The following is a 144,179-nucleotide window of genomic DNA, read 5'->3' as shown; positions in this document are numbered from 1 at the left end:
TCATTAAGTAGAAGGGGATCATCAAAGTTCCTCATCATCTTCACATTGACTAGGCTGAGGAAAAAGTAGAAGAGGGATTGGTGTCACTGTCTCAGGGGTGATAGAGGTAGAAGTGGAGGCAGGAGAGGTAGGTGCACTCAGTGTTACTTTATGGAAATGTGTCGTAATTTGTCTGACTGTACTGATTTTTAATTTCTCTAAAAATGCTTCTATATAATACCAATCCTTCCACCCCTAGCTTTAATTTCAGGACCAGTATCATAAAGGGGGTCCATGTCATAACAGAAGTCAAAAGCAAGTCTTGTGTAATAGGAGATCTTCTACCAGATTGTCAAATGTCAGTTTGTTTGCTGGCACTGCTTTTTCCATCTTCCTCATAATGGAAAATCCCATGGACAGAGGAGCCTGATAGGCTGAACTGTCCATGGGGTCGTGGAGAGTCGGACACAACTGAGCGACTTCACTTTCACTTTTCACTTTCATGCATTGGAGAAGGAAATGGCAACCCACTCCAGTGTTCTTGCCTGGAGAATCCCAGGGACGGCAAAGCCTGGTGGGCTGCCGTCTATGGGGTCGCACAGAGTCGGACACGACTGAAGCGACTTAGCAGCATAATGGTTCATCTTTTTTCATCTTCCTCATCTGAACCTCAGCACTGGTTCAGAAGCACTCATTCTCATCCAGTTGTCATGTGTTAATTCCTCTGGTGTGGTGTTTATTTGCACTTTAATTTCTCTAAGACCCACATCTTTTTGGCCATATCCACCATCTCTTTTGCAGTTTCTTTGTTCTGTTCTAAATCCTTTGAAGTCTGGCACAATGTCTGGAGACAGTTTTCTCCAGGAATCTATTGTTTTGGACTTGATGGTTTTCATGGCTTTTTCTATAACGATGACACCTTCAAGGATTACCAATTGTGTAATCCTTCCAGACCTTCATGATTTTCTCTTTATCTGGGTTCTCTTCTGTAGTATTGGCAATCCTTTCCATAGTGTACCGTGTGTAACGAACCTTAAAGACCCTCATGACCCCCTGATCTAGAGGCTAAGTTAGAGATGTTATGTTTAAGGAAGAGTAGACCACTTCAGTATTTCAGTGTTACGCAGTTCTAGGTGGCCAGGGACATTGTCTAATATAACAACAACAACAAACGTTAAAAGGCAGCCCCTTACTGGCAAGGTACTTCCTGATTTTAGGGACAAAGCAGTGATGGAACCAATCCAGAAAAACAGTTCTCATCCAGAATTTCTTGTCACCCAAGCAAAAGACTGGCAGCTGGTGGTGTTTTGTTTTTTTTTTTCCCCCCATCAAGGCTCAGGGCTTAGAGGCTTTATAGATAAGGGGAGTTCTGATCACAAACCTACCACATTTGCCCAAAACTGTGCTTTAGCCTATCCCTCCCTGCTTTAAATCCTGGTGTTCACCCCTTTTCCTTACTAATAAATCTATTTTGCAGCATTTTTCCCCAGAATAGGGCACTTCAGGCTACATTAAAAACTTGTTCAGGCAGATATCCTTTCTCTTCAATGACTGTCTTAACAGCATCTGAGAACTCATCTCTGATGTCTTGATTGGTAGAAGATGCTTCTCCTGTTATATTGACATTTTAAAGCCAAAGAAATCTCTTTTTAGAATTAGCAAGCCATCCTTTCCTGGCATTAAGTTCTTTAGCTTGAGATTTTTTTATTTTTGCTCTAAGTTATTGTATACTGACTTTGATTTTTCTTATATCATGTTAGAGTCTTATTGGTATGACTTTCTTATGGAAATCTTGCACCCACATAAAAGCTTCATTTTCAACATGAGAAAAAAAAATATTTCACCAAAAGTGCAAGGATTTTGCATCTGCTGGTGCAGCTGCAGTGATGGCTTCATGAATTTCCTCTTCTTTTTTTATGATGGTCCTTATCATGAAATAAATGTAGGCAGCTGTAGCAGCAGACCTCAATCTATGGCACATATCAAGCAATCCAAATTTTCTTGTCATGTCATGACTTTTCTCTGTTCCTTAGGAAAACTGGCAGCATTACTAGTGGGACTTTGTATGGTTTTCATAATGCTATTCAAGGTTTACATTTCACACTATGAAAAATATGTGAGAACCAGGAGAGATCACTTTTTACTGTGACATACAATTTACTGAAGAGAAAACTTGTCACATGGAGATGATTAGCATCACATGGCATTATACGCAGACACTTGAAATAACAGAAGGTGGCTATGAAACTTTTAGAGTAAGTACAGTAAAACTATAGTTAAATTTATGCAGTTATGACTTAATACTGCACGTTTAAGTTTGTTTACATTTCTCTGAACTGAGAATGGTGCCATGTATGGTTTGTAAGGGTGATGTGCATAAGTTCTGATAAATCTTAAATTATTATATGTATTTGTGTGTTTCATGGTAGTAAATGATAAAATAGAATAGTATCTATATATATCTTGTGTATTCATGACATACCTAACTTATTCTTAATTTTTTGATATTTCTGAGGGGCACAGTTCATCTGTCAGTTTTTTCCAACTGTCTCAAATTTCCAAAAAATATTTGAATATATTCATGGAAAAAAATCCATGTACAAATGGACCCATGCAGTTCAAGTTGTGCTCAAGTTCAAGTTCATGTTGTGTTGTTCAAGGGGTAATGGTATACATATAATATATATCTTATATATATGAGATATTTATGTATATATAATACATGTATCAAATCATATTTTCTTTATCCATTGATGGACTAGTTTTGGCTACTGTCAGTGGTGCTGTTATCAATATGGGTGGTGGACATTTTTTTGAGTTACTGTTTCTGTTTCCTTCAAATACTCAAAAGTGAAATTTCTGGATCTATGCTAGTTCTATTTTAATTTTCTGAGGACCCTCCATACTATTTTTCATAGTTTAATTCAGTTCAGTCACTCAGTGTGTCGAGCTCTTTGTGACCCCATGGACTGCATGCAGCACACCAGGCCTCTCTGTCTATCACCAAGTCCCACAGCTTGCTCAAACTCATGTCCATCGAATCAGTGATGCCATCCAACCATCTCATCCTCTGTCATCCCCTTCTCCTCCCACCTTCAATCTTTCCCAGCATCAGGGTTTTTTCCAGTGAGTCAGTTCTTCACATCAAGTGGCCACAGTATTGGAGTTTCAGCTTCAGCATCAGTCCTTCCAATGAATATTCAGGACTGATTTCCTTTAGGATTGACTGGTTGGATCTCCTTGGAGTCCAAGGGACTCTTGAGAGTCTTCTGCAACACCACAGTTCAAAAGCATCAATTCTTCACCACTTAGCTTTCTTTATAATCCAACTCTCACATCCATACATGACTACCGGAAAAACCATAGCTTTGACTGGACAGACCTTTGCTGGCAATGTCTCTGCTTTTTAATATGCTGTCTAGGTTGGTCATAGCTTTTCTTCCAAGGAGCAAGTGTATTTTAATTTCATGGCTGCAGTCACCATCTGCAGTGATCTTGGAGCCCCCCAAAATAAAGCCTCTGTTTCCCCATCTATTTGCCATGAAGTAAATGGGACTGGATCCCATGATCTTAGTTTTCTGAATATTGAATTTTAAGCCAGCTTTTTCACTCTCTTCTTTCACTTTCATCAAGAGACTCTTTAGTTCTTCTTCACTTTCTGCCATAAGGGTGGTGTCATCTGCATATCCGAGATTATTTACATTTCACCTGGCAATCTTGATTCCATTTTTTCATAATGACTGTGCCAATTTACTTTCCTCCCTATAGTGCACAAGGATTCCCTTTTCTCCACAATATCACAAACACTTGTTATTTATTTTCTTTTGATAATAGCCATTTTAACAGATATGAGGTGATAGCTTATGGTTTTTATTTGCATTTCCCTGATAGGTAATGATTTTGAGTTCCTTTTGTGTACCTGTTGGCCATCCGTATGTCTTCTTTGGAAAAATCTTTTCACATCTTCTGCCTACTTTTTAGTTAGGTTGTTTGTTTTTCTGCTATTGAATTATATATGAGTTCTTTGTGTATTTGGATATTAATCCACTATTTGATATGTTATTTACAAATATTTTCTCCCATTTTGTAGGTTGCCTTTTCATTTTGTTTACAAACTCATTTTTAGATGTTACTCATTCTAGTGCTAGTAGCTAACTACAGTACATGAAATGGAACAATGTGATTTTTTCTAATTGTTTAGGAATTATTTCAATTTAGCAGATTGTATTTATACAGACTGTTACAAAATGAAAAACAATACTCTTTAAAGATATAGAATAGATAATTCTTGCATAATATCAAGAAATACTCAAAATCATTTCTCCCATGGCCTCTTCAGTATTTAAAATTATTCTCAACATACACTTCCTTAAACATCCTACTCTAAATTTTTGTGAAAAGATAATCATGCATTTTCTCACGTTCATGAATTATGTTCTAAAAGTTCCTATGGTCAATCATTCTAAAACTTCTTTCATCTACACGTAGAGAAGCAGTTTGAATTGTATCCCTTCCATTTAATTTGTTAAGCTTTTTAGATATATAAATTTGACTAACATCATGATGGAATCTTCAAATAAGCATAGTTTTCAGAGTTTTTAATTAATATATCCCAACCTCTGTCTTTGTAAATATTATTTATTACAAATTGGTTACACTGTTCTATTTTTGAGTTATAAATGTACTATATGTTGTTGTTGTTGTTCAGTCACCAAGTGGTGTCTAACTCTTTGCAACCCCATGGACTCAGCACAACAGACTTCCCTGTCCTTCACCATCTCCCAGAATTTGCCCAGACTCATGTCCATTGAGTTGGTGGTGCCATCCAACCATCTCATCCTCTGTAGCCTCTTTCTCCTCTTGCCCTTGATCTTCCCCAGAATCAGGGTCTTTTCCAGTGGTTGGCTGATTGCATTAGGTGGCCAAAGTATTGGAGCTTCACCTTCAGCATCAGTCCTTGCAATAAATATTCAGGGTTAATTTCCTTTAGGACTGCCTGGTTTGATCTCCTTGCAGTCCAAGGGACTCTCAAGAGTCTTCACCAGCACCACAGTTTGAAACCATCAATTCTTCAGCACTCAGCCTTCTTCATAGTCCAACTCTCATATCCACATGTGACTGCTGGAAAAACCATAGCTTTGACTAGATGGACCATTGTTAGCAAAATGATATCTCAAAGCTTTTTAACATGCTGTCTAGGTTTGTCATAGCTTTTCTTCCTCTTTTACTTTCATGGACACAGTCACTGTCCACAGTGATTTTTGAGCTCAAGAAAATAAAATCTATCACTGTTTCCACTTTTTCACCTTCTATTTGTCATAAAGTGGTGGGACTGGATGCCATGCTCTTAGTTTTCTGAATGTTCAGTTTTAAGCCAGTAATCTTGAGAGTCCCTTGGACTGCAGGGAAATCAAATCAGTCAATACTAAAGGAAACCAACCCTGAATATTCATAGGAAGGATTGATACTGAAGCTGAAACTCCAGTACTTTGGCCATTTGAGAGCTGACTTGTTGGAAAAGACCCTGTTTCTGGGAAAGACTGAGGGCAAAAGGAGAAGAGCATGCAAAGGATGAGATGGTTAGCTGGCATCACCAACTCAATGGACATGTATCTGAGCAAGCTCCAGGAGATAATGAAGAACAGGGAGGCCTGGTGTGCTGCAGTCTGTAGGGTCACAAAGAGACACACAGGACTTACTGACTGAACAAAAATATGTTAAGTATATTATTTACATACATTACCATTTTGAATAATCAAATAACTTATAATTTAAAAATAGTAAAAAAAAATGCATTTCAACTTTTAAAAAGAAAAAAATGAAAATAAAATTGAATCACAGTGTTAGTGTGACTATGTAACAAAAGATCTATGCTTGAATGGAAAAAGACTAGAAGGATGTACCAAAATATTAATAGAATAAAAGGTCAGTAAAATAGTATATACTGAAGAGTTTTAGGCAGTGGTTACCAAATGTGTTCTTTGAATAGAATTACTAAAGATTTTTAAAAGACAGAATTGCCTGGACTCCATCTCATACCTATTGAATTAAAATCCTTGTGGGTAGTGTTTGGTAATCTGTATTTTTAGAAAAATTTCCAAGGGACTTTTAGCCCATGGTATTGTGTTTGTGATCTACCAGTCTAAAAAGTAAAGTATCTATTTGTTTCTTCAGAATATTTTTATTTGTAGAATTTCCTTATTAGAGCCAAAACGTAACATACCCTTCATTTTTACTGATAATGGTTTTAAGAAATGGCAACTTACAGAGCTTTTCTGAATGTTTTGCAAATTAGTACTAAGGAGAGGATCAGTGGATATATACATGAGGCCTCTGTTTCAGTAAATAGATGAAGAAATAAGTGTGTAAATCAAGTTTGATATTGGTTAAAAATTATAATTATTCAAGTCATAACTTTCAATGTGAAAAAGTTTTAATATAATGCAAAATAACAACAAACACTTCCTCTTTCATCCCTAATTCCCTATTTCTAGTCATTTCCAATGAAATGAACAAAGAAACAGGTAACAGTTTGTGAGTATATCATCCATTATACTTTCTATGCACTTATGTTAGTACAGAATAGATTTATCCAGTTTTTTGTTGTTGTTCAGTCACTCAGTCATGACTGACTCTTTTTTTTAAGCCATTTTCCATTATTTAATCATATTTTACCTTATTGTCGAGGTACTAAGGTGACCTCGTTTTTCTTTTTGAAAATATTTAGCTCTTAAGATATTTTCTTTATCTTTATCTGTAAAGATATTGTTATCTGTAAAAATTTTCTTTATCTTTATCTGTATTTATGTATAAGGTATATATTTTTAATAAACTACCCAGTGACATTTTATGTCATTTTTTTTAAAAATTAGAGTGAATGATGGATTCTATTACTATTATTAGATAGCAGAGCCCACCTTTCCCACAGAGGCATTTTTCTTTCTTCTGGTGTAACTTTACCACTCTGCGTCTTGTGCTATTTGCAAATTGAATATTTCCAGGCAGGGATTAAAACAGAAAGTAGTCATCCAATGATCACTGACATATTTACTGATAACAGGAAAGATGCCCAAGAATAATTATTAGAAAGGAAAATTCAGGGGATTATTGTGTCTAGTTCTTTCCTCTCACTTTATTTGGATGAACCAATGTCCAGTCTAACCAGATGTTGTCTTAATAGAAAGTTAAGCATTTAGAATTTAGACAGCATATGTCTTTAAATATATGCTCTCACTACCCAGAAACCTTCTTTCATAAGTACAGCAAAAAGAGCATACATTACATTGCTATAATGTGTGTTCAGATCAGAAGACCTGATCAAAATTTATAATTTCTTAAAGTATGTAACAAACCTAACAAAGAATGAGAATCATGCTCTCTGGCTCTGAAATAGAGTTTCTAATGCTGAAAGTGCATAATCTGGGTGCTAATTGTCAGAATAAAAATATACCAAACTATAATATTCCAAGAGGCGACTCATCATAGAAACAAAAGGGAAGGGCATGATTAACTCTCATTTGTACAACACAAGCATAATGTGTCCACTAATCTAGATTTAGATCCAGGCTAGGAAGTATTTTATGTAAAGAAATTATTAAATTTGCACATTAGCCTACTTTTGAGTTATAATAAATTTCTTGAGCAAAAATGTCCTAAGAGTAAGAAAGGGATTCCTGCTTTGCCCCGGAGAGCAATGCTGCGATTAATTCCGCCACCTGGAGCAAAAGAACTCAGAGCAGAAGTTCTGCCTTCAATACTGCAATCCCTACTGAGAAAAATAATTCCTTCCATGTTCTCTAATGTATTTTTGTTTCTCATAATATGTAAGACTTAGAATCTCCGTACTGTTGAAGCTTACATGCTGTATGAATTATCTTTTATATTTAAGATACTTTTCAAATCTTAATATTTCAACTGGAGAAGTTCATCTCTCTATGTATTTAATTCACAATCATGCTCTCTATTAGAAAGGGTAGTTTATAGTGATGTTGTGGGTTCTAAGAGTGTACATTTCCCATATGTAAGCTTTATGGTAAGCACCTTGCTTGTGAAATAAATATTTCTGACTTTAAAACATATATTTCCTAGTCACTGAACTGAACACTTTGAGCAAAAGTAAAAATATTTTATGTGATTCATAGTTTCTTAACTTTAAATTAGATAGATTATAATACTGGAACTTGAGTATTTGAACAAAAACTATCTAGAAATTCTGTTGAGTGTGAGTGGATGGTGGTGGGGTGGTTGTATTAAGGACCAAGAAAATGTTTCAAATAATTATGCTAGTTTTAAGTGGTTTTTTAATAAATTACTTGAAAACTAGCTTTTGCCCCCAAGTAGTAGAATAAAATAGTATTCCCAGAGATGACTGATAAAGATTAACAGTCAAAAGCAGAGACTGTTTTTCTGTCTGCAGTCTCTTGACTTTAGTGTAGCATATGTAATGCCTCTGCCAACTGTATCCTAGATTAACCACAGTATTTGGTCACAAGTGACAAAAAAAAAAAAAAAGCCCTACTCAAACTTGCTTTTGCAAAAAGGGAATACATTGGCTACTGGAAATAGGAGGAAAGGGGGTGTGTCTATTCTCGGTCACACTGAATCTGCAGACTGAGCTCTTGTCATCCCTCCGTCTCCCCTGTCAGCTTCTTTCTGTGTCTCACCCTTTCCTGATTTGAAGGGACGCTATCCATTTGGTAGAGAATAAGACTACTTGCAGATAGAGTCATATTCTTATGTTAGTGAATCATGGGGAAAGAAAATTTCTCCTTTCTAGTAACTGTAAATCTCCAGGAAGAGCTCTCCTTGGCCCAAAGGTCACATCCATCCCTGTGACTGTGCCACAATGTGCAGAGATTGTAAGCCCCAACAGAACCATGTAGCGTTGGAAGGGAGGATGTCAGTCTGCAAAGGGCTCAGGGAGAAAAGGTTAAGGGTCTCAGGAAACATTACTTTGCTCCTAATTCCCCTTTGAAATCTGTTTCTTTTTCCCAACTACTGCATTGTCTTCTCATCTTCTTATTCCCTGCCTCTCATTTAGACTTAACATTCTGCTCTTTAAAAAAATCTGTTCTCTTCCACAAATAGCTCATCTTAACACAGTTTCAACTAGTATCAATGCAGAAGCACTTTGAGTTTCTATCTGCACATACCATTACATTCACCCACTTGTAAAACACACCCATGCTCTTGTGTGACAAGTTTACCCATCCTCCAGAAGCTTATAAGCTAAAGAAGAAATACAGATAGGCAACATCCATGATAAGGTTAATTTTTCACTGATTTCTTAAATTTTAACAGAAAATTTTATGGACCACATTTTACTCTTTCCCAGCACTGCTGAGACTTAAATGTGGAGTTGGCATTCTTATGAACAGTTAAGTAAGAACTGTGACTAATTGGACTGTTTTTCACGTATCAGAAACATTAAATGCATTTACCATTCAAAAAAATATCTGAGGAAACTCATTCTCTGAAGAAGAAACCTTTGCAATATAACCTACACTATGATACTGTTTATAGAGATTTCTCATTCTAGCACTCTACTAAATTTAGTGAAGCCTTTTCACTGTTACACATTGGTCATATTCTTAGTTCATTCCTTCATAAAATAGAAGCAGACAGAACACCCCTTTTAATATATCATAGCAAAGCATAACTTTGAGAAACCAACCTAATTGTTCTGTTCCAGGTACTGCTCACCCCAGTGTTTGCACAACAGTGACCACCATGGGGGAAAGAAGACTACAGTCATTTGATTCACGATGGTCAACTTGACATAGCTGTGTATCATCAGTTATAGGACAGCTAGAGGCAAAATATGGCAAATGCCAAAAGAAAGGAAGCGCATGTTACAAGAGTTGAGAGGGAGGAGAGATTACTATTTGAAAGGGCAGAACAGGTGGAAAAACAGATTAAGGAGATGTATAAGTTTGAGGTTGAACATTTTCAATTTTAAGTTTGAGAAACATTCATCTGGAAATTGAAAATTAGAGTTTAGGTTTCAGGACAGATTTCTGCTAGAGTTGGAAATATGGGAACCGTTTAATTAATAAAATTCTACAAATGTATACCCATGTGAATTGAATGAGCAAATAATTTCTCAGCCTCCAAGTTTCTCTGTCTTCAAAATGGGGGAAATAACATATAATGATTAAGATTTCTGTGAAGATTATGAATTTATGTAGGAAAATGTCTTTGCCCCACTTTTATTAACTAGTACGCCATTGCTGTCAGTATCCCACTTGCCATTAACCGTGTGCTTGGCTCTGTCATGGGGATGGGAGTGAATCAAGTTGTTAAGAAATGAATCAAATAGAAAAGACCACCATGTCTGACTCTTCCTATGACTGTATTCACTGGGTATTTGTCACTTTGTCCTGACCCTCTTTCTTCATCTCCTAGAACCTTTGTTCTTTCGGACTCATTCGTTCACTTTTTTTGCTAATGTATTTATTTTTATCATTTTATTTATAAATTTTTTTGTTTTATTTATTTATTTTATTTTATATTGGAGGATAGTGGGTTAACAATGTTGTGTTCATTTCAGATATACAGCAAACTGATTCATTTATACATATGCGTGTATCTATTCTTTTTCAAATTATTTTCCCATTTAGGTTATTAGAGAATATTGAGCAGAGTTCCCTGTGCTATATAGTAGGTCCTTGTTGGTTATCTATTTTAAATATAGCAGTTTACATGTCAATCCCAAACTCACAGTCTATCCATTCCCTCTGCCCTCCCCAACCATGACCATAAGTTCATTCTCTAAATCTGTTGAGTCTGCTTCTGTTTCATAAATAAGTGAACTTGCATCATTTTTTTAAGATTCTGCATGTAAGTGATATCATATGATATTTGTCTTTCTCTGTCTGACTTATTTCACTTAGTATGATAATCAGGTCATCATGTTGCTGCAAATGGCATTATTTTATTCTTTTTAATGGCTAATATTTAAGTTCCTTCTTTGTCTTGGCTATTGTAAACAGTGCTGCAGTGAACATTGGGATGCATATATCTTTAAAACCCTGTTTTTTTCTAGATATATGCCCAGGAGTGGGATTTTTTTGGATCATAAGGTGGCTCTGTTTTCAGATTTTTAAGGAACCTACACACTGCTCTCCACAGTGGCTGTACCAGTTTACATTCCTACCAACAGTGTAGGAGGGTTCCCTTTCCTCCATACCCTTTCCAGCATTTGTTTTCAATTTTTTTCTGTTGATGGCCATTCTGACTGATGTGAGGTGATATCTCATTATAGTTTTGATTTGTACTTCTCTAATAATTTGCTAATTATTGAGCATTCTTTCAGGTGCCCGTTAGCCATCTGCATGTCTTCTTTGGAGAAATGTCTGTTTGGGTCTTTTGCCCATTTTATTATTATTATTGGAGCTGCATGAACCGTTTGTAAATTTTGGAGACTAATCCCTTGTCAGTTGCATCATTTGAAAATATTTTCTCCCATTCTATGGGTTGTCTTTTTGTTTTATTTATGGTTTCCTTTGCTGTGCAACAGCTTTTGAGTTTCAGTAGGTCCCATTTGTTTATTTTTGGTTTTATTTCTATTACTCTAGGAGATGACTAGAAAAAGATATTACTGTGATTTATGTCAAGAGTGTTCTATCTATGTTTTCCTCTAAAAGTTTCATAGTATCTGATCTTACATTTAGGTCTTTAATCCATTTTATTTTTGTGTTTGATGTTCGAGACTTTTCTTTTTATTTATTTTTTTGTTTGTGTGTGTAGCTGTCCAGTTTCCCAGTACCATTAATTGAACAGATTGTCTTTCAGCTTTTCAGCATGGAGTATGATATTAGCTGTAGATTTGTTATATATGGCATTTATTATGTTCAGGTAGGTTCCCTCTGTGCCCACTTTCTGGAGAGCTTTTATCATAAGTGGGTAAGTTTTGTCAAAAGCTTTTTCTACATCTATTAAGATGATCATATAGTTTTTATTCTTCAGTTTGTTGATGTGGTGTATCACACTGATTGATCTGTGGATATTGAAAAATTCTTATATCCCTAGGATAAATTTCACCTGATCATGGTGTATGATCCTTTTAATGTATTGTTTGATTTGGTTTGCTAGTATTCTGTTGAGGATTTTTGTGTCTATGTTCATCAGTGATATTGGCCTATAATTTTCTTTTTTTGTGATACCTTTGGTTTTTGTGTCAGCATGATGGTGGCCTCATAGAATGAGCCTGAGAGTGTCCCTTCCTCTGCAGTTTTTGGGAAGAGTTTCAGAAGGGTAGGTGTTAACTCTTCTCTAAATAGAATTTGCCTGTGAAGCCATCTGGTCCTGGACTTTTGTTGGGAGGTTTTTAAAAACAGTTTCAATTTCAGTGCTTGTGATTGGCCTGTTCATATTTTCTGTTTCTTCCTGCTTCAGTCTTGGGAGATTGTACATTTCTAAGAATTTGTCCATTTCTTCCAGATTGTCCATCTTATTGGCACATAGTTGCTAGTAGTAGTCTCATGTTTCTTTGTATTTCTGTCGTGTCTATTGTAACTTCTCCTTTTTAATTTCTAATTTTATTGATTTGAGCCCTCTCCTTTTTTTTCTTTGAGTCTGGCTAAAGGCTTATCAATTTAGTTTTGTTCTCAAAGAACCAGCTTTTGGTTTCATTGATCTTTGCTGCTGTTTTCTTTGTCTCTATTTCATTTATTTCTGCTCTGATCTTTATGATTTCTTTCCTTCTACTAACTTTGGGTTTTGTTTGTTCTTCTTTCTCTAGCTGCTCTAGGTGTAAGGTTAAATTGTTTATTTCTGATATTTCTTGTTTCCTGAGGTAAGATTATATTGCTATAAACTTCCCTCTTAGAACTGCTTTTGCTGTATCCCACAGGTTTTGGATTGTCATGTATATGTTATCATTTGTCTCTAGGTATTTTATTATTTCTTCTGTGATCCACTGGTTATCTCATAATATATTGTTTATCCTCCATGTGTTTGTGCCTTTTAAAGTTTCTTTTCCTATAATTGATTTCTAATCTCATAGTGTGAGGCCGGAAAAGATACTTGATATGATTTCAATTTTCTTAAATTTGTCAAGGCTTGATTTCTTTTGCAAGATGTGATCTACACTGGAGAATGTTCTGTTTGCACTTGAGAAAGAAGTGTATTTGCTGCTTTTGGATGGAATGTCCTAGAAATATCAATTAACTCCATCTGCTGTTACTATGTGATTAAAAAAAAATTGTCTATACCGCATGGCATGCTGCTGCTAAATCGCTTTAGTCGTGTCCAACTCTGTGCGACCCCATAGACGGCAGCCCACCAGGCTCCCCCGTAACTGGGATTCTCTAGGCAAGAACACTGGAGTGGGTTGCCATTTCCTTCTCCATGGCATACGGCATTCTAATTCTTGATTGTAGGTTTTTGCCTTTTACCACTTTAAATATATCATGCCACTCCCTTCTGGCCTGCAGAATTTCTGTGAAAAATCAGCTGATAACCTTAGGAGGGATTCCTTTGTATGTTACTTGTTGCTTTTTTCCTGTTCCTTTTAACATTTTTTATTTGTATTTAATTTTTGATACTTTGATTAATATGTGTCTCAATGTGTTCCTTCTTGGGTTTATCCTTTAGGGGACTCTCGGTGCTTCCTGAACGTGGTTGACTATTTCCTTTCCCATGTTGGGGAAATTTTTGACTATAATCTCTTCAAATATTTTCTCAAGTTCTTTCTCTTTTTTCTCTTTCTTCTGGTACCCCTATAATTCAAATGTGGGTAAATTTTATGTTGTTCCAGAATCTCTGATACTGTCCTCATTTCTTTTCATTCTTTTTTCTTTATTCTGTTCCATGGCAGAGATTTCCTACCATTCTGTCTTCCAGCTCACTTACCCATTCTTCTGCCTCAAGTATTCTGCTATTGGTTCCTTCCAGTATATTTTTCATTTCAGTTATTATTCATCTCTGTTTGTTCTTTAGTTCTTGGCTAAACATTTCTTGTATTTTCTTGATCCATGCCTCGTTCTTTTTCTGAGATCTTGGATCATCTTTACTATCGTTACACTGAATTATTTTTTCAGGTAGATCGTCTGTCTCCTCTTCATTTAGTTGTTCTTGCAGATTTTTATCTTGCTCCTTCATCTGAAAGCTATTTCTTTGTCTTCTCATTTCAGCAAACTTACTGTGTTTGTGGTCCCCTTTCTGCAGGCTGCAGGATTGTAGTTCCTCCTGCTTCTGATGTATGCCCCCTGGTGGGTGAAGCTGGTCCAGAGGCTTGTGCCATTATCCTCTTGATAGGGGATTTCGTTGGTGTGACCAGAGCCTGCCCTGGATATTGAGAGGAGCCTCCCCTTTGCTCTGTTATTGTCACTGCCCTGTTAGGGGTGGGGTCTACTCCTAGTGTTGGAGTAGAGGTTCCCAGATCTGTTTTTGATGTTTCTGATCTGCAGTGTGAGATAGGTGGGATTGGAGGACTCCCACTGGAGAGAAGCTGCTGTGTATTCCACCTCTAGAGATTCTCATCTGTGAATGAGCTCTGTTGTATCCCCTTTCGCCTGTTGTGTGGACTCACAGAGTGCACTGTTGTTGGCACTGCTCTCGATCCCACCTGAACTGTGGGTGGGCCAGCAGTTGGCCCTGGTGATTCAGAGGCATTGTCTTCACCTGCCACCAGCAGAAGGTATATGAAGGTGAAAATTAACATCAAGTGAGATTTAATCTCAACAACATCCATGTTGTTGCACATGCCAGGATTTCCTTCTTTCTCGTGGCTCAATAATATGCTAGCGTGTGTGTGTGTGTGTGTGTGTGTGTGTGTGTATCTTTACTTATTCATATGTTGATCAGCACACTTAGAGGTTTTACATCTTGGCTATTGCGAATAATGTTACAGTGAACATGGGAATGCAGATATCACTTTGATAATCCTCTTTTCATTTCCTTTGGGTATGTACCTAGAAATGGGATTGTTGGATCACATGGTAGTTCTGGTCTTAAAATTCTTTACATATAATTCCATTCTTAGTCAAGACCACCTTGAGCTTATTTTATAGATTTTTTTCAAAGATTTATGACTGGATTTATCATTTCTATCTTTTAAAAAGTATTAGTCTTTATTTAAGTCTATCTAATAGTTTAAAATATAATTTGTTTTCTTTAAACTTTCTTAAAATGAATACTGTTTTATTTTGTATCTTTTAATTTTGTTAATAAAGGCATTTGAGGCTCTACATTGCTCTCTGAGTACAGTTTTTCCTGTATTTTCCAGGTTTAGACTCAAAATGTTCTTAATTTCTTTGTATTCTCACTTTTTTTATTTAATGATTTTCAGGAGTATGTTTCTTAATTTTAAAGTAGTTTGGAAAACTTTGATTATTGTCTTATTTTTTAGTATGTAAAAATCAATTACTTATCTACATAATACTAGTGAACAATGAGAAATTGAAACTTTTCAATTCCACTTAAAATAGCATCAAGATTGTTGGGAGACAATTCTTTATTCATTTCTCTCATTTCTGCATGTCTCATCAGTGCAGACACTGCCTCTCTTTGTTCTGAACCATGTTTTCAAGTATGCTTTTGTCACAAAAAACACTGAAAGGCAGAGATAGTACCTCCCTACAGAGCAAAGGGTAGGCTTGCTGTTGCTTACTGTAAAATGTTTCAACCTCTAAGATTGTGCAGTTATCATGAGAACTTTTTTGAATCTTCCCATAGGAATTTGGATTTGAAGAAGTTGTGCAAATGCTTATACCCTGGCTAGTACTATCACTGTTGAATAATGAACTGTCTTTTGTCTCTGACCCAGAACTCAACTGTCTTCTGCCAGCAGCCATGTGACCGTGACAGGCTAACTTGTTAGCTTGCAAGTAGGGTAAGCTTTCAGAAACATTATGGTTTTTCACAAAAATACTTAAAATAAATCTAACAAAACATATCTAAAACCTTTATATTCAAACTATAAACATCACTGATATTAAGGAAAAACAGCAAGATGGAGAGAGAGAACATTATTATTAATTGAGAATCTCAATATTGTTATGATGTTTATTTTTCCTGTGTTTAGTATATAGATTCAATGAAATCTTTTCAAAAGTTTCAGCAGGCTACTTTCAAGATGTGAAAGATTATTCTAAAATGTGTATAGTGAATTTAAAATCAAATCAATTTTTACAAGGAGCCGTGTTGGAAGACTTGTACCATGTAATTTCTAGACTGAAGATAAACTACAGCTATAGTGTAGTATCCAGGTAACACCAGGAAAACAAGTTGATGGAACAGAATAGGGAGCCCCAGAAAGAGACCAAAAGATTTATGGTCATTTGATTTTTAATGAGACTGGCAAATTAGTTGAACATGGAAAGGAGAGTATTTTCAGCAAATTGCACTGGAACAACTGGATATCAGTATGAAAAAAGTGAAACAGGTCTCTTTCTCACTCCGTACACAGAACAGTTTGAGATAGATCGTAAACCTAAATTTAAAACTCAGAGCCATAAAACTTCTTAAAATTTAGAAATCCACCTTTGTAACCTCAAAGTAGGCAAAGATTTCTTGAACAAATCACAATAAACACAAACCATAAGACTTTAAAAATAACTTGAACGGTATTAAGATATAATATTTTGGCTCTATCAAAAGACTCCATTAAGACTATGAATGGGGCTTCCCTGGTAGTTCAGTGGTAAATAATCTACATGCCAATGCAGGAGACATGGGTTCAATCCCTGAACCAGGGAGAACCCACATGCTGCGAAGCAACTAAGTCCAAGCACCCCAACTACTGAACCTGTGCTCTAGAGCCTAGGAGCTGCAACTATTGAGCCCACGTGCCACAACTGCTGATGTCCACACACGCTAGAGCTTGTCTACAATAAGAAAAGCCACCACAATTAGAATCCCGGAGCACCACAAGTAGAGAGTAGCCCCCACTCTCTGCAAATAGAGAGAGGTTGCACACCAACAAAGATACAGCACAACCAAAAATAAATAAATAAAATTATTTTTGAAAAAGGAATATGAATAGACAAGCTACTGTCTGGGGGAAAATAATTACAGTAAATAAATCTAACAGAGGATTCATACCCAGAATGCAAGTACACAGACATACACACACAACCAACAAAAATTCATGCAACTCAGTATAAAAATGGACGAAATATAGAAGTGGTTAATAAATGTTTGAAAAATTTCAACTTCATTAGTGAACAGAGAAATTCAAATTAATATCACAATGAGATAACATTTTTACCTACTACAGCAGTTAAAAAAAATACAACATGAAATATTAGCAAGCATGTTGAGCAACTGGAATTCTCCTGTATTGCTTATGGGATTGTTCAGTGATATAAGTTCTTTGAAATACTCTTTGGCAGTTTTTCATAAGGTTCAGTTCAGTTCAGTCACTTAGTCGTGTCCGACTCTTTGCGACCCCATGAACCGCAGCACGCCAGGCCTCCCTGTCTGTCACCAACTCCCTGAGTCCACCTAAACCCATGTCCATTGAGTCGGTGATGCCATCCAGCCATCTCATCCTCTGTTGTCCCCTTCTCCTCCTGCCCTCAATCTTTCCCAGCATCAGGGTCTTTTCCAGTGAGTCAGCTCTTTGCATCAGGTGGCCAAAGTATTGGAGTTTCAGCTTCAACATCAGTCCTTCCAATGAACACCCAGGACTGATTTCCTTTAGGATGGACTGGTTGGATCTCCTTGCAGTCCAAGGGACTCGCAAGAGTCTTCTCCAACACCACAGTTCAAAAACATCAATTCTTTGGCGCTCAGCTTTCTTTACAGTCCAACTTTCACATCCATACATGACTACTGGAAAAACCATAGCCTTGACTAGACGGACCTTTGTTGGCAAAGTAATGTCTCTGTTTTTTAATATACTGTCTAGGTTGGTCATAACTTTCCTTCCAAGGAGTAAGCGTCTTTTAATTTCATGTCTGCAGTCACCATCTGCAGTGATTTTGGAACCCAGAAAAATAAAGTCAGCCATGGTTTCCACTGTTTCCCCATCTATCTGCCATGAAGTGATGGGACCGGATGCCATGATCTTAGTTTTCTGAATGTTGAGCTTTAAGACAACTTTTTCACTCTCCTCTTTCACCTTCATCAAGAGGCTCTTTAGTTCTTCACTTTCTGCCATAAGGGTGGTGTCATCTGCATATCTGAGGTTATTGATATTTCTCCCGGCAATCTTGATTCCAGCTTGTGCTTCCTCCAGCCCAGCGTTTCTCATGATATACTCTACATATAAGTTAAATAAGCAGGGTGACAATGTACAGCCTTGATGTACTCCTTTTCCTATTTGGAACCAGTCTGTTGTTCCATGTCCAGTTCTAACTGTTGCTTCCTGACCTGCATACAGGTTTCTCAAGAGGCAGGTCAGGTGGTCTGGTATTCCCATCTCTTTCAGAATTTTCCACAGTTTATTGCGATCCACACAGTCAAAGGCTTTGGCACAGTCAATAAAGCAGAAATAGATGTTTTTCTGGAACTCTCTTGCTTTTTTGATGATCTATCAGATGTTGGAAATTTGATCTCTGGTTCCTTTGCCTTTTCTAAAACTGGCTTGAGCATCTGGAAGTTCATGGTTCACGTATTGCTGAAGCCTGGCTTGGAGAATTTTAATATTCAGAAATCTCACTCCCATGTATTTACCCGATAAATATATGTACACATAGACTTGTATTCAAATGTTAATATTAGATTTATTAATAACAAGCAAAGCTTCAAATAACCTGAATGACCATCAGTGGGTAAATGGATACATAAATGTAGTATATCTACATAAATGAAATAATGCATGGTAATTATAAGGAAGAAACCACTGACACATGCAATAATGTAGATGGCTATTAAAATTATAATGTTGAGCTAAGATATGCCAGACAAAACAGAATAGACAGCGTTTGAATCCATTATTATGAAATCTAGACTAAGGCAAAACTAATTCATGTCAATAGAAATTAGTAGCAATCAGTGAAGAGGAATAATAAATAGAAAAAGGTTGGAAGTCTTAGATGGTTGAAATATTTTATAGCTTATTTTGAGTGATAGTTATATATATACACATGTATCAAACTAAGCATGTATAACCTGTGCATTTTATTACATATTAATAATGTGTATTAATTTAAAATATGAAAATATCTGATGCTTTCGGGAGGTAGAATAATTCACTTACTTACCCATAGATATGGTAGAAAAATTTCAGACACTAACAGATTAGGCACACATTTACCCTTTGGCTGAAGAACAACTCTTGTGTTTATTTGGGCTGAGAAGCAAACAATTATCCTGAAACATCAGTTTAAGTGCTGGGCACTAAGGCAGTTGCCAAGGCATAAACTCTTTTTTTTTTTTTTTGCCTGCATTATATTGTATTTGATTTTATTTATGATTTTTAAATTATATTTATTTATTTTTAATTGATGATTGCTTTACATTATTGGCTTGATTTCTGTTATAAATCAACATGAATTAATCATAGGTGTATGTATGTCCCCTCCCTCTTGAAACTTCCTCCCACCTTCCACCCTTTCCCACCCCTGTAGGTTATTATAGAGCCCCAGTCTGAGTTCCCTGAGTCATACAGCAAATTTCCACTCCTATCTATTTTACATATGTTAGTGAATATGCTTCCTTCCATGCTACTCTCTCCATTCATCTCCCTCTCTCCTTCCTCTCCCCTGCCCTTGTCTATGAGTCTGTTCTCTATGTCTGTGTCTCCATTGCTGTCCAGCATATATATTCATCAGTACCATCTTTCTAGATTCCATATATATGCATTAATATACAACATTTGTTTTTCTGACTTTGTATAATAGCCTCGAGGTTCATACACCTCATTAGAACTAACTCAAATGCATTCCTTTTCATGGCTGAGCAGTATTCCATTGTATGTATGTACCACAGTTCCTTTATCCATTCATCTCTAAAGGACATCTAGGTTGCCTTCCATGTCCTAGGCATGCTTGCTAAGTCGCTTCTGTCATATCCAACTCTTTGTGACCCTATAGACTGTAGCCTGCCAGGCTCCTTTGTCCATGGGATTCTCCAGGCAAGAATACTGGAGAGGGTTGCCGTGCCCTCCTCCAGGGAATCTTCCTGACCCAGGGAGCAGACCCAGGGCTCTTGTGTCTCCTGCATTGACAGGTGGGTTCTTTACCACTAGCCCCACCTGGGAAGCCCTAGCTATTGTAAATAGTGATGCAACGAACATTGAGGAACATGTGTCTTTTTCAGTTTTGGTTTCCTCGGGGTATATGCCTAGATGCGGTGTTGCTGGGTCCTATGGTAAGCTCTTTCTTTATAGTTCTGAATAGTGTTCTTTTGTATCTGCAGGTTTAGGGAAACAAACAAACAAACATGTTAAATGATTGTGTTCGTTGTCTACTGCTTCATTACAGATTACCGCAAAACTTATTGGCTTAAAACAACATCCATTTATTATCTCACGGTTTGTGTGGGAAATGACTCTAGGGAAGGCTTAGCTGGGTTCTCTGCTTCAGAGTCTCTCACTGAGTGAAATCACAGTGTCATTTGGGCTATAGGCTCATCTGAAGGCTTAACAAGGGGCAGAACTACTTCTAAGGTCACTCATCATTTTTCACAGAATTCAGATGTTCAAGGGCTGCTGGCTGGGGACCACTTTCAGTTTCTTGTCATAGTAGGGAGAGAAAAATACTGAGAGAGAAAGAGGGAGAAATTCTAGCAAGATGGAATTTTCAGGCTTTGCAACATAATCATGGAAGGGGTATAGCATCACTTTTGCCTTATTCTGCTGATTGCAAGCAAATCACTAGGTCCAGGCCACATTCAAGGAAAGGGGCTACATAGGAGGTGAGGATCACTGAAGGTCATCTTAGATTGCTGCCTGCCAAGATATTTACTAATGTGTCTAGTATAGAACGTACTAAGTGTTAGGTACTATTTTATAGAAAGTTGTATTTTCTAGTTTTCAGTATGCATGTAATATTATTTAATAATATTGAGACATTCATGTGATGTTAAACATAAAATATAACAATCTGTAAATATACTTTCATAATATATAGTTCTAAAGGCATAATTAAACATTGACAAGTAAGTAATCTTTCAAAGTTATAAATTATTAAATTTTTATTACACTTTGTAAACTATTAAATGGAATATGGTTTAAATAATTATTTTGATTCAGTTTCCTAGTCAACTGATCATTTTCAGAAATATGAATTTGGGCCTGGTATAATACTTTTTGGGCCTGGTATGGTAACTATAACGTATTGTTTAAACAACTGATTACTTATTGGCTTGATATCTTAATAATAGAACTCATCTTAAACTATCAAAAAATAATTATTAGACTTTAAAGTGGATTTCTAAAATAATGATTTTTAAAAATGTAGTAAGCGTACCACTATTATTCACTAAAATAGCTAGGGAAACAAAATTATTTGAAAATATTTCTAGCATCAGAAAAAATATCTCTTTTATTAAGTATTTTTAAATTACCATTGATCTGCTACTAAATATACTAAACTACATGCACAAGATATATAACAAATTTTATCGATATATTTGAATCAAACTTCTGTATCATATATAATTCTGGCAACAAGATTCTTATTGAGGTTATCACTTTTAGGAGAAATTTTAACAAACCAAAAGAATGAAGTTAAGCATTCCATCTTCCTTAAAATATGCAATTTTTAATGTATCTATTGCTCTGGGTCAAAGGCCACTAGGGAAATATTTCAAACTGCTGATTGTTTTACTTTAGTTTTCATCTTTCTCTCAGATTATGGTTTCAAATTCTCTAATCAAAAGTCTCTTTCCTCCTTGTCCTGTTGTCTATCCTGATTAGGGTGAGGGGCTGGGGAACAGAGGTGCCTTCTTGACTTAAGGACCTTTCAGTCATGGAAAGCATGACTTTAGCAGGGTCAAAGAAAGGAGTGACTTAGTTTCTTTATGCTGAACTAAATATCAGAATTATAATCTGAGGAAATTCCAGAAAAACATCTACTTCTGCTTCATAGAGTACACTAAAAGCCTTTGACTGTGTGGATCACAACAAACTGTGGAAAATTCTTAGATATGGGAATACCAGACCTCCATACCTGTCTCCTGAGAAACATTTATGCAGGTCAAGAAGCAACCATTAGAAGTGGACATGAAACAATGGGCTGGTTCAAAATTGGGAAAGGAATATGTGAAGCTGTATAATGTCACCCTGCTTAGTTAACTTATGTGCAGAGTACATCATGCAAAATGCCAGGCTGGATGAATCACAAGCTGGAGTCAAGATTGCCAGGAGAAATATCAACAACCTCAGATATGCAAATGATACCATTCTAATGGCAGAAAGCAAGAGGAACTAAAGAGCCTCTCGATGAGGGTGAAAGAGGAAAGTGAAAAAGCTGGCTTAAAACTCAACATTCATACAATATTGTAAAGTTTAAAAATAGATAAATAAACTAACTAAAAAAAAACCACAACATTCAAAAAACTAAGATCATGGTATTTGGTTCCATCACTTCATGGCAAATAGATGGGGGAAAAAGTGGAAACAGTGACAGACTTTATTTTCTTGGGCTCCAAAATCACTGCAGATGGTGATTGTGGCCATGAAATTAAAAAAACACTTGCTCCTTGGAAGAAAAGCTACGACAAACCTACACAGTGTATTAAAAAGTAGAGACATCACTTTGCCGACAAAAGTTCATATAGTCAAAGCTATGGTTTTTCCAGTAGTTATGTATGGATGTGAGAGTTGGCCGATGAAGAAGGCTGAGCACCAAAGAATTGATGCTTTCAAACTGTGTTGCTGAAGAAGACTCTTTGAGAATCCCTTGGGCAGCTAGGAGATCAAACCAGTCAGTCCTAAAGGAAGTCAATCCTGAATATCCATTGGAAGGACTGATGCTGAATCTGAAGCTCCAATACTTTGGCTAGGTAATGTGAAGAGTCAACTCACTGGAAAAGACCCTGATGCTGGGAAAGATTGACAGCAGGAGAAGACGGGGGCAATAGAGAATGAGATAGTTGGACGGTATCACTGACACAATGGATGTGAGTTTGAGCAAATTCCGGGAGACAGTGAGGAACAGGGAGGCCTGGTGTCCTGCAGTCAATGGGGTCACAAAGAGTTGGACATGACTGAGCAACTGAACAATACAAAAAAAAAAACTCTCATAGGTTAGTTTTTTTTTTTTTTTTTAAGATAGTTTTGCTTACTTTGGGAATTATGCTTAGTTTTTTGTTGTTGTTGTTTTGTTTTTTGTTTTTTTAATGGTTCTTAAAGAGTGATGCTGAGAAAATCCTAGAGTCTCTTCAAGGAGTTATTTATAAGCAAAGGAAAAGATGGTCCTACGAAGTTGCTTCTTCCTAGTTGAAGATATTCACATCCTTGTATGAAAAAAGCTTAGTGTCTGTAATGCTAAATGATCACAATGTCCATCAACTAATATCTAAGGAAAGAACACTCTGGGACTCAATGCAGGCTAAATGAAATATTGTAATGTTATTACAGCAATTTTAAGTGTCATTATTTCCATTTGTGATGGTTTTTTTCAGCCTCATCTTTCTTATCTTTGGCCTTGATTATGTTTTATATGATTCAGAGATTTCCTTTTATTTTTAAACAATTTTATAATCATATCTTTTAAAATACCATTTTTTTTGTTTAAAAAAATTTTTTTTGTTGTTGCTGTTGTTTAAAAAATTAACTTAGTCAGATTTCCAAGTAACACTTTCTTGATTATGGAGAGACCCAAGAGATAACTCTTCAGAGTCTAAGAAGTAAAACTCTAAGATAAAAAGAGACAGAGGACACCAAAGGACTCCATTCAATGTCATGTTCCAGTAACACTATGGGGCAATATTTTGCTACTGTTGGTGGCATTGGCAGTGCAGTTTTTGGTGTAAATAAAAGTGAGCCTTCTAAGCATATTCTTTTGTATGTGTGGCTGTCAGGTGTGTTTTTAAAAAATTTTATTAGGATATAGTTGATTTATATGTTGTGTTTCAGGTATACAGCAGCATGAATGAATTATACATATATTGACCCTTTTTTAGATTTTTTTTCTGATGTAGGCTATTATATAGCATTGAGTGGAGCTCCCTGTGCTGTACATGTTAGGTGGGTGTTTGCCAGCACCACACAGCCAGTAGCATGTGGCTTCAACATATTTAAAATGGGTTTTTGTTTGATCACCTAGGAAAATTTGATCACCTAGTGTGATTGTTAGAGAGGAGAACACTTAGTCTAGAAATCCCTCTAACAGAATTCTGAGATGAATTAAAAGTTTCTGGAATGTATAAATGAGATCCTTTTTTTTTTATAGGCATACATGTTATAAGGACTACAATAGAACAGATAAAAGGTTTGGAGTTCTCTGAACGCCCATATCACCTTCTCCTGTATCTCTGCACTTGCTACTTCCTTTCTCTTTTCTCCCCACTTTTCTATCTGTGGTTAATTCCTTCTCATCAATACTCTTCTCCAAACCCATTTTGTTTTTCAAACTCTTAGGATTGGGTTTGGTTCTGCCTCATGTGTCCTGTCATAGGGCCCAATTCCTACTTCATAGTATGAATCCGATTATATTTTAATCTTCTCTTTACTTGATTCTTTACTCTGTTTTTAAATTATTTTAGAACAGGGGCTGCTGCTGCTGAATCACTTCAGTCGTGTCCGACTCTGTGCGACCCCATAAACGGCAGCCCACCAGGCTCCACGGTCCCTGGGACTCTCCAGGCAAGAACATTGAAGTGGGTTGCTGGAGCAAAGGTCTTTAATTCTGTGCCCTTCTTACATACTCATAGCATTCTGTTGTTCTTCACTAAGCATTCTTTTTACTTAAATACTTATATGTGTGTTTGTTTGACTAACATCTCCAGGTCCCTAGACTAAAACTTTGTGAACACTAGGACACATGTGTTTTACTTTCATTTTATTTCAGTGTTTAGTAGAATATTTGACATTTATAGTTGATCCAACAAGAAATGCTGCCAGGACCTACCTGGAGACCTGGGGTTGAGTTTATATTCAATACTTATCTGATGAATAATTACATGCAGATTTCAGTTATAGTCTGAGCTTTTCAACTTACTATCGACACAATCATTCTTCATTGAACTGCTAACAGTGTTTCCTTATTTTTATAGAGTAGTGATTATAATATAATCAATACATACTACACAGGGTATCCCTAGGATAAAATTGATAGATGGATGGTAAAGAATGTATGAAATTTGAAGGACTTGGTATATGATAGTCATTATAATTAATGCTAAGAGATGGGCTATACCTGTAGAAGTATTGAGGTGGACATACATCAACCTGGAAAAGGTTTTTGATAAAAGGGCTGATTCCCTTTAGGAATTTAGAGTAGATTGCTTTTCCCTTTGATAGTGAGAGAACAACAAACATCAGATAATTAGTAGTACACTGGGCCTAAAGAGCTTCAACTTCACTTTTCCTGAAGACAAGTGTACTAGTTTCCTGTGGCTGCTGTAACAAAACATCTCAGATTTGGTGACTTAGTAAACATTTATTCTCATAGTTTCAGAGTCCAGAAGTCTGAAACTAGGGTGTTAACAGGGCTGTACTTCTGGATGCTCAGGGTGAGCATCTGGGCCATGACTCTTTCAGTATCTGGTAATTACCAGCTTTCTTAGCTTGTGTCCACCTTCCTCCTATCCCTGCTCCCATCGTTGTAGTGCCTTCTCTTACCTGTGCATTTAAGGACACTTGCTGTATTAGATAGAAGTCTCCTAAAAAAAAAAAAAAAAAAGCAGAACCAATAGGAGATATATATGACTTATTGCAAAGTTCTGGATGGAGGCTGAGCAATCCTAGGATCTACCATCTGCATGAGGGAGACCCAGGAAAACATGTGGTGTAGTTTGAAGGCTTGAGAGCCAGAGAGCCAAGGGCACAGATTCTAGTTTGAGATGGAAATCTTGAGAACTTGGAGTGCTGAGTGTGACAGAAGATTGATGGTCTAGCTCAAACAGTTGAGTGGGGTGCAAATCCAACCTTCCTCTGCCTTTTTGTTCTATTTAGGCCCTGAAAGGATCAGATGGTGATTGTCCACACTGGGGAAGCTCATCTGCTTTACTCAGTCCACTAATTCAAACGCTCATCTCTTCCAGAAACACTGTCACAGACACATGCATGTGTCTGTATCCAAATTCTTTGTGACTTCAGTCGTGTCCGACTCTTTGTGACCCTGTAGACTGTAGCCCATCAGGCTCCTCTGTTCATGGCTTTTCCCAGCCAAAAATACTGGAATGTGTTGCCATGACCCCCTCCAGGGAATCTTCCTAACCCAGGGATCAAACGCACATCTCTTAGGTCTCCAGCATTGGCAAGTGGGTTCTTTACCACTAGCGCCACCTGGGAAGCCCAAGTAATGTGGGCATCCTTTGGCTTAGTCAAGTTGACACCTAAAAGTGACCATCACACTTGCTGTTGACATGAGGGCCAACATTGATCATCCAGGATGATCTCTTAATTGCAGAATACTTAATTGTGTCTGCAAAGACCCTTTAACCAAATGATGTATCATGCACAGGCTCTGGGAATTAGAATGTGGACATATCTTTTTAGGGGCCAGTACTAGCAGATTACAACAGTCTATACGAGAATGAGTAAGAAAACATGGCTTCGTATAAATGGGCTGTTGTAACCAAAGTATTCTGGTGTTGCTGACTTTTAACACAGATAAGTTAGGTAATTGTCTCTGTAGTGATTTTAATGATATATGTAATACACCTCTTTCAATATATACCCTAGAACATGGTCATTTCTTGCTATTTTATTACATTGCCTGATAATGAGACTTGCTTGAATTTTTGTTTAGTAGATTATTATTACTGCTATTTATTTATAATTCATTCATTTATTAATTATTTGCAGTAATAGTTGTCATGGATTTGGACCTCTAGAGCAAAGAATTGAGTTTGTCAGCACCTTAGTATGTGGCACATTATCATGGTCTGTGCAAGTCTCCTTTCTTGTGTGTGTGCTCATCTGTTTATATGTACGTGTTCTCTCTGATTCCTATTCTTCACTCCTTTCCTTCCCCTCATTACCATTCTAAAATGTTTATGTAAATCTTTATTTTTGGATGTATTGTTATAAACTGTGCTCTGTTGTTTTGTGTGTGCACACTCAGTTGCTAAGTTGTGTCCAGCTCTCTGCAGCCCCATGGACTGTTGCCCGTCAGGCTCCTCTGTCTGTGGGATTCTCCAGACAAGAATACTGGAGTGGGTTGCCATGCCCTCCTCCAGGGAATCTTGCCGACCCAGGGATCAAACCCAGATCTCCCGCATTGCAGGCATATTCTTTACTGCTGAGCCACTGGGGAAGCCCCTGTTTTGTGTATACATACTATTAATTGGTGCCACACTAAAATTACCTTCTTACTTTTTTTTGCTAAATACGATGTTTTAAAGATCCATTTGGTTGCTAACATGTGCGTATATACCTGTTTCTTCTAATAACTCATGCTTTGCATCCACTCTGTAAACTTCCTGCTCTCCTAGGGATGACTGCCCAGGGGGACTCCAACTCTTTGCCACCTAAATAACATGGTCACAAATAACCCAGTTCCCCTTGTGGACCTGGATACATTTCAGAGGGATTGTAAACATGGAAACAGGCTTGCTGCTCCTAAATTAGGATGACTATGAGTTATTATTATCTCTGGGCTTAAGGCTGGAAACCTGGGGTAACAAGAGAATCCAAGTGCCTGAGGAGGAGGGACTGTTCAAACTGGGAGAGAAAACAATAATTGGACATACAAGAATATTCAGCAAAACTTTGCCTTTTTCCCAAAGTGAATTAAAGGTCCCAGGATTGAATGGAAAATATAATTGATCTGCAATCTTGCATTTTTTTTTATTTAGTGTCTATTTCTTAATAGAAAATTTGGAGAAATATAGGCACTGATTTAAATCCCAGAGTCAAAAGTTCCTCTCTTTACCTGAGGCTATAAATGAATTTAGGGGCCATAGTGACAAAAAGAAATCCTCATCTTCTCCGTTATTTCACATATCTTTGTCAGAATCATCATGCTAAAGTTATCCCTAATTGCAGCTTTAGCATATCTGTCATCATTTTCGAGGGCCTCTTGTGTTTACTACTTTTCCACAATATCTGGTATATCCAGGTTCACTGTCTATGTACCTTACTGTCTGCTGCATATGATAAAAAACACATCTTCATTTCTGCCTTCACTCCACGTGTTCTTATCTGACATGTGTCACTGTCTCCCTTAACCTCTCCGTCCACTCCTTCAGAATGCAAGCTGGAAAGTACCCTGACAGCAAGGAAATACCCGAAGGCCAGTGCCCCAGGCCAGAGGAGTCAGATAACTGAAAGGGACACTAACTGAGAGCTCAGAGAGAAGGACAAGTCAAGTTAATTCAGCAACAGGAGATTCTGTGCCACATCCTTCGGTCACACATTGACTACAGAAAACCTTTGGAACTTCTGAATAGAAGATCAGATATGCCCTAGCTTCGCCATCACTTAGAAGTGATGGATTCATTTACACAGCTTATCCAGATAATCAATCAGAACAAGAAGCCTGAGTGTTTAGAAGCTGAGTCATTTTTAACTTCTCTGGGGCTTTCATATTTCTGTGCCTTGTGGGTGTTCTCTCTTTAGTCTGGAATTCCCTAAGCTATTTGACAGGCAGACTTTTACTCATCAGCAGTACTCAGCTTGGTATCATCTTTCTGAAACAACCCCTGGCTCCCCCCACCCACGCCCCAGAAGTTAGGTGCTGCTACCTTGTGTTCCTGCTGTGCAGTAAATTATTGATTTACTACCTCTCCCGCTCTGCTCCCTGTGCCTGTCTCTTCCCTTACACATTCTGAGCTTTGGGTTTTTCCTCTGTCTTTGAAATTCTGATGCCTAGCATATGATTTGACATATGGTAAACTCTCAGTATATGTTTGTTGAACTTAATGAACTTTATGTTTTTTTTTTTTCTTTCTTTCTATTTTTGGCCACCTGGCATGTGGGATCTTAGTTTCCCAACCAGGAAATTGAACCTGTGCCTACATTGGAAGCACTGTGTCTTAACCACTGGACTACAAGGGAAGTCCTGAACTTTATGTCTTTATATTTCTTTATACGTTAAATGAAGGAGTTGAGCCTGTGGGTAGTTTTCAAATGTTCAAATGTTTCAAATGTGGGTAGTTTTAAAGTGGAAGAACCAATTTTCTCAGTTAAAAATTTAAGGGAAGAACCCATGTGTTCTGGGAGAGTGGCGGGGGGAAAGAAAGTCCTCTATGTGAAGTAAGGATAGGATTCCAGAAACCTGTCCACTTGACCTCTCCTCTTCAAACAGAGCATCAGGAGATGGAGAAATACAGTTACAACAAATTGGCCTAGAATCATGATTGCTCATTTCCCTGGCAGCTTTAAAAAAAACGTAATTCTGTGAAAGTTATTCTTTCAAGTAGCAACGTTTTTTTTTATGTGAAAGTTTTTTTCGGTGGAATTTTTCCTAAAACGTAAAAATACTGACCTGCCGCCTTAAAAAACAGAATGCAGCACTAACGTAACTGAACCTTTCCTTAATGACTCAGGCCCTCATTAGGAGCCGTCCCTGTTTCACTGAGCTGAATTCACAAAGGCGTTGTTATGACGTATTTATTCCCTGTATCTTCCCTGTCTGTCAGCTGTCATTTCTTCTGCTGTCACTTTTTCTGACCTAATAGCTCCCTGAGCTAAGCTCTTTTTCTCAAAGCCCCTGTGCTCTAAATTTTCTGTGAGGAAAACAATAGAAAATAAAGTTTGTTGAAAAGTATGTGTGCACCAAAAAAAAAAAAAAAATATTAGAATTAGAGAAAGTCAGTGGCCATTGTGTTGGCACTATGTGAAGGTCGTGGAGATTACCTCAGGTACTAAGAGACTCAGGGTTAATATCTGGTTTCTCTGTCCTTGGGTTTGGGGATTACTGAAGTCATGCTTCTACCTAAATGAGGTAGTTATATATGTTTTCTAGAGAAAAGTAACCTTGGTACAATTTGGGTGAATGTACTGTTGGATGTACAAATCATTTTTAAATCAAGTAAAAATGTGGTGCAGTGGTAAAGAATCTGCCTGCCAAGCAGCCAAGCAGGAGACCATGGTTCGATTCCTGGTTTGGGAAGATGCCCTGGAGTAGGATATGGCAACCTGCTCCAGTATTCTTGCCTGTAAATTCCCATGGACAGAGGAGCCTGGCAGGCAACAGTCCTTGGGGTAACAAACAGTTCAGTTCAGTTCAGTTCAGTTCAGTCGCTCAGTCGTGTCCGACTCTTTGCTACCCCATGAATTGCAGCATGCCAGGCCTCTCTGTCTATCAGCAACTCCCGGAGTCTACCCAAACCCATGTCCATCGAGTCGGTGATGCCATCCAACCATCTCATCCTCTATTGTCCCCTTCTCCTCCTGCCCCCAATCCTACCCAACATTAGGGTCTTTTCCAGTGAATCAACCCTTCGCATGAGGTGGCCAAAGTATTGGAGTTTCAGCTTCCACATCAGTCCGTCAAATGAACACTCAGGACTGATCTCCTTTAGGATGGATTGATTGGATCTTCTTGCAGTCCAAGGGACTCTCAAGAGTCTTCTCCAACACCACAGTTCAAAAGCATCAATTCTTCGGCGCTCAGCTTTCTTCACCGTCCAACTCTCACATCCATACATGACCACTGGAAAAACCATAGCCTTGACTAGACGGACTTTTGTTGGCAAAGTAATGTCTCTGCTTTTAAATATGCTATCTAGGTTGGCCATAACCTTCCTTCCAAGGAGTAAGCATCTTTTAATATCATGTCTGCAGTCACCATCTGCAGTGATTTTGGAGCCCAGAAAAATAAAGTCAGCCACTGTTTCCACTGTTTCCCCATCTATTTCCCATGGAGTGATGGGACCAGATGCCATGATCTTAGTTTTCTGAACGTTGAGCTTTAAGCCAACTTTTTCACTCTCCTCTTTCACCTTCATCAAGAGGCTCTTTAGTTCTTCTTCACTTTCTGCCATAAGGGTGGTGTCATCTGCATATCTGAGGTTATTGATATTTCTCCCGGCAATCTTGATTCCAGCTTGTGTTTCTTCCAGCCCAGTGTCTCTCATGATGTACTCTGCATATAAGTTAAATAAGCAGGGTGACAATATACAGCCTTGACAGACTCCTTTTCCTATTTGGAACCAGTCTGTTGTTCCATGTCCAGTTCTAACTGTTGCTTCCTGACCTGCATACAGGTTTCTCAAGAGATAGCTCAGATGGTCTGGTATTCCCATCTCTTGAAGAATTTTCCACAGTTTATTGTGATCCACACAGTCAAAGGCTTTGGCATAGTCAATAAAGCAGAAATAGATGTTTTTCTGGAACTCTCTTGCTTTTTTGATGATCCAGCGGATATTGGCAATTTGATCTCTGGTTCCTCTGCCTTTTCTAAAACCAGCTTGAACATCTGGAAGTTTATGGTTCACGTATTGCTGAAGCCTGGCTTGGAGAATTTTGAGCATTACTTTACTAGCATGTGAGATGAGTGCAGTTGTGCGGTAGTTTGAGCATTCTTTGGCATTGCTTTTCTTTGGGATTGGAACGAAAACTGACCTTTTCCAGTCCTGTGGCCACTGCTGAGTTTTCCAAATTTGCTGGCATATCAAGTGCAGCACTTTCACAGCAAAAGAGTTGGACACAACTAAACGAGTAAGCACATGCACACACAAACAATAAAATATTTTTAAGCATAACCCCCTGATTTATATTTATTTATAAATTATACATACTTCTTTACTAATACATATATAAGCTCTAAAACATACTTGAGAATTGAAATTACAAATGATGACATAAGAACAAATATGAATTCTCATTCTACTGTTTCCTCCTCACATTCCAGAGAATTGTCTTCTGTACCCCTCGGGAAGCATAATTGCACACCCAGTTGTAGACTTTTGGCTAGGGTAGCTATGTAAAAACATTGACTTTGCTAGGCAGATAGGCCTCTAGCAAGCTGAAAAGTAATTTAAGTGCTTTTCAAGACCTTAAATGACATTTTTAAAAAATTTCCAGAACCTAACTTGTTGCCTAGAATATAATAGTTGCACAAGAAATGTCTGAATGTCGACTGAGCCATGAAGCTCGGGTAGTCCATTAGAATGCTTTATAAACTCTTTTAATTAGTTTATTTCATTCGCTTAGCTCATGTCAGGTATCTTTCACAATGTGATTACATGTCATCACATCATCATGAGTGTGTACATCACTAGGCAGGAATGGTTATGAGGCACCACTGGAATGCACAGTGGCTGTAAGGCACATTGGGATTTCAGTGGCTTTGAGTCAGGGCTAGGGTACTTAATGCCAGTGGAAGGCCGGTCCCCAGGGAACCAGGATGCATCAGGATGATGATAGTGTGCGTGCGTGTGTGCTAAGTTGCTTCAGCCATGTCTGACACTGTGTGACCTTCTGGACTGTAGCCCGCCAGGCTCTTCTGTCCATGGGACTCTCCAGGCAAGAATACTGGAGGGAATTGCCATGCTCTCCTCCAGGGGATCTTCCCAACCCAAGGGTCGAACCCGTGTCTCTTAAATCTCCTGCATTGGCAGGCAGGTTCTTTACCACTAGCACCACCTGGGAAGCCCATGACTATAGTATGAGACATGATAAAATCTGTTTAATAAAGACATTATGTGATACTCCCTGAGGCATTTGGGCTGGTGGAGGGGCACAGGCAGTAATAGTACTAAATAAAATGATGATTCTCAAAGTTCATGAGATAACAGTCTTGTGGCATTGGGAAGGGAGTGGAGAATGGGGGAGGGGCTAGTAAGGACCCATTTGGATTGAGTTTCAGGGCTTAGCTGTGTTTTAGGCGTTCTGTTCTTACACAGCATGCTTACCTTGGGTGCTTACGACCTTCTTGCTGGTAAAGTACCATCTGTGTGCTTGTATTCCAGACACCTATCCAGCAGCCTACTGCATGGTTCCAATTAGCCATTTCACAGGTTTCTCAGACACTACATCATCAACATGACTAATTTAGCAGCTTTTCCTCCAAACATGCTTCTCTCAAATGTTTCCATCTCTGTAGGTAATATTGCCCCCCATCCACCAAGACACAGAAAACTGCAAGTTACTCTTGATTCCTTTAGTTTCCATATCCTTTATCTCAGCCTTTTTGGGCTCCATTCCTACGGCTATCATCATCCCTCATATCTTACTTGGACTTCTGAGCCACAATCTCAGTGCGTCCAAATCATTTTACTTATTATTCCAGAGTGGCTTTTATAAATAGAAATTTGGAAAGTATGTCCTCCTTTTTCAGAGTTGATTAAGACCTCTGTTCTTCTCTTCAGCTCCGGCCCCCATTTCTCTCCCTTCCACTGGGTTATCCTCTTCCAGTGAACCTCTTTCAGGTTTTCGGTGATGCTAGGCTGTCCTCAGACCTCTGCACTTCCATACACACTGCCTGGAGCAATCGTTTCTCTTGTTGGTTTCTTCTGGTAGCAGCAGAGACATACCTTTTCCAGAAACGTTTTCCTGATCCTAGACTAGACGGTATTTCTCTGCAAAGAAGTACTACCATGGTATTCCAAAACTTTCTCGTGGTCCCAATCGGCAGCTGTTGTTAAGTGGTTGTATATCTATATTTCCTTCTAGACTGTGAGCTCCATTGAAGGCAGTGGCCAGATTGATTATCTTCCCCCATGACAGTGCCCCCCCCCCATACATATGAATGAAAGAATGAGAGGATAAGGGCACTGTAGTGCTCATTAGGAACTAAGCTAAGTACTAAGACAGAAGACTGAACAAATAGAGCAAGGGACTGGGTAAATGGACAGTCTGATGAACACTGAGGAGTCCACACTCAATTCCTGGGTGTCAAATACAAGGCTTATGGAGGAAGATCTGAGTTTACCTAAAGACACAAGACAGACTTTCAGTTAGACAGACTTGAACTGTAAATCCTAGCAGTGTCAGCCTGGCCAGGTACTGAAAGGGCTGATGTAAGAAATCTTTGGGATCGTTTGTGTATAGACTGCACATGTATACCAGGCCTGGTTACCTGTTATTTTGATGTGGCCCTTGTGATATGTCATTATGCCAAGTTCACATTACTCGTTAAAATGCTTCTGCTGAATAATAATAATAGTTAATATTTTGAGTATTTTCCTCATATCTGATAATCTCCTGAAAATTATCTTATTTAGTCCTTATGGGACCTATGAAGTGGTATTCTTATCATTCTCATTTATGAGGCAACCAAGGCATAGAGAGGTTGACTGACTTACTCAAAGTCTTACTGAGCAAGATACGGTATTTGTTTTGGTGATTCTACCACACAGACTCTCCTTTGTTCCTAATATTTTTATTTGACTTTCTTTCCCATTAAAGAGTAAGGTGTTTAAATTTAATTCAAGGAGTTTTTATTGAAACACCTACTGTGTGTGCAACATTAAGTACTGTGTGAAATTAAATTAACAAATATTTATCACTGACTATGACTTTCTAGAAGAGTGCTATAATTTCTTAAGTATTCATGGAGTTTAACACCTTAAAGAGGATATTTTTTAAAAGGCAGAGAAATGTATAAAATAGGGATAGAATAGAATCTAGAGACAAAGTTTCCTCCGTGTTTGCTCTCTAATGGTAATGCAGTTGCCCTCAGAATTGATCCCTTTTCATCAGGTGGATTTCAAGCAGTCCAGGCCCCCAGACAAATTTTCAGAGTTAAGGCACTTTTATACACACCGTTCCTGAAATCTCTAAACTTTAAAAAAAAAAAACATCTATTAGTCATAGGTTATTGGGCGGAATGTCATCTGCCTTTTGGGGCAGAATATGGTCTCAATAACTGTCATCAGAAATTTCAAAGACAGTTTTTCAGGTTTAATTGAAAGTAAGTTTGGCTATACTGATTGTTTATAGGCAAGAAATATGTCTTCTTAATCAACTGGAACCAATTCCAGTTGGTTTTTTGAACAGATGAAATTCCTGGATATTATTGCTAACCCTAGAAGGAAGATGTGTCCAATGTACATCTTCTCCAATTTTGATAACATTACTGTAAATTACTCTTGTCCTAGAGAGTCGGGGAATGAGTTTATTCTAGCTTTCTACAAATTTTGCATTTCACTTCGATGAATAAAGAGCAAAAGTTATCTGAAGTACACTGTATCTGCAAATTATTTTATAGCTGTTATTCTTGGCTCATCAGATTAAACTGCAATCAGAACATCTCCTTTGTAAATGGAGAGTTGTCAGCTTTTTACTTCCGACCACAAGTTTATCTCTCCACAGAAGTCATCTGTGGAGGAGAAATTTGCCCTGTAATAGCTGGGGCTTGAGACCAGGGCCAGGGAATCCTCAAGGGTGTCACCCTTTTCCTGGATGCCTCTTGAGTCTTCGCGCAGCTTCAACAGGTTTTTCCTGTCTGGGATCCTGTTTGACCAACAGAAACAAAGAACTGAAAAACAGAATAAAGACTTCTTTAGAGCCAGAGATGAAGAGATTAACCGCTCAGCTAGGGGTCAGGGTTTCAAAACTGCTTTCTGTATTCTATCAGGAAAGTGATACTTTTTCATTTTGCATTGTCCACCGTGAAGGCTTCCACTTCCTTCAAGGCATTTCCATAATGTCAGTGGGTCTGGGGCAGGAGTGGGGAGAGGGATGGGGTGACTCTGAGTGGGGGGCACTCTTGGGCAGCCAGGGAATAGCCAACTCCCTCCTTCCCCTGGGAGGACACTCCCACCCCACCCCGCCCAGCAACAACCCTGTAGGGCTTTGGCCTCCTGACCCAGACAGAGCCGGGCGCGAGGCACCCGGAGGCCGAGCCCGGGTCGCACCGCCCCCAGCCTCGGGGCAGAGAGCCAAGAGTTCGAGGCCTCCCTGATCCGGATATGATGAAAAGGCGCCACAGAGGGAGAATCGTTTCTGGAGTGCAGGAGTGGTGGAAGAGGGAGAGAGAGGCAAAGGGGCAAGAGTCCCCTCGGAGGGGAACCGGCCGGGCAGAGCTGACTGGAAAGAGGGGGCGGAGAGCACGGAGTCAGAGGAGCGGCTGCCGCTGTTGCCGCCACTGAGGTGTCTGCTGAGCGGGACGGAGGCTGGGAGGGACACCCAGAGGCGGCTGCCGCCGTCAAGCCACCGCGACCTGCGGCCCCTGCCGGAGCCTCACTAACTTTCCGAGGCGGAAGAGGAGGAGGAGGAAAGGGCTTTGAGTGTGTTGGGGGGATGCCGAGGTAGGTGGCGGTGCTCTTGGCGGGAGGAGGAGGGGTCTGATCCCCTCCCCGAGCTGCTCCCAAATCCGATCTTCCTTCCAGCGCCTCCCCCTTGAGTGCCCCCCTTCTATCTGCTAGGACTCGCTGCTGTCAACTTGCTGGGTAACAGTTTTCCTCCCGGGTTTCAAATCAAAACTTCCCCGGGGCGGGGTTTGGGGAAGGGAAGCAGAGGGGGAGGGAATGTCCCGCAGGGGTGGTGTGCTCTTCTCTCAAAACACTTTTTTTTTTTTTTTTTTCAATCCCCGCCAGAAGCATTCAGTTCCCTGCACCCAACACCTCCCAGCCCCTGGTGCATCGACCCCGAAGGGCGGCGAGCTAGGCGGAGGCGCGGCGAGGGCTCAGTGGAGCGGCCCATGTCCGGCGCGGGCGAAGCCCTGGCTCCCGGGCCCCAGCGCGGGGCTGAGGCTGGCGGTGGCCGGCTGGGCACCCCAGCCCAGGGTGAGTGCCGCTTGCAAGTTGCAAGCTCCTTTGTCATTGTTGCATTTTAAAATCTGTTCGCACATTTACTGCTTGGAATCTGTGTGTGGGGAATTGGTGCAAGGACTGAGCCTACCTCGTCGTAGTGAACTTTTGCATAGTTAGCATTATTCAAGCAAGTTCTCCAGGATCGCAGCCTCAGATCAACAACCGGATAAGAGGGCGGGATCCGCTGGTCTCTCCACTCCCCCTTCCTTTGGCTGCCGAGAAACTGGATGACAGGATCACTTCTTTCTTAAACATATGCATTTCAGGGCCTAAGACCCAACCGTGGGGGCTCCGAAGCGCTTCCCTACCACTTAAGTTCTGTGTCTTCAGCAGATCCAGGACTGCCGCTGCTTTCTGAGAAACCTGCCCTCTCCTTTCATCTTTCTATTTCTTGTGGGCTTCTCTGCAGCTTTGATAATCTAGGTTTCTGTGACCAATTGCTTTGGAGTGGCTCACGCATATGCTTTCAATAACTGTTTTTGTTTTGAAATAAACAGGCTTCAAAAGAAATGCTTTCCAAGAATGAATTAGCTCTTTGTGTTCATCCAAGCTGTAAACAAATACAGTCTGTAAAAAAAAAAAAAAAAAAGAGTACTCCTGTTCCTGGGAAACTTCCATAAGAAGCTTATACACAAATCAGAGAGGATCTTCTCTTGAAAGTAACATACTTCAGGTTTTCATTGGTGACAGAGAGAAAGGATCTTAATCTGATGTATCTTCCTCTTAGTGTGACTCTGCTTTAAAGGGTTCTGGCTCATATAAACCAAATAATTTTCCAGGGTTCAGAAACCTATTTTTAAATCTTGATTTCAAACCTGATATACCCCCCAACCCCCATCCTTAAGAATAATATCATGAGCTTCTTGGGATTCTTTTTGTTAAGGCAGTAAAAAGTGGAAGAGAAGTTAGTGTTGAACCCACAGTAGGTAAAAGCAGAAAACATCCATGGCTAAATTAAAATGTTCTGGCATTCAAAGGCTGTTAAATTGAATTATGTTTATCATTGTTTTTTTGCTTCTAAACAGTGAGTCATTTTTTATAAATAGAGAAAATCAGAACTAGAATGATACACACGTTTTCCCAGAAGCAGCCCATGTTCCACACATTTTATTGCCAAAGCAATTGTTTTCTTGTCATTAGGCATGTCCTCAGTAGTCATATGGTCTCCTTGATGGGTTGTTCAGGTTCACACTTGAGCTGTTAATCACTAGTGTTAACAAATGCTTACGTCAAAAATCAAGCTCAAACACACTAGAAAAACAATTGACTTAGAACTAGTGATATCTGCAATGTCCAAATTTAAAAATATACATTTTAAAGTCAGTAGGAGTGATACCTAATCCACCTGTGCAGATGTTATGCTGTAAGGTATCACATGATATGTTTTTCAGAAGCCAACCTCTAGAATGTTCTGAAGAAAACTGTGGACTGGATGTAACACATTATCAGTGTGGAAACTCTTGGGTTATGTTTTACCTGAAAATTGACTCAGCCTCAGCAGCATTTTTGTTTGTTTAGTTTTTTAAATTAGTTTACTTCAACTTGCCGCATCCTTTAAATAGGGATCAATTTAATTGTGAATGTAATAGAAAGTTAAGTTTTTTACAAAATAAAATCTTCAGAATCTTGTTAAAAGGTTGTATCTCAAACAAGCAGATCTCATAAGATGAAGGAAAAAAGTTTTGGATTAAGTGGGCAGGGAGAAAATTGTAGGTAGCTGCCATGGTTAGGGTGGTTTTGTTGGTAAAGATGCTAGTGAAGAACCTTCGCCTGCAGGCCACACTTCTCTAAACTCTTTCTCAAGTTCTTTCATCCTCGTCCTTCTGTCCTTGGATTCTTGATCATCTTTTCAGAAGAATAATTGAATAATACTCTGGTAAGATATGGCTGCTTAGTTAATAGAAACCTAATTTTAAAGCTTTATATATTAAAATCAGTGAGAAAAATGAAATGTTCTATGAAAGTTAGTAGAAAATGTCTTTTCATGAAGGAGAAGGATAAAATCAAGTCTTCTCCTGCAAACAAAATTAAATATATATGTGTGTTAATATGCATATGCATATATATATGTGTGTGTATGTAAAGACATATAACCTGTACATGTATTATTGTGTTGTGATGAGCTATGTGTACTACTAACTGAAGGCATAAAAAGTTAAAGTTGAAACTTAATTTGGGGGTGTCTCTAGTCTGAACTCCCCATCAAATCTAGGATTTCTTTCTACATTTTTTCAGGTGGTTAAATGCCTACAGTGTAGCACATTCTGCTTATCAGCATTCATATTGATAGTTATGAAAGTTTTTCATGTTGAGAACAAGGTCTGTCTCTTTACAACTTCTCCCCTTTGGCTGTGATTCTTCTCCAAGCACAGTTCTGTTGCTCTGAAAGCATTAAAAATCTTATTTGTGCATTTTGAAAATTGTTACGGACAAGATGGGATAAACTCATATGCCCCATGCTGTCAGAAGGAACCAAGATGGGTGTGGGAAGATAGGGAGCAGTGGGGACTGAGGACCCCTGGAGAGCTCTGGGCCCAGGAGGCAGTGCTTCTCAGTCCAGCTCACTGTTGCCACTTGGGTTTAATATCTTCCAGTGTTTCAAGAGATACTGGAAATATGGATTTTTATGTATCATCACTCCCTTTTAAAAGTTGGCAGCTAATTAAATCCAATTTTTATCCAGGCCAAACAAAACAACCACACCTGCAGGCTGGAAATGGCTCCAAACCAGCTGATTTGTGATTTCTGTTATAGAAACTAGAAAGGAAATGTGAGATTTTAAACTATTTCCCTATTTATGGTGAACTTCTGAAAGACTGACTTGATTGGCCTTCTCACACAGAGTACCTGTGTAAGTGTCTTGAAAAGTGAAGGGTAGTTTGGGCCCAACTTCTTTTTGTTTTAAAAGAGAATGGATCTTGTATGCATGGTTCATCTAATTGTAATTTTTTTCTTTTTTGGGTCAAGCATCTTAAAATTCATTGTGCTATCAACCTAGATAGGCATTTGCTTTTTTGTGCACAGGTATTAGAATCCATATGATTAAAAGAGCCTTTTAATTAAATGCTTCCATGTTTGCTACTTGTAACTAGAAGGATCTTTAGAAATAACTTAGTCCAGTTGGCTAACTTTCTAGATGGGATGTCCAAAGAACTTAAGTGACTTGTCCAGGGTCTCATATACAGTCAGTAGAATCCAGGATGGAAGCACAAATTGTAAAATATATGTCATTGTGATAAATGTGGATTAAAGTAGAGAATCAATAGAACTTTCTTCCTACAGATGGGTGAATTGAAAATAATCAGCTTTGGATACTGTGAATCACTTTGCCTGTTCTGGTCCTTGCATCCCCCTCTCCCTCCCCCTTTGCGTTTGCCAAGATTTAGACTGTTGGACTGTGTGCTGGAATATTCTTTAATGTGATAATGTGTGATTTAATGCACTCTTCTCTCTTGGGAGAGTCCTCTGAGACTATTAGGCGGACTTTGCATAGCAGGATGCAAAATGCCAGTAAAGTTAATTAAAAATAATTTAAAATAGAAGCTAGGGAGAAAATCTTCAAGTTGAAATTACATAAGAGCTTTGACTTAGAAGCTTAGCTGACTTGTCAGGAATTTATAGTGGCTAATCAGATTTCCTTTATGGGAAGCCTGTTTATTTCAATTTATACCACGTATGCTTGTAATATCCATATTCTTGGACTTTTACCATATCGTTTTATCCTTTAAGAATGGCGTTTCTCAGAGTGTGGCATCTTTGGGCAAGTTCTATCTCTGGTCCTCAATCAGGGATGAAGTGCCTTGCAGGAGACATCTGGCAACCTCTGGAAACATGTTTGGTAGGGTGGGGTGGGTGCTCCTGGGATGCAGTGGGTAGAGGCCAGGGAGAACACTATACACATCTTACAATGCACACAATATGGTAGCCCCTCGCAACAAAGAATTATCTGGCCTGGAGTAACCATGGTGTTGAGATGCTATTCTAGTCTCAAGGCAACTGACATCTTTGGCTCCATTCTAGACTTAACAGAATCAGAATCTGGAGAGTAAGACTCTAGAATCTGCATTTTGGACAATCTCTAGGTGCTTTTTATCTCTAGTTGAGAATCATTGTTTTAGAGGCTTTTGATTTTTAAAAAGTCTTTTTGTTTTTTATAGAAAGCCTTAAAAAAATTGTGAGAAACGTCTCCTTTTCAAGTTCCAAACTTTAAATCATATTACTCCACGTGTACTGTCTCTTAGAGCTCGCCAGCATTTTTATCCCATATCCCAGTTAGTGAACTGAACTGAACTGAGGCCTGAGTCTTCATCCTCAAAAAAGTTTCCTGTCAAGATTATGTATACTATTGTACAAATATATGTGAATATTAGAAAAGAAATATATAAATACAGGTTGAAAAGAATGAGATCAAAATAAGTCAATAAATAGATCTTTTAATATTTTGTTCTACCGCCTCAGTAGATATTTTTGTCCCGTCATCCTAGACTTCCTTCTCTCTAGGGATCGCAGCATTTTTATGGAATAATAAGGAAAGAAGTCTCTAATTTTCACATGATCTGTATTCACTTGTGAGTTAGATTTTTGAAATCTGGATTATCCTTTCTCATAAAAACAATGATAAATTATGTTTAGCTCAATAATCTCAGAAAGATGGTTGAAAATTTTATTAAATGTTATTGATAAATTAGAACATACTCTTAATGAGACTGGCAACCACATACAGGTAATTAAGAAAAAGGTGAGTGAAACAGTTTCAGTACAGGTGCTTGAGAGAATAGGCTTAACTGGAAAACTATAAGAAGCCTTGTCTAGATCTGGAAGAGGATTTGGGGGCATTTCAAGCACTGTAGACCTTATGCTACAAATCCTTTTTCGCTTAAAGGAACTAATGTTCATTTTGTAAGTTTAGAGAAATGCAAGCCTTATCAGCTTGACATAGTCATGTTCCCTCTGCTAAGAAAAAGAATCAAATGCATCAGAGGAGGAGTAACTGGGAGAAACCTTAAGAAGGGAGGGAGGAAGGAAGTGGTTAAAATGATATGACTATAAATTTAAGAAAATGTTTGGAGAGCTTGAATTGTTTGAGCTGAAAACTGCGAATAAAGTTCTGAGGGACAATGCGGTATGAGCTGGATAGGACTGTGTTAAGGAAGGAGATAATAGCACAAAATCTTGAGATAGGCAGGGAGCATTGTTGACTTTGAAGTAGTCTCTAGTACATATTTGTGGAATAAATGATTGGGTAAATGGAGGGCTTGGTTGCTGTCCAGAACAAGTGTGAGTCATGGCAACAAATGGCAAAGAATAGAAATAGTTTGGGGTCAGGATGGAGGATGGGAATAGGGAAAGCATTTATTAATATATGTTTGTGTTTGTAATTCAGGGTAATTTCATAGTGATTTTCATCCCTACCATACCCTTTTTGTTTGTCCTCACATTGTTTATTTCTGCCTTACTCAGTTGCTCTGTGTGTGTGTGTATATATATATATATATATATATACACACACACCCACAATATATATAATAGAGATGATGCTTCGTGACAGATACAGAGAGAAAAATTGATGAATGAAATCTGAGGCTTGCAGTATATTGGAGAAATACATTTACACATACTTATAAAGAAGATGGAAAGGTGCTATAGAGAGACACAAAGCAAGTGATGGCAAACAACATGGGAGAGAGATAGCATCTCTATCTGGGGCATTTGGAAAACTCAAAAAAACCTTTTGATTTGAGTTGGACCAAGAATCATAGTCAAACTCCACAAGATTTGTGGAGATAGATGTGAAAAGCAAGATGTGTTACAGAATGTGAAGGACTTCACTACCAGCATTGTATGAGCTCTATTAAGGAGCTGAGAATAAGGTAAAGTTGTAAAGATAAGCTAAAGTAATTTTGGGCAGGTCCTTCATTCTCCTGAGAGGAATTTGTATATCCTTTCTGTAGGCAGTAGTGAGCCATTGAAAGTTCTTGATAAGGGTAAGCATAGGGCAAAATTGGTGTTTTTAGAAAATAAATCTGGTGGCAGTTCAGAGGATGATTTTGAAGGGAGAGGCAAGAGTGAAGGTCGTGACTTTGCAGAAGGATTTTACAATAGCCTGACAAAAGATGAGAGGAGTACCAGTGGGAGTGGAATTGAGACTATGGATTTAAGAACAGTAGCAAAAGTAGGACAGTGCTCTACCTTGCTGTGAGAGAATGTTAAGGGCATTGATTTTTACTTACTCATTTTTGAATCTCCTAAAACTAGGCACAGTGTCCAGTTTTGTTCAATGGCATTTATGTGGTTGGGCAAAATACTTAATATGGGAGGTGGTGGAAAGATAGAAATTTAAGGTAATTCATAGGTTTGCTTTGTAACCTGAGTGGAAACATAGGAGGAGTTAAGTCTTTTTTTGATCACGTTGGTTCCATGGAAATTACCCCTAAGCCAGGATCGCCAGTAGGCCACTGAAAAAGAGAATCTGTCACTAGGAGAGTGGTGAGGGTCAGGCTTACAGACTAAGAGTTTACCACCAAGTAGCTGATGGATGGGCACAAGAGTGAGAGGGTATTTGAGGACCGGATTTAGGGGAATGGCTACCTTTTTGGGAGAAGAAGGAAAAGAATACAGAGAGAGAGTTTATAGAATTGGTCACAGAAATGTTAGATATTTAGGGGCCATGGAAGATGAGAAGAGCTGTAGTTTGTTAGAAGCAGGGTGTAGAGAGGGCTGCTTTTGGATGGGGAATTTTGATCATGTCTATCACACACTAATGGAAAGATAGCCATGGGATAGAAAAAAAAAATGATGAAAGAGCCTGGGGTGTAACCGCAGTGCAGTGGGTGTTTGTAATTGAAAGGGTAAAATCTTGGGAAGGAAGGGGATTATAAGACAAGTCTTTGGAAAGTTGGGAATGTTCCCCTTTGAGATGGGGATAGGAGAAAAGGATGAGTGATCATCTAGAGAAAATTTCATATGAGTAAGAGATTATTGAAGGCCTCGATGTTCTCAGAAAAATAGATGTAACATTTGCTGAGAGCAAGTTGGGGTTAGGATGAGTCAAGAAATTTTGAGATGTGTGGAAAAGATTGGGAAGGATTCAAGAGGGAGTCCATCTGGGGCAAACAAAAGGATTGCTCAGTAACACTGAGAGCTTAACAAAGAATGAATGGCATGAATTTTTAGTGGACACGGTCAACATGGTTGATTGCCTTTCTCAGCAAGAAGCATTTGGGACCTTGGGAATAGAAGCAGATAGAATGGATTTTTGGAATTGGCTTAGGGTTGGAGGTTGGCAGAATGAAAGCAGTGGGAGTGGGGGCAAGGGAGGAGGATCAGGCATGTGTGAGAAGAGTGTGTTTGTACCAACTGGTCTTGTGTTCCAGGCTATATGGGGAGCTGGAGAGACCAGAAGTACAATTAGCAGGCTATGATTTCTGGTCAGCAAGAGTCATGCCTGTTGGCCTTGTTTGATCAGTTCACGTACAAGGATTTAACATATATAATTGAGTGACCTTTACAGGGCTAGTGGGGAAGCTGTGGAATTTTTGGGTGTGTAAGAGCCTTTCCTGTTTCTTTGAACCTTGTTTCCTGGATCATGTTGAGTTGATTTCATGGAAAGGTCTAATAACAGTGTGCAATTACTTTACTAGCATTATATTTTTGTAATAAAAGATTTTGGGGAAAAGGAAACGTAAATTGCCACAATCTAAAGTTAGGCCATTTGCAAGTGGAAATTTAGCTAGAACAACAGCAAACAGAAGAGGGAAACAATTCAACCAAATTGTTTTTCTGAATTAATTAAGGTATTCCACCCTATAAAGGCATGGGATATGATTTTTATGTTTCTATTCCTATAAGTCTTTGTTCAGTTTTTATTAAGGGGAGATTGATTCTGCACTGGCTAGAGTCTAGATGTTTGCATAGTTGAATTTTGCTGCAGCCCTTCCTGCTGTCTTGATCAGTCCTGTATTTTGCATGATTCTCTCTCATAACCTTTTTCTCTCTCATCTTTTTCTCCCTGCTCTCTCTCTTGCCATTAACACTGAAGTTTCTTAAGCTTTTAGTATTTTCTTTTTATGTTAGCCTACACATCCTGAAGGAGCTAAGGTTTCTACTGTAACTTTTGGAAATTGAGTTGTATTTTATAGATTCTAATTGCTTAGAGTTCACTAAGCAGGAACTATGATAGAGTTATTTTAACATTAATTTCGTTTGTGGTTTCTGCTTGCAGTCCACTTCTGTTTTCAGATTCACACCCACATGATCTGAAGTAAGATGATTCATATCCATGTGCTTTTATGCCTGATTTTTAAGTAGTTTCAGGAATAAAGTCTGAAATACATTTTCTTGCTAGCACAATATATCTTACCAAATATATCAACATATTTAAACTGGGAAACTTATGAACAACTATTTCCTTTGTGCCTACTATGTACAATTCCTGTGACAACTGAAAATGTGTGATGCATAGTTCTGTCCAGAGAGAACTTGTAAGCTAAGTGAGAGAGAGGATGAGGTGTGCCTGTGCACCAAATCCCTTGTCTGAAGATCAGTTCAAGATAACAACAAGAGCCCTGTGACAGATTAGTTTATGGCCAGTTGCAAGGTGACCGGTTCAGTTCCGGAGCTTCTGGAGGTTAAGAGAGAATCTCAGGATAGCAAGGGGTCAGTCTTGTCTGAGTTAGGCTGTGAGTGATCCGAGCTGAAGAAGACACAGTTTGTAGTTGGTTTGGCCTGTGCAGAGTTGCGCACTAAAAATGCACCCTGTGGCTGGGCAGGTGACACACCCCCTGAAGGCAGACGGCAGAGGACAAGGGGACCAGTTTCCTCGCCTCACTTTCTCTACTCATAGAAATAGTTCGCCTGCTTTTTTCATGGTGAATCAGCCTTTAATCTTCTGGGTCTTTATGAATATAGACCTACTCTGTTCTTATTTTTCTCATCACATCACCCAAGCAGCATGCAGGATTTAGGAAGATTTTCTGAGAGATTTTACTCTTTATTTCTTACTGAGATACAAGCCGAAATTATTGAACAAGGGAAAGGTGTAGGAATTTGCAACATTAAAATATGTACAATGTTAAAATAACTCTATCAGTTTTTCACTCATATGCAAAATGAATTTAATTCTTACTGAGCCAAGGAGTAACATATTCAATCTTTATTTTAGAAAAGCATTTCTATTTGGAAGAGAAAAAGAGGACAGGCCCTGATAGTGGATATAGGCAAGAAAGTATAGATTTAAGAGAAATTGAGAGCTATAACTAGCAGGTTCTAGCAGTTGATTGTTGGGAAAGGGACAATAAGGAGAAAATAGAGAACTGACAGTGATTCTGTGACTACCATTGACCAGTGTACAAGCTACAGTTGGAGAAACAGGCAGGGACAGAAGAGAAGTGGAAATGTTAAGCTTGAATTGGTAAAGGTATATTGGTGTAGAGCTGAAACTTCAAATCTATAGGTAAAGATAGGAACAACAGGGGTGAAGATACTGGATCTATAAGTTATCCTCCTGGAGGTGACTAAAACTGGAAGTTAATGAGATTGCAGAGATTTAAAGCCAGAATAGGCTGGTGCTCTTAAAGGAGAATTCTGGGCGTGCAGTGCCCCAAAGAAATGATCTAGAAGGCCAGAGAGTGTATTGATGATTTAAATAAAAGGCTCCTGGTTTTCTCCTTTAGAATTACCAGAGAGGAAGTATCTCGCAACTTCTAATTCATATCCATCATTCTGAAGTCTAAGAAATCAATTTCAATATACTGCAGAGTCTCTCATTATTGTCATATTTGTGGCTTCACCACTATTTGTAATGCTCTTCTCCATCCTCTCTCACTTATTTATTTCAAGATCAGACTCAAATCATAGCTTAGAAATGCCTTTGCAGATTAAAGAACTTCTTTGGTTCAGTTTTGACTTCTGTTGGCCTTCATTTTTGTAACTAGTGCTCAGTAAGAGTTCGTCCCTTAACCAGAGAGCTTGGGGTGGAATGTTCTTGATAAAATCTGTTGGTGTAACAGAGATGACAAACAAGTTTTAAAAACTATGGCACTTAGAATAATGATGATGCTAAAACACTAAAGATGGGTGTGTATAACCTTATTTTTAAAAAAGGGGAAGAAGGTAAATTCCTCATTTTCTTTTATAATAGAGTTAATTGCTAAGTAGGGGAACTACTCTAGATGAGGCTTTTATGGATTTCAGCAGTCATTAAGGTGAATACTTTCAGGATAACTTTTTAGATAAGAGTAAAAAGATTAAAAAGTAAAAAGATGGTGACTGCAGCCATGAAATTAAAAGACACTTACTCCTTGGAAGAAAAGTTATGACCAACCTGCTGCTGCTGCTGCTAAGTCGCTTCAGTCGTGTCCGACTCTGTGCGACCCCATAGACGGCAAGCCCACCAGGCTCCTCTGTCCCTGGGATTCTCCAGGGAAGAATTTTGGAGTGGGTTGCCATTTCCTTCTCCAATGCATGAAAGTGAAAAGTGAAAGTGAAGTCGCTCAGTTGTGTCTGACTCTTCGAGACCCCGTAGATTTGTAGCCTACCAGGCTCCTCCGTCCATGGGATTTTCCAGGCAAGAGTACTGGAGTGGGGTGCCATTGCCTTCTCCAATGACCAACCTGGACAGCATATTAAAAAGCAGAGACATTACTTTGCCAACAAAGGTCCATCTAGTCAAGGCTATGGTTTTTCCAGTAGTCATGTATGGATGTCAGAGTTGGACCATAAAGAAAGCTGAGCGCTGAAGAATTGATGCTTTTGAACTGTGGTGTTGGAGAAGACTCTTGAGAGTCCCTTGGACAGCAAGGAGATCCAAGCAGTCCATCCTAAAGGAGATCAGTCCTGAATATTCATTGGAAGGACTGATGTTGAAGCTGAAACTCCAATACTTTGGCCACCTGATGTGAAGAACTGACTCATTTGAAAAGACCTTGATGCGGGGAAAGATTGAGGGTGGGAGGAGAAGGGGATGACAGAGGATGAGATGATTAGATGGCATCACCGACTCAATGGACATGAGTTTGAGTAAACTCTGGGAGTTGGTGATGGACAGGGAGTGCTGGCATGCTGCAGTCATGGGATCGCAAAGAGTCGGACACAACTAAGCGACTGAACTGAAAAAGATTATCATCCTTATAAAAGTAGACTGAATATGGAGGCTCTGTCACATGGAGGAAAGATTAGGCTTTGATGGCAAAGAACAAAATACTATATATCAGTGAAAATTATAAGTCAATTTTAGACGATTTAGGGGAAGTCTTTGAATACTTAAGCTATCTTCTGAGACTGTTTCCCTGTCTTTGGCATTATTCATGCCTGCTCTCCTTGCCTTCTTCCTGGGATGCTGTATGTTGATATTTTGAACTGAATTTATGTTATCAGAGATCTTTATGACCCCCTGTAAGTCAAAATTCTATGAGCCTTATGAATGTTTGGCTTTAATATGACTGAATTTGCTGGTAGGAAGAACATTATTGAACTCGTATTTGAAGATGCAGGAGTCTGGGGTCAGTTATCTTGAAAATACATTTTTAGGATGAGGAACTTTAGATTCTGATGTAAAAGGTGCAGGAGAGTAAGATGACTGAGATCATGTGTCCTGGTGCCCTGTGTCAGCTTGCGTTTATCTAACATTCCCACTACTTTTTTTTTTTGATGGAAAGTGCCTAATTCTTCTTACCCCTCATTTATTTAGAGCCCTGATTGTTGAGATATTAATTGCACTATCGCTGCAGTTTGCACCTATCTATTTGCATATTTGTATTCAATTGCATATTCATATAATTTTTAAATTGTTCTGTGATTTGCTGTGTATAAAACCTATTGTTCTCTACCCACCACAACTAAACTAGTTGAGTCAATGTCATTTTTCTCATTCTTTCAAATCTAAACACACCATAAGCTTCTAACTGCATAAGAAGCCCTTTGAAGGAATGAATTTAGCTTTTGCTCGGAAGTCTTATTATTTTTCAAAATAATGGCAATAACAATTAGTTGATTAAATTGATTTAAGCATTTAATTCAATAAACATAGTATGTCTGATTATATGATAACTTTCATATATATATATAAAACTAAGAAATTTAGTGATATTCTTATTCATCTGCTAAAAATGCTTTGGTTTTAATCTTAAAATGCTTTGGACAATGAGATTTTAATCTGTTTTAGAACATCAGACAAAGCAGGTAGGTTTTGCAATGTTTCTTAAAGGTCATTAAGTTTAAGGGATTATTTTTTTCTTTTTTCTTTATTTGGATCAGCGAGGAAGTGAAATTCCAGAGCCTCAGGTCTTCCTGAAAGCTGCCTTATCTTTGGTTTTTAAAGGTTACGTTTGTAAAATATTTGTAGATTTCCACATTGTCTTAGCCTCTGGGAAATAGAGACCCAGATTTAAAAAATTTTTTTTTACTTTTCCCAAACATTTTAGTTTCAGATTATTTAAGATTTCATAATCCAGAATACACAGATAATCTGAAATAATGTTGGTATTTGAATGGAAGAGTAAAAATGAAATTGTTTACAGATAAAGGAGATGTGAATATAGATTGCATGGCAGTAAGAATATAAATATTATATAGATTAAAAGTGATCTGTCATAAGTTAAAATAAAATATTTAATTGAAGTGGACCAAGCATGCAACAGCCCCAAATTTTATGCATAAAGAAAGCTGCTAACATTTCTTGCTTTAAGAAATAAGTAAATTGTATACTGATTAAGCTTTATGCAGTTTTATAAGGATATTTGCCAAGCACCATCATTTATACTAGTCTTCCACAAAATATACATATTAAGTATGGATAACAAGTATATTTGATGATTGGTTTGTGCATTTACAGCTACCTATGCTTAGTTCAAGAGAATATTTAAGGTAACCTGTAAAAGTACTTTAAAATACATACATATATATATATGTGTGTGTGTATGTGTGTGTGTGTGTATATATATATATATATATATATATATATATATATATATATATATACACAGAATAATGGAAACTAGGAGATCCAAACCCGAGGAAAAATTGAAATCTACTGGTGTAACTGCAGGGTCAAACCCAATAATTCAATTTTATCTGCAAATGTGAGGCAAAAAGAAAGCATTTTCTCTAATACCGTTTTCATTGTCCATAAGGAAAAAATATATATATAGCTTTTCAAAGGAAGAAATAGTTTTCCTTATATTCAGTCTGTAAACAGATTTCTAGCTTGGTTTTTATATAGTGATTACTGAATAGATAGGTACTGTACTCAATACCTCCCTAAGGTTTTAAAAAGGTGCTTATTGTAATGACACAATGTAATATTAGTAGCAAGTGTGAATGAGCCCTTATTATATACCAGACATTCTATTTTCCAGGCATGATTCCATTTCTTTCCACATCTACCTTCTGATATAGGGACTGGTGTTATTACCATTTTAAAGATAAAGAATCTGACAAAGATTACGGAATTTGCCCAGGATCCATGTAGTTAGTGGTGGACCCAAGTCCCTTGAGTTCAGATTCTGTGGTCTTAAACATTTCTCCAGTAAAAAGTACAGGGTAAGGATAGTATTTCTGTCCCTGAGAACCTGAGTCTTTTATTTATCATTTGTTCTTATTCATTGAGTTGTGCATGCATGCTTAATGCTGTCTGACTCTTTGTGGCACCTCAGACTGTAGCCTGCCAGGCTCCTCTGTCCATGGGATTTTCCAGGCAAGAGTATTGGAGTGGGTTGCCATTTTCTCCTCCAGGGTATCTTCCTGACCCAAGAATCAAATCCATGTCTCCTGCATATCCTGCATTGGCAGGCAGATTCTGTTTATCAAGAAGGATTCAAATATCTGGACTTTTAGACAATATTGTCTCTTTCTTAGAAAATGATGATGCGTGAACAGTATTGTACGTGTTTTAAAAGTTCATTAGTAACTTTGACAAGCTCATTTCATCCTGGAAACAGATTACAACATTACTAGATTCTTTTCTTACTTTTGTTTGTTAAAACCATTTATCTATTCAAATAATAAATGTGCTTGACTACAAACTAATGGAAAAAAAAATCCCTCATCAATAGTTTGAATGATTGTCTTATAGAAGTGAGTTTAAGTTTATTATTTCTATCTACAATGGGCAGAACTAGAACTAGTTAAAGATCACTTGATGGCATATTTATGCTTAAAATAAAGAACAATTTACTACTGAATCAGACTGACAAAGAGTAGAATATAATCCCTTATGAGGTACCATTCCTTGGAATTTTGGAGAAAGGCTGAGTATTGCAATAGGCTTTCTACCCTGGGAGAGATATGAAATTAGCTAATGGGTTCTGAAGATGAAATAAATAAAACATATTAATATCCTTTGAAAATTGCCAATACTGTAAATATAAAATTCATTAACTTATTCTTTCAACAAAAGGAAGCATTTTCTTCTTTTTTACTTATTAACAACTACATATCAGCTGAGTGGTTGTTATATGGCATATATAATATTTTGCATGTATTATTATCCAGTGCACTCTTTTATACATTTACTTTTATACATTTAGATTGTTCTCTCTTGTTAATCACTATTAAGTTATTTTATTCCCCAACTGTCTGAGATAAGTAAAACTCTCAAGTTTTAAAAATTATGTACTGCCAAGTAGGCAAACTATTATAAAATTTTAAATCAAATGGAAATTCTGTTTACCTGAATCTCATATCCTTTAGCAAGAATAGTCAAGATTGGAGAGAGATTGCTTCTCACCATTCACTCCCTTCTTTAGAAAAATAACAAAAAATAGAGTATTGATCCTGTCAGATAGTCATTTCTGAGTAGGACATATTATATTTAAATTGATACTTTAGAATTCTTACCTTTTTCCTTTGACTGTTTGGTGTAATTCATGCTCGTCATTTTCTTTGAAAACTAATTCAAACCCAGTGCTTCACAGAGTTTTTCTATGATTTTTCTCTCCTCCATTCTAAACACCCTACAGTGTGTGTGTATATGAAGTTTTGGCTCTATTGTTTAGCCTTTGTGCAGACTCAGATTTACAGAATTTTACAGACAACAAAGATCTCTGCAGCCATCCAGCTCAATGCCCTCATTTCTGGATAAAGAGAATGAGGCCGAGCCCCAGACACACAGCTGGTCAGTCTTTGACCCAGAATTAGGACCCAGGGCAGTTTTCATTCCCTTCTGTTTTGTGGTTGCTTGATTATTTTGTGTGTGCGTTTGGTCTCCCCAGCTAGAGGATTCGTTATCAAGGACCAAGCTTTTCCCCCTTATCCACCAATTCTTCTGTGTTTCCCTCCTTGATGTGGCCATAGAATGTGTGGGGGCTAGCCTCTTGGCAGCAGATGCCAGTGGTGTATGACTGTCCTTTGCTATAGTGATATTTTTAAAGTGTCTTCAGCTTTTGTGTTAACACCTAAAACATACTTCTTAATGTTCATTTATTAGTAGGACAGTTTAGTGTTATGTGTAGTAATTCAGGTTTTGTATTCTCAGTGTTGTCCTAACATAGAGACAGAACTAAATCCCTCTATATTAATTAGTGATTTGATTAAATTGTATTTCCTGATAACTTGGAATACTGTGACAAGGGGATGAGAAGCAAGGCCTATATCTCAGTATTTGATGGGCTTTTCTAAGTTTTCTCTAAATTTTACAGTACAGAAGGGCTTCCCTGGTGGCTTGGGTGGTAAAGAATCTGCCTGCAATTCAGGAGACCCGTGTTCAATCCCCGGGTTGGGAGGCTCCCCTGGAGAAAGATTCCCTCTTCTGGCAACCCACTCCAGTATTCTTGCCTGGAGAATTCCATGGACAGAAGAGCCTGGCAGGCTAAGTTTGTGGAGTCATGAAGAGTTGGACACAACTGAGCAACTAACGCTTTCTAAGTTTTCTCTAAATTGTATAGTACCTCTTCAAATCTGGCCATATATGATGGTGACACCCTCCTTTCTCCATATCACCCAAATTGGGATCCCAAAGTTGGGACTTGTGCATCTTTATGTTAAACATGGTCTATAGTAGAGAGCCAGTGGCTTGGAAGAACAGCATGATTGACATGACGAAGATCCCCTTTTAAGAGAAAGTTGCTACGTTGGGAAAGAGTGCTTGTATATATATAGTTGGGGAGGAAAGGATGTGTATACAGAAACCTGTAGAAAGATACAGGTTGATTTTATGCATCATTGAAACTATTTGATTGCCTTTGATATCATATCAAACGTTTCTTCGTCAAATCTTTGTGGGCCTGTCGTATCTTTCAGGCCCACATAGCAGTTGAATTGCACCTACAAACCTTTATAAAGCTAGAAAGGAATCGATTAAACCAGGACCATGGCTTCTGCTGCTGTAATTCAGAAGTGATAGACAACGTACACAGATAACAGAAATCGATTATTAGAAACTGCTATTTTCTCCTCTTAATGAGTAGTGGCTGACCCAAACCTACTGAAAGTTGTAATAAGATTGGCTGGACATCACGGTGCCCATTTTGCAGTAATCGGTTAAATCTCATTCTCTCTCAGTGCACTTACTCAATATTAGATATAACTGCACACCATTTATGAGGCTGCCATATTTGTATTCCATTAAATATTAAAGATGTGTTAAAAAAATAAAAATAGATGTGTTAAAAAACACAAAATAGTCAAGTAGTCACAGAAATTTGTAAGAGTGAAGAAGTGATGAGTCAGTTTAAATTTGGAGTTATTTCCGAGCCTTGCTTTGGTTCTGAGTGTTAAGGATCATAGCAAAAGCCTGAGACCAACTCTTAAGGACATTTAGTTTTCAAAGGAGGCAACGCTGGGTAGATTGATGATTGTGATTTAATAGTAGTTACATAGTTATCATTTCTTGAATATAATGAAACAGAGAATGATAATTTTCCTTTTCTTTTTCAACTTGAGAAAGACTCTAGGGATCATCTAGTTCTAGAATTTCACAGATAAGGAAACTTAAAAAAAAGATAACTGTCTCAATAAATATTCAGAGCAGGAGGAGCATTGTTTTCTTCTTAGCAGTGGGTCACTACTAAAATTGGGTGTGTACGAGCCACATGACATTTTCATTTAGTCAATGGAGGGTTGAGAGGGTCTGTGTTTAGCACTTGAATATTGGACATGATTCAAATGTGAGTCGTGTGTCTAGAGGCTTTATTCATACCTATTTTCTTTTAGTCAGCATTGCTTCATAATGCCCTGGTTTCATGAATTAATTTTAATGGAATTAAACTTGAACAGCTCAAAATTATATAATTAATTTCATTCAGCTTCAATTAGAGTTACTAATTGAATCAAGCCTACTAGCGTGACACCTGGCGGCAGTCAGCTGCATAACAGTAGCAGCAAGAAAGTCGGAGTCTGCTGAGGAGAGTCCCTGTGTAGAGCTACTAGAAAAATCTTTTCTGTTGATCATCTCAGAAAGGCCTTGGGTTGACTGTAGCAGTGAAAAGATTTCAGAAATTGTTTAAAAAAGTCAAGATTTTAATTGAAACTGACACATCTCAGGAAGATTACATTGTCCCTAGGATAATGCTGAGTAAATGCTACATAAATCTAGAACATGTTGGTTAGTATGGTTGTAATTTATATTTTACTGCTATCTGTATATGGTTTTGCTTTCTAAAAATACTTAGCACTGAAGACCCTATTTTTTTTAATTCAGAAATCTTAGCCTCTGGACTTATTCCTGAGTGTCTGTCTATTTTCATGTGTTGAAATGTGTTTTATGGTAGAACTTTTCAGTTGTGAAATCCCCATGGTACAGGAGAAATTTCTGCATGTGCAGAACTTTTTTTTTCCCTTCCACTGGAAATGTTAATACAGTTGACTAACAACTTCTGTTTGAATCTCTTTCCTTTCCTTGCTTCCATGGCTTGACATCATCTAGTTTTTCTTCCTTCTCTGATTCCCTTCTAATTGTATAGACCCCTCCTGATACTCTTCTTTTCATAGACTCACAGTTTTGGTGAGCCTATTCATTTGAATGGCTTCAGCAGTCAGATTTAGAAAGAGGACTATTTTAGCTATAACTTTGTGACTTGCAAATTCAGATGTTCAAAACTAAACTCATCCACTAGACTGTTGGTTGGGCTACAGTCCATGAAGGTTGGGATGTGTTTTGTAATTGATTGTATATTCAGCTGCATAATACATTGCCCAAATTTTATAAATTATTTTCCTGATCTCTAGGTTTTCCCAGTCAAATCCATTCTAAGACAACTCAGTCATCTCCAGCTATCATCTTCTTTGATAGTCTGTGAATCCTCTGATTATTTTCTCACAGTTACCTCCTTTCCCATCTTCTTATCCAGTTGACAAAACTCTCATTAGTCTCCCTTTTAGTTTCCCTTACTCTGTTCTCCCTCTTAGATGCATCCATCCTCCAGTGATTCTTAAGGATTTAAGGACAGTTGAATCACCTGGGTACCCCACCCCCAAATTAAAGTAGAATTTTAGGTTATGAGGCCCAGGAAACTATTTTTTAAGAAGTCCCCTGAGTGAGTTAAAGTACTGTCAGGATTGAGAACCTCTGGTGTGTGTATAAGTTTGTTCATTTCCCCTATGTGTGGCTTTGATTAGGCAGTGCATATAGCTTCCGTGCCTCCTGTCACTTATTTATCTTACTTTGAAATTAGGTCCAGATTTTTCACCTTGGCATGCAAATATCCATAGCATGTCCTTGTTCAAACTTTTACAATCTTATTTCCTAATATCCCTCTTTAAGTAGTTCACAGTGCAGAAAATTTGAACTTTTGCCCAAGTGTCTCTTTTGGAGTTTGCCCTGCAGTTCTTTCACTTGGAATGGCTTTTCTCTCGTCTCTACTTTGAGAATTCCTGCTGATCTTAAAGATTATCCAACATGTACCATTTTCTATCATGCTTTTCTTGAGCTCTGAATTCTGATGAGTATCTTCTTACTTTGAATCTCTTTAGTGATCTAGACCTCTCATAACATTCATTTAACCGTGTGTTATAGTCAGCTTTTTGCTCAAGTTATGTTCCCAATAAGACATTACTTTTCCTTACTCATTGGCTTCCTCCCTGGAGAACCCATAAACTCAAATATAAATCTCTCATCGTCTTTGATGCTTTCCCTGCCACCCTTGCCCTCTACATGTATGGACTCACTTCCATCCTTGATAGAACTGTTAAACATTTTTCTATCATGGCAGATCATTTGCTATTTAGATGACCTGTTTATAGTAATTTTAACAGACAATTTTTACAGTAAAATCTGTTTCTTCAATGCTAGTCATAAAGTGCATGTGTGTGTGCTAAGATGCTTCAACCCTATGGGCTGTAGACTATCAGGCTCCTTTGTGCAAGGGATTCTCCAAGCAAGAATACTGGAGTGGGTTGCCATGCCCTCCTCCAGAGGATCTTCCCGACCCAGGGACCAAACCTGTGTCTCTTAAGTCTCCTAAATTGGCAGGCATGTTCTCTACCACTAGTGCCGCTTCTGAAGCTCAGTCATAGAGTACATGCTAGTAAATCTCTATTGAGTCAATAATGTATGCAATGGGTAGTAGAGATATTGCTCCTATTTCTTTAAATTATGGCAGATTTAGAAGCATTTGGGGAAAAAATCTATAAAAATGAAAAAAGAGAAAAATATGTAGCGTTTAATGATAATACATATTATTTTTTTTTTTTTTAGAAAAATGTGATAAAGAAAATACTGAGAAAGAGATAACTCAAGCTACTGATAGCTGCTTCACACATGGAGAGATGCAAGACCAGTCCATTTGGGGAAATTGTTCAGATGATGAACTCATCAGAAGTAAGTATTTCTGGAGAAAATTGGAGTGATTCAGGGAACTGACTATAATAATATGCTCTCAATTAATCATCTCATATAATTCTACTAGAAATCTGTAAGTCAACAACTTACCTGAAAATGTTTTTCATGAGTCTTTAAAAATATAGAAGTAAAAGCAGAGTATAAATAATACTGTCTGCCAGCTTTCATCCTGTCTTTAAAAAGGAAGTATTAAGCTGAAAATTTTGGACTCCATTCTCAGAGAGATTTAGACAAAACTTAATTCCTTCTTGAGTAACAACTAAGTAGAAGTTAGACAATTCTACATATAAACAGACAATGAAACTAAAAAGATAAAGATGAGGTAGGGGACAGTGAGTAGTATTTTGGTAATGCCATGTGGTCCCTGTTCTGGCCAAGTGATTCCAAACTGTTTTTCACAGTTAACACTTTTATCACTACTTAGCTTCTTTTCATTCTCTCCCTCTTCTTGAAATTGCTCTGTAGAATATGTGAGAAGCTTTGGTTTAGTTTTGTTTTACTCTGGGAATGTCCAGAAACACCAGTATCTTTTAAGTGCTATTCAGAATCCATGTTGATGGCAGGTTGGGCTTGTTCTGGCCGCTAAATTCCCCCTGGTGGATTCAAGATGAATTTGCCATATAGTGAAAGATTCTCTGTAGTGAATGTATATATAGAAAGAACAGCACTGTGCTGTGCCATGCCTGGATGGCCTTAGGAGTACTACATCTGAAATTCTCATTTATGGTAACCAAATTATCCATGTCACTTTTCAGTTTTTCAGAGAAGACAGAGGAAAAGTTTTATGCAGGGAATCAAGTGTTACTTTACTTTTTTTTGTTTTTAATTTAATTCTTCAGTTCGGACAACTCTATAATACTGAACCTTTTTTGTGTTACTTATTACATTTACTTTGAATAATTGAAACCAAAGAGAAAAAAGCAAGTAGAAGGAAAAAGCCAACTTTATAGAAGAAAAAAAAAACAATAAAAACACTATACAAGGAGAATTCAAGTTTTCAAGCAAAAGCTCTAAAAGTGACTGTGTTTTAGGTTAATTTTAGAACTATTTTGGTTTTTTGCACTTTTCTACTGGGGAAGAGAATAGAAAGGAAGTGAAACTCAGAAAGGAGCAAGATTTATTCAGCTTTTTCCAAAGAAACAAAAAAAAATTATTTCAAGTAAATATTTATCCCCAAAACATATATTGGTTGTCTTCTTTCTAAATGTTGACCCTGCTATTGTGAAACTTTAGAGTTTGTGAGATACTGGCATATTTATCTGTGATTTTTCAGCAAGCAGAGAGCTTGAGACAGGGTCTTACAGACAATTTTAACTTTACCTTTTGGGAGACATGATTGTTTGCTTATTTTTTTTCCTCTGTATTCATAGAATTTTAAGTATGTGTGTTTCATTAATTGATTTATTTCACCAGTTTCTCTTCCCAAGGCCCACACTTGGAAAACGTTAATAAGAGCTCTTAGACAAAAACTAAAATAAAAGCACCGTTGCATAAGGATATGAAAAGTCATGTTGTTGCGTTAAAAAATTTTAGTGCTGTTTAATGAAACTCATTTTAGCCACAGAACTCATATCATTAAAGTGAATGGATTTAAAATATACTCCTCTATTGTCTGTATTGATTATGGACAGTGATAAAAAAATATTGTAAAGTGCATGAAATAGTTTTTTTATTGAGATAATGGTGTAGCCTGTATCATGGAGTACTGGAGTATTTGGGAACAACTGTCTAGGTACATACTAATATACACTGAAAGAATCCAGAGAGAGAGATTTATTACCTCCTTTGGGAGAGTGGCTGGGAAAATTGACAGATGTATGGATATCAGAAGATAATGGCCAAAGACAGTAATGCTGCTCTTGCTCAAAACATAAGTTGCCAAGAATTTTCACATATTTGTGGGTGACTTTGGATTATGAATTCTGATGACAGATTTCAGAAACTACATTTTTGTTATTTTCCCAGTCACACTTCTCTAGACAAAGGCTACTTTGTTGGGTATACAAAAAGATTTGATATGTGGATTTTCCCAAATGGAACACTTTATGTCATCTTTAAAACCAACTCAAGTCTGGATAGCATCTGCAAGTTTGATAATCTGATAGCTTTTGCTGTTCCAACTCCCAGACACTAAAGTCTACTAAGCTAGCCTGACTTTCCATCTTTGGCTTTCCCCATTGAGTCCTTGGCCATCTCTGCGTCATTTAGTGTCTGTCTCTCTTAACCCTGCACTTAGAGAGACGTGTGTTTTCCTCTTACTTCAGCATCTAGAGCATTTTTCGGGGCCTAGTGCATCTTTTGTAATAACAATAGCCCTGGAAAGAAGGCTGTGGCTCAGAGCTGCATGGGGAGGAGGGGAACATCTGCGTGAGTCAGGCCTGGGCTGGCTCCTGTGCCAGGAGGCCTGTGTGGCTCCCTGAGCACCGTGGAAGAGGCGGACAGCTGGCTCTCATGGAATTGATTTTAGTTTCCCACTGTAGTGCGAGGTTGGCTGGATGGAGGGATCATCAGAAAAATAAGGCCGGCTGGGGTGTGGGAACATTTTCAAATGTGCAACCCACTCTTTTTCCAAGCTTCCATGGGACAGTTCAGCAGCATAAGCAAGAAGCAAAGGGGAGTGACTCTGCTGTTGAATGCAACTTCTCTCTATCTATTCTTGAGAGTGGTGAGTGAGGGCTGGCAGCTAACATCTCTGTTGTCCCGGATGCCTGCTGCCTTTTTTGTTGGACATTTAAGGCATAATTTATAGGGGACTGTTAGCTGTCAGTGTGACGAGGCTGTTTTTACTTTTCTGAGAATAACTGGGCTCTGGAAAGTCAAGGGAGTGGCTGCTTTGGAAATTGTATTCTAATTAAAGGGTGTATTCTCAGGCCTCATAAACGAGATCCAAGCTGAGAATAATTTCCAAATTATTCTGTGAACTTTAACCCTGGCCTCAGTGGACCACCCACTTGTGGCTCCAGCTTTGTGTGCCTTCCCTGGTCCTTCTAGAAAACATCGCAGGTAGCAGACCTGAGGGACTGTGCTCTCAAGTCTGGATTTCAGATCAGTTGTCCTTGAGTTGCTAACTTATTAGAATCCTTTCTTGAAGTTATAAATAAAGAGAAGAAACCCATATGGAATCAAACATTTCGAATAAATAGGCCACACACAATCTGGTCAGGGAATGTGCATTGTAGCTCTGTTTCTTATGAAATTTAAATTAAAGAGATATTTCCAACCACTGAAGTTTGTTAAAAAAAAAAAAAATCTAAATCAAATCAGTAAAGAATTAAAAACATAAGGTTTTGTGAGGAAGTTTGGGAAAGTTTTGTTTTTTAATAATTTTTTAATTCTTTTTACAATTTAAAAGGCATTTGTATTCTGAGAAAAATATTCTGGTATTTAATTTCTGGAATGGGGCTTCCATTTTAGAGTTTGTAAGAGTCTGTTTCTATGGCTAACACTGGCTTTTCCCCTCAGATTGGCATATGTGGGACAGTATATAATTTGGAGCTATGCCTTGTTTTAATAATCACTAGTCCTCTAATTTGGTGGAATAAATGTTGCAGTGAAGTGACATCCTCAATTAATACTAATTTTTCTATTTAACCCATAATATGCATAAACTGATAACAGGCAATTGGCAACATTTCATGTTTTAATTAGACTAGAAAAGGAACAGAAGTAACATTTTGATCTCAGTCTTTGGGGGCATTTCTAAGGTAGGAAGGGGTATATCTGTGAGTGTGTGTGCATATGCGTGTGTGTGTGTGTGTGTTACTGTGCCTATACTCATAGGCATGAGTAAATTTTCCTTTAATTTAGGTCAAATTCTACTATTCTAATTATTTCCTATAGAGAGCTTACATTTTTCTTCTTATTTCTTTTTTTTTTTTTTTTTTCTTCTTCTTTCTAAAGTGCCTCAGGTCTCTCAGATTTTTCTAGGTCTTTCTGAAAATTCTTATTACTTAACTTTATCCTTGGACATCACTTTTTACATAAACGTCTTCTAATTCTAAATGTCATTACTTCACTCCAGAAATTTTCCTTAGCTTCTCTTCCGAAATAAATTTCCCATTAGATGAAGCTATTTTGCTCAGCTAATTCTCTCCTTTGTGATTTTGTAGAATTCCCATGATTTGAAGCAAAGTTAGAATGCTCTACTTAAATGGTAATCCCCATTCTATTTAACCCATTTATTCATTTTGAAGAGGTTTTAGCTCTCATAATAGTAAGCACTTAATTGGTCATAAAACACAAGCCTCTCTCTCTAATTCACACTCCCCTCCTCTTTACTGAGTTGGTATGTCATGCTTTTTCACTCTTGCTTCTACTTGAAATACTCCTCTTGGCATCCGCTGAGTTTCCTCAAAACATCCAGAGGCTCTGTTGTTAGGGACTCGATCATTTCTTTTACCAGCCTTTGCTAACTTATTGCTGATCACCCATTAATGAATACCATTTCATTACATTAGAGAATGCTTCCTCTATGTAAAATACTGAAAAGCAGAGACTACTCAGGTGGACTATTTACATACTTAGAGCATTTTAAACTTTAAATATAAGGAAAGAAAACTGAGAAGTTTGGATTTAAATCTTTTCAGTGGCACTCATGTTTGAACGCATATCACAGTATTATTTGGTTTTCTTTAGAATTCATTTTATACAGAAGAGGCATAAACAAGCTCTCCTCCCACCTCCCATAAGTACCACCCAATAGGACTGGGAAATATGGCTTTCCTGTTATGTTTCATAGTTAATCGGAGATTCTTTCCTTAACACTTCCTGCTTCTTATGTGAGAGTCCATATTGGGAGCAAGTCACGGTGACGTCCATCGTGCTCAGCGTTTTGTCCTCTATTTATCTCTCAGAAAAATTATCCTTTTCAATATGCTGACCAAATGGTTATGTAGCTACAGTTCAGATGCTTTAATTGTTGCTACAGAGAGGAATCTTTAACCATCAATTATTCCAAAACCAACTCATGGTTTGGTTTCAGGGTTGGGTGGATAATCATAAGCCATTTCTGATGGCTCCCCATATATGGTGTATTGGTCAATGACATTTTAGACTGTTCTAGAATGGAGCTCAAGTTTCCTGACACACTTTTTCCTAGAGGTGCATTATTCCATGCTCATCTGGGTTCTACCCAAAAAGCTAGGGAGAACCATTGTCCACGTTTTGTTTTAAGTACCTTAGGTTCAGGGTCCTGGACAGCAATAGAAGCTGAATGCCAGAGTTCAGACCCTGGATGCACCATTAGTACTGGCGTAGAGAAAGTTCCCTAAACTCTCTGAGATTGTATTTTTGATTTTTAGAATGTAGGTACTAATTCTATATACCTCATTGTACTATTTTAAAGGTTATATAAGAAAATGCATATTATATGCTTGATTAGCACAGAGCTAAGTGGGTAAGCACTCAAGTGAATTTATCAGTTTTTATTATTGTTCTTGGGCCCAAGTATCAGTTATAAGGCTTTTTTCCCTACTCTCTGTGATGAGTTATGTGTCCAGACATACTGGATACAGAGACCAGGTTTTTCTGAGACCATTAATACTTATGTCCACGACAGAGGCCAGCACAGTTGCTGCTATGTGGTTTATGCTTAATAAATGCTTGATTACTTAAGTGTATTGAATTAATGAGAGGAGGGAAGAGATTCTTTACCCATCTTGCTTCTATTATTTCAGCTTTAAGGTCCTATGATGAGCATTCTAAATCACTGCCTTTTCCCTTTTAATCCTTCTAACCCCCTTCTCAGGTAAGCTTCCCAGGTGGCTCAGTGGTAAAGAATCTGCCTGCCGTTGCTAGAGATGCAGGAGACAAGGGTTCTATTCTTGGGTATGGAAGCTCCCGTGGAGAAAGAAATGGCAACCCACTCCAGTATTCTTTCCTGGAGAATTCCATGGGCAGAGGAGCATGGCAGGCTGCAGTCTATGGAGTGGCAGAGTCGGGAATGACTGAGCACACACACACAGCTGCTCCCTTCTTACTCCCAAGCTACACCTGGTTCATTTATGTTAACTTTCAAGTTTCATAGATGCTCTAATGAGGTAAAGCTGTCAAGTCCTAAGTTTGAGTGCTATTCATTGATAAGGCTCTTTTGAAGCATTCTAAGTGAACTGTGGCAGTGTTCTGGATAAAGTTTATTGTCTGTGGAGGTGGTTAGGGATGACATTTTGGTTAGAGCCTTTCCCCCTATTCCTTATTTTTCTTGCCTATTTATAAAAAAAAGTCTGAGACTGCTTCAGTTCCCTTCCTTCCTTCGTTTTTCCTTCCCTTGCTTTCTCGTTATCTCCCCACCTCCTCTTCTCTCTCCTTTCTCTTTTCTTCTCATATTTCTCTCTGCCTTTCTAAGTTAGTTTTTATGTTCTCTATCTATAAAATATGTTTTATTATTCTTAGATTCCTATTAATGTTATTTAGTTTATTACTTCCCTTTTCACCTTTATCAAATACCATGATTCATTCAGTTTCCATTTTACATCCTACTGCTCTTTTGTTAAAGATTAAGATTTTCAGAGATTCCTAAAATCTTTTGATCTTTTTGGGGTGAGATGAGATGGTATTGAAGTACAAGTGGTGGACAAGGGCTCAGTGAGGGAACCAGACTTACTCTTTTTCCACTTGGGAGTTCACTGAACTGGAGGGAGGGGCTGAGGCCTGGGAACTAGCTTAGAGACCACCATGAAAATGCTAACCACTGAAGAAATAAATAACCTTCAGTGATCAAGACCATAAATACTGCGGTCTAGATAATTTTAGTTCTCAAACCTCAAACTTCCTGGGTCTTGAACACTGTGAATTTATGCAGAGATTAATACTTGTACAATGTGTTACTATAATGAATTTTCAGGATTAGGAATCAAACTATAACTTTGGAAACTGAATAAAAAATCGGTTACATTACGATGGGGTACTAATAGTTTGCTGAAACTGTGTTGTGTTGGATACAGTGATGAATGGTATGGAAGTGGTCTCCGCGTTCAGAATTTAGTCTGGTGGAAGAGACATACAGTTCATCTTGAAATGATACTGTGTGTTTTGAATGTTATGATAAGTAACTGCAGGTGGCTGTGTGTTCACATTTGCAAAACACGCTCAGGTAGAGGAGAGACTGAGGGGGCTTTCCAGAGGAAGTGATGTCTGAGATGACACCTGAAGGAGCTGGCCCGCTCAGACAGAGCAGGGGCAGGAGTGGAGCCAGAGTGCTCCAAGCCTAAAGACCAGTGCACCTATGGGTCTAGAGATAAGAGAGAACGTGGCCAGTTTGAGGAGAGGTGGAGAAGTTTTGTGTAAGCTGGGATGTAAATTTGTTAGATGAGGAGTGAAGAGATGGAGGGAAATAATCTGTTAACAAAGGTTAAGGGAAGATGGAAGGTATGGAAGGTAGAAATGGCTTAAATTTATATTTTATTTTATATTTTAGGATGATTGCTTTTCAGTAGTTTAAAATGATAAGGACTGAAGGCATTAAGAGATCAACTGAGACTATTGTATTAATCCAACTGAGAAAAGAAGGTGGCTTGGACTGGGGTAGAGTGGCAGGTGGGGTTGCAGAAAGTAGGTGGATTCAGCAGAAAGTAGGTGGATTCAGTAAGACATCTGGGGTAAGGGACTGGCAGGAGCTGGAAAGGAGACCAGGGTTTTTAGTTTGGGCAAATGATAGTTGTGATGAAAGGAGAGTGGGGCAAAGGGTTTCAGGACATTGTCCAACGAGGGCTTCAGGTGATGGGTCGTGAATGTCAGATGGGTAGGGAAAGAGGTAAAGACAGGAAAGATCTTTCAAATAAGAAAGAAAAACCAGTGAGACTAATGAATCCCTGAAGATTTCTGTTTTTTTTTTTTTTTTTAAGAAACAAAAATAGGTATAGATGCAGAAAGTGAATGGGATAGGTGGAAAGAGAAGATGGATAAAGAGAATGGAAAATAGGAAGTTAAAGATTTCTGAAGTGGAACAATCCCAGGTGAGGACCAAGGACCGAATATGAACCTGAGGGTAGGTGGTGGAAACAGCTTTTCCTAAATCTGAGACTTCAATTGGGAAGAGGATTTGGAAGCTTCATAAAAATTGCCATATTTGGCAGGTGAGGAAAGAGAAATACATATGTTTCCACCAATCAACATGGCAAAGTTAGGGCTTTATCTGTGTGTTTCTTGCTTCTTAATCTCTTGAATTTCTCACAATAGCCTAGTGGCTTGGGATAAGGCAGCCAGTTGGTTATCTCTGGGTCTTTGTTCCTTTGTGCCACTGTCAGTCACCTATTCTGAATGAATGCAGCTGAGGACTCTGAAATGAGTGAAAAATAATAAACATGATTTGAAGTTGCTGGTTATCTTTATTGGTAGATTCTAAAGAATCTTCTCCATCTAATGAAAAGTAATGGTAAAGAATCTACCTGTAATGCAGGAAACCAGGTTCAATCCCTGGGTCGGAAGCTCCCCTGGAGAAGGGAATGGCTACCCACTCCATCATTCTTGCCTTAAAAATCCCATGGACAGAGGAGCCTGGTGATCTACAGTTCATGGGGTTGCAAAGAATCAGACATGACTGAGCAACTAACACTTTCACTTCACTTCAAAGGATTTCTCCATCTAGTAGACATACAGAATTGGAATTAAGAAAAAAAAAGATAAAATTAACCAGTGTATGTATGTGTGTGTCAAATTAATATATGTATTTATTTATTTTTCTTAATGGAAGATGTCGCCTCGCAATAGTTAGCTCTAGTAATGTGAAATTGAGTGAGGATATACTGGTGAAGAAGACTCTATTTAATACTGTGTATACTTTCTTCTGCATTGCATTTTTTCCCATGAGGTGAATTATTTTATTGTATTAAAAGCAATAATATTTTAAAAAGAAAATTCTCCTGTGTAGCAAAAATGATGAGGTTAAGGGGCTGGTTTCCCAAAGCTACATTCGATCCCAGTTACCTGTAGGACATGCTCAGGTCACAGGTAAGCCAGGAGATTCAGCTTTCCTTAGGGTCTGAAGAAGACGGGACCAGCTATGTCATTTTGAAGGTGGAGAACTGTGTAAGATGAGAATGCAAGACCCCTTGTGGAAGACTTGTTATGAATTTCACAATGGCAACCGCAGAGCATTAAACCAAGTGCACGGGTCCTTTTAAACTTGGTGTTCAATGCTCTTGCATGGGTCACATGCCCATGAAGCTGGGCCCATGAAACATTGAGAGAGCAAGGATTTAGTTCTGGTAAGCAAAAAATATTACCTTGTACCCATTTTGTAATTTTTTAGTAAGTTTCTGAAATTCAAGAATGAAGGAGTTTTTCAGGACTAGTCATATCCATTGATAAGTTGTTAGTCCCATGCATGAGTAGCTCATATAGCTATGAAAACAGCTGCCAGAAAGAAAGGAGGCAGTGGTTCCCAGCTCTTATCCAGCCATAGAAGGGGTGAGACCTGGCTCCAGCTTTACCAAGGCTCAGTGCTGAGAATGCGGGGCTGTAGCAGATTGATGGAATTCCCCTTCACTCCTTTCAGGAGCCCCATTGCTCTTCACCATAGCACAGCTGGGAGTCAATACTCTGACTTATCCCGTGATTCTTTAAAGAGTCCTTTACGACTCGGTGGTAAATCTGAACTCCATGGTTCTCTAGTGGAAGCTAGATTCTTACTAAGTCCCTGGGTTCTGTAGCAGGAGACACAGAAGTCAGGGAAATCTCTCTTTAAAACCCTCAGATGCTGGCATTAGAGGGTGAAATTGTATTAAGTGAACCAGAGAAGAGAGTGGGTGGAGAAATTTGTTCTGCTTTGGCATGTTATTTAATTAAATACATTTTCCATGGTTCTTGAGAACTTAGATTAGGAGATTTAAGGAAAAAGATTCCCACAATCTCAAATGTCACAAATAATTGATTCATGCTGATGTGATGATAACAAGACCATTTGTCTCATCTTTGGATGCTGCCCATACATTGCTTGTCTCTATGAAAAAGATTCATTCATGTATCATCTATATAGAGACCTTCTTTGCAGGTTATCTTCTCTGTATTCTTTCAACATTACCAAGGTGCTGTTATAATCACAAAGTGGAATGATAATGTAGGTTGTATCAGTGACAACAGCACACCTAGTGAATAGTGTGATTGAGTGTAATTAACATTGTTCTATACTAGTCCTCTGAGTTAGACTTTTCTCATTGCACTTCCCCCATATGCAGTAAATTTTTAAAAGTCTCACCCAAATAGCTCTGAATAAGAAAACTTAGTACTGGGAATATAAAATTAAACCCATATTCTTACCTACTTAAGTCTTCAATATTTTTTACTTTAGCCAATTTAAAGGGGTTGCCTTGAGGTCTGGCTTTTTGAAAGAAACAGCAAAAACCATTCAGTGTTTATTTAGATATGCACAGCTTGCCTTTTAATTTCTTAAACAAAAGATTCCTTTTAATTTATCAAATTTCAAAGACTGTATGTATATATACATATGCATATGAGTCTTTTTTTTTTTAAATAGAGGATTGAATAATACTTTTGCCATGAAATTGAAATTTGCTTGGACTCAGAGAAACTAATTCAAGGAAGGGTGAACAGCTAATTTCAGGCTACAAAATCTTTTCATCATTTCAACTTTAAATTTGAGTCTAGTTGCCGGTCTGGTGCCTGGAAAGGTGGTTGAGGGGTGTTGGTGGTACATTGGTTGTTGGGTAAATGTGTGTTGGGTATAATATTGTTGTGACTATTCATGCCTTCAGCTCTAGCTTCTAGCATAATCTATGCTTAGTTCAGTTCAGCTCAGTCGTGTCTAACTCTTTGCAACCCTGTGGACTGCAGCATGCCAGGCTTCCCTGTCCATCACCAACTCCCGGAGCTTGCTTAACTAGTATCCTATTTGTCCTCTAAGTCAGGTTTCCCTTGTTTGACTGATGTAGAGCTTCTTTTAATTTCTTTGAAATCACATCATTTCTTGCCCATTTTAACTATTTCACTAGCCATCTTACAAATATGGACACATCTTGGACCTTGCCACCAATGAGATCTACTCTATTCTAAGATTTTGAAATCAGAAATTAACTTTCTCATTTCTTCCTACACTTTACCTTAATTATGCCTAACCTGCTAACTATTTACTTTTTCCCCATAGTCTCTCATCTCCTCCTTCACTTAACCTACCATTTTTTCATGGCCATCTTGGAGTTGCAAATGATCTTTTAATATCCCCTAAATTCTATGAACTTATACTGTATCTGCCAAACTTACGCTGAAACTTAGGTAGCCGGCCATACCATCCATCTTCTCACTTCATGTTCCAAGAGCTATGGATCATAGACCAGAAATGTTGTGTAGCAGGAAGAGGAGCTCTGTCTAAATGAAAGAAAGTGAAAGTGTTAGCTGCTCAGTTGTGTCCGACTCTTTGTGATTCTGTGGACTATAGACCACCAGGCTCCTCTGTCCATGGAATTCTCCAGGCAGGAATACTGGAGTGGGTTGCCATTCTCTTCTCCAGGAAATCTTCCCCACCCAGGGATCAAACCTGGGGTCATCTGCATTGCAGGCAAGTTCTTTACCGCCTGAACCACCAGGGAAGCCCTTGGTATAAATATGTGGTCTCTAATGTCAATTGATACATCTCTGCTACTACTAGATATACAATTTCTGGTTGACTTCCACTTGTGGTCCATCCTTGCCTTTTTATGACACTGTTTTATAAGGAATCAGATTATATCCTAATTCCTTCATCACTGAGACATTTTAGGTTCTATTTAAGTATCCGTTCCTGGTGTTCAAACCCAAATCTATATAGCTAGTACCTTGGCCTATCTTAATCTGTAATGGAACAGTTAAAGACAGCTAAATTAGTCTTCTTATAGGTCACTTTTCTCAGTCCAGTAGTCTATTCTCAGTCCTTTTTATTTTTTCTGTAAAATTTGACAAGACATGTTTCTAGTTTGAAATTCCTCTTCCTCCTGCCACTCTCCCCCTGCCTCTGTGTTTGTGACTGACTTTCTTTTAGTCTCTAAGATGCTCTGAGTATCTTTGTTTTTGGGCTTTTGCATTCCATGTCGCCCTTCAGGCTTCACTGTCACTTCCAAAAGACTTTCCCAGACCACTCAAACTGAAATGGGTTCCCCTATTTCTCTTAGCACCTTTTCCTTCCTAATGTTTGTCACAATTTGTAATTGATTTTTGCTATTACATGTCTATTGTTTGCTGGCTTTACATTGCATTCCCAGCAATTAGCATTACTCTAGGATAACAATACATTTTCAGTAAATTATTTTGGATGAACTGTAGTAATAAAATAAATTTTACTTTGTCCTCCACTTCCTTTCATGAACTTTGCTCCTAGCCAAAATATGCCCCTCGCTCTTCCTTCTACCTGTTGAGGATTTCCTTCTCCCAAGCTTCACGTGAGTTACCTATCTTTTTACATCTCCAGCCAGACATCTGTGATTTCTCCCTTGTTTGGGTTTACAGTGTTTTTCTTCTTCTCTCCTAAAGGACTCATTAATTTCAAAGTTGTAGTTCCTGTGTGGATGGCCCTCTTCCCTGTCACTGAGCTGAAGGCTCCTTAAAGGCAGAACTGGCATCTCACTCAGTTTTGTAGCCCTCACCATGTCTAGCCCAGGGCCATGCATGAGAGTCGGTTCCCAGTACGTACATGTTAATTGTTGAATAAATGAAACTCGGTACCTTTTGAATATACTTAGCTTCTCTGTAGGAGACTGACAGCTTTGAATTGGTTAAGCTCTAGTAATTTGTCTTAAAATGTGGACTGACTATCTCTGCTTCTCTTAAGGAGCTAATTTCTCAGTCTATAGTTCATGCATATCAAAGAATGCTTTTTATTAGTTATATTAACGATGTTATTACTTAGAGCTTTTCACAGTTAATGGAATTTTTTTCATATTGATGATCTAACTTGGCCTATCAGCAACTTCTTCAGGCAGGTGGAGTAAATATTTCTACCTGTACATGACACTGAGCTCAGAAGAGTCAAGCAGTGTGCTTAGGGCTGCAGAGCTGATCTTCAGAGTACCTAGCAGTGATTCTCACATGGGGGTGGAGCAGAGGGAAAGCTAAGGACTGTGATGTTTGCGGTTCTCTAGAGAATGCATTAAAATCACAGGGGGAAACGGCAGTTTTCCCAGATTATAAGCTTATTCCAAACTGAAAATTCTAATCCTTTTCCTAGTTCAGATTTATTGCCATTCTGCCACTATGAATGATATGACTGCATCCTGCCTTTGTCTTAGGTCAGGGAAAAAAAGTTGGGAAAATTGCAATCTACTGTACTCCTTTGGAATGTCATCTTTGTTAAATTCAAGACAATTGCTAGGCTTAATATATACTTGACATCTTAGGAAAATGGCTTCTTTAATTTTCAGAACTATTTACTCATTGCCTCCATGAGAACTTGTTCTCATTCCAAGAGATAGGCAGAGAGTCTTGGCATCTACCATTCTTTTTGTGGTACGAATATAGGCGTTTTCCTATTGCAGGAAAAAAAGATCTTAATAATGGAAGCTGAACATCTGGGGTATGTGGATGGGCGGGAATATGATTCTACAGTCATACTCCTGTGTGCAAAGCAGTGGTTCTCATCTCTTCCCATTAGCTTAAAAACAAGCCCCACTCCAGACCAATGACCTTAGAAGCATTTGGGAGTAGGGTCTAGGCAATCATAACTATTAAAGCTCCCCAATTAGTTCTGAGGCACGGCTCAGACTTAGAACTTGTAAAGTTTTCAATCAGCTGTGTTGCCCTACAACAAACAAGCTTGTACAATAAGCTAAAAATTAGTTTTTACATTTAAAGACATTTTTTTTTATAAGTTGTGACTCTAAGACCCAGAGGATCTGATGGATATGGCTGCCTATTGGGGAAAGCCCAGGTGCTGGCCACTTGGCTTAGCTCTGAGCCTTTGGGGAAGTTGTTTTCTCAAGAGATGTTCACATCGTACAGAATGTGTTTCTTCTAATTTTGCTATGTAGCACTTTAAGTTTTATAACACAGGTAAGAATGATTATAATTTATACATGTAGCCTTGTTAACTGGCACAATGAAAAGACTTTAAAATTTGTGACAGTAAGGAATTATGGTGTATCTTAGGAATCTTGACATTTATTAAATCAAAATCAAGGTTTATATTACGTGAGTCAGATATTTCAAGTTTGAAAACCCTTTTGCCTGTTTTTTTCTGAAGAATTACAAATGCTTGTGTCTTTCATCTTCTTTAGGCACTCAGTCCTGAATTAGAATAAGCTGTCTTTTTTAGTTAAAAATTTCTGGAATAAGCAGACTTCCAAACACTGTATCAAAATGTTTGTAAATATACTGGAAAGAATATTTCCATGATTATTATAGCTAGAGTTTGTTCTTTGAGTAGAGCAAAGTCTCTTATAATGGAGATACAGTTTACCTAAGAGTCATATTAATAAGTAAAAAAAAAAAAATCAGCTTTTTGAATAATATATGAATTCATATGGTATCAGTGGTATCTTTGCATTTGGGACAATACATAATTAGTTTCAATTCTCTTTGAGAGGGAGATGTGGATGTTAAAATAAATTGCTGATGAAGCACATACTTTGGAGAAGAGTGTATTTCAAAACTTTGTGCAATATCAGCTATTTCTTTCAATGGTATGGAAGTGTAGCCTAAGACTGAGAAGATTTATTGGGGGCAGTTTCAAACCATTCTTAGTATATAAAAGTTCACAGTTTGCTACTTAGAACTGGGCACCATAAAGAAGAAGAATAGCAAATATTTATAGCCCTGCTTGGAAGACATTAGTACTATACAACTTCTGGCACCATTGTTTGTAGCCAGTAAACCAAATAATAATCATTTGCTTGTATAAAAATAATCAGTATCACAATATTTAAGCATTCAAAAGGGTTTGGTTATATAGTTATTATGAGTTAACCCTTTACAAAATACTGCATAATAGACCTACTCCAGAAAAATAAGCACTTACGGGGTAAGAAAACTTAGATTTATGCAATAAGTATATTCTCAGGGAGGAAAGAAGGAATAGAGTTTGGAATAAATTGACTTTATTAAGTAAAAATGAAGAAACTACCTCTGTGAAAGGAACTATCTTGCTATCAGGAATAAATATTCCATACTGACACAGTAGAAAACCTAATCATTCTAACCTTGAAGGACTTTGTTCAAAGGTTTCAATTTTATCATGGACTTTAATCAGGCTATAGTATACCTAATACATGTAGTAGAAGATGCTATGCAAGCAGTTTACCATCAACCCTTTTTTGAGACACATAAATATAGTACTTCACTTTCATCATCGTTATTTTAAATATGTTCAAGAGTTTTCTTCCTGAAAAATGGATTCCATTACTTAGCCAAAGATTCATCACTTTGCTCCTCATTGTGTTTCTCAGGTTTGCTTATTTTGATAAACACCGAGTTCATGATCAGCCCCTTGTCCCCATTAAGCCTACAGAAAATGAAGGGTTTGTTACAATACTCACTGGGAAGAACTCTTCAATTTAGTTTGTTTTTCTGGTGACATCTACAGTGTTAAAGTAAAAATATTTATGTGGAACCATTCAGAGTGCATATTTAATGTGCTAAAAGCACAAACATGTGGGAGTATTCATTTTCTGCATTTTTTTTTTATACTAAAAACAAACAAAAGCCCAACCACTACTTCTTGGACCTAAAAAACAAAATAGGATAACTCAGCTCACAGAGTCAGAATCTACAGCTCTGACAGGCTGAAGAGCTGCGATTATAGCTTGGTCACTAATAATGACAGATTTTAGTGTCCATTTTAGTGTATGAAACACTAAATTACAATGAGTTGAAAAATGGATAGTTTATAATCCCAGAATAACATTTCTTGAGGGGGTAAGGATGACATTGTTAAATCATTTCAGGGTGGTTTTATTCTTTTCCCTTTTAGTTGTAGGTGTAGTATTGTTTTTACTTCTTTGCATATTAATACAAATGTGAAAATAGTGTGGATGTTCCGTTGGAAAAGAGGCTTATTACTATGTACATCTTTACCCTCAGTGTATATCTATGATTTTTTTTTTTTTTTCCTGGCACACAGTATTACAACTTGGTCCTTTGACTGGGGTGTGGGGGTGGGGTATAGGGGTGGAAACTTAGTTCCTCGCAGAATGTTATAAAGAAGTTTCTTTATTCAGATGACTTAATTTGTATAAGTCTTCATAAAGGCTGCTTCAATTTTGAGAGTTTCCAGTTAGCAGGGCCTGATGGAATCCACTCTAGTATGCCTTGCAAACTAACCCTGAAATCTCACATACTATTAATGATTATGTATGAAGACTTTGGAAGAACTAGAGGTATAACTGATGATGGATATAAACATAGCATAGTGGTTTTTTTTTAAAGTCAGGGAAAGTATATATTTGGCAAGCCAGTCAGCTTGGCTCCCTAATTCTGAATAGAGCATTTGGAGGAAAAGTGAAAATGCAGTAATGGTCAAAATCTGTACTGATTTGTCTCCCAGCTTCGACTTGACCGGAGTGAGCCTTCAGGTAGTAAAGCGGCAGCGTGTAACAGTGGTGCTCAGAGAAAGGCTGTGTATGTGGTAGAGTAAGGGGTGGAGTCCTGTGATTTGGATTCTAATCTTGACTGAAACCCATTAGCTGTGTGGCACTGGGGAAGTCACTCGCCATCCAGCTTCAGCTTCTGCATCTCGAGAATATAGATGGATGGAGTACCTTCCCTCACTACCACATGAGGTTGGTAAAGGGTCAAACATGGAAATCTAAATAGGAATATTAAGTCTAAGTTTATAAGTGAGTATTATATAATAATGATGAGAGTAACTAGTCCCTGGGTTAAAGGTCAAAACACAGGACCCCTTTGAGTTATGCCTTGAAAAGCATGGAATCTCTTCTGTAATTGCATTTTTAGGCTAATCCAGAAATATATTAAGTAGAGGACCAGGAAAAAAAAAAATGGTGTGTGATTCTCTGGATTCTCTCACTGGTTATCCTGGAGCAGGGGGAAGAGACAAGTTACTCAATATCGTGGCCTCTTTCATGTGATCCTAAAAATAACTACCCAAAACAGATCATCAGAAAATGTGCACTGCATAGATCTTTCTTATCTTTAAAACTGAATGTTAATTTTAAAATAAATGAAGCCTCTCAATCAGATAAGAAATATACACAAGAGAATGCTCTGCTGTGCCTAGGCACTCAGTCATGACTGACTCTTTGAAACCACATGGACTATAGCCCACCAGGCTCCTCTGTCCCTGGGGATTCTCCAGGCAGGAATACTGGAGTGGGTTGCCATGCCATCCTCCAGGGGATCTTCCCAACCCAATGATCAAACCCAGGTCTCATGCATTGCAGGCAGATTCTTTACCATCTGAGCCACCAGTTCAGTTCAGTTCAGTCACTCACTCACTCCTGTCTGACTCTTTGCGATGCCATGAATCGCAGCACGCCAGGCCTCCCTGCCCATCAGCAACTCCTGGAGTCCACCCAAACCCATGTCCATTGAGTCGGTGATGCCATCCAACGATCACATCCTCTGTCGTCCCCTTCTCTTCCTGCCCTCAATCTTTCCCAGCATCAGGGTCTTTTCCAATGAGTCAGCTCCTCGCATCAGGTGGCCAAAGTATTGGAGTTTCAGCTTCAACATCAGTCCTTTCAATGAACATCCAGGACTGATCTCCTTTAGGATGGACTGGTTGGATATCCTTGCAGTCCAAGGGACTCTCAAGAGTCTTCTCCAGCACCATAGATCAAAAGTATCAATTTGTCAGCACTCAGCTTTCTTTACAGTCCAGCTCTCACATCAGTACATGACCACTGGAAAAACCATAGCCTTGACTAGACGGACTTTGGTGACAAAGTAATGTCTCTGCTTTTTATTTATTTATTTATTTTTAGACTTTAATAAAAAGCTTTCTTTTTATTAGAAAAAAGAAATCTTCTCTGAAGGTTTTTCTGCCTAAAAACATATAACCATTTTTTTTTCCTGACTGCCTCATTCTTTCACTGTTTTATTGTAGTAAAATATACAAATCAGAATTTACCATTTTAACCATTTTTAAGCATGTGGTTCAGTGGCATGAAGTACATTCGCATTGTGGTACAACCATCATCACACCATCTCCAGAGCTTGTTCATCATGTCAGAGTGCAGCCCTCTGCCCGTGGTGCAGTGGTTTCCCGTTTCTGACCCCCCTCTAAGCCCTCTGCCCGTGGTGCAGTGGTTTCCCGTTTCTGATGTCTCTGCTTTTTAATATGCTGTCTATGTTGGTCATAACTTTTCTTCCAAGGAGTAAGCATCTTTTAATATCATGTCTGCAGTCACCATCTGCAGTGATTTTGGAGCCCAGAAAAATAAAGTCAGCCACTGTTTCCACTGTTTCCCCTGTTTCCCCATCTATCTGCCATGAAGTGATGGGACCAGATGCCATGATCTTAGTTTTCTGAATGTTGAACTTTAAGCCAACTTTTTCACTCTCCTCTTTCACTTTCATCAAGAGGCACTTTAGTTCTTCTTCACTTTCTGCCATAAGAGTGGTGTCATCTGCATATCTGAGGTTATTGATATTTCTCCTGGCAATCTTGATTGCAGCTTGTGCTTCATCCAGCCCAGCATTTCTCATGATGTACTCTGCACATAAATTAAATAAGCAGGGTGACAATTTACAGCCTTGACATACTCCTTTTCCTATTTGGAACCGATCTGTTGTTCCATGTCCAGTTCTAACTGTTGCTTCCTGACCTGCATATAGATTTCTCAAGAGGCAGGTCAGGTGGTCTGGTATTCCCATCTCTTTCAGAATTTTCCACAGTAAATTGTGATCCACACAGTCAAAGGCTTTGGCATAGTCAATAAAGCAGAAATAGATGTTTTTCTGGAACTCTCTTGCTTTTTTGATGATCCAGCAGATGTTGGCAATTTGATCTCTGGTTCCTCTGCCTTTTCTAAAACCAGCTTGAACATCTGGAAGTTCACGGTTCACATATTGCTGAAGCCTGGCTTGGAGAATTATAAACATTACTTTACTAGCATGTGAGATGAGTGCAATTATGCGGTAGTTTGAGCATTCTTTGGCATTGCCTTTCTTTGGGATTGAATTGAAAACTGACCTTTTCCAGTCCTGTGACCACTACTGCGTTTTCCAAATTTGCTGACATATTGAGTGCAGCACTTTCACAGCATCATCTTTCAGGATTTGAAATAGCTCAACTGGAATTCCATCACCTCCACTAGCTTTGTTTGTAGTGATGCTTCCTAAGGCCCACTTGACTTCACATTCCAGGATGTCTGGCTCTAGTTGAGTGATCACACCATCGTGATCATCTGGGTCGTCAAGATCTTTTTTGTACAGTTCTTCTGTGTATTCTTGCCACCTCTTGTTAATATCTTCTGCTTCTGTTAGGGCGGGTCATGGTGGAGAGGTCTGACAGAATGTGGTCCACTGGAGAAGGGAATCACAAACCACTTCAGGATTCTTGCCTTGAGAACCCCATAACAGTATGAAAAAGCAAGAAAATAGGACACTGAAAGATGAACTCCCCAGGTCGGTAGGTGCCCTATATGCTACTGGAGATCAGTGGAGAAATAACTCCAAAAAGAATGAAGGGATGGAGCCAAAGAAAAAACAACACCCAGTTGTGGATGGGACTGGTGACAGAAGCAAGTTTCGATGCTGTAAAGAGCAATATTGCCATGTAAACCCATGGCTGATTCATGTCAATGTATGGCAAAAACTATTACAATATTGTAAAGTAATTAGCCCCCAACTAAAATAAATAAATTTATTAAAAAAAAAAAAAAGAGCAATATTGCACAGGAACCTGGAATTTTAGGTCCATGAATCAAGGCACATTGGAAGTGGTCAAACAGGATATGACAAGAGTGAACCTCGACATTCTAGGAATCAGTGAACTAAGATGGACTGGAATGGGTGAATTTAACTCAGATGACCATTATATCTACTACTGTGGGCAGGAACCCCTTAGAAGAAATGGAGTAGCCATCAGAGTCAACAAAAGAGTCCGAAATGCAGTACTTGAATGCAATCTCAAACGACAGAATGATCTCTGTTCGTTTCCAAGGCAAACCATTCAATATCACAGTAATCCAAGTCTATGACCTGACCAGTAACGCTGAAGAAGCTGAAGTTGAACAGTTCTATTAAGACCTACAAGGCCTTCTAGAACTAACACCCCAAAAAGATGTCCCTTCATTATAGGAGACTGGAATGCAGAAGTAGGAAGTCAAGAAACATCTGGAGTAACAGGCAAATTTGGCCTTGGAGTACAGAAAGAAGCAGGGCAAAGGCTAACAGAGTTTTGCCAAGAGAATGCACTGGTCATAGCAAACACCATCTTCCAAGAACACAAGAGAAGACTCTGCACATGGACATCACTAGATGGTCAACACCGAAATCAGATTGATTATATTGTTTGTAGCCAAAGATGGAGAAGCTCTATACAGTCAGCAAAAACAAGACCGGGAGCAGAATGTGGCTCAGATCATGAACTCCTTATTGCCAAATTCAGACTGAAATTGAAGAAAGTGGAGAAAACCACTAGACCATTCAAGTATGACCTAAATCAAATCCCTTATGATTATACAGTGGAAGTGAGAAATAGATTTAAGGGACTAGATCTGATAGACAGAGTGCCTAATGGACTATAGACAGAGGTTTGTGATATTGTAAAGGAGACAGGGATCAAGACCATCCCCAAGAAAAAGAAATGGAAAAATGCAAAATGGCTGTCTGAGGAGGCCTTACAAATAGCTGTGAAAAGAAGGGAAGCAAAGGAGAAAAGGAAAGATATTCCCATCCAAATGCAGAGTTCCAAAGAATAGCAAGGAGAGATAAGAAAGCCTTCCTCAGCGATCAGTGCAAAGAAATAGAGGAAAACAATAGAATGGGCAAGACTAGAGATCTCTTCAAGAAAATTAGAGATACCAAGTGAACATTTTATGCAAAGATGGGCTCAATAAAGGACAGATATGGTAGGGACATAACAGGAGCCACCAGGGAAGCTCATGAATACTAGAGTTGGTAGTATCTCGTTGACCTAGGAGTGGGTTGCCATGGCCTCCTCAAGGGGATCTTCCCAACCCAGGGATCGAACTCAGGTCTCATGCATTGCAGGCAGATTCTTTACCAGCAGACCTACCAGGGAAGCCCCATACAAGAGAATATTCTTCTACAAAAAGAATAGTCTTTTTGTTCTTAGTTCCTGGTACTACCTCTTGTATTAGTGTTTTCAGTATAAAATGGTGCTTCTACCTATGTTACTAATCAATAGGAACTCACTTCTGTGTGGATTTATGTGGTTAATAAATGGAATTATGACTTATCTTAATGCTAAATTAACTACTTTAAAAATGGGGCCAATATGCAAATACGAAGATACCAACCATGTTCAGCTTTAACAAGTGTTAACATTTTGCCAAATTTCCCTGAGTCCTTGTCAGTTCATTTTAAAAAATAAAACATGTTTTGTTCAACATGGCACATTGAACATATATCCCTTTCTCTTTGGAAATATCCCTTAAATGATAGCAAATTAATAATAATATTTAAAAAGACATGAATTTGAGGAGGTAGAGGACAGACAAGGACACAACAGTGGGTTAGAAATGTTAATTTGCTGGAATATGGAAAGGAGATGGAAAAGTAATAACTGACTTAGTAGCACGAAAAACCAGAACCAAGTGTCACTTACTCTTATGATGCGGTATGACATTTTTACCCACTAAAAGCTTAAGATTTTGGAGATACCAGGGCTCTTGGAGTCTGGGGTGAAATTTGGACTGGAGAAGAAGAGGGCAAGTGGAACATGTGCATACACAAAGCTTAGACCATCAGATCCCTCCTCCTTCTGAATCTGAGCAGCTGTGTTACTCCCACTCCCACCCTCACAAACAATGGAAGAGTGATGCAGTAGAGAATTTAAACCAGGGAGGCCCCAGACTGGGCACCTGGCATAGCAGAGCACAAGGGCAAGTGACATAGTGACCACAGGGTGCTTGCTGACAGCAACTCCCTGCATGACAAGACAGACACAGTCCCAGCCTCCTTTCCCCTTAATCATTGATGGTCATGAACCAAATATTACAAACCAGAGAAAAGTACTTATTTCCATATTTCTTCTGTTCATTAGTTTTCCAATTTTGGGGGGGAAAAAAAAAGGAAGAGATTTCATCTTACCTCCGGTTAGCTACCTACCATAGTCACTAGTAGCATCCCTCAGCTGTGGACCTTGTTAGATTAGTCGTTGTTGGCTGTGCATGGAAGAGTGCTCTACTGCCACTCCTTGAGGTTAGTCTTGCTCCCAATGAATGTCTGTATTTATGGTGTCATACCTTCTCCCTGCCTCATACGTCTTTCTCTAGAAAAAGAAGAACGTTTTAATAGCCATGTTAATAGATATTATCTAGGTGGCTTAGATGTTAAATGACAAGGTCTTAATGAGGTGGATACTTAAACTGATGCCTTTCAGATTGTGTTCTAGCCACCATGTCATATATACATTGTTTTTCTACATGTTGATAGTGAATCATGGATTTATGCTCTTATTAAACTTAGAGAAGATGCCTTGGAGTTCAGTGCATTCATTCAACCTCTGTTTTCTCAGTAAGCAGAAAGAAGCAAACATTTTTTCCAAAGATAATCAACTAGTTAGTGTCAGAAGCTGGGCTATAAGTTTTGAAAATGATCTTTGATTATCAATGAAAATATCTAGTTACCCCTTGCAATTTGTAAACCGCAGTGTGGGATTTGAAAGTCCATATTAATAGAAAATAATTACTAGGCATTAAGAGAAATTTTAAGGGCCCCTGGTAGATAAGCTTATTCAACTCACTGTCCAATTGCCCATTTTGGTCTTCCTTAAGAGAAGACCACACTTGCCTTCATGGTAAAAATTGCTTTTGATCAGCATTCTACCCATCTGTGGTTCCAGTATTAGATTTCAGATTCTCCAGTGGAGTGTGCAAGGCAAGAGACAGGAGAATCCCTCGAGGAAGATTGTGCTTTTTGAAACCTCACCAAGATGTTACTAAAGCATGTATATTGTTCAAATAAACCCTGTAGAGTTAGAAAAAGGTTGAGACATACTGCTTGAAAATTGTGTTTTAATTGAGTAATGAAATCTGATTTAGGAAATTGGAATAAAATACGAAGATAAGTACAAATTGGAGTGATAGAATTATTTCTAAAATCTGAGCAGATTCATAAGGATAGTAGCAAGATTCCCTCACAACCATTCATTTTACTGTTAAAGAACTTCAAATAATTCATGCTGTTCTCTCTAGCCTCAGAACAATTTTCACCCAATTTCAATATAAATAGATTTGCACATTTCAGGGAAGTGGATTTATGTGTTTCTTTCTTGGCAGGTAATTACAGGATAAGATTTCTATAAATGTTTCCTAATATTCCAAATTGTTGTTTTATTTTACATTTATATACAGTTGATGGCCCCTTCATGTAACTTTCTAAGAACTCTTTTATTGAGAGTGTCTTGATTCAGTTTTAAGCCAACTTCTGGTCAGTTACACTGACAGTGGTCTTAGCAGTGAATAATTTAGCATAGTAATTGCTTATATAGTAAAGAAGCATAATATCTAGAAAAATATTACCAGGTATTTTTTATGGAAGCACAGTTTATGATTTTTTTAGTATATTTGTTTATAAATTGAATTAGGCAATAAATATGTGGAGAAGGAAATGGCAACCCACTCCAGTGTTCTTGCCTGGAGAATCCCAGGGACGGGGGAGCCTGGTGGGCTGCCGTCTATGGGGTCGCACAGAGTCGGACGTGATGCAGTGACTTAGCAGCAGCATGTGGTCCAAAAGGCTGTGCAGATGTTCTCCAGCCACACTGCTTCCCATCAGTTCAGCAATGTGCTGAGCCCTCTTCTACTTCAGGGCTTGTCACAAATTGTTAGCCTGGCCTGGAACCCCATTAATCCTCTTTGCGAGGCCCTGTCCCCTTTAGATCTCTGTGGAAATGCCATTCCTGGATATCCAGACCAAAATAGTTTCCCTTGTTGTTCTCTCCGGTAATAGTAGTTTTCTTTTATAGCACTTACCATCATTTCATATCAACTTGCATATTCTATTTATTATTTGTCATTTAATGTTTAGTCTCTTTTTTCACCTCTATTTAGTCCTAGCACTGTCTGATACATAGTGATGCTCAGTAAATATCTGGGGAAAATGCATACCACAAAGAAAACATAATTTTATAGATAGTGAGCCCTTTAACCCACTGTTTTATCTTCAAGTGCTAAGATAACAATCTTAGTTTTAGGGTTTTTTTGTTTTTTTTTTTTACTAGTTCCAGTAATTATCTGTGTATTTTTGTCTACTGTTAGAAAATAGAACACCATTCTTTTGATTAAAATAATACAAGGTCAGTGGTGATGAACAAACTTGACATTCTCATTTTTCCAGTTCTTGTAAATTATAGACACTAGTTGGCTGTATAAATTATAAAATGTGTGTGGGATAGCTGTAGAGCTTTGGAGGATAAACACGGTTGTTACAAGTTCTAAAAATCATCTGGATTAAGTAGGTGAAGCCTTATCAGAGAGGTATGCGAGAAGGCAGTTGTGCTTGTTGTTGTTGTTCAGTCATTAAGTTGTGTCCGACTTTTTGTGACCCCATGAACCGAAGCATGCCGGGCTTCCCTGTCCTTCACTGTCTCCTGGAATTGGCCCAAACCCGTGTCCATAGAGTCAATGATGCCATCCAACCATCGCATCCTCTGTCACCCCGTTCTCCTTTTGCCCTCAATCTTGCCCAGCATCAGAGTCTTTTCCAATGAGTTGGCTCTTCAAATCAGGTGGCCAGGGTATTGGAGCGTCATCTTCAGCATCGCTCCTTGCAATAAATATTCAGGGTTGATTTTCTTTAGGATTCACTGGTTTGATATTCTTGCTGTCTAAAGGACTCTCAAGAGTCTTCTGTAGCACACAGTTCAAAAGCATCAATTCTTTGGCGCTCAGCCTTCTTTATGGTCCAACTCTGACATCCATACATGACTACTGCAAAAACCATAGCTTTGACTATACAGACCTTTGTTGGCAAAGTGATATCTCTACTTTTCAATATGCTGTCTAGGTTTGTGATAGCTTTTCTTCCAAGGAGCAAGTGGCTGCAGTCATTGCCCACAGTGATTTTGGAGCCCAAGAAAACAACATCTGTCACTGTTTCCATTTTTTTCCCTATTTGCCATGAAGTGATGAGATTGGATGCCATGATCTTAGTTTTTTGAATGTTGAGTTTTAATCCAGCTTTTTCACTCTCCTCTTTCACCCTCATCAAGAGGCTGTTTAGTTCCTCTTCCCTTTCTGCCATTAAAGTGGTATCATCTGCATATATGAGGTTGTTGATATATCTCCCACCAGTCTTAATTCCAGCTTGTGAGTCATCCAACCAAGCATTTCACATGATGTACTCTGAATAGAAGTTAAACAAGCAGGGTGACAATATACAGCCTTGATGTACTGCTTTCCCAATTTTGAACCCGTCTGTTGTTCCATGTCTGGTTCTAACTGCTGCTTCTTGACCTGCATACAGGTTTCTCAGGATGCAGGGAAGGTAGTCTGGTATTCCCATTTCTTTAATAATTTTCCACAGCTTGTTGTTGTGATCCACACAGTCAAAGGCTTTAGCATAGTCAATGAAGCAGAAGTAGTTTTTTGGTTTTTTTTTTAATTTTCTTGCTTTTTATGTGATCCAGTGGATGTTGGCAATTTGATCTCTGGTTCCTCTGCCTTTATAAATCCAGCTTGTACATCTGGAAGTTCTCAATTCATGTACTGCTGAAGCCTAGCTTGAAGTATTTTGAGCATAATCTTGCTGGCATGTGCAATTGTGTGGTAGTTTAAACATTCTTTGGCATTGCCTCTCTTTGGGATTGGAATGAAAACTGACCTCTTCCAGTCCTGTGGCCTCTGCTGGGTTTTCCAAATTCGCTGGCATATTGAGTGCAGAAATTTCACAGCATCATCTTTTAGGATTTGAAATAGCTCAGCTGGAATTCCATCACCTCCACTAGCTTTGTTCTTGTGATGCTTCCTGAGGCCCACTTGACTTCACATTCCTGGATGTCTTTCTCTAGGTGAGTGACCACAATAGCATGGTTACCCAGGTCATTAGACTTTTTGGTTTAGTTCTATGTATTCTTGCCACCTCGTCTCAATATCCTCTGCTTCCACTAGGTGCTTGCCATTCCTGTCCTTTATTGAGCCCATCTTTGCATGACATATTCTTTTGGTATCTCCAATTTTCTTGAAGAGATCTCTAGTCTTACCCATTCTATTGTTTTCTTCTATTTCTTGGCATTGTTCACTTAAGAAGTCTTTCTTATCTCTCCTTGCTATTTTCTAGAACTCTGCATTCAGTTGGGCGTGTGTGCATGTGTTAAGTTGCTTCAGTCCTGTCTGATCTTTGTGACCCCATGGACTGGAGCCTGCCAGGCTCTTCTGTCCATGGGATTCTAAAGGCAAGATCACTAGAGTGGATTGCCATGCCTGCCTTCAGAGGATCTTCCCAACCTGGGGACTGAACCTCCCTTTCTTTTGTCTCCTGCATTGGCAGGTGGGTTCTTTACCCCTAATGCCACCTTCTTTCCCTTTCTCCTTTGTCTTTCCCTTCTCTTCTCAGCTATTTGTAAGGCCTCCTCAGACTTATTTATGTTTCTAGGTATGGCAAATGTACTTAAGATTTTATTTAAATGATTGAAATTGAGAGGTATAAAATGAACATTATTGTTTTCTTATTCCATTCCTTTATTCATTTTTTTCCTAAATGACCACTTTCTAAGTGCTGGAATGGATATTAGGAAGTGTTGGGCACTTAATAAATGCTCATTGAGTGACTATACAAGTGGATGAATGACATACTTCTTCCTACAGAGGAGCCTCCTGTCTGGTGAAGAGGGCAGACCTTTAACAAATTTTGCTCTGGAAGCAGACAGGAGGGCAGTTTGGGGTCAGCATGTGACATTGCTGACCAATGAAACTGGAAAATGTCTCCTGGAGGACTTCTGGGAATGGCATTTTTGTAATCTTAAAAGAAACAGTTGGAATGAGCTCCCTCTTTTTTTCAAGGAGTGTCATCATCTCTCAATGTGTGTCTGGAGTTGTGTCAAGGAGTCTTGTAACTATGTGGGGAAAAGTCATACAGGAAAGTAGACATGCCAAGGATAGCAGTGAAAATATAGAACCTGCAGAATTAATAATACTGGAGCTGTCCTATCTTTGGGTTTCTTGTTATGCTAGATAATGCCGATCTGAAAGCTTTGTGAAGGCAAGGTCTTTGAAAGTTGTGTTCACCGTATATCCCTTATGCCTAGCACAATGGCTGGCAAAAGAGTATGTATGTACTCAACAAATATTTTTCAGTAATGTATTTAATTTAGTATGCAGCCAAAGGTACCTTGATGAATTTTGTGTGTTTTAGTGACAAAATTAGAGGAAGAAATGTTTGTATAAATGGTCTCAATCATACTTATCTTCAAATGTGGTTAATGAGCTTGTTCCTTTGTGTTTAAGTCATTTCCTGATGCTTATGTTTGGGTAACATTTTATTGTCACTGAAGTTAAAATTGTCCTGATATGTTGGTGAAGGCAAGAATCTAAAATTCACATTCTACCAATCAGGCAGACTCCAAAAATTTAAAGCAGCCTTGTAAGGAGGTAGGGGGAGAGATTTCATCTTAGGAGAAGACAAGAGAATCAGAAAATAGTGTTATTTTCACTTACACATTTTTATATTGAAATCTTTCCATTATGTTTAAGTTTCTAATCCATTGTCCACATATGAGAATTTTAAATGTATATTTGTGAATCTACCTACACAAGCTTGGAAAATTTTATTACACTATTTTTCTGAAATTGTTGTTCATCTCTGGGATAAGCAGTTTTTTTATTCTTTGTGGAGGATACAGGATCTCCTATTAGGGCTGGACATGATGATTAGGACCATTCTAGTCTTAGAGTCAATTCTGAGAACTTTGCTTGGAGACCTTTTTTTCAGATTATGTCAGAGACAGCATCATCCATAATGAGAGCTGTTATTTGAAGTAAAGTACAAAGGTTTCCTTGTCTTGGGCCGTATCTTAAAGAAATGTATTGAAGAGTGAAAAGCCATCCTAATAGCAAATACTCACCAATGAAGTTTAACTATTATGTGTTCTGCTAAAGCTCTGGGGAATTCATAATAACAGAATTTAAACTTTTCTTCTGATTTACCTTGTATAAACTACTGAAAATAAGTTGACTTTTTAAATGTTCAGTTAGCAATACATAGTTTTCTCTATCTGATTCTGTATCTCCTAACAAACTTAATTTGCATTGGTACTCCTGAAATCTCAAGGAGAAACCAATTTTACTTGTACATTAAGTTGGATTTACTTTTATTATAGGGAGGAGGAAAAACTTTCAGCTCTATAAGGCTGTTTTCAAAAAGGTCACTTGACTAGTATTTTTGATGTATTTCCCTATGCGTAGTTTGATATCTGTAACTGAATCTTTAATTCCCTTGTAACAGTGGGTTTCTTGAATTCTTCTTATAGCGTCACCATCCTCATATTATGCTTTTACAGCAATTCCCTAGACTTGTGAAGGTGAAGGAAGAAATTTATAATGGTACTGAATACCAAACTGTTTCTTGATTTATTCAGGAAGGTTGTTATATACTGGTATCAAGTGACAGCTTAAAAGCTAGTATAATTTATCATCATCAGTTAATTTTCACTGGGTGTCCACTGGGTGCTGAACATTGTACAGGGCTTTTTGTCAGCTGGTATGCGACTGATAAGGTTGATGGAACTCTGAGAAGACAGAATCTTGTCCTTAAGGCACTTGCTGTGTTATCAAAGGCAAGTCAGCAAATGCCTAAAGTTGTCAAGCTCTGCGTGCAAAACCTATGTAACTGAAAATACTAAGTTTAGAGGGGCTCTTGTCAGCAAATGGAGGTCCTGCTCTCATTATTACCTACACAACCACCAGAAGAAAGGGGATGTTGTTGGATGGACCAAGAATAGATATCTACTATGGTCCAGTCCCTGGCTGACCAGCACCCATTTCTCTGTGTGTCTACACAGATACGTTTGGTCCCTACATATCATTTCAAAATATTCCTACCTAATGAGATCCAATCATCTTTTGAACAAACTGTGTACTCTGCCTGTCCCTAATGAGAAACAAGTCGCATTCCTATGATACATCTAGAGCTAGTGTCATATGGTCATTATTTCACAGACTTCTGGGTGATCTTTATTCCTCCTTTAAAATGATCAAGGAATCTGATCTCAATCAAATCTGGGTGTAGTGCCTCATGTTCTTGGAAATTATGGCTTAACAGGTATCTGATTGTATAATGGTGAAGGAAGTATAGGATAGCTGCTCTGTAAACTCAAGTACAGGATTGGTCTAGGGAGTGTCCATATCACCCTGGTGCAGGATAGTCCAGAAGATGCTGTGGCCAGGGACAATCATGTGCGTTCTAAGTTGCTTCAGTCGTGTCCGACTCTCTGCGGCCCCATGGACTGTAGCCCACAGGCTTCTCTGTCCATGGAATTCTCCAGGCAAGAATGCTGGAGTGGATCACCATTTTCCTTCTCCAGGGGATCTTCCTGACCCAGGGGTCGAACCCGGGTCTCTTAGGTCTCCTTCACTGGCAGGTGGGTTCTTTACCACTAGCACCATCTGGGAAGCCCAGGACTATCATAAGCATCTTTGTTAAGTTTCTTCCCTAACCTTGGCCTGGCTTCTGTGGCCAGTGGATGTGTTTACCTGAGGATTATCTTCTAAGAAGTTTTCCCTTATTGAGTGTCCTTCATGGCCATCTCTGAGAAGGGCTTTGGGGAGGATTCCCTTGCAGGGGCCTTAGCAGTTCTTTTCTTAAGGATTGCCTTAAGGTGGAACAGTCACAATTCTTTATTTGCTAGACTAGGGATTGTTTTTTTTTTTCCCTAGCTATATAAGTTCTTTAAGATTTTTGTTAGTTGTTTATGAATATATCCCTCCCCCCGCCCCCTTTTTTTTCCTTTGGAGGTGGTTGTGGCATGCTTTATTTTCTGGTAACTGGTATAAAAGTTATGTGTCAAATAGTTTGACTCTGGTCCCTTGACTTGCCACTTTTGTTTCAGGATTCAGGGAACCCTCTGTTTCCTTTAGTCTTGACTTAATGGCTTCCTGTCACTTGCTCTTCTTCTGCAGGTGGTAAAGCTTGACCCAGCTCATCTGTTTCCTCAGGCTCCTTCCTCAGCTTGTATCCCTTGTGAATGAATGAGTCATGGGAACTACTGAGTATGAGGCAGATGCACGTGAGAGAGCCTGGAGGTTCAGGCTCCCAGCACTCCTGCACCTCCCTAATATCCCCTCATTTCATTTTCCAGCACATCACATTTACCTGATCAGCACCCTGCATTCAGACTGGAACAAATAATATGGCTGCTGAAATTCAAATAAGAGATCTGAACTTCAGCAGTCTAACCATTACTGGCTACCAGGAGTGTTTCTTACGGTTTTATATTTGTGAGTTGCACAAAGGCAAGTGAGGGCTGAAATCTAGCCCTTCCTCTACTCACCAAGGCTTGCACTTGGGCAAGGAAGGCTTTTTGAAATTTGTCTCTATTGAAGGGAGTATGTGTTTCGATTTATAGGATAACTGATTTGTTTGTGTGTTGCTGGGTTTGGCTGTATTGCTTGCAGGTAAAAAAGTTTTCTTTAGTAAAACTGTCTGCTTTTTCTAGTTGACTTTCATGTTGGCCAGTTAGACGGAGTTTGTTGTTTTCTTGCAGCAGCTACCAAAAGCCAGGAGAACTCCAAAATACCAATATATGGGTAGATTTCTGCAAGTCCCCTAAAACTCTAGCCTTCCTTTGCATGTACTCTGTGTCCCAAGGACTGCAGATTGCTTATTTTAACTAGCCATTTGCTACTGACATTCCAGCTAGGATGGTTGTTCAGTTTCTCAGTGTGTCCGACTCTTTGTGACCCCATCGACTACAGCATGCCAGGCTTCCCTGTCCTTCACCATCTCCCTGAGCTTGCTCAAACTCATTTCCATTGAGTTAGTGTTGCCATCCAACCAACTCATCTTCTGTCGATCCCTTCTCCTCCTGCCTTCAATCTTTCCCAGCATCAGGGTCTTTTCCAGTGAGTCAGCTCTTCCCATCATGTAGCCAAAGTATTGGAGTTTTAGCTTCAGCATCAGTCCTTCCAATGAATATTCAGGACTTATTTCCTTTAGGATTGACTGGTTTGATCTCCTTGCAGTCCAAGGGACTCTAAAGAGTCTTCTCTAGCACCACAGTTCAAAAGTATCAACTCTTCGGAGCTCAGCTTTCTTTATGGTCCAACTCTTACATCCATACATGAATCCTGGAGAAACCATATATTTGACTATACAGATCTTTGTCAGCAAAGGAATATCTCTACTTTTTAATACACTGTCTAGGTTTGTCATAGTTTTTCTTCCAAGAAACAAGTGTCTTTTAATTTCATGGCTGCAGTCACCATCTGCAGTGATTTTGGAGCCCAAGAAAATAAAGTCTGTCACTGTTTCCATTGTTTCCCCAATTATTTGCCATGAAGTGATGGGACTGAATGCCATGGTCTTCCTTTTTTTGAATGTCGAGTTTTAAACCAGCTTTTTCACTCTCCTCTTTCAACTCCATCAAGAGGCTATTTAGTTCCTCTTCCCTTTCTGCCATTAAAGTGGTATCATCTGCATATATGAGGTTATTGATATTTCTCCTGCCAGTCTTATTCCAGCTTGTGCTTCATGCAGGCCGGCTTTTCACATGATGTAAGCTGAATAAAAAGTTAAATAAGCAGGGTGACAATATATAGCCTTGACGTACCCCTTTCCCAATTTTGAACCAGGCCATTGTTCCATGTCTGCTCCTAACTGTTTCTTCTTGACCTGCATACAGGATTCTAAGGAGGCAGGTAAGGCAGTCTGGTATTCCATTCTCTTTAAGAATTTTCCAGTTTGTTGTTGTGATCCACACAGTCAAAGGCTTTAGAGTAGTCAATAAAGCAGAAGTAGATATTTCTATGGAATTCTCTTGCTTTTCTAATGATCCAACAGATGTTGGCAATTTGATCTCTGGTTCCTCTGCCTTTATAAATCCAGCTTGTACATCTGGAAGTTCACGGTTCACATACTGTTGAAACCTAGCTTGGAGTATTTTGAGCATGGTCTTGCTAGCATGTAAAATGAGTGCAGTTGTGCGGTAGTTTGAACATTCTTTGGCATTGCCTTTCTTTGGGGTTGGAATGAAAACTGACCTCTTCCAGTCCTGTGGCCACTTCTGAGTTTTCCAAATTTGCTGGCATATTGAGTGTAGCACTTTAACAGCATCATCTTTCAGGATTTGAAATAGCTCAGCTGGAATTCCATCACTTCCACTAGCTTTGTTCCTAGTGATGCTTCCTATGGCCCACTTGACTTCACACTTCAGGGTGTCTGGCTCTAAGTGAGTGATCACGCCATTGTGGTTATCCAGGTAATTAAGATCTTTTTTGTATCGTTCTTCTATGTATTCTTGCGACCTGTTCTTAATATCTTCTGCTTCTGTTAGGTCCATACCATTTCTGTCCTTCATTGTGCCCATCTTTGCATGAAATGTTCCCTTGGTATCTCTAATTTTCTTGAAGAGATCTCTAGTCTTTCCCATTCTATTGTTTTCCTCTACTTCTTTGCATTGATCACTAAGGCAGGCTTTCTTATCTCTCGTTGCTATTCTTTGGAACTCTGCAATCAGATGGGTATATATTTCCAGAGGGCCTCACTCCACCCTGAACCCCTTCAGGGTCTGTTGAAGTTCAGTGGCATTAGCAGCACAGGGTTCAGTCTCCGTACAGTGAAGTCGCTCAGTCGTGTCAAACTCTTTGTGACCCCATGGACTGTAGCCTACCAGGCTCCTCTGTCCATGGGATTTTCCAAGCAAGAATACTGAAGTGGGTTGCCATTTCCTTCTCCAGGAGATCTTCCTGACCCAGGGATTGAACCTGGGTCTCCTGCATTATAAGCAGACGCTTTACCATCTGAGCCACCAGGGAAGTCTCTGTAGAGGCAGTTGGCAAATGCCATTGTTGTTCAGTCGTTGGCAATGCTCTTGGTGATTGCCAATTAGTAGTTGATGCTACTCCTGATGCAGGTTTTTATATTAGATCAGAGTCCTCCATCTTAGGATTTTTCACTTGTATTGTGCCTTACCAGAGAGCCTTATCATATTTGTTGTTGTTCAGGTGCTAAATTGTGTCCTCATGGACGGTAGCATGCCAGGTTCCTCTTTCCTCGACTGTCTCCTAGTATTTGCTCAGATTCATATCCATTGAGTCAGTGATGCTATCTAACCATTGTATCCTCTCCCCTATCACATGGAGGAGGGCTAAACGCACCCAGTAGCAGACTGGATCTAGGACCTATGCCAGAAAGCAGTTCTGCACCTATCTAAATATCTCAACGTGTATGTTAAGTTGAAACCTAAGAGTATTACATGCTTCTTAGTGGGATGTCTTCGTATATGCTTTGTGGTCCTTCAAAGCTGCAGTCGGTGTGTAAAGACTCTGGATGAATCTGAAACTTTCAGATATTTGGGATTTTCAGTATATGCTTTTTTAGGTGCCATCCACCCTAATTTTACTTTTGTATATGCTGCTTAATGTTTGTAAATGCTAACTTGGCTAAGTGTTTTTGATATGTTATTTGAAAAGATAATATTTGAATACGTTCTATCCCTTTGTGATAGAAAACCAGGTGATTTTTAAAGTGATTACTTCTAAAAGCAAATAATAATTTTAAAAATCTTTCCCTATAAACCTCATGGTGAAATACTAGCAAGGTCAATAAAATGTTTAATTAATGGTATGACTTTTGAAGTGAGGTGTAACTACCTGATACTTCCTAACTTGCTATTGTTTTGAGAATTTTGAGAAAAAAACTATTTGTTGAAACACAGCATAACAGTAGAACTTTTCAAACTTCTGTTTGCCCACTAATTGATCTTAAAATAAAACACACAAAGGAAATGCCTTTGTATACCTAAACATATTCCATGTATATGTATATAATTTATATTTAATATAAATTTATATTTATAATATATATGTGTGTGTGTATCTATCTGTCTATCTATCTATCTATCTATCTATCTAGGTGAATATGCCCACTATTACCTATTAGAAAACTCAGAAGTCATTCTTCAAAAGAACATGAAGCCATCATATTCCTTTTAAAGTTATCATATTAAAAAATAATTCAGTATGTAAAATAGATTTTTGGATTGTGCCATCTTTTTATTAATGTATTTTCAGGCATACAGAAAGCACTGTTTAGGCTATTTATTCTCTGTAAAATATTAACATATTTGTGTAGATGTTTACTATAGAATTATTACTGGAGAAGGAAATGGCAACCCACTCCTGTATTCTTGCTTGGAGAATCCCTATGGACAGAGAAGCCTGGCAAGCTACAGTGCATGGGGTTGCAAAAGTCGGACACAACTGAGCAATTAGCACACACACATAGAGTTATAAATACTTATAAGGAGAGGTCACTTTATCAGTTAAATCAAATGATGGAAAATACCTATTGAGTCAGAGAACAAAGGAGACTACAGCAACCAGAGGCCCCATTTTCACTATGGGATTATATAGGTGGACAATATGTTCTTTTAATATATAAATGAAGCTTGCAGACAGCAATGCATAATGAAACCTGCTAACTTTAACTGAAAATAATCTATTCTCAAATGTATGGGTGATGGGGCTCCTCTTATCCAGGTAAGTTAAGTAGAAACTATGATATTCAAAGGCTGGCATAAAGTGAAGCCAAATTTGTCATCTGTTTAAGGATAAAAACGTGATGCAACAAAAGCTCCACTTGGAGGGGATGTAATAAAGATTTGTATTATTCTTTGGCGTACTCCCTGGGGACTTGTCTGTAATACATGCAGATGTTAAAAAGAAAATGTAGCTCACTTTCGTTAATGATCTTTATTTTTTAAATTTATTTCTCTGTATATTTATTTGAAATCTGCTTATTTACAAGAAGGTTTGGGGTTGACTTATGGGGGGAAAAGCATCTGATAACACAGAATAAAAAATAAAAGCCAACTAATAAATCAGAATCAAATGGGGTGGAGATTAAGTAGGGGAGAGTGAGGGGGGAGAAATCAGTGGGGTGGAACTGGGAAGACAGACCCTTCTAGGTTCATGAGATCTATCATTTCCTCTCATTTTGCCAATGAACACCCTACTGCCCAGGGGGATGCAGTAATTTTCTCAAGCTCAGAGAACCGGGAAATATTGGCTCCAGAATTCAAACCTTAGTGGGTCTTGTTTGTCAAAGCGTACACACTTCCCACTATCTGTTGTTGCCAGTATCTTGTTGAAGAAAATACTTGTGTACAAATTGTTCCAAGTGACCGACTGGTCCCAGTTTGCCTGGGACTGTCCTAGTTATAAAACCATTAGTTCTGCCTCCCAACACCTCCTTCAGTCCTGAGCAAGCTGGGATGGTTGGTCACCCTGCTGGATTTCCTTCCAGCCACTGTAAAGGTAGAATTTGACAGTTGTATCGCTGTGCTAGAGTGGTGGAGTAAGGCTGGGATACTTTTCCTACAGAATCACAACTTGCACGATTATCCGTCAGTGATAACTGGTCCTACCTTGTCAAGTTGAACAGTTGCTTTCTAAGATCCACCCGAGTCTGTGGATTTGGCAGTGGTCTTTCCACTACTATTAGATTGTTTTGCTTCTTTTTTGCTAGTGAAGTATGATGTCTTTTGGATCTTTTGGGCTAGGGCGAGTTTATGTATATTATATGTAGATGTACTTTACATAGTTGTCCATAGGCATTGGTAAGAAGCTATGTTTTGTCATGAGTGGCAGCATTAATCCCATAGCTAAATCCAAGTGTATTTCTTATGTAACAGCATGAGATGAGCATTCCACGTCAGTAAGAGGCTCTCCTCTCTGCTGCCATGCAGATTCTTGCTGTTCGGTTTCTCCAACATCCCTTAAGGTATTTCCCTCAGCCGTGGTCAAAGCTGGGTTGCTGCTAAGTGCAAGGAAAAAGAAGCATAAGGAGGACACACCCAAGTCATAAGGTCTAGGCTTAGAAATGACAGAAATAAATTCTTCTCTTCAGCCCTTCAGAGCAAACATGGTCACGTGGCTGAAACAAACTGCAAGGAATGCTGGGAAATGGGTTAGCCCCATACCCGGGAGATGGGGAGGATGGATCTGGGAAACAGCTAGCAATCACCCTCTTCCAGACTATACTGAAAGATGTTCAAGTACTTCCTAAATGTTCTTTATGCAATAGAGAAAAGTGCTTGATTCTCCAGACTTCTAAAAGTTGTATTCTTTTGTTTGGGGAAGAAGTACCTCCAACCCCTGAAATCTGATGATTTATTTTGCAATAATTAAAAAGGAATCACTGTTAAAAATGCTAATCTATATGAGAGCATCAAAGAACAAGCCCCTCTATCCTGTGAGATCCCAGTCACATAACCACAAGATTTAATTGGGATTCTTAAATGGTCAAGGTTCTAAAAAAAATTATAATTCCAAAATATATCTCAATATGTTAGTATACACATTAAATAAAATGAAGATGGAGAAGATGTGATGGAAAACTTTGGAAGCTTGAGAGAGAAATAAATTTCAGAAGGCCCTTGGAGGGAAACTAAGGAAACAGGTAGAAAATGCCAGGAGCTTCCAGACTGTGTGTTAGAATGCTGGGTCTGTACACTGAGAAAGGATTGTATCAAGCTGATTCAAGTTGTCTAATAGCACATTTATTTTAGTTGATTTTAGCCTAAATTTACATTATAATAATAAGTATCAATAATATAGTTTAGTCATATTAGTGCATATTGAAATAAATAACTTTTAAACCTAGTATTATATGTAGATACATATTTTTATGTATATTTAATAAAATGCTATTTTATAAGTATATATAAAGTCTACGTGAGTGGGTGGGTGGGTGGGTGGGTGTCTGTCTGTCTGTCTGTCTTATAGTGACCAAGGAGTAGCATAGTACTGGGTACCCAACAAAAGCTTTGTAACTATCCCTAGGAAGAGTAAATTCAGTTTATACCAAGTCACTTTCCCCCTTTCACATTCTATTCTCCATATTCTATTTTGATCATTTTGTTACTGATAATTTTAAATCCTAAGCGTTTAATTCAGGTTTTTTTTTTTTTGTATGTGTGCAACAGCCATTTAAACTGACTAAATGGCATGAGAATTCTTTTGTAATTTTATTAAATCTGACTTGTGTAAAGAGACCAGCAACTGAAGATGATTTGCACATGCTAATAGATTATATGTTATAGCAGAATGTTGCGTTATATTGCTCCTCCAGCAGCTGCAGTCTCAAGTATAGTTATTACTAGCTCCAGTATCACCCAGTTTTTTTTTTAAATTATCAAAAGAAGTTCATGCTATTGACTCATTACTCCCATACTTATTATTCTTATTTAAAATCACTAGATCTAATTCTATCGGTTTCCTTCTTGATTGAAAATATTTGAACCTAGAAAGCATAGTATTTCTTAACACATTTGTAACTATTCATCGTGGATATTAAAATTACAATCATGCTGCATTGTGTGAGAAAGGATTTTTTTAAAAATCTTTACACATATGGTAAGCAGGTGACCAATGCTATCCAGGTTTGGAGATGCTGAATATTCAAATAACTGGTATTTGAAATTTTGATGTGTATTGCATTCGTTACTGAATATCAAGAATACATTTTTTTTTTTTTGCTCATATAGAGTAAGTTTAAAATGGGGTCTTTTGTGGAAGCACCCATCCTGTTTAGAATGATATAACAGATGCTGAATGTTCACATATCAAACAAAATGCCAGCTTTCTGTAGAAAAGAGGTGTCAAAAAGTTTCTTTGTACCTTTAACTCATGTGATTATGTAGTACAAAATGCAGAGTTTGTAAAATTTCTTGAATATACAGGCAAAAAAATGAATAATTCAAAACAACTCATAAGTTCTACATTCTATTGTCCCTTTATAACGCAGGCAAAAGATAGCAGTGCACTCCCAATAGAGCTGAATTTGCACAAGTTACACCTCTGAAAATGCCAGATGGTCTATGGTCTACTTTTGAGAGCTGTCACATATGTAAAGATTTGAAAAAAGAAAGACAGCTGAATGAGAGCAGTGGATCATTAAAGGGAGAGTGAGGGTCCCTAGGCATCACTTGTGTTTTAAGAAGCATTGTGTCGTTCCCATATTAGTGTGCTTTTTTTTTTTTAAAGCCATACACAACTTTTACACAGTAAAGGGAAAAAAATCTATTTAAAGCTAAGTAGTTATGGTTTAATCAGTCAGTCAGACGTTTTTTGTTCTTTATTCAAGAACGCAATCATGTTTCTGATTTGGCTTTAGTTGTACATTTACTGTAAGATTTAAGCCACATCTATGAAAAAGCATCAGTGATGTTGAATGTCTGTTAATATAACTCATATATCTAGGTTTTATCCAATTTTGATTTGACTTATATTTGCTTGCATCTGACAAAATCACAATGTTAAGAAATTGGAGTGAAAAGAGAATACTTGGTTATTGACCATAATACAAACATATACTAAAAATACTTAGGTGGCAGTGAAACAAAAATGAATGTACTATCATTTACCTGCCAACAGAAATAGATATAATTTTGAAGACTGAAATGTAGATAAATCGTTAAGAGTATGTTTGGATGTCACTCCGACCATACACAGTAATTTGCAAATAGTCAATTTTGATAGTAGGAATAGGTCAGATCTGTCGGTTTTAGGATTTGGTGGCAATACCTGATTATCTTTTACCACTTTTATTTTTATTTATAGGGAATGCTTGTTATATAATAATTATAAATTGATCTTGGATTATGGAATATGACAGGGCATTTTTGATTGATAAGTCTCCACAGCATTGGTCAATAACATTTCGACTTAACCCAGCTCTCAATTGCTTGAATTATTCTTTTCAGAGAAGAAGTGGTCCAAAACATTCCATTTATTTGGTGAGATTACTGGAAAGAGCTCTGAAAAGAACACCAAATTAGGTTTAACTGTCTTCTTTGGGATCCCATTAAATACATATGCATAACTGGCTTTATGTTCAATAGCAGTCATTAGGATGTCATTCTAGTTGATACAAGAAGTTACGGGAGCAGCAAATTAATCTCTAGATCAAATGATTGCACACCCATAAGAAAGAGATCTTCTTTTGCACAAGCCTTGATTGTCAATTTTAGCTTTGAGAAGGACATATATAGCTGCTAAGCAGAGAAGTAACCATTTTCTTCACATCAGAAGTTAGGAGGAAAACAAAACATTTTGATAAATTTTACAGCCATTACTCTGTGCAATTCCCAAATATTAAATGTTTAGATAATTATTCTCCTTTGTCACTAAAAAACTGATTAACTCTAAGAGTTCATATATTAGTTTCATAAATTGGGTATTAACATTAATAAACTTGGTATGAAAGGATGCCTTTGTTAAGTAAAAGAATAATAAACTTTTTTTCTTACAATGTGCACATTCATGAGGAGTAAAATAGTCTGATATGTTAAGATATTTTTCCTCAAGAGACATAGGATATGTGAACAAGAATGGAAGTAAACAATGTGTGCTAAAGACTTGTCTAATTTGTCAAAAATATTTATGAAGTCTTAGGTAGTCCCAAGATAACAGATAATTAGTCCATTTTAGCCATTATCAGTTCTATGTGTAACTGTTACAGTTTTGTGTGCGATACTTATTTCTAAGTCAAAGACCTCTTAGTATTCAAATTTAATTAACATTTCATAACTGTTCATAATCTTAAACAGAAAAGACTAATTAAAGCAGCAGCTTCGGATTTTGAAATTCCAGGAAATGATAAAATGGTAAAATTTGACACCAAATGGTTTTTGCTATTGCTGTTTTTTTTGCTGAAATGCTATGATTGATAACTTCAGCAAGATAAATGTTGATTTTAAGAATTCATTACTTAACCAATGTAAATAGATAACATTTGGGGGTGGGAGGGAGATCAGGACTCTTAGCTTCAAAAACCAGAATCCATTTTAGCGAATTTAGATAGGAAATATTTATTAGTAGTCTATAGATTCTCCCAGGAGTTATACAGCCAAGGATCATGCCCACCAAATGGGTGCTTTCCTAATGAAAAAACTTACTACTACTGCGTGCTTTGCCCACTGATCTGCTAGGAAGTGGACACCAGACACTGCACCCACTGCCAGGATCAACAAATACCCTCTTTACTGTCTGTGCTGAGAGGCTCCACCACCCGGGTGTGACTGCCATCTTGCATCCGTACTTCTGCATGTGAGTTGTGCTTCTGCTTGGTAGAATGTAAGTTACATACGTACCCTCTAACTCGAAGAATATAGGGATGAGTTAGAGGAAGTTATCAAAATCTATGAGGCTCTTCAGAAATGCTGGGCAGCATAGATCACTAGTCACTGTGCTTGTCTTGTGACTTGTTGTCCAAAGAATCAAATTAGTTTTCTCTTTTTAGTGTCATGCCAATAAAATATTATTTTATATTTTTCTTTTAAATTCTTCATTTACAGACATTGAAAACATCTGAAATTTCTTTGAATCAGAGGTAGATGCATTTGCATTTGCATACACAAGTATTTTGGTGACTTGCTCTCCTGTTCCATTGGTTTATGTCTATGTCTGGACCGATGCCACATTGTCTTAGTTCGTGTGTGCGTGTATACTCAGTTGTATCTGACTCTGCGACCCCATGGACTGTAGCCCACCAGGATCCTCTGTCCATGGGATTCTCCAGGCAAGAATACTGGAGTGGGTTGCCATTTCCTCCTCCAGTGGATCTTCCTGACCCAGGGATTGAACTCACCATTCCTGCATTGGCAAGCAATCTGCTGAGCCACCAGGAAAGCCCACTGTCTTAGTTACTGTAGTTTCACGATAAGACTATCTAAGTCAAATCCCACAATCCTCTTTTTCGTCCTTAAAATTTCCTTAGTGAGTCTTGACTACTCTTATTTATAAAATTTTGGATCCGTTTGTCAAGTTCCACAAATAAGGCTTTTAGAATTTTTATGGGAATTGCATTACATAAATTGGGGATAATTACCATATTATCAGAATTAACATACTTATACTCTTTTCATTTATTAGTTTTTTTTTTAATGCCTTTCAGTTATGTTTGGTCAATTTTGCCATAAAATCTCTTCCCCCTTTTTCCTAGCTTAATTCCTAGATACTTATAGGGTTTTTTGTTTGTTGGCTTGTTTTTCTTTTGTTGTTTCTGTAAAGAGTTCAGTTCTTGCATATTTGCTAGCTGCTTACTGTTGCCTTATAGAACTTCACTGAATTTAATATGGTTTATCATGTATATATCTTGCTAAATTGTTAGTTTTTCAGACTGTATAGTCTCTTAGATTTCCCCTGGAATATTAAATTATGTATCCATCTCAAAAATGTTTCTTCCTTTCCAGGACTCAGACATGTTTTTTCTTTTCGGTGTTCATTGCTTTTGCCAGCATAGTGTCGCATAAGAGGGTAAAGGTGGGCATTCTTTCCTTGGTCCTAACCAAACGGGAGCACTTCTGCAGGACTGACTTTTAATTTTGATAAATTTATTCTATCAGATTAAGGAAGTTCTCTTCTATTCCTAAGTTTCCTTAAATGGTTTATTTTAAAATAAAAATATGGAAAAGATTTTCTTCAGAATTTAAAGTGGAATTAAAAATAATACAACACCCTGTCTTATCCAGCTTTGATGCTTGAATTCATTGTTTCTTTCCTTTTATCTCAAAAGGCAGTTGAGTAGTTTATCATTATCAGAGATACTCAGATAATATTGCAGTGTCTGTGGCACACAAAATAGGACCTGGGACTTAGCTGTTGAATGAGTTTTGAATTACCTTTTACAGATTTCCAACTTAAATTTACTTAAAAAAGAAGCACCGTTTTTGCCTCTTCTTTTTATGTCCCTTATGTAAAGTTACTCTTGATGACGCCTTCCCATTTTCTCTTTTAGTAATTATGCTTTCTCTGTATTCATATTTATTTGTATGTGTCCCCCACCCCACCCATTAGAATCATGGATGAAACCCAAGGAAGTCTGTTACTGATTGGATTTTGGTTATTTTCAAATATTCACTTTTTTAACTGGATAAATATTTCCTGTTTTTTCTTTTTTTTCACTTAGCCCAACCTCAGCGCTTGCCTCAGCTTCAAACTGCAGCACAGGAAAGTGAGGAGGAAATAAGCAAGATAAAGAACGGCCACCCAAGTCTGAGCAATGGCAATGGAATCCACCACGGGGCCAAACATGTGTCTGCAGAGAATCGAAGACTTTCAGCACCCGTTTCTCAAAAAATGCATCGAAAAATTCACTCCAGCTTGTCTGTAAACAGTGACATCAGTAAGAAGAGTAAAGTAAATGCTGTCTTTTCCCAAAAGACAGGCTCTTCACCTGAAGGTAAGTGTGATGCATATGCATGTTTTACTTGACCAGATGTAAAATCATATTCACTAAGAATTATTTGATCAAACAAATGTATGAAGAATGTTGCTTTGCCTCCAAACAGGAATTTTGGTAAAATGCAACTTCCCCAAAGGAAAGCCCAGGCTATAACGGAAGCATTGGCAGCTGACATCCTGCTTTTAGATTGTCTTCTGGAGTGAACAGTCATAACTTTAAATATAGCTGCTATACTTCTTTATAAACCACATTTAAAAAGATGAATACCATGTCTTGGTGGACTTTGATTGTATGTATTTTTTCAGTCCCTGATTCAGTATTTAAATCTCCGATTCGGAGATACCTGCTTATATTTTTGTCTTGCAGTTCAGTTTTTAAATAGGCAAACTAAAGCAAAAATTTGGTAGTTTTCATGCTCTTGCCAGGGAAAGGGCTAGGTGAACTCTGTTGCTTGACTGACTAGCATCTTCCAGTTACCAGTGCTGTCAAGGGCAGCGCCCCTCGCCCAACTCGGCCTTGTTCCAAGCTCATGGTGGTCTGGCCTCTAGATCCTCCCTTAGAAGCACTGGGCTGTGTTCTCTGACCTCTCAAGAATTAGCAGTTACCTCATTAATGAAATACTATGAAGCAGGAAAAGTTTTCCTTTATTATAACACAAGCCCATCTGATGGCATTGGGCTTTTATAAAATCGACTTGTGAATTTATCTTAAAAAATCACTTTCCCTCAAGTTCAAGGTCCCAAATTTCTCTCAGCATATATGCATGTTCCTCTGCTCTTTCTCTTCTCCTCTTAGCAGTTCATTGGCATCAAAAACTCAAATCTTATACATACACACACGTGTGTGTGTGTGTATATATATTATATATATATAATCCAAATATTTTTTCTTTTCACCTTTCTATTTAAATTATCATGAAATCTTAAATAAAAGAAATTCTGGGGATGCTTCTGTGAAGTTGGCCATGCTTATTCATCGAGATAAATTGAGTTGTAAATAGGAAATTGTATCGAGAGTTACTAGTCATAAGTGGGAGAAAGGATATTACATTTTGGCTACAGGTGTCTCAAACTCAACTGAGGTAAAGTGTTAGGTTGATCAAATGATATGATAATAAATGGTCTGCATAGTTCCAGGTCAGTGACACTACTTTCCAAACTAATTAGATTGAAAAGGACATGATTGACACTTTAAAATGAGTTTGACATGTAAGCTGCATGGTCATCTCTGAAGCATAGGTAGGCTGTTAACTAAACTGTCTCTCTAAGGAGTTGGGAAGGCAATGCAATTTTCTTTAGAGGATCTTTGCTTCTAGGTGATTGGGTGAAATAATTGAATGCAATTGAAATCTACTTGTTTTATACATTTGACTTTTCCTATTGTGGTCCTAACCTCTAATTTTCCATTCAATATTTACTGATTTTAAAGAATGGTAAAATATTTGCATGGCAATCCAACTTGAAATAGCTTATGGAGTCTTATATTTTGTTATTTGCTAATTTTTTAATACCATGTCTGAATTTATTTCTAATGGAAGAATGCAGCTTTGTAAGTAACATAGGAAGGAAGAGGAAAACCAATAGTACGTAAATGAAATAAAATGCTGCTCTCCCTCCCTCTCTCCTCTTCCTGCTTCTTCCCTTTCATGTTCCTCTTCCCCTCTCACCCACACATCCTTATGGCTGCTGTGGATAAAGGTGTGGATAAGGGAAGTCCCTTACAATCCTTCTCTTATCACAAAATCTGTTCCATATTGGATTAGGGGAATGAGGAACAGCAAACACCAGTGGAATTGTCTAAGTGTGTTGTACAATGTCCTGCCCACTTATTTCACCGCTTTGCTATACAGTTTAACCTGATAGTACGTTTCTTTGTGATTACTTGAATTAAGATGAAAATTCCATTGTCCTATTTCATATTTTCTCAAAGCTAGACATTGTCCTGCTTTTTGCTGCTATTTAAGGTTGTACCCTCAAATTTGTTGTTTCTTCTTCTGGCCTTCAGTTTTGAAGGTAAGTTTGTTCTCTGGGACTGCTTTTTTTTTTTTTTTTTTTTTAAAGAAAATGCTTTGGATTAGAAACTGTAAAAGAATTTAGGTTTGGTTCCAAGATTCTGTGGTGCTCGCTTTATAGCAGAGCTGCTTTGTTCTCTGAAAAAGAGCAGGTCTTTTGCTGTATAGAATATGTGAATCATGGTGAGCAGAAATCTAATGTCTGTGGAATAAAACAATGGCAGAAATTTTTTTTTCATTTAAAAAATTTGTTTATTGACATATAATTGATTTACAGTGTTCTATTAGTTTCAGGTGTACACCAAAGAGAGTCAGTTAAACACATACATATTCTCTTTTACATTTTTATCTATTAGAGGATATTACAAGATATTGAGTATAATTCTGTGTGCTATATAGAGTAGGTCCTTTTACCTGTTTTTATATAGTGTGCATATGTTTTAATCCCAATTTCCTAATTTTTCCTTCCCCCACCTCCTTTCCACTTTCATAAGTTTGTTTTCAAAGTCTGAGAGTCTATTTCTAGTCTAAATAAAGTTCATTTCTATCAATCATTTTCTTAGCTTCCACATAATAGACAAATATCATGATATTGTTTTTCTCTTTCTGACTGATTTCACTTAGTATGAGAATCTCTAGGTCCATTTATGTTTCTGCAAATACCATAATTTCATTCTTTTTATAGCATTATTTCATTAATTATTTTTTATTGCTGAGTAATAGTCCTTTGTATATATGTACAACATCATCTTTATCCATGCATCTGTCAATAGACACTGAGGTTGCTTCCAAGTCTTGGCTACTGTAAATAGTTTTGTTAAACCGAGACAGCATTTGGATTTCTGGAGGCCTGTATGTAAGAACAGTAGGTCTTGAAGAGGCCTGATTTGTGATACTATTAAAAATGGATAGAAATTATTTAAAAAAAAAAACAATTTTAACTTTACATTGTTAATGCCTATTCTTACAGCAAAATGAGCAAACAAATAGTAAAACGGTATTTGCTGAAAACCACAAAAATACCTAACCTTGCCTGGTCTGGCAATGTGCTTTTTTTCCTGGATAAACAGTGTTTGTGGTTATGATTTTTGTATTGCACATAAACAACAGTGATAACCAGAGAGGCATTTTTTCTGGTTCAGATGATGAAATTAAATGTATTTATTTCATAATGTTTCATTAAGGGCTGTTTTGCTGACAGTTTGGAAAACACTGCTATGATGTGAGTCCATTGCTTATACAGAGGTAAGGATTGACTCAGCCTTGCAATTGCATCAGTGAGTTGGTGACATCTTTCCATATGTCTTTAATGTGGATTATTTAAGGCTTTAGGACAAATAGACGTGGGTTCCATCAGATTTCTCTTTTTAAGCTATGTTAATTCAGTTATGAAGATTTGTACCATAGATTATTCTATTAATCTACATAACTTTTCTACCTGCTTCATGCACATGAAGTCATTTAATCCTCACAACAGCACTGTAATTCTATGAACTGTATGTAATGATGATGCAGCTATAAATGAGAGAACTGAGGCACACAGACATTAAGTGAACACACCAAACTCAATTAGTGCATGATAGAAATGAGATTCAAACCTAGATCATTCTGGCTCCATGGTCTATCCTCAACACCTCTATGTATTTTGCCTTAAAGTTCTCTGAGGAGAAGGTAATTTACTGGCCTTTCCAATGTCACATGGGATGTTGATATCATTCCAGCTGTGGGTCAGGCAAGGATCTTGTGATTAGCATATATTTACATTTGCCTTCTTTAGACTCTCAACTAAAATTTTGAAAACAATTTTCACACCTATGTTCTGTGTCCATTTTCCTTCCCTGCTAGACTGTAAATTCCTGAAGAAGCTTGACTAGGTCTGAGTCGAAATTTCTTAAATTTACAGTCATGCCCAGTACAATAGCTTCATTGTGTTCCCTGAGTTAATAAGTGATGCAATGTTTTATTCCAAACCACCTCCATGAAACTAGCACTGGAAAGTAAAATATGTGCTCGTATTCATTTAAAATATGTTCTTCTAAAAAGTTCCTTTTATGCAATAGAGGAAAAAAAATACCCATGTGGGAAAATACTGTACATTTTATTTGAATATTATTAGTAGATTCCTACTTGTTTGTATAACTAAATATTCATACATACATTACTTCAATTTCTTGATTGCATCACCCAGGTAGAGATTTTTTAAGACATGTTTAAGATTCTTGACCTTTGAAATAATTATAGTATAATCTAGTATCATATAATATTCAAATTGCTAAGAGCTTTTATTAGACTCTAAGATGATTTTTTTCCTTATCATAGGAATAGTAAATCCTAACACGTGTGCTAACTATAGCTATTACGATTTTGTAAAAACTAACTTTCAACAAAGATACTTTGAGGAGATTTTATACTTTTTGGTGATATTTGCTATTTAACATATTTCATAGTGGGCTTCTCTTGTGGCTCAAATGATTAAAAAAAGAAGAAGAAAAAAAATCTGCCTGCAGTGTAGGAGACCCAGGTTCAATCCCTGGGATGGGAAGATCCCCTGGAGAAGGACATGGCAACCCACTCCAGTATTGTTGACTGGAAAATACCATAGACAAAGGAGCCTGGCAGGCTACTGTCCATAGGGTCGCAAAGAGTTGGATGTCACTAACACTTTCACTTTCATACTGAAACATAGATTAAGTACTTACAGAGAAATTGCATATCTAGTCCCAGCAGTTCACTGAATATAACTGTTGAATAAGAGAGTCAGGAGCATCATATGCATGGCAGTACTGAGGCTCAGTCTTGTTTTAAATCAGAGGCGCCACACAGCCTAATGGTCAGAGCACAGACTCTAGAACCAGTCTGCTCAGTTCAAACACTGGCTTTACCAGTGGCCCATGGTGTGTCCCTGAGTAGGTCACTTAACCTCTTTGTACCTCAGTGGCTTACTGTAAAATAGGGATATAATTAGTACCTGTATCATAGGATGGTTGGAAGAGTATTTGAGTTGATATTGCCTTCAGTTTTAGTTATAACAGAGCCTGGCCTGGATGAAGTACTTGGATGCTGTTGTCATCATCATCATGAAGGAGAACACAGGGAAGGAAGGGTCAGCAATGTCAGCTTTCTAGACAAGGTAATGCCTGGATGGAGACCTGAAGGTTAAGAGAAGGTAAGGGAGTTGAAAGAGGCATTCAAAAAGGCTGAAGCGGGCTTGTGAAATAAGGTGTTTTGTTCAGAGAACCATTAAGTACTTTGCTGCTGAGGACTCAAATTAGGAGAGGTGAGGGGAAGCAGCCTGGGAAGCCCTGTTGTTCTAATGTAGCCAGATACTTATGACTTCTCTGAAGGGTATCATTTCATGCCCACTGTATATTTTTTTGAAACATTTCTTTTCTCTCCATAATACAGAAATTCCATATTTGCAATTATGTAAACCCAGAATACTGCTATATAGTAAGCATCTGTACTCTGATCACCTTTATGATCTTTTTGTACTTTAGTAATGAACTATTACCATAGATAAAATGAATGAGGAATTAGTTATAGACTTGGTGAACTGGGGATGCTAACAAGTTCTTCAGGAAAGCTTTGGACATATATGGATGGACTTCACCCCAGTGTTCTCCCATTTTCCTGGTACCCTCTGCTTGTCTTTAAACTAGCCTCTCGACTTCTTACCTTTATGACTCGTCTCTGTCTTGTGTTTAGACTCTTCTTTCTCCCCTTTTCAGTGTATTTCCCCCTGCATCGTATCATGAGTTAGGAGGACGACAGACATGACTCTGGGAGGCAGTCTGGGTGGGGCACACAGGCTTCAAAGGAGATCTACACAATTGAGCAGGTCAGTTTGAAAAGCCCACTAGGTGATTCAAATAGGTTCCACCCCCTCCTTCCTTGAGAAACACTGGTAAAAATATCTTTCCTTGACCTCACCACTTCCCCTTCTTTCCTCATCATCTGCAAACCCCGACTTAACTTCTTGCACTTGAAATTGTGCCTTCAACTGCAAGCACACACATTTAATGACATAGCTGACTGACTTTGCCACTTTTCTTCCTTATACTTCTTATAAATTCGCCTTCTTGACCTCTCCATATTTTTTTCAGAACTCAAGCATCATCTCCTGATGCCCCCATTCTGGGCTGATTATTCTTCTTTTGGGTCCCCACAGTGTCTTCCAAATACAAAATGAGACTGGAGTTTAATTCTTTCTGCACTAACATGTAATCTCACTGAAGGCAAAGATTTGGTTTTATCCATCTTTTAGCTTCAAGCACAGAGCCTATTACCTGACTTAGCATAACTATTTAGTAAATGATGAAGCAAGTAAGGGCCATAAATTGAGAACATAGGCACTTACTCTTCAACATTTCAAAGACGTCATAGTTGATATCTCAGAAATCGCTGCAATCCTCAAGGGAGATGATATGGGGAGATTGAAGGGAGTGCAAATATTTGAGCTAAAAGAGGCAAAAAAAAAAAAAAAAAACCCCACAAACTTCTAGAAGTACTAGTACTTTAGTGGAAGGATAATAATAGGACTTAATGATCTGACTATAACATTATAATCTGAGCCTCCAGAAACAAATTTTCTGTGACTTTGGCAAGATATATTGCTGTGTTCCTCAAAATACTTAATTTGCTTGGATGATGTTTTGTTTTGTTTTGTTTTCTCAGGCATAGTGCCTTCCATTCCATGTCAGAATAATTGTGTGGGAGAAAGGTTTAGAATTCTGCTTTCTGATGCAATATTTGCCAGTCCATTGGAAAATAGGATTTTAATAATTTTTTCTCAACCAGCAAGCTAATTGAAACAGTAATACAAAGAGAAGGGTGTGTGTGGAAAACAGGTATGATCAGAGTTGACTATGTCAAAGTATAAATCATTCTGTACATATAAATCATTGCTTATTTACTTGAAATATTAAATCAACTGTTCTTAAAAAAATATCTATCAAATTATAAGTAGTGTTACTTTAGGGCTGAAAGTAAATATTTAAATACACTTCCTTTTGAGTTTAGGAAAATAGGTTAACTTTGTAGTCTGTGATATATAGTAAGTTACATCCATCCATTTAATGAAAAGCAAAAATTTTACAAGGTTCTAAAGTATATAATTTGAGATTTGAAACACCTCAAAATCTCAGACCACTTCTTTTATACTAGTTGACATCTGAAAGAAGAGATAGACAGCTATCCACTGTGTATGGACTCCACCTCTGGTGTTTGGTTTTGTACACAAGCTTAGACCACTGCTCTAAGAATTTGAATTAACTTAGCACTCACACAGGAGGCGGGTGAGGAGGAAATAAAACAATGGAGATACAGATAGATTGGCCAGGAAGCATTGGGGTATGGGGTAGCTGAGTGAAGAGGCTATTTAGAAATCCAGCTTAGTGGAAAGAAGAATTGAATAACCTAATAACCCTATTAATATATCAGGGTTTTAATTTTTTCTTTGATGATGGTGAGTTTAGATGATGTTTTCGTTAGGTGAAACAGTAACAGGTAAGTGCAGCAGCCAGGCTTATCCTGGATTATAGTCCATTTTCAACCTCAAGAGTCATGCCATGTGTGGGCAGTGAAGGTTTTCTTTAGGGTTTCAGGATTGTATCAAGGAGTCCTGGCCCAGGACTAGCGTAGCAGTCAGATTAATGCATTTTAGTCCACACTGTCATTCATTGTCTAGTTCAGTTAGTTCGGAAAGGGAACTGAAATTTAGGAAATCATGAAGAAGAGCTGAATATAGTTTGAGGCTGACCATGAGATGAATTTTAGACCTGTTCAATTTCAAATAGTGACATACAATCCAAGAACATTTGGAAATATATAACTGGAACTTCAGAGAAGGAGTTAAAAGCAAGCACACTAATTTCTGTTAGTTCTCTTAGAGGAGATATTTGAAACCATGCCTCTGGATGGGATTTCTTAAGTAGAGATTTAAGACCAAAGGTCAGATGGCTGAGAACTGAGTGACTCAGGGATCACTGGAGGCCAGCCAGCTTGGTGGAATGGGAGTGTGGGTTTAGCTTGACCACTGGGGAGACAATGCCATAGAAAGTTCAGACTTTTCTCTAAAAGTGATGTCAGAGGGTGGCTATGGCACTGATAAGATAGCCTAGGGGAGAGGTCAGAAAGCAAAAAGAAGAGGAAGATGATCTGGCCAAGAGGAATCGATAAGAAAGGTGAAAGAAGCAACAAACTGGAGAGGGTGGTGTCCTGGATACCAGGGAATAAATGCTTTGAGTCAAGGGAGAAGCTTGCACCAGCTATTATGACACCTCAGTCGGATGAGAATTGAAATGATTCTATTGAATTTAACAATATGGATGTCATTTGGTGGCCTAATTAAGAGCTGTTTTTGTAGAGAAGTCAGAATGATAACGGGTTGTGGAATGTGATAAAACACACTAATAACAATAGCTCTAGAAAGGCCAATGTCCAAAGAGGTTTTAAGATGGAAAAGATTTGTGTTTATATTTGGATGGAAGACCAAAGGTTCAAAGGAGAAAGGGAAAGTTTGAAGATTTAAGAAGGTAATAATGATAACCTTATTGACAAGCCAGCATATCATTTCTTAAGCGTTTAGATCTAGAGTTTGGATTATAGATACAGAGTTCGGATTATGTAAATATACATCCATTATCAAAGCATGAGAATTGAGCAACCAGAGAAACATTTACTGAATTGTTAATGTAGGTGACTCCACTCGTTATGGGAGTATCGTTGATAACTGCCTTTTAATCATGTCTTCATACCAAGTTGGGCTTTCCTGGTGGCTCAGATGGTAAAGCGTCTGCCCACAATACAGGAGACCCAGGTTCCATCCCTGGGTTGGGAAGATCCCCTGAAGAAGGAAATGGCAACCCACTCCAGTATTCTTGCCTGGAAAATCCCATGGACAGAGGACCCTGGTAGGCTACAGTCCATGGGTTGCAAAGAGTCAGACACGACTGAGCTTCACTTTCTTTCACTTTCATACCAAGTTATTCCATAAAAGTTACTCAAAAAGCATCTAACTCAAGTAAGTCCCCACTCCTGCTTCATTCCAGAAGTATTAATTGCATTTGAATGGAAGACACTGACCCAGCAGACATTTATGCATCTGAGTTCCAAATTTCTGATTTGTGTTTGGACCACAAGTTGATGGAAATAGACAGCTTCTTATAATTTAGATTAATAAGGCCCTTAACTGAATTTAATTGTAACTTTTACATATAGGATAGGAGAGGAAATAGAACATAAACAAGTGAGTGAGATTTGCCCAGTCACATCTGACTGTTTGCGACCCCATGGTCTCTACAGTCCAAGGAATTCTTTAGGCCAGAATAATGGAGTGGGTAGCTGTTCACTTCTCCAAGGGATCTTCCCAACCCAGGGATCGAACCCAGGTCTCCTGCACTGCAGGTGGATTCTTTCCCAACTGAGCTATCAGGGGAGCCCAAACAAGTAAACACGCAGCTAAAGAGAAGAAAAGTGTGGGAAAGATGAGTAAGGAAGTTACTACAGAATCCAGTAGCTTAACTTTAAAATGTATTTAAAGTAAATTTGTGTTTTAATGTGGTCTGGTGGTGGTGGTTTAGTTGCTATAAGTCATGTCAGATTCTTTGTGACCTCGTGGACTTTAGCCCACCCCAGGCTCCTCTGTCCATGGGATTTCCCAGGCAAGAATACTGGAGTGGGTTGCCATTTCCTTCTCCAGGGGATCCTCCCAAACCAGGGATTGAACCTGGGTCTTCTGTATTGCAGGCAGATTCTTTACTGACTGACCCATCAGGGAGGACCTTATGTGGTCTACTCTTCACTGAATTACTATCACAAGCAAAAGCTCTAAAAGTTAAGATCAAAATTACAACTTCTATAAATTAATTGTGATTGTCTCTTACACAGTGATCACGTTTGGTTTGTGGGCTCTTTTGAGAATCTAACAACAGTTATGATTCGCAGGTTTCTAAGGTGGTAACAAACACCTGTTAGGTCTCTTGTTATTCCTGAAGGTAACAAAAGACCCCAGATATCTTCAGATGTCTGATTGTAAAATGAAATATCTCTAAGAACTAAACAGTAAAGCAGGGCATAGATTATGGAGGGACCTAATGAATCATTTTAAGGATTTTGATTTTGGTCTGAGTGAGGTGGGAAGCCAGTGATAGGGTTTGAGCAGATGATGGACATGATCTGACTCACCATTTTTAAGCATCAGCTGTCTGTTGTGCCGAGTGTAGACTATAGGTACACAGTGGCCAAAGAAGGAGGGCCTGCTGTGTGACTCTTGCAGTAATTCACGTGAGAGATAACTGGGTTGGATCAGAGAGCTAATAGTAAGATAGTGTTGTATATGAATGTATTTTGAAGGCAGAGTAAGATTTATTGAAGGGTGATATTTCAGTGTGAGAGAAAGACGAGGGTTAAGGATGATTCTAGTTATTTGGTCCGAGCAGTTGAATGTATGGAGTTACCATTAATAGAGGTGGGAAGAACAGGTTTTGGTTTTGAACAATTTGAGATGCCCATTTTCTTTCCAAGTGGTACAGTGAAATAAGCAGTTGGGTAGAGGAGTTTGAAGGTGAGAGGAAAGATCTGCACCCTGAGATGTTTTGTGAGTCATCAGAGTACAGAATGTTCAGTGGATGGGATCCCTTGGGATTGTGGTTCTCAATCCCCCAGCACCTGGGTATCTGAAGTAAGAACTTCTGGACAAAGGGAGTACAGTGTGAAATATCTCTCTGGCCACAGACCCCAGAGAACCTAACTGAAGTGCAGTGGGACCAAGACATCAGCATCCTTTAGAACAGGGGTCCCTAACCCCCAGGATCTAATGCCTAATAATATGAGGTGGAAATGATGTAATAATAACAGAAATAAAGTGCACAATGAATGTAACATGCTAGAATCACCCTAAAACAACCTTCCCACACACACACCAGTCCATGGAAAAACTGTCTTCCACGAAACCAGTCTCTGGTGCCAAAAAGGTTAATGACCACTGTTATAGAAGTTCTCCACAAGACTCTGACATGCATGCAGGGTTAAGAACTACTTGCCCAGGAAGTAAAGTTGATTAGTGATCCAAGAACTGAGCTCTAGACCAGTTCAATAAGTCAGAAAATGAACAGACACTATGAAAAAAAATGAGATGAGTCGTCATTGATGGAGGAGGAAACAATGAAGACTGTGTTTCAAGTTGGAGGGAGTGGTCATGTGTCAAATAGCAACTGAGAAGGCCAGTGAGATGAATAAGAAGTGACCATTGACATTGTCCCGTGAAAATTATTGGTAACCTTCGATGGGAACAAAAGTCTAACTGAAGTGGTAGAGAAAATTAAAGATGGCACAGCTAGGCTACTCTGTTCAAGGGGTTTTCCTAAAAGAGAATAGTAAAAAGGCTGTGAGCTAAAAGAGAATATTTTTAGAGATGGGATATATCGAGTTTTGTTGGTAATGAGCTGGTAGAGAAGTAGCTGGTGTATGATGCACAAGGATGCCCTTGAGTAGCTGAAGCAGAAGAGATATATTAGAAGGCACCCCATCTGTAGTTACTGATATCTGTATCTATGTCTCATCATCCCTTTCAGATTTTAGATCATTACCAGAAAGTGGCCAGCCATATTTTGAGATTATCTTTCACACTGCCTTCTTTGGTAGGTTCATACACTAAGCACTTTCTGTTTATTTAACTGGTGATCTTTCAAATGACCAGTAGGATTTGATGTGGTAGATTTACAGTTTTTCAAACTTTCCATCTAAAGCTGTTTCATCATTTGTAATGATGTAAAATATGCTAGAAGTTTCCATTCATTTTAGAAGGACTTCAAAAAAATTATCTCATAGTTATAATAATAGCACTAGACACTGCATAATACTACAGTTCTCAAAGGAAGAAATTTTTGAGAAGAGATACAAAATGTGCAGGATGTTTGGAATCTTCTGACGAAAACTGGTTGATGACTCATGAGTCTTGTAGTTTGTGAAGTATATACACAAGAAAAATATGATATTAATTTGTCTTCAAATATTTGAGGTGACCACCTACAGTAAAACTTGTATCTTAGACGCTCATGATAAATCAAAACATTGTCCTTATGTTTTGTGTTTCATGTTAGCCTAAATTTTACCACCTTAACAAAAAGTATTTTTCACCTTTTAAAAAATTAGTTCCACTTTTTGAGGATAGAATAAAATTATTTACCTCATCTGATGAACTGAAGAAAATACTGGTGGATAATTTGTACCTCAATTCATGCCATGTAGTCCGCCTGTTGACAACCTAGAAGAGAAAATTCAAGACTAAATAGATTGTTCACATTCCTTTGTCTTTAGAACTATTTTGATAATAGTATTTTTATAGTATTATCTACAGATACTGTATCTTACTGTTCTCTTTGGTGCTGTTATAATTTTCTTTCTTTTTTCCTAGTGTTTTGTTACTAGTTTTTTTTTTCTTCAATTGCTTCCTTTGGGTGTGTGCCCCACAATGCTCCCTCTACACTTAGAAGATCTAGTGTTTTATTAGCTAAATAGACACTCAAATGTTTATGAATTGAGAATTGTAATATTGGAGGGAAATTAACTTTGAACAAAGAATTTTTGAAAAAGGAGTCTTAAGGAACAGGAGCATGTCTAGAAGTATGTCTGTTTTGTGCACTCATCAGAGAAGCTTCATCTTTAAAGATCTGGTCTGCAAGTCCAGAATTTTGATCATTTCATTTTGGTTATTTCTCCAAAGCATACTTTCTATACCTCTGTCCACCTGTCTTGATCTTTCAACACCCTGCTCTCTTATTTCTTTTTCTTTCTTTCCCACCTGACTCATTTTATTCCCTTTGCATGATTTCATTCAACAATTTATTGCAGTTTAGAGGAACTCAAATGGCAATGATTCATGACATTTTCAATAATAATGCTTTAATACTCTTTCAGATAGTTTTATTCTTAGTTTGTGTGTTTGCAAGATATGACTCCAAAATTCTCTTAAGACCCAAGGCTTAACAATGATTTTTTTCTAGGTTGAATTAGATTCTTTCAGCTGATTTCTTTCAGAGTATATAGTTGCATTGCTATTTGATTTTTTTTTAATTGCATTCTTAAATGACACTGCCTGAATCTTAAAACTAATTGAGGTAACACTGAAATACTAGTTTCTCTTATAAGTTTTCTCAGTAATTTTTAATACTTACATATACAGTTTAACTATCATAGTTTTGAGGACCTTTTATATTTAATTTTTATAAACCTCAACTAGTATAGTATGAAATAGGATAGAGGGGAGCTAATGGTATAGAGTTGCCATATTTCTGAAAAAAACTTGTAAGATGAAAATTTTTTTTTCTATAGACAGTTTCAGTTGAATACACAAGGAAGCTATTTGAAAAATGTGCTTATGATCCTCCAGTTCAGAAGTTTTTAGCTTTGGGAAGAACCCATGACGTCAATGGGGGACGGGGGGAGTAACCTTAATGTCAGTAACCTTTAAACTTTGAAGGAAATTCTAAATTTTACTTAATTATAGATGAAAGCAATAAACAAGTTTATGGTTATTTCAGAAATCATGAAGTATTAGTTATGCTAATCACTACTTTAAAATTGTAGTACATATCAGATCATCTCTAGGTCTTGTTTTTAATATGTTAAAAAAGAAGTACTTATCATAATATTAAAAGCTGAGGTGTAATAAATAACTGTTTCAACATAACTGGTTTCCATTGAAATCTTTTGTATTTCATTTTACACATTTAAAAATATTATTTTGTGTCCATGACATTGCAGATAAATAAGAATCCCTGCCCTAGTGCCCTTTGCATCCTAAGCATTCTTTGTAGTAGAAATTTCTTTTTTATACTACTTTTATACTACAAGTAACATATTTGTTCTGTATACTTACATTTCTGTGTGCATGTTGTATAAGACGGAGAACACATTTTTGTAAATAACTTTTTAATTTTTGCTCATATTAATTTAAGATATATCCAAATTTCTACTTTAAAAATTATATTAAGAATTTAGTATTTAAGTAACTGTTGTAGTTGCCTTTACATTTTAGTGATATTCTTTTACCAAGGCATTGTCAGCAATACCAGGGCATGGAGAAAACAGAGGAAAGAATCAAAGTCAACAACCTGGTGGACAATGTGTTTCAGATTAATTTTCTGAAAGGATTTTAATTGATAGGCAGCACAGTGTGGCCTCAGGCCCCCTTCCCAGCACAGGTTCTTGATAACTTGTAACGTCTTCCCTACTACTTGCACACTTGACTGAAGGGAAAACGGAAGGTGGTAGACATCTATCAAGTGGATATAGGAAGCAATTAGAAGAAAATAAAAGAATAATTAATAAACATTTTGCTCAGGGAAACTAATCAAAGTTCCTATTTTGAAGGGGGAAGTTCATACAAATAAATAGTAGTTGTCTCCTAAAGATTGAGAAATCCAAGAGTTTGGGGGAGATGTGCAGATAATTGAAAGAAAAGAGCAAAACGGACTTACATCCTATGACATATTAAGCCTGCTTAAATTTCTACTCTGACGTCTCTTGGGAAATCAAATTGGAGAAACCAGACCTCTTGGGGAATAGCATCCCTGTACATAACATATTTAAATTTGACACTAGAGGTTAAGTTTATTTTTTCTTAATAATTATGTTCGGTGAGGAATGCAGAAATTGCATTTTGGAATAACAGAAGACTAGTTATTGTAGAAAGAACTTTTCAACATCTATGGTAGCTATCTACCATAGGAGGTAGCTCACTCTACGTGTTCTATAGAGTGGAGTGAAAGGAGAAGGAAAACCAAAAGGAAGCTTTACCTCAGGACCTACAAATGAGCTTCATCAAGTCAACAGGTCTGCCATGTTCCCAGGCTTGTGTACTGAATTCTGTACAGCCGTCCTATTTTAGTCTTTAACCTAGTGCCTTTGATAACTGTTGTTACTTTGTAATATAGTTAGAAATAAATATGAACTAAATATGAACATACTAGTTCTTGAACCCCAGTTGACCATTTTATAATTATATATATGGGTATATGTGCAATGATATTTAATGTATACAATAGTATTTTATATAAAATATAATCTATTCTATATTACTTATATTTAATATGCTCTATTATATAATGTAAATATAAGATATTTAAATATATTCTATTTATATATATTTGGAATATATATATTTGTTTATTTATATTTGGATCTCTTGACAAATCGCCTAACTTCAGACTCCGTTATTCTCTCATACTTGCCTCTCAGAACCCCAAGTCTAGATTGTCTGTCTTTTTACCTTCTCTCTATACCAAGGAGCTGAGTAGTACTCACAAAGCCTTGATATCCATAAAAACTGCTGTAAATACACAGATGTGTCTTGGATCTCACCTTGATTCGCACATTCCCTCAGGTACCTGGATACAGCAGCAAACTGTGCAGAGCCACCCTCTCCCATTTTCCACAACAACACTTTTCATTTTGTTGCTTCTCTTTCAACAAAGTTCTCTGAAACTTCCCCTCACTCTGCATGGGAAGAAGAGTCTGTCTGTGTTTCTATTCTCTTGTTGTCAGTCTCCTCTGCTACTCACCTTACTCAGTCCTGTCCTTAAATGCTGTAGTTCCCTCACATCTCTACATCTCTTCTCTTTTCATTCTGGACATTCTCCCTGGGCAACTTGATTTTATTCACTCTTAAGAATTACAGCTACCAGCTCTGACCATCTCCCAGGCTCTAGATCAGTGTTTCTAGCCACCTCTTGGGCATCTTCCTTTGAGTGTTCTCAGATTTAACTTGTGTTACATTCAAAATATTTTAAAGCGAACTGTCTCTGTTTTTTTCCTCAGTAAATGGCTCCAGAGCCAGGAAGTCACACTTGACTTTTCTTCTTGTCTAGGGTCTTATCAATTCCTTCTAATCTCACCTTCTTATTCCTCACAGTCATCCTGCCTGACCCCACTGACACCATATTACTACCACAGATGCTGTCCCTGCCTCTCCATTTCTGAAATGGAAAATTTAAGCTTTCTACCTGGTTTTCCTGCACCAACAAGAGACAGCGATTCTTATCTCTAAAACTATCATATTCTTGCCTCTGTTTCTTTACATAGCCTCCCCACTACCTGGATCCACCTTTGCTTTCTCTTCACCTAACATGTCCTCTGACCATCTGCCTCTGGGACTTAGCCAACTTAGACTCAACTTGTATTCAGCATCAGTTAACTTTCCGCTCTGCTTTGACTGCTGAACTTTGCTTTGTGTACCTTTGTTCCAGGCCAAGAAAAGACCCTGAGCTAGACTTAGGAATCTATTGTCTATAGATAATAGTACACTATATCATCATAGAAACTTAGTGCTTGAAAAGAATTTGGAGATCATTCCCCGCCTCACTGTACACATATGGACACTGAGTGAAATACTTGTTCAAGGTCAGGTCACAGAACCTAACAGTGACAGTTAAGTCTGTCTTAACTGACTGGAAAACAGGCTTTAATTTTCCAGATCCTAATAAACAGGATGATGCTTAGCTGTGCTACTCCTGAAGATAGCAAAGTAATTATAAAATGAAACACCTTTGCTTTTATGCCCCCAACAATGTCATTTCCTGTAGCCAGATGCCTACTCAAAACCAAACATACAAACAGCAACAACCACCACAGACACAGCATTTCTTTTGGTACTTCTGGCATTTACTGCCTGAACTGTCATAGTAGGAATGAGCTGTGGTGCAGGAAAACCTCAACTGGGGAGTGGCCTTGATGAGGTGCAGAGGATTAGGAAGCAACTAAGTACTAAAAAGAGAATTTTTATATTCTTTTGCACAATTTAAAGTATTATAAAAAGGCTACAGTTTTTTTTTTTTTTTAATTAGAAAACAAGGCTTATCTACCCTTGTCAATTAGAGAGTATCACAAACAATGTGATCATAGATTTTTCTTGGCTCTGGAGTTGTTTGTACACTAAATTAAGGTAGAACTATTTATACCTTATAATTTCAGTGTTCTGCTGCCCTGTTCGTCTTTGACTTGTGTTGGTGTCTTAAAAAAAAAAAATCAGATGGTATTGAGAGAGACCATGGGTGGAGAGAGCGCACGATGTGGGAAGAGGAACAATGCCATCATTGATTCACAAATTAATTCCATAAATAACAGGATTTACCTCCTGTGCACAGCTTTGACATGTGCTTTGGTGTCTCATTTTGCCCTAACGTTTTACTCGGCTTGTTCCCCTTCATCTTGCCTGCAGTGTCTGTTAGACTGCTGTGCCTCTTTGGTTGGGGCCTGGCTTCTCTGTCAGGGCCTGGGAGCACACCCTGGGCCTTCTCAAGTGAGGCTCGTCCTGCCTGTGTGAGGCCTGTGCGTCCTGCTGGGATGCTGCCCTGCCTCCATGGGGGCTGCAGGAACTGCTGGGGCCCCTCAGCCCTTTGGACTCTTGCTAAGGAACGCTCAGGTTGCTGAAGTGTTGTGTCTGGTCCCAGTCCTGCGGATATTGTCAGCTTCCTTAGTGTTTGTTTACTCCCATGCTGCCACAAAAACCTCACATCACATGGCCAACCCTGGGAGCTCTCGAATAGCCACTGATATTAGCCTACAAATATTCCAAATGGGGTGTACTGATTCCAGATGGTGACATAGACTATCCTGAACTCGCCTCCTCCCAAAGACATACCAAATATATAACTCAAGAAGATAAAAGTTCCTCTTTAAAAAGGACCTTGGAGACTTGAGGTGTGGAAGCTGAACAACTCCTAAACATTAGGCAAATGAGAAAAAAACCCTACATCAAAGCAGTTAAGTAGGGCTGAGACAAAATCTTGGTATAGTGACCCACAATCAGAGGAAACTCAAAACCTGGAGCTTCTCCCTAAGGGTAGGGGGTGGTTTAAACCTCATATCAGAGATGCTAACTTTTAAGACCTGCAGAGAGATAAGTTCCCAAAACATCTAAGGTTTAAAAAACCAATGATACTCTCTTACATGAGATCCACACAGTTACAGTGACTGAAAAATAGCTCTTAAAGGGCTTGCTTGCTTCGACTCACCTGTCACCGGTGCAAAGACAGACAACCAATTGAGAGGTGCCAGACAATATGTGAACGAGACCTATTTGCTTAACTTTAAATGTCAACCTGAGGGACAAGCACTTAATACACACACATCTAGGGCCTATTGAAGTTCTCTCTGGGGACAGAGGCTGGCGGGCACCATCTCTGTGTTCCCCTCCCTCCAGTTTACTGGTATCTCCCATTAAGGGAACTTGTACCCTTCTCTGGGGCTTTTCCTGGTGGCTCAGATCATAAAGAATCCACCTGCAGTGTTGGAAAACCAGGTTCAAACCCTGAATTGGGAGGATCCCCTGGAGAAGGGAATGGCTACCCACTCCAATATTCTTGCCTGGAGAATTCCATGGACAGGGGAGCCTGGTAGAGTATAGTCTGTGGGGTCACAAAGAGTTGGACATGACTGAATACCTTGATTCTTATGACTGCTCTCCAGAGTTATCTGTATATCACCTGCCTCTGATAGCCACCGGGACTACCACAGCATACTACCTCACGCCAGTCAGAATGACCCTTATTAAAAAGTCTACAAGTGCTGGAGAGTGTGGAGAGAAAAAGGAACCCTCCTATACTGTTGGTGGGAATGTAAATTGGCGCAGCCACTGTGGAAAACAATATGGAGGTTCCTCAAAGAAACTAAAAGTTGAGTTGCCTTATGATCCAGCAATCCCACTCCTGGGCATATACCCAGACAAGACTATAATTTGAAAAGATTTCTTGCACTCTTGTGTTCATAGCATCATTATTTACAGTAGCCAAGACATGGAAACAACCTAAATGTCCATCAGCTGAAGATGTGGTACAAATATACAATGGAATACTACTCAGCCATAAAAAAGAATGAAATAATGCCATTTGCAGCAACATGGATGGACCTAGAGATTATTATACTAAATGAAGTCAGAAAGACAAATACTATATCACTTATATGTAGAATCTAGAGTTCTATACAAATAAACATATCTATGAAACAAAAACAGACTCATAGACATAGAGAACAGACTTGTGGTTTTCAGAGGGGTGAGGTAAGGTAGGAAAGAAAAGGAATGGAAATTTGAGGTTAGCAGAGGCAATCTTACATATAAGATGGATAAACAGTGAGGTCCTATTATAGCACAGGAACTATATTCAATATCCTGTGACAAACCATAATGGAAAAGAATATGAAAAATAATATACATATATGTATAGTTGTATAACTGAATCAATTTGCTGTACACAAAGTAACACATTGTAAATCAACTATATATATATAAAACTGGAATATTCATAAATGTGCAATGATTGGACAATATGCTATTGAATAACCAGTGGGTCAAAGAAGAAATCAAAAGAGAAATAAAATACCTTGAGACAAATGAAATGGAAATACAACATATCAAAATTTATGGGACAAAGCAAAAGCAGTTCTATGTGGAAAGTAGATACTAATAAATGCCTACCTCAAGAATTAAGAAAAATCTCAAACAGCTTAATTTATAATGCAAGGAACTAGAAAAATAAGAACAAAGTTTAAAGTTAGTAGAAGGAAGAAAACTATAAAAATTAGAATGGAAATAAGTGAAATAGATAGACTCACCAAGAGAGATGACTCAGAATCAGAAAAGAAAAAGTAAACATTATAAATGATACCACATAAAGGAACATAGGATTCTATGAACAATTATATTCCAACAGACAACTTGGATAAATTTCTAGAAACATGCAGCTTACTAAGATTGAATCAGGAAGAAATAGAAAATCCAAAAAGACCAATTTTTAGGAAGGAGATTGAATCAGTAATGAAAATTTTTAAAAAATCCTTCCAATAAACAAAAGTTAGAACCAGATGGCTTTATTGGTGAATTCTTCCAAACTTTTAAAGAAGAATGAATACCAGTCCTTCTCAAACTATTCCAGAAAATAGAAGAGGAAAGAGTACTTGCACATTTTTATGAGATCAGCATTACTCTGATACCAAAAATAAACAAAGACACCGCCCCCCCCAAAAAAGTTACAGGACACTATTCTTGATGAACAAAGATGCAAACATCCTCGACAAAATATTAGCTAACTGAATTCAATACATCAAAAGGATCTTATACCATGATCAACTGGGGTTTATTCCAGGGATGCAAGTATGCGATTCAGCATCCACAAATCAATCAGTGTGATATACCACATTAACAAAATGGAGGATAAAAATCATGATCATCTCAATAGATGTAGAAAAAACATTGGACAAAATTCAACATCCTTTGTGATAAAAATTCTCAAAAAAAGTTCACATAGAGGGAGCATACCTAAACATCATACAGGCCATATGTGATATGCCCACCAGTAATATATTCAACAGTAAAAGCTGAAAGGGTTTCTTCTGGGATTGGGAACAAAACAAGGATGCCTATTCTCACTACTTTTATTCAGCATAGAACTAGAAGCCCTAGACAGAGCAATTAGGCAAGAAAAAGTAGACATTCAATTTAAAAAGACGTATAAATGTCTCTGTTTGCAGATGACATGATCTTATGGATATATAGAAAACCATGTATAGACACTTCCAAAAACTGTTAGATCTAATCATTGAAATCAATTGTTGTATCCAGTATTAATATTAAAAAATTAAGAAATATTAAATATTAAAATTATTTAAGTATTTCTACATATTTTAAAATAAATAAAACTATCAAAATATTTATTATTTATTAAATAAATATTTAGCTTATTTAATAAATATTTAATATTTATTAAAATATTTTTAAATATTGAAATATTCCATTTCTGTACACTAATAATAATCTATCAAACTTAAGAAAATAATCCCATTTATAACTACATCAAAATGAATACCTAGGAATAAATTTAACCAAAGAAATGAAAGACCTCTATACTGAACACTATAAGACACTGATGAAAGGAATTGAAAAAAATAAATGGGAAGATATTTGTGCTCATGGATTAGAAAAATTAATAATATTAAAATGTCCATACTATCCAAAGCATATACAGATTCAGTGCAATCCATAGAAATAGAACAAGCAATTCTGAAATTTGTGTAGAACTACAAAAGATCCAGAATAGTCAAAGCAATCCTGAGAAAGGAACAAAACTGAGAAATCATGTGCTCTGATTTTGACTATAATACAAAATTATAATACAAAGTAGTATGGTATTGGCATAAAAACAGACACATTAACCAATGGAACAGAAGAGAGAGCTCAGAAATAAGCCCACAGATATATGGTCAGTTAATTTATGACAGAGAAAGCAAGAATATACAATAGGGGAAGGACAGACACTAATAAATGATGCTGTGAAAACTGGATAACCACGTTCAAAAGAATGAAACTGGACCACCATCTTATAACACAGACAAAAATTATTACAAGATTGAAGACTTGAATTTAAGGCCTGAAACTAAAAACTCTAGAAGAAAGCATAGGTAGTCAGATCCTTGACACAGGTCTTGGTGATGACTTTTTAGATTTGATCCAAAAATCAAAGGTGTTGCATTTAAAGCAAAAATAAACAAGTAAGGATACTTCAGACTAAAAAGTTTATTCAAGACAAAGGAAACCAGTGACAAAATGAAAAGGCAGTCTACTAAGTGGGAGAAAGTATATGCAAATTTGGGTTAATATCCAAAATACATAAATAATTCCTCTAGCTCAATAGCAAAGAAACAATCTGATTTAAAAACTACAATGAGATATCACTTCACACCTGTTAGGATGCTGTTTTCTAAAAGACAAGAAATAAGAAGTGTTGGTAAGATTGTGGAGAAAAGGAAAACCTTGTACACTGCAGAAGAGAATGTACATTGGTAGTCACTATGGAAAACAGTATGCAGGTTTCTCAAAAAATTAAAATAGAATAACCATGTGATCCAGCAATTCCACTTCCAGGTATTCATCTGAAGAAAATAAAAATACTAATTTGAAAAGGTACCCCAGTGTTCATTGTAGCATTATCTACAATAGCCAAGATATGGAAACAGTCTTAAGTGTCCACTGATTGATCGATGGTTAAAAAAAATATGGTGTATATTATACCATGGGATATTATTCAGTAATTAAAAAGAAGGAAATCTTGCCATTTGCAACAACATGGATGGACCTTCAGAGCATTATGCTAAGTGAAATAAATCAGACAAAGACAAATATCATTATGATCTTATATGTGGCATCTTAACAACCAGGTTGCTGGTGGCCAGAGCCGGGAGGCGGGGAGGAGGGCAGCGGACAAAATGGTTGCAGGGTGTCAAAAGCTATAAATTTCTCATTATAAAATAAATAAGTTGTGTGGATTGACTGTAATTAGTAATACTGTATTACATATTTGAAAGTTTCTCTGAAAGAAAAAATATGTGTAATTATATACGATGACGGATGTTACTGAGACACACTCTGGTGATCATTTTGCAGCATACACAAATATAGAATCATTACACTGTACACCTGAAACTAATATGCTATATGTAAATTATACCTCAATAAAAATGAATAAATAAAATCCAATATGGCAAAATATTATTTTACTGTTTACTGTTTATATTACTATCACCATCATCACCTTCTACATGATAAACCAAGTAGGATACCTACATGGCTTAAAAAAAAATGCTGATTCTTTTTCATTATATACCTTGGCACAATATTTAAACAAGCACAAATCAGAAAATGTGAGGCTGAAAGGTAAATTGTAAAATAAACACAGTGGCAAAAATAAAAATGGGAAAATATTAAGCTTTTGGGAGAGATTTCTTACATCATTTTTATACAAACATATATTTTCTTATACTTATTTTTTGTCCTAAACGTAGATAATATTGTGACCAACTTTAGCAGACTGTTTATGTAGTGATTCTTTCTAGGAAAATGCTTTTAAGATCTAAAGTAGATTTTGTTATCCAAAAGTTAAAGTCAACCTTCCTATTAATTAAACTTTTTGGATTAGAGCTATTTCAACTGGCCAACTAATAAAGTCAGCACTGAGTAGGTTCAAGTATGGTTTTACTGTCTTTGCTTTCTAGCTTCCTGAGAAAATAAATGGATAATAGTTTAAATATGGGAAAAGATTATTATTTTTAAATCTCCTGCTGTAGCCAAACACACAAGATTGACTAAATCTTTCCAGGCAGATTTCTGCTCCACTCTTCTGCAAATTCTCTTAGAATTGCCTTCTGGAGTCTTCTTTTTAAGTATTTGAACTAAGAACAGAGTCTTTAATAAACCTCCTTAGGTTAAAATAGAATGGCTCTATTTTGGTGTGGTAATGAGTGAACAATACATTGAAAGGTAGAGAGTTGTAGCCTCTCTAGAATAAATATTGTGCCATCGTCATCATTGTTATCACAGTAATAATATTTATTAAGTACTTACATGATAAATTCTTTACTGAGTACTTTGTATACATTGTCTCTTTTAATCCTTATCTTAACTCTTTGAGGACAGTAACTTATTACCAGCTATCAAATATATGATTTTAAATATGTAGAGATTCAGTAAACTAATATAAATAATACTTGCTCCATTGATATTTTTTCACTTTTCTTTCGCTGCCTCACTGCCCACATACTTTGCTTTTAATGTGTTTTAAATTAAACACTGCTACTAACTCAGCATTTTACTCCCTGGCAGATTTCTGTCTAAAGCTCCTCGGAAACTTTTTTTGTTTCACTTTTTGTTTCCTTCTTAGACTTTATAAAAGGTGACTCTAGAAAGGACTACGTGAATCAGGGTTACAGTTAAGTCATGACCAACAATCACGGGATCAAATTGCTGAGAATTTGGAATATTTTAATCAATCAGGCGCAAATCAAGCAGCAGGATCAACAAAGAAGAGAATGGAAAAAAAAACAAAACTGCTCTCCACTTACTGTAATTTAAAATATGAATGCACTTCCCATAGGAGGAGAAGGGACTCCAGGACGTGGATACGTGTTAGGAAAATGATCAAGGAGTCTCTCTGTGGGGTGGGGGAGAATGGTGCTGTTTTTCCTCCAGTTCTTTTGAATTCATTTAGAGGAAAGATGATAGTAAAGGTTATTGTTCAGTTTCTCTAAGTGTGGTCTTTGTGCTGCAGTGGAAAACGTAACTTGCTCTCTTTCTTTTACCTCCTGACCTATCTCACTTTCTTCCCTACTAGGAAAATCTTGACTGTGTTTTGGCTAAGATGCATGGCCTCGCTGGGACAGCAGTGTGCCAGAGGGCTCTGTGTGGGAGGCGTACTTCAAGCCAATTTATGCAAGCAGCAGGTCATTCTAGGGCCGTAGGCCAGAATGCCGTGCGTCCTCTGGCTTGAAGACACACAGCTCCTTGGAGCTGAGCTACCGTGCCGTCTTAGTAAATATTTCCTGCCCCCACAATCACTTGAAGAGCGGAACTCCCTGGAGATGTCTGCATCTCGTCCCTCACAGCTGACTTTTCACAGAGGCCAGATACTAACTTAGCCATCCTGGCTGCGATTCAGGATGACCAAAATCCACTTTCAGCCTGCTTTTGGATTTTATTGAGAAACAGTTGCAGCAAAGCAGTATCTGGGTAGAGAAATGCCTCTTACCCTGCATGGTGAGTCCCGCTTTGTCCTCCCAGGGCGGATGTGAGCCTCAGCAGCTAAAGACATGGAGTCACCTATGGGTTCCCTTACTCTGATTGTAAAGCTAGAGTCAGGTTTGATCGCAATACAGTTTCCTGAATAACTAATTATACATAACTGACTGCTCATGTTTCAATCTGCATTTGCTCCTTGCCATATTGTTGGCCTATTGGAAAAAAAATAATGAACCCTTTTCTTTGTATATAGTTTACATGATGGAGACCTGATTAAGAAAGGATTTTCAAGCATTTTTAGGCATAGGAAATGTTATTAGAGATTACTCAAGATAAGACACATACAAACCTGCCTTTGCTCAATAATGGGTTGTGGGTTATTCTCAGAATTCACTGTTCTTTGCCCTTCCCTGTACTCTGCTGTTTGGTGTCTTTGTTCCAAGAAATTCAAAGCACCTGTCATACCACATCTTAAAAGAAGGAAACTAAAAAAAATAGACTTATTTAGAATACAGCTGCGTTTACTGTGCAGAGTTTTCTGATGGCTCTTTGGGTTCCTTTCACTATAACAAATTGCTTTTCTCATATTTGCCTAGTATTTGGGGCCACCAATGATTGGGTAAATCAATTTGGGATAATTTTTAAACTCATGTATCCTTACAAAAATAAATCTTCAGTCTCATTTTAAAGAGAACAAAGAGCCTCAAATCAGTCACAGATATTTCCACCAGTCATCTAAGATGCTGTTTAAGTAAGGTTCAGTTGTTACCTTCATGGCATTGGGAAGCTATAACAGAACCTTGCCAGATATGCCAGCTGCGTGGATTTAACATTGATGACCTTCCAGAGGACTCAATGATTTTGTTTGGGTTTGTGTCTGCAAGTAATTCGTAATAGTTTTTTTTTTTTTGAATCAAACAGTGTGCCAAAGATTTCCTTTTATGCTTTCTTTTTGCTCCTTGGCTGCTGATTTTTTTCTTTGTTTTCCTAAATTTACAGTAGCTATCAGTCTTGTGCTGAATTCTCCTCTCAGTAATACACTGAATTGTGCAATTCTTTTGGGCCCAGTTTGGAAAAGGCATCCTTCCCAGAACCTAGTTGGCTTCTCAAAGGTTAAACGCTTCTGGCAAAAAACTACAAATATGACTGAATAAAACCATAAAAACTAAAAACCACAAGAACAGGGGGAAAAACAATTATTTCTGACAGTGAACTACATGGATGCAGAGGACTCATCTTTTTTAAAGTTTGTTTCTCCATTTAAGTCTTCTCACCTTGTTAATTCTTATAATCCTCTCTTTGCTTCAGATAAAACCAACAACTTAATGCCTTTTATGATCTTCCATCCCCCTGGGAAAGGGAGGGGTGGGAAACTATAACTGCTATTTCTTCTTAGATTATTTTAACCTTTTCGTTACCCCCAGTCGCAATCAAACTACCCTTTCCAGAACAGACTGGAAAGAAAAATCCTTTTGGCAAGGAATACAAATCAGGTTATTACACTGATTTGATAGGATTTAGGGATTCATTTTTTGGCTTGTTCCTTTTTTGTTGTCATATCTGAGTATTTTTCTACTTATAAATGGATGTGGTTTTGGTAGATGTCTCTATGAATGCACCTTGCTTAATACCACTTTAAGCTCTGAAATGAATTTTGAATTGTGGCTTCTTCAGATTTGATTTTTCAGAGCAACCCAAAGTGCTTTTCCAGTAAATTAGGCAGGATAGGATAACTATTTTTGTAAGTTTTACTATTTACAAAAAGGGCTTATTTTTTTAAAAATCTGTCATAACCATATACTCTACCAGTAGAGTTCCTATTTACTCTCTACATTGCTTCTGTTCATACCTTAATTTTTAAGTTTTAAAATTAGATTACTTTTGATTGAGACACCATCTCTTGGCTGCCTACCCGCTTTTGTCTATTTCACCAATGTGACTGGAAATCTATGAGTTCTCCAACTCATCAACTTTGCTCTTCTTGAGGATAACATTTACTATCAAGTCTTCATTAAAACTAAAAATCAGATTCATCTTTAGAAAGAAAACATGAGTCAAGGCTGAAAACAAGATCAGCAAGACAAATCAGCAGAAATTAGTTATTTATAACTGACCTCCTCCAGGAAGATGTACAAAGTGTTAAAAGTAGTCATTCCCACACCAGCAGCATAGGTTGCTGGATTAGACCATGAAACCTAGTTGGGGAATCATGTGGGCTCCAATCCTGGCTGTGTTACTTCCTGCCTCGGTGACTTTGAGCAGATCTCCTGTTTACTATAAAATCTGTCTGTGGTAAAATGGGGATAATACCATTACTGCTTCTTAGAGATGTTATTTGAATCAAATGAATTAATATTTGTAAAGAGCTTAAAATAGAATTTATTACCAAGTTTCATAAATAAAGTACAAGAGTGGTGAAAATATCTCTTCGAAGATAACACATTTCTTAATTAATAAATGCTTTTTCTTCATTAATGCCAGGCTTCTTATTCTCCATAAAACCACCATTGGTATCCGTTATAGAAATTACACTATGTTGTTGAACACAGTCTAGGAGTGTTTGATCTATTTAGCACTAAGAATTTATTTTTTCATGTTCTTTGTTTACTAAAAATACAAAGTTTAACAGAATTAAATTCTTTGTAGATCTTGTTAGCTACCAGTAAAAGTTTGGAGAGAATCTGTTCTTGGCTTAGGGCTTCTGATTTTTGTATAACAACTGTCACTATTGTCTAAGATCTGGAACAGATTTTAATTCTCAAATGAATATGTTCTCTGAGCGGCTATGAATGGTTTAGCTGTGACTGTCACCCTCATTCCTCTTCATCTTGAGGGCAGCTGATTTCGTATCACTCACATTCAGTCACTCCTTTCTGACTCCTTATTGGTTTCCCCTCCCGTTCTGTATATCAGAATGGCTGGACTCCCTTGTTCTGAGTAAGACACTGAAACTTTTCTATTTCATTCTACCACTGAATTTGTTAATACCTCCTCTTCTTTTCACTTACCCATTAGCCAAACTTGTCAGTCTTCCACTTTACTCCCTTAGTCTATCTGATATCTCTATCTGGTATCTCCAGCTAAAGGAAAGATTTGATTGAATTTCTCATCACTTCAAACTCTCAGTCTAAACATTAACTCATGTGCATCTTATCTCTTAACTTCAAAAAGTCAGTACTAAGAGAGGACAATCATATTTGACAAAGGACTGTTGGATGGATGTCTTCACTACATGAAGAACTTCTACAAGTTAATAAGAAAACCAGGCAATTCAGTAGAAAAGTGAGGGAAATACAAACACCTGTTTCAGAGAAGAGGAAACATGAATGGCCAAAAGCATGAAAAGATGTTCAAATTTATTAGCAAACAAGTAAATGCAAAGAAAACCATCATGAGATGCCATTTCACATGCAACAAATTGGCTTATATGAAAATATGACAGTTTCAAAGATTGGTGAGGATGTGGAGCAGTGAGCATTCTCCTACTTGGTTGTGGGAATACATTTTGGAGCAGTCACTTTAGAAACAAATGCAGTATTGCCTAACTTGATTAAATGCTTGTGCACCCTAGAGCCCAGCAATTCTACTGTCAGTTATTTAGCAAGTTGGCTCTAGGAGACTTTGCACAAACCTGTTTCAAACATTAATGTGTGGAATAGCAAAACGCTGGAAATGACCAGAATCCTCCTAAATAGGATGGATAAATACAGTGTGAAACAAGTGAACTTTAGCTACAAGAATCAAGAAAGGTAAATCTGAAACATCCAATATTGAGAAAAATGTTACTTACAGGAATTTATGTGGTATCATTTCCTTTCTGATAGATTATGTAGGGATATTCACACATTCATTGTTGTACAAAGTACAACAAAAAGCAAGGGAAGAGGAAGATGTACTTAGGACGGGACCAAAGAGGGCTTCAAAGGTATTGTAACCCTCTATTTCTAAGGCTGGTGGGAAGGCCATTCTTTCTCCTTCAAGATAAGTTCAGTACACATATTTCAATGTATGATATATTTCATGATTAATCCATAAATAATCTAATGTTCAATAACTGTGCTTAAGGTTCTTCAGTATCAAGTAAGTTCTTACGGATTCCCCTCTTAGTCTTGAAATACAGGCCATTCCATAGCAGAACACAAAGTTAAGGTTGGAAGTGTCCTTAGAATTAGTTAATATGGGTAATTTGTTTGAAGGCATATTGAATAGAACTGGCTTGTCAGTTAAACACTAATTTCTTAATAGGAATAATAATAATAATAAAGTCAGCTCTTTATAATGTTTCAGATATTTTACAAATCATGATGATAACATAATCTTAGATAAACTCTACTGAACTGAGACATATAAGATAAAAGTTTATAGAAGGATAAAAGTTTATAGAAGGAATGAAGAAAGAGGGAAAGTAGAGGCTCTCGAGAAACCCAGGACTTCCCAAGGCTATGGACTTGGATCCATGGAGTTGATTTTGCTGTTCTCCTGTTGTGATTGGATACCATAGCCCCCCCCTTATGTGTGATTTTGTTTTCTGTGGTTTCATTTACTCACAGTACCAAAGTATTCAATAGAAGACTCTAGAAATAAACAATTCATAAGTTTTAAATTGCATGCTGCTCCAAGTAGCATGATGAAATCTCATGCCATCCTCTCCATCCCACCCAAAACATGAATCATCCCTTTGTCCAGTGTGTTCCACCTGTTTGTATGTAGCAACCCTCTTGGTTTCAGACCAACTGTCTTAATATCACCATGCTTGTGTTCAAGTAACTTTGATTTTACATAATGACAGCTCCAAACTGCAAGAGTACTGATCCTGGCAACTCAGATATGCCACAGAGAAGCTGTAAAGTACTTCTTTGAGTGAATAGGTGAAAGTTCTCAACTTAATAAGGAAAGACACACACACACACAAACTATATGCTGGGGATGCTAAAGTCTACAGTAAGAATGAATCTTCTATCCATGAAATTGTGAGGAAGGGAAAAGAAATTCATGATAATTTTGTTGTTTCACCTCAAACTGTAAAAGGTATGGCCACAGTGTATAATAAGTGTGTAGTTAAGATGGAAAAGGCATTATATTTGTAGAAAATATTTCATCAGAGACTATATTCACATAACTTTTATTACAGAAAATTGTTATAACTATTCTATTTTACTAGTAGTTATTGTTAATCTGTTTGTCCAGCTTATAAATTAGACTTCATCATAAGTGTGTATGCATGGGGGAAAAACAGTATATATAGAGTTCAGTACTATCCATGATTTCAGGCATCCACTGGGGGTCTTGGGATGTGGAGGACTACTGTACTACTAAAAACATTAGAGGAAGACAGAAACTCACAGACTTAGAATTCTATGATTTTTTTCCAGTTGCTCCATAGACCATTTTATATGAGAGTGGGCTTGGCCCTGAGAAGGATGGGAGGAAACACCAATGTATTTTTTTAGCCTTTTTTTTTTTTTTTCTGGCTGGACCAGGCAGTTTGCACAATCTCAGCTCCCTGACCAGGGATTGAATCTGGACTATGGCAGTGAAAGCCAAGAATCCTAACCACTAGGTTACCAGGGAGCTCCTAGCCTTTAATTCTACAAACAACTCTGGAGTTTCCTTTCTGAGTTTTTTTCTGACCCTCCTCCCTTTTTGCCATCTGGCATGTAAAGTATGTATTTCCCACATTTCCCCCTTTTACAAATTTATAGACTCGACTAAGAGACTACAGAGAAACAGGGAAATAGTCAGAGGTGGGGGGGTGGTTATGATGAAATACACAATTTGATGAAACTCCATCAAAGGCACTCAATCTTAAAGCCAAATACAGAGACACACAAGTCATGTCACAGTGGGATATAGGTAGGGGATTGTTCTATACTGTCTGTTGCTGTTCTTGGAAGCAGAATCCCTCATTAAAGCTTGCATCGTATGAAATTTTTAAAGAAGGAAAGGAACACAAACACACACCTATAAATAGCCCTGCTAAAAATTCATAAATATTTCTGAAATAAGACAAATGTCTTATAACATTGGTCTTAAATTATTTTATTGCATGTGTTAAAATCTTCCAGAAATAGACATTTTCCTCAGTTGCTCCTTTTACTTGACCCAAAATTCTGAGGAAAGAAGCTTAGAGTATGGTGTACTAAATTCATTAGATTGTAATCTGTTGATTTCTCACTCCTTTATACCAGTTTATGGCATTTGGTGTTCAAAAAGGCATCATTAGAAATGTCTCAGTAAAGTACTTCACGCAAAGGAAGTGGGAAAGCAGTGTTACTGTGTCATTATTCACATTTGCTAAGGTACATATCCTTTGTTAGAGATAGTCAGAACTATCCTAGAAACAATGGTTGGGGCCGGGGTCTGTTTTTAATTCTTGTGAAACCAAAAAAATCAGGGACCGTAAAATTGAGCCAGTTTTATTGGGAAATAAAATATGCTGATCCTAGTTTAATGGATTCCAATTTAGCTGTTGAATTAATTATTCAATAACATACTAAATGTATCATTTTTAAATTTTTTTCCTTGCAGTTTTAGAGCAGGTGGGGACATTGTAGTAACTTTCTGTTTTCTGAAGGACTTTAATATCATTTAGCAGAGACCAGTAGGCTATAAGGAAGAGGGATGAGAGGCATAGAGGGCTGGAACCTAGAACCAAGGACCAGTGCAGAGTGAGTAATACTCTAACCCATAGGCGCACACACACGTATATACAACAACTATAGTCTTTCCCGCCCCACCAAATGCAGTATCTGCTTCTAAAGATTGTTCATCTAAAATTTAACCTGTTTCTTTTCATCCTTCCAACCCACAGAAGACTTCTAGGACTGCAGGTCATTAGGTTCTGGATTACTTACTTTCATCAATTATTATTCAGTTTACTGATGATTTATGTATTTTGTGTTCCTTCTTTCTCTGACTGCATGGTCTCCTTCCAACTGAAAATGAAGACTGCTGTGTCCACTGTATCCTGGCCTGCCTGTTCTGTGAATTCCTGACCCTCTGCAATATTGTCCTGGGACAAGCTTCGTGTGGCATCTGCACCTCAGAAGCCTGCTGCTGTTGCTGTGGAGATGAAATGGGAGATGACTGTAACTGCCCTTGTGACATGGATTGTGGCATCATGGATGCCTGTTGTGAATCATCAGACTGCCTGGAAATCTGTATGGAGTGCTGTGGAATTTGTTTTCCTTCATAAATATTTATCTTCTGTTTGCGTTAAAACTGGAGAGTATTTTAAAAGTTTTTTCTTTTGAGGGACAAGAAAAGCACGTGGTAAAATTCTCATCAAACAACCCAGTACTTGCACTGTTAACTCATTATTTTAGGTAACCTCTGAAAGCCTTTTTCTCTCCCTCTAACCAAACCCACATGGTTTAATATGTGAAATTTTAACTACTTTTAAACTTGTTAATAGGTTGCAGTGACTGAGGGACATTTTGGCCAAAAAGAGAAAAAAATACAAAATGTCTCCTCCTTTTTATACTTCTCTCTCTCTGTTTCTTTTAACCAGTCTTAGGAGCCCCTTGCTCCAAATGCATTCTTTTTCGGTGGTTATTTAAATCAGACAATTTATTTTTAATGTTTTTACAATGGTTAAAAGTAAGCATTCCTTGGAGCAAACTTTGGGAGACACACCCACACAAGCGTTGGGCACTTAGTGTTTGTGTTCACGCTCTGCTTGTTCAACAGAACTGAGTGCCTGCTGTGTGTGACCTGCTGCAGCACCAAGATGGATGGCATTCAGCTGCCATCCAGAGAAGCAGAGGAAAGTTTAGACAAAGAGACCTGTAAAGAATAAGCCAGCCCACAGGCATATTGAAGTCAGGAGTATGAGAGAGAGAAACTCAAAAGGCTGTAGGGATACACAGAAAGGAAGAGCTAATGTCTATGGGAATATTCAGAAGTCTGCGAGGAGAATGTGGCATTTGAAGGAGGCCTCTTGGGATGAGTGATTCATCTGCTGCTTGAATGAATTAGCTTTAGGACCAAGTTTTAGGTGACCAACCTGAGCTGACGGTGCCCTTGAGCAGTTACAAGAAAAATGCCTGATGTATGTATTTTCTTTAGTTGTGGCAATACATCTTTCTTTAAAAAATAACTATAAAATTTAAGTTAACTAAAAATAATCACTTTTAAACATAATTTAGAGGTTATGATAAAGTTTTGATTAAAACAATGCTTTATTAAAATAACTATATTTTATAAAGAATGTGGAGCACTTTTGAAAAGTTGCGCTTAAATTAGGAAAATTTTTATATTAAAATCTCAGCATTTTGATTTTGATTTATTCAAACACTTTTCTTTTGAGAGCTTTAAGTATTTTGCAAGGGTAAGGGTTATTTGGTTAAGAAGCAAACCCCCCAATATTTATAGGCACAGTTAACCTTAAATGCAAATTATTCCTTCCAGTGCATTGAGAATCTTGACATCCATTACTATGACCAACTTTCAGTATTGCAATTTTACATTAAACTCAAATGGTGGGTTATAAAGATCCTTAAGTGTAAAGAAATAAGTAAGACTTATTAAGTTACTTATTAAGACTTAGTAAGTTATAAGACATAGAGACTTTGTGTGGTACAGATGAAAAGGAGAGTAAATTTTCCTACTACATGTTCTTCTGCTAAGCTTGTTGTCCCCAATTTGTAGTTTGGTCTGATTTAATGTAATACCTTGTAGAAATTTTGAAAGTATATCTTTGGATGAATAGTTATTTTTTATTATTCCAATTGAACACCAAATTGATAGTAAAAACAAATGCATATTTTTAGGAAGCCTTTTTAGCAAATCTAGGCTTAAAAAAGGAAAAAAAAAAAAACATTAGCAAACTCTTGAATCCCCCTTTTAGTGCTCTTTAAACACACACACACACACACACACACACACACTTAAATTGTCAGGCTTAAATAGAATTCCAGTCAACAGCTGTTTATCTCTTCCTGGCCTAAAGAGCATTTTTGATATAACAAATGAAATATGAGAACATCTTTCTACTATTTCTTGGTAACCAGAATCTGAATATTTACATATATCCAAAGTTAACATGTATATATATTAGGATATAAGAGTATCAACTTTATATTGATATATAAAACCTTCTAATGACCTGGAATCATTAAAATAGTATATCTGTTATACTGCAAAAATTTTCTGCCAAATTGTTTGTCTAATATTTAAGTGTATCCTGCTATTTACAATGATGATATTAGCACTTTTAAAATAATGTTTCTCTGTAACAGAGAGCATTAATTGATAGAATTTTAATCTCATATTTATATTCATAGTACTTTTCCTCTGTTGTCTATTCTGCAGTCATACCACAAGTACCTTGTATGATTTTTTAAAATAAATGAAAAAAACAACAGCAGCAAATGTGAAAATATTTTCAATATGTATTTTAGAATTTCTGTATGTAAAATATTTTGTTGAATTATATGGCCATCATAAGTGCTCTAGTTTACAGTTACAGATTTGGTCTCTCTTTAAATGTGGAAACGTAATCTTAAATATTTTTAAACTGGACCTGTATTATCCTGAATATACTATTTTGAAATAAAAAAAAAATGATTTCTCTAATCTAATTGATGGATCAATATTTAAATGAATTCAACTATAATTTACAAGTTTAGGCTTTTCTTTTCTTGTTACATCCTTCTCTAAAAGATTTCTTAGTCGCCTATGTAAATCACATGACTCATGCCCATAAATGAACTATGAAAGATTCAGATCAGTTTATACTGCAAATCATAGTTGACAAATGATTTGAAAACATGGTAAAACATGGTTTTCTTTTAAAAATTACAGTAGAGCAAAATTCACATTTTTTACGTTTGGTTTTTAGTAAATTGCTTTTACTTATTTGCTTTGGAATTATCTCCCAACTTATTAAAAAACTGTGGTAGTTTACACACACACACACACACACACACACACACACACACACACACACATGCTGAAATTAAACACAAAAGATCTATGGAACTGGGTATTAATTTTAATGAATTTCACCCAAAAGTAAATCATCAGAAGTACTTTCAACTAAGGTTTTTAGTGGCACAATTTTTAAGTAGTAGGAAGTGTTTTGTTATTAGTATTTAACCCCTTGAATCACTTTATTTAGGAGAAGACATTTTACTTAGGAGTATAATAATTTTTTGTGTGTGTTCTTATAGTATATCGACTATATCCATTTCCCTCACCTGAAATAGCCAGTGTTTCTCTGAACAGTTCACAGAGTAACCAAGGCAACCTTATGTAATAACTTTTCATTCTTCATCTATACAAACTCTTATCAGTGCCCTAGATTCTAATGTTATAAACGTCAAAGTCACTGCCTAACATAAATAAGATTTGAGTCCAGAGTCTCTGTGGCTTGCCTTCTTGAATTCCAGTTTCAATGTCTAAATTTACCCAACCATCTAATGAATAAGTTTATTTATTAATAAGATTATTTTTCATACTATTCAAGACCTTTATGCCCTTTCCAATTACCTGTGATTTGTAGGCCTGTAGGTTTATTACATCTAATCTGACAGGCAAGATAAAATTTCATCAGACACTATAATATCCATTTTTCTCTTATTTTAATACTAATATAGAAAAGCATACCATTTTTGTTTTAAATGACAGTTAATATAGGGATAGAGTTTATTCTACACTTACTATTTATATTTTAAAATTGAGGCTTGGGTACTACAAGGCATTCTTTTCAACCCTTCATCTCTGTGTCCCGTATAATCAATAAATTTATAGTGACTTTTCTTTAAGCACCTCAAGGGAGTCAAAAACCCTCAGGATGTTTCAACCTTTGGGAGAAGTTTGCCACTTCCCATGAGAAAACTGTTGCTGAGGCTACTAATATTTACTTGTTCATTTCAGATTACTTTGAGAGATTATGGTTAAAATAGAAGGGGTTGATGCAGACCTAATGTGGAGGGGTGGTTTTCGCAAAAATCATCACTGGTGACTAAATCTGCCATGTATTTTCACATTGCAAAATTCCCAATGAACACTGACTGCCCCCTCTAAAGGCCTGTGAATCAGTATCATCCAAATGACCAAATTTTAATCAAGTTCAACAGGCCATCTGGAGGTGAACAGGATTCTAAGCAAAGCTACATCAAAGCCTCAACTAGAAAGAAGAATTTCTATCTAGGCAAGCAGAAATCTGCACCATCTCACTCTTCATCACACTGGGACAACCGGGTGACATTCTCTACCTGGGCAATAACTATAGCCCCTTAGCTGCCAAAACAGTCGGACACAACTGAAAACTAAACCACCACCACCACAACAAGCTGCCAAATGTCAAAATGAGTAGTTCCCTGCCTTCCTAAAGAACTGCAGCCACTAGCTGTAGTTCTGTTTGTCCATTATTTATGCCCTTGATCCCTCCTCACCTTAACCCTTGCTAAAATAGAATCTTGAATTTATTTCTTAGGTGACTGTGAAGAAGTCAATTTAGCTAATCATACCTCAACATATTACCAACAGAGGGTATAGATATATCTGTTAAAGATGAAGTATAGCTCCGCAATTAAGTGTTCACTTTCAGGCAGGTCTTTGAGGTTCAGTGGAGAATGTAATTATTAGGAAAACAGTGAAAAGCAAATTCACACAAATTCTCAGTTTAGCTTGAAAAACTGAAAAGGTTCTTAAGTTCTGTCTGATGCATAAAGGGGTAGAAGCAAAGGAATTACATTCCAAAGCCAAGAAAGAGGGTGTACAAAAGCAGCTGATCCACTTGACATAGTTCATAGCCTTTTGCAAAGGAATAAAAGCCCGTTGAGCAGGGAACCAAAAGATCTCATTATAGGATGAAGCCAGGCCATATTAAAGCTTGTGCACTAGTAACTATGTCTAAAAACAGCCTGCTGTTTTATATTGAACCAATACATTCTTAACTTGGTAGGTTGCAGTGTAAAGATGTACAGAGCCTGTCGGCTGGATGCTATGCCAATTACAGATGTGACGGAGTGGTGTCAAACACCTACAAATAGTTAGGATCTCAAGCAATCTTCGAGTGAAACAAAAGAAGTTTTAAAATGTCATCTCAAAACCTGGATACCACAGTTCATCATGTGTGTCTGACTCTCAGAGTCTCAAGATCACCTTTATTATATAATTTAATGTGGACCTCATATGATCCCTCAATCAGAATGCACAATTCTTTCAAGGACATGAATAGTGCCTGAGAGAGAAGGAGAATATCTTTTAAAAGTAACACCTTCAGATGACAAGGCATCTGTGATCAGCTCTGCAGGAACTACGTTTTATTGGTGTTGAGGTGAAGGAGGAGGGAAATGCCCATGAATACATATTAGACTTTGTTAGATCATCAGAAAGAATAATTGGGCATATTTATACAATTACATTTTTAGTAAACTATTATGCCAGCTTAACGATAATACATATTCTGGTAAAAAGTACAGTAAATGGCAATCTTAAAGCAATTCGGCTGCTGAGGATGTCATTTTTTTTTATCTAATTATTCACAAATTAATGAATAAAATTAAATTCCAATCACTGAAGAAAATGGAGCAATGGTGAGAATCAGAACTACAGATTAGTTAAAGCAAAGATATGCAATGCATAACAGAATTAAAGCATTTCTTTTATTCAAACTCAGTGCTTAAAAAAGAACAAATCCATCATCTTGAAATTTGACTTGTAGCTTGACATTAAAAATAATATGAGTAGAATTTTCAGTGGGGTAAGCACAAAACTAGTTCAAGTTGTGTCACTCTCAATTACTGTACTCAGGTGGTGTGCCCATTAAAATTCCCACTTGTGGGCTCTGCTCACTATGCAAATGGGGTCATTACCTGGAGAATTTAATTGGTTATGACACTGGGAGTAGGACTTTTCCTTTCAAAATAAACCTACTTACACACATTTTCACTGGAAATTTTATTGTTATATATATTTTAGATTGTTTTGCTCCAAAAGTATTTACTAAAATTGGACTATCTTTGCCTACTAATTTCTCACAGATAATTCAAAGTGGATCCAAATTACTTTGTGCATGGAGTTTTGTTTGTCTATAAGACTGGCTAGAATGATTTTTATAAATCATGTTGCTTAACAAAATATTTTGAAAAATTTTTGTATCTCTCACTCTACATGTGGGTACATTTCCAATGAGGGTTTTCATCACTGAATAGTATGTTTTCTCTTTCATCATAGTTCTAAATATTTACTCTGAGGGGCTTCTTCCATGTTTCTGCTTGTTTGTCACTTAAAAAAAAGTATAGTTAAAACGTTGACCTGCCCTCATGGGTGTATAATATACATAGCATCACTGAGGAGCCATGCTTGTAACACTTGCAAGGCACTTATATTCACTGATAAGACAGGGTGAAGATGTTAAATTGTTGTCAGAATTAGTTCTAGAGAGGGTTCCACCAAGAGCCATGAGACAACTGAATTTAAAAAAGAACAACAAATCAGTACAAAAAGTACAGTTCTCCATACACCTGCCATCTGTTTTTACTAATTGTGGCGATTTCAACTGGAAAAAACTCTGAGTTTACAGCTACATAATAAGAATATCGATAATGGCTTGAACTTACAACAAACACTGACATTACAGTATGGTTTAGTGAATGTAATATTAAAGTGGGCACCCAGGAATTTAGTTCCTAGGCACTGTCTCAACCAGTAGATACTAGAGTGAACTTGAAGTGGAAACAGGATTGCTAAAAGTATTGGTATAATCTCAGGGAAGCCCTAACAGTTACTTGCAAGAGAGGGGTTCTGCAGTCTAAATTTGTATTACTATACCAAGTTGTACAACAAGCATGGATATCATCACTAGCTTGTCTGGGCCTAAAGAGAATATTTTTCCTTAAATGAAGAAAAGAATATTCTGAAATAAGAGAAATAATTCCAGGGATGATAAAAGAAGAAATACTACAAATTTGTAACTGGACAATTGGGCAGGAATTTTAACATCTGTAACTATGGGAAATTTCCCATAGAATATCAAACATGGATCCAGGTCTCTGACATTCATTTTTCTGATATTTCTAATTGCGCCCGGAGGATAAGAAGGAGTTGGTGCATCCAATAAATATAATCATTTACATGCATGGAGCTCCCTTTGAAGTTAATAGGACGTATGGAAAGGGGAGTTATGCACCACGAAAACGGAGTTCAACGTGAATCTAGTTCTTTCTTTTAACATGCAGCCGTATTGCCAACACATTTGGATTTTCTTACTGCTTATCTTTTCTTTGTATGTGATGTTTCAGTTGGAATGGAGCAAAGTGCTCCATGTGTAGAGGAAAGATAGCCTCAAAGAGAGGATGTGATATTGACAAGCTTATACTCAGGGACCAGCTTTACAAGACAGTATCCAAAAGTGATCAGGCCTGACATTTGTAGAGCTTTTTAACTTTGCAAAAGGAAACCATATACATTTTCTCATTTGATCTCTGCTGCTCTACAATTCACCTATGATACATGTTTTTACTTCCATTTTACAGATGAAAAAATGCGGACGGATTGCTGAAGTTCACTTCCTAGAGCCACACAGTAACTGGTAGGATGTAGGAAACCTGATTTCTGTTCCCAGGTCTTTCCATTACAACAGTATATTTTAAAAGAAATCCTATATATAACTTAATAAAGAGATTCAGTCACAGCTGCTTGGATTAAAATTGGAGTGAGGAAGTTGGGATCTGAATTTTACCTGCCTTGTTTCTTATCTCCCATCCTGGCTGCCTTTAGTGGGTACCCTGGCATGGGCTCTGAGGGAGACTGGAAATCATAGCTACCTAACTGTGCTGCTTATTTCTTATTATACACATTGACCCCAAAGTCAATCAACTCACAGTATTTCACAGTCTTGTTCCTGTTCATCAATGACTTTTTTCCTCTAGTTGGATGGATTAGGAGTCAAGAGTTAGATGTTCTTCAAAAGACTGTTTGCTGGTCATTCTCCATATGACCCTAAAGATCTGTTCTCTGTCTTTGCCTGCACTGTGCCAGGATCCCTTGATTTCTGATTCCCAGTTGGCATTGGCTGATGCCAAGCACTAATGGGAAATCAGAAGGTGGGAGAAGAGAGGTCAAGGTATTAATTCTCACCTTGCTCCCAGGCCCCCTTCCTGCCAGGCAGTGATTTTTCACAACTCCATTCCTCCCTGTAAGGTGACTGTGCAGTGACCCCTCCATAGCTACAGCTCCCTGATCTCATCCCCTCCAGCATGGGGAAGGAATGTTTCCCATTGTTGCTAGTTCCTGGCACTTCCAAATCCCTTGTTTGTTACCTTTTGACTGACTGTTCCTCTGTAAACAGTCCCTTTTATTAAATGCTCTTCAACTAAGCCCTTTGAGTGAGCCATCTGTTTCCTGCCAGTACTCTAATGCTGCTGCTGCTAAGTCGCTTCAGTCGTGTCCGACTCTGTGCGACCCCATAGACGGCAGCCCACCAGGCTCCGCCAACCCTGGGATTCTCCAGGCAAGAATACTGGAGTGGGTTGCCATTTCCTTCTCCAATGCATGAAAGTGAAAAGTGAAAGTGAAGTTGCTCAGTTGTGTCCGACTCAGCGACCCCATGGACTGCAGCCTACCAGGCCCCTCCATCCATGGGATTTTCCAGGCAAGAGTACTGGAGTGGGGTGCCATTGCCTTCTCCGAGTACTCTAATGAGGGAGTGAGAAATAGTGAGTGAGTGTGTGTGTGTGTGTACAAATGCACACACTGTCTGAATCCAATATTGTTATCATATGTTTCTAAGATTTATCAAAATAATGTAAATTCTGGTGATCTCTTAGATGTTTGTCTCTTAAACACAGTTAGTCAAATCTAATACCAGAAGAACTATACTAGATACTCCAGAAATGTACTTAACAATTTCAGGTTCAATGATCACACATTTCCATGCTAATATTTGACACTAAAACTGGCTGAGGGTGGGAGAGGGAAAGAAAGAAGGTTTCATTACCTGGAGTGGTCCAAAGTTTATTGAGCTTTAGGATTGCTAGAGATAATGAGGCTTTCCTGTTTCCCTACAACCTAAAATGACTCAACAATATTAACATAAGCAGACCCACAATAGAAAGCTTAGCCTGGAAATGAATCCTTCCAGAAATGTGCTATTTGGAGACTCCATGCGAATGTAACCAATGGTAATAAAACAACTCTATGTGACATCTATGTGTCTTCAGAGTCATAGTTCTAAGCTATAGTAGGTCTGGTGTCACTTAGTTCTCCAGTTCAACCCCTCTGCTGAAAGTTGGTAAACTGACACTTTAATTGATGCCTCAATATTCACCCAGTCAGCCAAGGATAATCTGTTTGTTCCAGACTCTGTGCTGGGAGTAGGGATATCAAGATGTCCATTGACAAATTCACAGCTTAGAGAGAGAATGCACATTAATTTGACAGAATTAAAGACATAATAGAGACGGTATAATTGCTAAGAGAGGGGAGAAGTGGAGGCTGACTAACACTCCCCAGGAGAGACAGGAAGTTTTCTTAGAAGAGGTAATATTTGAACTGGGATTTGGAGAAAGTAAATAGTTATTGGTGCATTCTGAAATTGCAGTAATGTTGGAAAGGGCAGAATTGGTGATGTTGGGAAAAAGCAGAACTCAGTTCAAAAAGGCAGCACTTTGAGTGCTTCTGAACTTCTGAACTTTGACCTGGAGGCAAAGTAAAGCCTTCTGAGGACTTAAATCAAGGAAATGGCAAGATTAAATTTGTATTTTGATGTAAGTTTATTGGGGCAGGCAGCAGATGAATTAGAAAGGACTGAGGATGAATGTATTAGGGACTTAAAAGATTGTGGGTTCATCTACACAAAAGATGGTAAGGACCTGATCTGAGGCACTGACTGTAGAAACACGTGTGGGGGCAGTGGGGAGGGACTGGATTAAACACAATTCTGAAAGAGAACTGAAAGACGATTCCAGGTGAATGAGCCTGTCAAACGTGCCCAGTGTTTACATACAAAACCGACTATATGAACGTTAAATGAAAGTCAAATTCATAAGTTTTAAAGTGCATACACTACATGTTTCGGGTCACCAATGTCATGTCTTCATTAAATGAGATAATGGATCTGAAAGTGCTTATAAACAGTTTCACCAATATTAGGAAACTGTCAGAATTTCATTGTGGGTTTACATGATGGGTGTGGTACTATACATGGTATGCAGGTGGGTGAACCAGTGAGGAAAATGCCAGAATAAAATGTTCCAGTTTCCTAATACGCCAGAGATGTATGCTAATAGATGTAAGGCAGGGGTTGGGGGAAGGGGGAGAGAAGTGAGAGGCAAACAGAAGCAAAGAGACATGGACAAAGGATTGCCAGAGTGCCTGGAATATGAGAGGTATTCATCTATATATATGCTGAATTAAAATGTGAACGAATGAATATATATGTATATGTATACCATGAATTACTTAACATGCAGAACTGGATCTGTATTACTACCACATGCTGGATGACAATTGTGAGCATAATAAGTGAAAGAGAGGAGAAATGTTCACTGGGCTACATACACTATGGATGGATCATTTTTAACTAAATCAACAGATTGCTAACTAGTTACTGATTACTGACTGGTTGAATGAATCATTCTTTAATTGGATTAGTAAGTCCAGTTCCCATCATAAGTCTTAGGTAATGTATGACCCAAATCTCTTTGGTTGGCCTCCAGCAGCTCTAAAATTAGTGAGTAAATCTTCCAAAGTTGTATACTTGCCAGCCTTTGTCTTTCTGCAAACCTGATTCAAATTTTCAACTGGGCCTGTTCCAAGTTCTGTGTTAGTCTAGGAGGGTGTTTACTGGCCCCAAGGGGTTGCCTAATTTGTCTAAAGTTCTGTGCATCGCATATTATGTTTCCTTAGTTCTAATAAAGTGACCCAGACCTGCTTTAGCTATTCTATTCTTAGCAAAAAAAAAAAATTTGCAAGAGGATCATAGAATTAATTTCTGTTTTCTTACAAAATAATTACGTTAAAATGTAAATATTTAAATTAACATTACAAATACTAATGAATTTTCAAGCATGTCTCTAAAATATAGGTGCTAAGTATTGTAAGGGAAAAGGAGAGTCACCAGGGCACAAGGAAGCTACGTGGGTTCTTTCATGTCCATAGTGGTGGCAGATAGTACTTGAAGGGGATTGAAATGCAGCTGCCCAGGTGGAAGCTTGATTTGCATCTGGCAACTAGATCATAAAATATGAACTGAAGGTTTTTATCTGTTCATGAAAATACCAATTATTCAAAGTATGGAGGAAAAGGTGATGGAAATCCAAACCAAAGCTTAAATTGGTTAGATTCTTAAAATGTATATTTTGGTGCCTTGAGTGTTTTTGTTTTCAGAGCTCATATCATGGAATTAAAGGAGACATGCCCTGAGGCTTTTAATATAATATGAAATCAAAAAGTTGTCATTCACTTGAATTACATTTTCCTTTAAACAAAACTTTTTATTGTTTAGGCTCTTTGACCTAAAATACGATAAACTGTACTGACGTATATAGGTGGTATCACTAACTAGTCAGAGGCTATCTCAAAACATATCTCTTTTTATAATATTTCAATACACAGTATTGACATTTTAATAATTTCTTCTTTAGAGAAGAGTATCCACCTAGGATACTCTATGGAGAGTAAAATTAATATTTAGTAAAAGAAGACATGTTACTTGTATGCTTTCTCAAATTTCAACAAGTGTCTGATCTTGCAAAGTATCAAATGCCTGCATATATTTGTGACAAAAAAAAGTTGTATTCTTTCTATAATCACTCAAAAATTCCCACGATTTGTAAGTTGGTAGATTGTGTTGAAAAGTTTTTCTAAATGAAAAAATAAGGTGGGATAATACACTGCATAATTACATTCCGAGTTTGCATTAATAAAGAATTACACTTGCAAGTTTTACAACTAGAAGTAGCACTGTGGTTGTCATATATTACAGTACACACAATTTGATTGTTACAGAGTAGGCATCTGCCAGAAACATTTCAGTTTAGCATGATGAATTTACCTTAGCCCTGTCAAGAATCACATTACAATGCCAAAGTATTGCTTTGAATATATATTGAAAAACAGAAATAAATTTGTAGAGGTAGAGTTTCAAATCCCCTCAGAATCATGTCATTACTGGTATTGTGGCTGGGCACACGCAAGCTCATGTTACTCCAGGGGGATCTGCCAATAGTGAATGTCACTCATTTAATCAGGACAGCTAAAGAAGAGGTACTGTTGACTGTGGGTGACAGAGGAGTTTATCGGCATCCCAGCAAGGATGTTAGCATACTCAATTTACATAAAGGTATAAGAATATTTAAAACATAATCCCTTTCTAAGCCATTTAAACACATTCGCATGGAAAGTGGTTTATCTGCTGCTCCTTTTTCAGCTTAATGGTAAACTTCTCTGAAAGATTTAACTGAACTCTAACTAATAAACACTGTATTTGTCTCAAAACACCTTAATTGTTGGCATTGTTTGTTCAAACAGTGGAATTTACACTTCCTTGGTGTGTAAGATACAAGATTATTATCAGGTAGACAGCAGAAGGTACAAACAATTGGCAGGTTATTACCAAACCACTCAGGAACTATTGAAAAGTCCATGTTTAGGGTCTTCGGGAGCCTAGTAGACCACAGTCTCCTCTACCATCAGCTTCAGAAATGCCAGGCAGAATTTTACTCTAATTTCTTGAAAGGCCTATGAATTCTATCAAAAATTTGCTGCGCACTTTGGAAAGATTTTACAGTGTAGACATGACCACATGATAGGTTTCTTATTTCCACAGCAACTTTTAAAGTCTAAGATACAGAATAAAGGCTACTGCCTTAATAACACCAAAGGGCCAGATCCACACAGGCGACACTGTGTGCAAGGTTCACAGTTTAACTACCATAAAATTTAGCTGCCGCTTTCATTTGAGAAATGTGGCAGATAAAAGCAGTTTCAATATTGCCCCACTGCATTAATGTAGATTTAGCACAGATATATTAAATTTTTTTCCTCTCAACACCATGCTCTAAGAAAGTAGTAAAAGTATTATGTTTGCATGATACTGATTTTACATGTAGTCTGAGAAATATATGAAATGTATTTTTAAAGGACTTGGCTTATGAAAAGTCATATTTGAGGGAGTGTGGAATCAATTCGCAGGGATAGTTTATGGTCCAGAAACTCCTACAAGGTAATGGGAGAAACTGGTATATCTGCAGTAAAAAAAATCTGACAGAAGAAAAATTAATCATGGACTTCGTCAAGGAAAAATAAAAATCATACAATATCTAAGTTGATATGTGCAAAGTATCAATAGTATTCAGTTAGTCTGGAAACTATGCTTATCATCAATTTGCCTTTGGTATCTTCTGACTGCTTCCAATTCAGCTACAAATACAAATATCAATCATATTCACATAAGCTAAGTATATAAAAGATAACATTTAAGTATAAAAAGATCCCAGAAATAAGCTTTTTATGTTGTGCTGATAAAAATATGTTGTGTACATGTGTATATATACAACATATATATATATAGATATAGATATAGATATCCTTTTTTGATGTAATCACCTATATATCCTAGAAAAATATCCAGAATAACTGACTTGAAGAAGCTTTGCTGATTCTTTTCTAGCAAAATCTGGCTATATTATGGGCATTAGAATCCTAGTTGTCTCCTAAAAGGAAAAACTCAT

At 37.6% G+C, this 144,179-nt stretch overlaps 1 protein-coding gene, 2 long non-coding RNA genes and 1 other non-coding gene across 9 annotated transcripts; 1 reads left to right on the top strand and 3 right to left on the bottom strand.

Moving 5' to 3' along the window:
• Nucleotides 1-35,112: 35,112 nt before the first annotated feature.
• LOC145524872 (uncharacterized) lies at nt 35,113-40,629 on the bottom strand. Its single transcript, XR_014067906.1, has 3 exons — nt 40,393-40,629; nt 36,773-38,699; nt 35,113-35,408 (listed from the first exon to the last, which is right to left on the bottom strand). It is a non-coding gene; the product is annotated as an uncharacterized LOC145524872 (long non-coding RNA).
• On the top strand, nt 35,842-133,071 carry MDFIC (MyoD family inhibitor domain containing). 5 transcript variants are annotated; one of them, XM_081537925.1, is made up of 5 exons: nt 35,842-36,180; nt 36,472-36,657; nt 56,312-56,434; nt 98,648-98,920; nt 130,443-133,071. In XM_081537925.1, the coding sequence occupies exons 2-5, from the start codon at nt 36,573-36,575 to the stop codon at nt 130,688-130,690; spliced, it is 729 nt and encodes a 242-aa protein (XP_081394051.1). In that variant the 5' UTR covers nt 35,842-36,180; nt 36,472-36,572; the 3' UTR covers nt 130,691-133,071. The 5 variants fall into 5 exon arrangements, with proteins under 5 accessions (XP_081394051.1, XP_081394050.1, XP_081394053.1 ...); XM_081537924.1 differs by having other exon boundaries at nt 36,469-36,657; XM_081537927.1 differs by having other exon boundaries at nt 35,842-36,190; nt 36,469-36,657.
• LOC145524871 (uncharacterized) lies at nt 66,804-130,561 on the bottom strand. Of its 2 annotated transcripts, XR_014067904.1 has the most exons (5): nt 130,350-130,561; nt 111,121-111,198; nt 103,903-104,083; nt 78,629-78,791; nt 66,804-67,774 (listed from the first exon to the last, which is right to left on the bottom strand). It is a non-coding gene; the product is annotated as an uncharacterized LOC145524871 (long non-coding RNA). The 2 variants fall into 2 exon arrangements; XR_014067905.1 differs by lacking the exons at nt 66,804-67,774; nt 78,629-78,791 and adding an exon at nt 92,103-92,491.
• TRNAY-AUA (transfer RNA tyrosine (anticodon AUA)) lies at nt 89,418-89,490 on the bottom strand. Its single transcript has one exon. It is a non-coding gene; the product is annotated as a tRNA-Tyr (tRNA).
• Nucleotides 133,072-144,179: the final 11,108 nt, after the last annotated feature.

The sequence above is a fragment of the Giraffa tippelskirchi genome, chromosome 10 (genome assembly GCF_054371585.1).
Source record: "Giraffa tippelskirchi isolate mGirTip1 chromosome 10, T2T-mGirTip1v1.2.pri, whole genome shotgun sequence".
NCBI lineage: Eukaryota > Metazoa > Chordata > Mammalia > Artiodactyla > Giraffidae > Giraffa > Giraffa tippelskirchi.
Note: the sequence above shows the minus strand (reverse complement) of the source record. Positions and strands in the feature narration are given on the sequence as shown.

Coding starts and splice junctions, on each gene's coding strand:
- MDFIC (XM_081537925.1), top strand. CDS start 36,573: ATGTCCGGCGCGGGCGAAGCCCTGGCTCCCGGGCCCCAGCGCGGGGCT. Junction 36,658..56,311: donor GCTGGGCACCCCAGCCCAGG/GTGAGTGCCGCT, acceptor TTTTTTTTTTAG/AAAAATGTGATAAAGAAAAT. Junction 56,435..98,647: donor AGATGATGAACTCATCAGAA/GTAAGTATTTCT, acceptor TTTTTCACTTAG/CCCAACCTCAGCGCTTGCCT.